We start from the raw sequence: 144,179 nt of genomic DNA, 5'->3' as shown, positions 1-144,179 counted from the left end.
ATTGCCATGGGTTAGCTGTTTGGGTGGATTGGGTTGGTTGAAGGGTTGGACGCGATGATCTTGAAGGTCTCTTCCAACCTGGTTTGGTTTATTCTAAATAAAAATAAAATAAAGTTTATTCAAATTCTATCACAATCCATTTTTTCAGTTATTAAAAATAAATTTCACTCAAATCAAAAGCATCCTTAGTCAATAAAGTGCTTGCATCATGTCTGCCAGAAGGGTATATAACTCCTTCATGGGTTGGTGAATTCAGGGTGAAGAGATGTGCCACATCTTCCTGCATTTGGGATTGGTTCTTATACGAGCTGGAATCACCTTCTCCCCACATCAGAGCTGCTGCCTGACACAGTTACAGCTATAGGTATGCTGTTCAATAGCCGGGAGAAGCAGCAGCCCAAAGCTCTGTAATGACTGTCAGTATGTGGCATGGGTTTGGTCTGTCCCACTTAGCCCATTATGGGCCCAATTTGGAAGACATCAGAGTGCAAGGACCCTTCCCAATAGTCATTAGGACCAAACAGTGCCAGGGTTGCCTTCTCCACCCTACACTGTCCTCTATCATTATCCCAGCAGACTTTGCACCCTCAAGTGACTCCTGAAAGCATGTAGCACACCCAGGTCATGCTATCAAACTATGCCCCTGTTGGGTTGCAACACAGCACTTGTATTATTTCAGACACATTGAATTTAAAATTGAGTCTTAGGATCCCAGAAACTCCACTGCTTAGGAGAGCTACAAATCCCAGCACTATGTGGAGTGGACAGGAAAAAACTGTTCCATTTTGATCCTGTTTTACCTTGCAGTATGTAGCTGGCTCTGCTTTGTGTACATACAGCCAGGGGGTCTTTGAACTCCAGACTTCTTGTGCTTGGTGAGAGCAAGAAATGGTATTTCTGTTGGGGGTAAAGAGAGAGGTCATTCTTGTTAAGCACCAGACAAAGGTGTAGTTTTATCACCTGAAAACCTAATCTGTAATAAGTAAGACATTCCTGAGTAAAATTTAAATGCCTTTTGCATGCATCAAGAAAAATTTAATGACCTTCTGACCTTAACTTTGGTGAGATATGCCCCCCAGGGACATGCCTCAGCAGGAGTCACTGGGAAACCGTGAACAGCCCACAGAAGAGTGGTCTGAATCGTTTCCTTCAGCAATTTTTTTAGCATGACACATTGCCATCTTCTCAGGTAATAAATGACAGGAAAAACCTTTCCTTGTCTAAGAAAGGAAATTATAACTTTTATGAGGAAAAAAAAAAGAAGTTCTAAGATAGCACTGTGCTAAATAAGGTAACAGCTTCATAAAATCAAGCAAAATTCTCCCATAAAATCTGCTGGCATGTAGCAATGATTGTAAGGTAGGTGTTATCTGAGGTGTAACGTGGTGGTACAGATTGCAAAAGAGTTGTACAAACTGTGATCATCTTGTACAGCAAACAGGAAATTGTTCCACTTCACAGCACACAAAGAAAAAAAAAACTGTCTCTTGTGATCAAATAAACCTGACTAAACCATCAGGATATCATCAATTGCACTTGATGAATGGACAGTTAGAGTGTGCAGCACACGGTTTTGGCAAAGCATCAGACTGGCATAGTATCAACCCTGCCGGGCTCAAGAGGCAGGCATGTGTGACTCAGCACTGGCTCTGGGCTGCTCTTCTAACAAACCTTTGAAACCAGACCTTTTAGGCTGTGGGTGGCAGGTGGGCACACGGTCAGCCCATCTCTAAAGGGCAATCCACCCCAAATACTCACGACGTGGCTGCTGGTGGACATTTGAGCCCTGGTTCTGTTGAAAGGGCAAGTATTAATAACAATGGAGACAGACAACGGAGCAAAAGAAGGAGTTAAATGGATAAATAACCAGTGCAAAACAGTTCTGCATGCTTTCTGTAGCACATACTGCACTAGCACCTCCTGGTCAGGAAAATACATCACTTAGAGATTTGATGCATCATGCAACAATGGACAAACCCATATTAAAATATAGGAAGAAGATGTTTAGGTGTGGAATTCCAACTTTAAAGTCTTCTTCTACAGTACACATCCCAGTAAGTGCATTGTTGTTCCTACAGCACATGTTAGATCAAGGTGAAGCAGAATTTTAGACATGAAGAATGTTGAACTATTGTCTTCCACCTAAAAGAGAAGCCAAAAATACAACACAGTTCATCTCTTTAAGAGGCTATTTGTTTCAGATTCTGGTTTCTGTGGAGAAATCAAAGCACTGTGAGGTAAGATAATTATGATTTATATAGCAAACCCTTTTAGAAGTATAACATTTTGATGGTGCCATCATAATCTAATAACCTAAAGTGTAATGATTTAATGTGAATTTCACAACCCAGTGCCAAAACAGGCAGACATCCTGATGTTCAAAAGCAGTGAAAGCTGGGAAGGCAAACTCACCATTCTGCAAATAATCACTGTCAGCCAGACTTACATTTCTGCATTTCCTTCCCCTCGCTACAGAAAGGACACTGAGGTGCTGGAGAGTGTCCTGAGAAGGGCATCAAGGCTGGTGAGCGGTCTTGAAGACAAGTCCTTTGAGGACCTGCTGAGGGAGTTGGGATTGTTCAGCCTGGAGAAAAGCAGGCCAAGGGGAGACCTTATCGCTCTCTGCAACTACCTGAAAGGAGGTTGGAGTGAGGTGGGGATTGGTCTCTTCTCCCTAATAACAAGTAAGAGGAAATGGACTCAGGCTGCACGAAGGAGAAGTCCGGATATTAGTCAAAGTTTCTTCACCAAAAGGGCACTGAAGCAGGCTGCCCGGGATAGTGGTGGAGTCACCATCCCTGGAGGTGTATAAAAACATGTGGATGAGGAGCCTAAGGACATGGTGTAACAGTTGTGTACAGGGAGATGTTGGGTTATGTTTGAACTCAATGATCCTAAGGTCTTTTCCAGTCAGAGACAAGCAAACAGCAGGTTTCCCATAGTCATAGGCTTTTATGAGATCCTTGAGACTGGAATTGGAGGGCAGACCTGGAGGATACAGCTAAAAGAGATGAGCTCCAGCTCAAGATGATATGTAGGATGGCAGATTTTGAGAGCAGGATGAACTGTTCTGGGAGGACACTGAGATGATGGCTAAAATCACTGATCTTGGTCAGCCTCTCAACTGCCCTGTCAGAAATCTATGTGTGAGAGGATGAACTGACAACATTATTAAGAGAGACTACTGTGCCTGGAAGCCCTTCCTCTTCTTTGGTGGCTCTGACCATCAGTGAGAAAGAGAACAAGAGTGGTTGGATAGTGCATGCACTAAGCAAGTCTCAGTTTACAGAGTCATCTCCTGTGCAGAAGGACTTAAGTCAGATGGGGAATTATCTTCTGGGTTAGGTGTTGCCCCTGCATCCCTCAAGCAATCTGCTGATGGCACATCACCCATTGCCCCTGGGGCCTTGGCCACATTGCCACTACAGGACTGGTTCTGCAGCATAACCAAACCAGTCAGTTGTGACAGAAGACTGCAAAACCCAAAAGCACTCCTCTGCTAAGGGGTGTAATCAAACCATCTTGAAAGACCTTTCCTTCCTATCAGTCCTTTGTTGGCTCAGCTGGTCACTGACTCCTGCACAGTCCAGCTGTGACGTTCTCTGTGCTGTCATAATGATCAGGGTAGGGTCAGGAACTCTCCTGGTTCCAGCTCTTCGTACAATTGATTTTGCTGCCTTGTGATACACAGCAGATTTTACTTCTACTGTCACTGACCCTGTTAACCTAGACTTTAATAAATCAACTTTTGCTCACCATGACAGAAGAGCTGATTTAACTTGTTTTGTTGGTAAGTGATTTGTGAGCTGGTCCTCTGATAAATGTTCATTTGCTGATATTTTGTTTCAGTATTAAAGCCACTGTACAAACTTCCACTCTTTTCAGCTTGGAGTTTTTCTTAGTTGATCGAACCCCTCACTGGTTCTCTGAGCACTGTTCAACCACCACAGTGGCCACAGGTGCCAAAGCTCCAGAGCATGCATCTTCTTCTTCCTGGCAAACTGAAGATGCATCACTTTGTCTTCAAGTCACCTTTCATCAGGCATCACTTTCTCTGCTTTTGTAAGGCAAGATTGTAACAGACTTGCCCTTAAACACAGGAATAGAACTACAGGGAAAATTTGAGGCTGCGTATTCCTGACACTGCCAGCCTTTTCAGCTCTGCATGGGTATTTGCCTGCTTCATTGGTGGCCCACTTGGTGGACCCTTTTCTGTACAGTAGGTAATAGAAAGACCTGTCTGTGCTGGCATGGTGATATGCTGATTTGATATGATGTAGTCATCTCCTTGGCGAATGGTCTTCTCTGGTGGACACACTTGCTGCCCTGGTCTGTGGGACCACATACACTGACAGTGCTGGGGAGATGAAGAGCAGCAGCAGAGTTGGGTGGCAGGTACAGACCTATTGGAGATGTCAGCTGTGTTTGGCCAGGGCTACGAACTGCCCTTGGTACAGTCTGTGCTGCAGGCTGCCGTCACACACGGCAGCAAGTAAATAATTTCGAAACAGAAATAATTCCCGGTCTGGATAGGGACAATCAGCTGCAAACAGTGGGAAGCCGGAGCGAGAGCTGCTGCACTTGGCAGTGCTGCTCTGCCACCTGCTGCTGGAGCACTGTCCTGGCAGGTCACGGCGCCTGCCTTCCATCCCAGCATTTTATAGCATCAGAGAATAAACTGGGCTGAAGGGACCGCTAGAGGTCGCCTCGTCCAACCCCCTGCAGTAAGCAGGGACATCCCCAACTAGACCAGGCTGCTCAGAGTCCCATCAAGGCTGATCACGAATATGTCCAGGGATGGGGTCTCCACCACATTCCTAAGCAATCTGTTCTGGCATTCTACCACTCTCACAGTAGAGAACTTCCTCCTAATGGTACTCATGCTAGGGTCAAACCTGGCACCCAGTGCCTCTCCTACCCACCCTGCTGGCACTGCATCTAGCAATTTAAGAAACACATGCAGCAGACTGCTATACTGAACTGCAATACTGAAGTGAAGACTGCAATACTGAAGTGTTCTTTGAGCTTTTATTACTGCTAATACTGATAAATATCCTGGGCAGTGCTGGTGACTAAGCCACGTCCTAGACTGCGGTAACTGCTGGTTGCAAAGATGTACCTAGTTAGCCTTTTTTGGGGCATTGCTTTCAATTTTAATGCTTAAGAAAGTATCAAATACACACACATATGACCTGCTAGATGTGTTCTTAACCCCTTCCTTACCTTGATGTTTCCACTTCATGTTTATATATGATACAGCTGTTTCTGTAGTTGAAAACTGAGGCACGGCACAGTCTGCTGCTGAGTGCAATAAAGATTTGGGTTTTGACTGCTTGGAGGTGGATTCTTCATGAAGATTATAAAAAAATACTCAGGTAAAGAGACAGTTTTCCACTTCTAAACACACTGTTAAGTAGACTTAACAGTATGTTTAGTAGAAAGATTCTAAACGCCTTACACTTCAACTTACTTGGCTGCAGCTACTTTTCCACAGAAATTCCCTATCCTGAAACCACTTCCCCTGCCTTTTGGGCTTGTACCTGGGTGCAGCTGTTGCCTCTAGAGTCTGTGCACAAACAGTGTTAACTGAGACCCCAGCAGAGCAGCAGCAAAGCAGTGCTACACCCCATGCAGATCAGATAGATCTTCAGAGGCTGCACCTGCAGCAAGCCCCTGAGTTCTGTGCAGGCCCTGCACAGGCCCTGCACAGGCTGCAGAGAGGCAAAAGGGATAAAGATGCTGGTCTAGAAAGCTGTGTCATTTCTGGCCTGTCTTCAGAGTGTGCAGATCACAGCATAGACATCTGGAAATATTTATTTGGCCTAAATATTTACCCCGTGGCTACCTGTGATGTCTCCCCTTCCTATTTTAGTGCTTTGCAGAGTAAAGCAAATCCACAGGCAAACACTGAGATCTGGCTGACAGGTTAAGCAACTCTCAGGTAGTCAGTCCTCTGACAGCCCCGCCTGAATGAGGTTGATAAGTAGTTTTGAGGGGTTGCTAAATAGGGATGACTCACTCATTCGTGTGGAACAGACTTGCTGGCAATCACAGTGCCCAAGCAATCTGGAATGACAAGCATTTCTGGGTAGCCAGAGAAAGCCCTTTTGGTGTCTGGGATAAACTGCACTTCAAACTTCTGTCTTCCTCTAAGAGTAATCAAAACCAACTGGTCTAACTCATAGACACCAAAGGGCTGAGTGCTCACAGTCTGAACCAAGAGAACATTACCCCATGGCATATGCCATCAGTGGTTCTACAGGCTCCATAATCAGCTGCCAGCTAACCTGTATACAGAGTGGGAAAACAAAGCAGCTAGGCATGGCTTGTGTGCTGTGTGCATCTCTCTCAGCTTGGCTCACAGAGACATGGTGTGTATCATGAACTGTAGAACTTCATGAACATGCATCCAAATCTCATCAGGAGAGAATTGTTATTACAGTTACATGGTTGAATACCTCTGGAACAAAGACAGTGCAGAAGACTGAAAGTGAAGCACATTCCTCAAATGCAATATACTTACCTGCAAGTCCCAGGCAACTTTGGGACAAAAAATAAACCAAATTTCTTCTACTGCCTCTACTCTAACACAGAAGCAGCAGTGCTTCAGGTACTTCTAACAGTGCACAATGCAGGTTTTTCTCTTCAATTTCTCCAGGAAATGTTGGGGTCTGTTAGTAAATGGGGGAAACAAACTAGCACTAAGTGACAGAAAAAGCTGAAGTACTCATCACGTTTTGGCCTGGTATTCACAGGCAGGACTGCTCCCAGACCTCCCTGTGTGCTCTGAAAAGGAGAAAGGTGGCCACCAGGAGGAAGCAGCCTCAGGATCCACCTCAGAACTGGATGCACTCAAATCCGTAGGGATATGATGGGACCCACCCAGAGCTTTTGAAATAGTTGGCCAGTGTGATTACTGGATAAAGTTATCTATCACCCTTGAAAAAGACATCATGGCTGGAAAAAGTCTGATGTACCCAACACAGTGATGCAACTTTGAATAAAAGGAAGACCCAGGGAAGCAAGGGCTAGTTTCCTTCTAGTTTAGGCCCCAGAGAGATGAAGGAGCACTCCCCCTTGGAATTCAATTCTGAACACTTGCAGGACAAAGGAATAGCCACACAGATTTGCCACAGGAAAATCACACTTGACCACTTAATAGCTATACATTTCACCACTGATAGCAATGCAGATGAGGTGAAGGACTGGACTTCAGATACCTGCTCCCACATACCCTTAGAAGCTGAGGTATGTGAACTGGAGGAATGGATCTCCAGCAATTAACACTTTCAGGCAGTCCTGCAAGGAGCAGGGAGTGAGACATGATGGTACCTATGGGTCCCTTCCAACTTGAGTCCTTTTACAGGTCACTGATTAGCATAATTTCCAGGCCTCTCTGAGGTGCTTTACACTCTTAGTACAAGCATCTGCTATATATATGAGAACTGGCTTCTTTTCCGCCCAGCCAGTTAACTGCACCCTTCCACTTCTGGGCACAAGGCAGGCATCTTTTTCTCCTCAGTATGCTTTCATTGTAGAGACAGCCATGGCTCAATTTATCATAGGGAAAAGGTTTGATCATCAGATCCTTCCTTTTGCCACAACCATGAAACAGTAGCTGCAGTGACATGGGTGGTAAGAGAAATTCTTAGATTCTCTGCCTTGCAAGGTAACTTCAAAAAATTCAATTCCAGCTTGAAGGATCTCACACCTTTGGCACCTTACTTATTTCAATACATTTCTTAAGCAAGATTTTGAGGCAATTACCCTCACTCTGAGAAGCTTTAATGACTAAGAGCAAAAGCATTTAGAGAGGAACAGAGATGCCCAACCACCTGTGGTGGATTTATCTATAATTCTATCATGTGCCCAGCTTTCAACAAAACAAACAACTTCCATCTCCAAATGGATTTGTGACGCCCTTTACCTTTCCATTTACTCATTGCCAGTTAAAGATCTCATTTAGGATTTGCTGATGCTATTCCACAGAACAGCTGCTATTAGTTTCTGGCTGACAGTAGAGACCAGCTTTTTAGAAGGCCAACGTTCTGTATCAGCATGGCAGAAATGGAACAGGCAAGCAGGATTAAATCACACTGCTAAACTGGGAGAGCAAAAAGCAGCCTGCAAGACAGCCTTGTGAGGAGCTACTGGTCTCCTTAGTTCTCCAGTGCTCTATATCAAGCCTCATGAAGCTACATTTCTACTGTACAGCAGGGGAGGGGCCAGTCATGGTGAAGAGAAACCTGCTTTCCAGGAACTGCCAGCTAGAGCTCAAAATCATGTTCATGCTTTAACTAGAAATCTTTACAAGTAATGAGGCTTGAGGAGCCTGAACTAGCACTGTAATACACAGAGCCTGTGACATAGCAGGACCTGGACTTTAGGTTTAGTTTTGGGTTTTGTTTGCCTTTTTTGTTGTTAACAGCCTAATTTCATATTCATGTCACATAGCTCATGTATTTCCTTTGGAGATTACCACACTCTATACAGGCGTGCTGAAGAACAGAAGTCAGGAGTTTGTGACAATCCATCCAGGCTATTCCTGCTCCGGTCCAAAGCAGGCCAAGGGCTTGATAGCTGCCACCTCCCCATCCCTCTCACCACAGAAAACAGGGAAAGAAAAACCCCAAACAACAACAACAAAAAAAAAAAAAAAAAACCACAAACCACCAACCCAAACAGGGGCTGGAACAATCAGAATTTGTCTAACAGAGTGGCTTCCATTTCTACACCTTCATTTTATAGCCACCCTGACAGTGAATGGCTGTCCTCATTTTTGCAGAGGCTGACGGTCTACATGCTCCAGAACAGGGCTGTTGAGAAAAACTCAGCAATGCCCTGCTGCCACAGAGCTGGCTGCAGAGAGATCCACACTCTCTTTGGAAAAGGTTTTTCGTTTCACACAGCCAAGTTCAGGATTTGTTTCCCCTTTAGGAAAAAAAAGTTGTATAAGATGATACAACTGGCATTTTAGGGTATTGGTGGAAGGCTCAGAAACTTTGGTGTCTTTTGTGCAAGTGAAATAAAGTAAGACTCTAGCTAAGGTGTTCCTGCCCCATTGCTATTTCTTGACTTTAGCCTAAGACTCTCACTCTGGGGCAGAGGGGCCCAATTCAGAACAGTGCAAGTGGGCTCCTCTAAGTTTGTGATGTGCCTGTGCTGGATCCACAATCACCTTGTGCCATGACATTTGGTCCACCAGAAGAATCTCTTTTCAGTTTTGTAGTCAGGATTTGCTGTCCAACTACAAAGACCATATTAGTCCTTAAGGATTAAAAGCTCAGGCCCTATGCCAATAAACAAATCCAATGGAAGCTGAAGCACGAGCAACCACCCCCCACAGGCAGGCATCCAAACACAGGGGTTTCTATCTAAAGGAAACTCTGCATGAACAGCTAGTACAAGGACTTGCAGGAAACAAAAGTGACCTGGGTCCTAGACCTCACCTTTCAGAGATGATGCACAAATTCTGATGTGCAGGAAAGAATCCACTGGCAATGGTAGGAGGCTTCAGAAATTAGGCCATTTGGCCTAAACACATTTCCCTCAGAAAACCACTTCACTAGCAGGCTCATCTTGTACAAAAGGCAGGATTTGCCAGTGAATTCTGTTCTTTGCCCATAGACATCTGCATAGCCTCCCCCCACCCAGTTTTTAAACATTATTTAAATGACAAGGATTCAACTACAACAGGAACCCACTGAGCAGATTCAATAGCAGCTCTTCCACACCAGACTCGGGGAACAATGGATGAACTGCACAAGGACTGGCACAACAACAGCAGAAGTTTTAGGGGCCAGAGACGGAGAAATCTCATTCTTTTGGATCTTAAGCCTAATTTCAAACATACCTTTTTGCAAACTTCTCCTGTCCTTGCATTATTAACAGACAGACATATAAAACTCTCAAGGAAGAGATGCAGTAAGCACAAAGGAAACATGATGCAAAACATTCTGCTTTTCAGCTAAAACCAGAGTCAGCTGTATAAGCTGGTTTGCATGCCAGAAGCTAGTCGCTTACCACTCCTACAAAGAACCGCTTTTACATCAAAAGAGATGCCATTAAACAAGTCATTTTGGACAGGCAGCATTTTTCAGCAATTGAGCAATGGTCCACAGTATGAGAAGCAGCAAGAGCCTTTTATTTGCTGTATAATTAGTGTCATTAGAAATATGATTGGTAAAAAAGAAAAAGAAAAACCAACATACAAGTCCACACAGAAAGGAACGCTTCATAAAAACCAAAGAGCGCTGAAGTGATCACAGTGGTGAAGACTGAAAGAAAAGGTTGGTTTTTTTAAAGTATTCCAAGAGTTCTGGACAGTAACAACTTTTTTTGGCCACTGAGATGGTAACAAGTCTTCCTACTACTTTGCATCAGTATCCTCCACCACCCTTGCCGGACTGCTAGCTCCAAGTGACTTCAGTGTGCTGTAGAGTTTGAGAAGGGAACTAAACACAAGATCAGTTTGCATTAGTCAACGGCTTCCATGCAACTGTTCTGCACATGCAAAGGCATAAAACTTACTCAGCAAACACTATCATCTCAAAAATCACTTCAAGTCATCACAATGCTTCACTTGGTTTAATTCCTGTGTTTTCAAAAGGTGGTACTGCATAATTTTTTTTAACAACAACATGAACCTCCTCCTCCTCCCACCCAACAGAAAGTCTCTTTCATCTTTGAAACAGAATGACTTTCCTGCGACATTGAAATGACCAGACATCGGTGACTCGTGACAGTAACACACTGTGTTTCTGAAGCAAGAGGTTGCCACAACAATTATTTGTAAACATTATACCCACAACAGTAAGTACATCAAAATCCCACACTTTCCACCTTCAAATAAACCACAGAACTTTGACATGAAATACATAAAAAGTTTATTATGTAGGTACCCCATTTTGTTATCTGGAGGAGAGAGAAAAAAAAATATCTGAGGCAACAGTTGGGTGCAGTACAGAGAAGCAAAGCAATATACAGTAGCTGCACACAGCTTGATTGGTTTCAGATCACAACTAAATACTCTTACTATGACCGTTAGTACAGAAATGTTCTGTAAGTAGAAAAATGAGAAGTATTACTCTCATGCTGTACAGTCTTATGTCTCTTGGGTAGAAAAGAGCAACTGATTGAGTTTGAATCTTTCACGCCCAAATCTTTCACACCAACTCGCTCGGCTGTTGCCTCTGGAATGTTCAGCACAAAGGTTAAGCTCCAGACATAATTTAAGTGCTTTTCATGTGCAAACTGTTACTGGCTAAAGCTTTCAAAGTACATTTAATTACAGATATGAACACCCTGTAAAGATATGAGGATATGATAGCAGACCCAGAGGCCAATACAGATTTTTTTTAAGAGAAATGCTATGTTCCACTGCAGTAGTTCTAGTCCCTGATTAGGTCCTTCCAAAGAGAGGGCTTATTTCAATTGTAGGAGATAGACCACTCTTTGACAGAAGCATCATGGGATGTTGTTACCAGAGTATGTTCATCCAACCACGCCAAGCCGCTTACATGATGTAGTCTGTGAGCATCTGTATGGCAGCACAAAACAACAGAGTTAGGAAAGCCAGGCTGACTTCAGCACTTACTCCAAATGTGATTTTCAGCATTAAATACTAGTGGTATATTTTAAAAGTGACTGCAACTAAGAGTTCTGGCTGCTGTAGCCAGGAAGAAATGAACATAAAGGCTAAATTAGTTTGGGGACATTTAAAGCCTCTCACTGTTAGTTCAAGAAGAGGTGCTGTACTGGATTTCAACCAGCAACTTTCAAAAGTAAGATGTGGAGGAAAACATACCTGGTATCTTGACTCTGGTCTCTGGATCACTTACAGTCCAAACATACACCATCATGTCCATGCCCCCAGAAGCAAAGTGTTCATTGTCTGGTGACCAGGCAATGCAAACAACTTTTGCATGATGTCCATAAAAGACATTATGTTCCTATTTGAAAGGTAGACATACAGTGTTGTTTTATTTCATTAAACTACTCCAGGAAATCCCTTTTAACACATAGCATCACAACAAGCTACTGCAAGACTTCAGACAATGTACATCCGAAGTAGAGATGGATGTTATAAATATAAGGCAGAAAATGGTGCTACCACTTGGTTTAAGCATTCACCAGGCAAACAAACCAAAGCTTTTGTAAAAACTACCAAGACTTTTCTATGAAAGCTGGACCTGTAAACTGCATGTGCAACAAATCACTTCTTGCTTGGAGGCCTTAAGAATAGCTCCACAGATTTCAAAAAAGCAAAATTCTTTCAGTTTTATCCAGAAAATGAAATGCTTTTGTTGAATTCCATCCTGCATTTATTTTAGTGTGGTTTCAGCCAAAGCTTAATGACTTTACAGGCTGATACACATTATTGACTGCTCTGCTGAACAGTGGAAATTGCCCAGTGTTTGGTTCTTGGTTGAGAGACACTGGACTGAAAGGAGAAGCAAAATTCCCTGCCCTAATCATAGAATGTATCCCTTTCATTGCTTAGATTTTACCATTGAACTGTGTGCCACAGCCAGCACAACTTTATTGCCCAGTCTGTTTTATTTACTTCATTAAAGGTTATTGCACTGTACTATTCTCAAACTGTGCCTGTACTCCTATCCATTTTACAGAGACAAATTCTCCAGCAGGCAGGCATGGATGTTGTTGTTTTTTCCAACACACTGGGGATTCAGCTGACCCAAATAAGGAACCTGCATACTTCACAATCTTTTCTATGTAACTACTGCTAGCCTGTGGAAATGCAACCCCTGCTCTGATGTGTTTATTAGATGGGTTTGAGTGTTTTCCCAGTATCCAGCCTAACAGTGTACATTTATTTCCTCACCTATTCCTATCATCTGGAGGCTTCACACAGGCTGCTGTGGAAAGCAACACCAAATGAAAATAGCAGGTCGACAGTCACAGAAACACCAAATACACATCAACAATTAGGTCTCACTAGCTACACTACATTTCACCTCAACAGATTTGGAGGTGAGATACCAGTCAGTTGGCTTCTGAACAAACAAAAGTCCCAGTACAACCATTCTTACCGCATAGCCATCAGCGACACTGAAGACGGTGACAACTTTGTTTGCATCACAGACTGCAAGAAAGGCACCATCGTGAGAATATGCCAGGTCAGTAACAGGACCTTTAGCTTCCAAAGTCTTCTCATCATTTTTCAAAGTGGTTCCTTGGATTGAATACAAATGGACATTGCCATCCTGCAAATAAATAATAGAAAGAGGAAGGTTTATTCCAGGCACTTAGTTTTTTTTGCATCAATTCTACCTGGTAGTGCTGATCTTCAGTAGTTTAAAGAACCTGACTCGAGTAAAAATAATTTGACAACTTAAAAACAGCAAATATAAGCTAAAATATTTAAATCAATGTTAGGTCACACTGGTGGGAGAACTTGGGGTATGGAAGCTCAGGAATACCAACTACAGAGCTAGTAAGTTCTTACAAACTGCCACCTGCTACTTCAAGACTACACACCTAATGCTGTTAAATACTTCTTTTACCAGTTCCAGTGTTCAAAGTAGTATAATTATAGGAAGGGTAACCTTACCGCTCCTCCCACTGCTGCTGTACCTCCTCCGGGGTGAATGGCTACAGCTTCTGGCTCGTAGCCAAGGTCATCAATTGCAAAACATTTTTTCTTATCCTTCATCAAGACAATCTGTAAATGAAAAACAGAAACTAAGACAAAGTGCCTTAAACATACTCATGACATGACCAGACCACACTGCTTAGTCACAAGTAGAAAACCGCTCTGACTGCTGAGAATTTTACAGTTTTCTGATCTTAAGGGAACAGATTAATTCCTGTTTGGAAAAAAACCCACACATAAAAACACAATAAAAATGAAAGGAATTCCTAGATTTGTTGAGTAACTAATCTGCAGTACTGGAGTACTTGTGTGTTCTAAATTAGGCAGTGCAGGGCATGCCCTACTGCCTTCAGCTTCGCCTCATTTGGTCTGAACATGAAAGAAACGTGGATCAAACAGTATTTTTAGCAATGCCTAGTCCCTTCCTGCTTCACTACTGAAGGAAGGCAGGCAGAGCCAAATTAGTAACAAGTTAATACTTCAGTGTTAAATTTTAAGGGCTACTTCCTATACAGTTCTGTACTCTGGAAAACTGAAGTAAAAACTCAGATGGACAACACTACCAAAAGTCCCAACAAAACAGCATTCATAAAGAAGTCATAAATCTCTAGAAATATGCTTTGATCCAAGCTAGTTTTGGTGCAATTTCTGGGTTTGCATGATCTCAGTACTACTGACAAGAAAGTAGAGCTACCTATGTTGTACAACAGCATTAGTTAATTGGTTAGTTGGATTAGAAGTAAAAAAAACACAAACAAAACCAACACCCAGGCTGTAGCCTTCTGGCACAAAGCTGAACTGATGAAAATCCAGATGCATCCACAGTAGGGACCATGTAAAATTTAGAACTATACATAAAACAGGATGCAAAAAGGCAAGTCTCAAGTATCCTGCTGATTTATACTCCCCATAGCTCTTACTAGGAAATTCAGCAATGTGCAAGGGGATCCCACACTAATAGGTTTGTCAGAAACCATCACATTACCATGCACAGCATTATTACCAAAGCATTTGTGTTGATAATCCACAAGTTAATACTTACTTGTCCAATGCACAGGACTACAGTATAACCACCAGGACCCACAGCTAAACATTTTGGTTGAACATCCATTTTCACAGCATCCTGGCTACTGAAGAAGGTATGCCAAGGTGGAAGAGCAGGAAGACCAAAGAAGAAAATTATCCCATGCCTACCATAATTTACAAGTGCCTATTCAAGTCATCATCCACTAGTGACCAAGAACATGCAAAATTTAACTTTTTATATCTGTAATAACCTGCAAAGTTTCCTTCTGATTAGTGTTTAAAGCATTAGCATCTTGATCAGGTAGTACACCTTCAAAGCAAAAGTCAGGATGACTATATTAGAGTCTAACTTTTCTAACGAGGTGACCTTAATAGGATTCCTTTTTGCTTCAGTTGTGGTTTTCATGAAGAAACAGCTGTGTCCCACCCCTTCCAACCACACTTATTACCAATATCCATAGGTATTTATTAACTACCCCACATGAACCCTTCCCTTAAGCAAGCCATCTGATACAAGGCAGATCTCTATCTAACATGTGGAAGGGATGAGACAAACTGCAAAGTCTGGAACGTGTTTCTTGCAAGGCTGGTACAGCAGTCATTTCTACAGTTTCCATGGTAACTTAAAACCTGAGTAAATTGTAGCACAAAATTCCATATCATATAAGTTAACAAAACTCGTGCTGTAAAATAATCAGAGCAGCACTACTAGAATAAAAGGCAAGATTTTAACCAACCTGTAATCCCTCTTGCTAAGGCTGGTGTAGCGCACAGTGTCATCCATACTGCAGGTGACTAGCTGATCCATTTCATCCACTGCCATTCTAGAAACCTGGTTTGTATGGCCTTTCCCAGAAAAGCCATCATTCTCTCCAGTTTCAGAATCCCAATAATGTGCATCATAGAATTAAGGAACATTTGAAGATACTGTTGAGAGTCTTTAGTTTAACTCACAGCTCAAAACCAGTGTCAGCTACAGCACACTGCCCATTCTAGGACCACAAAAATGATCAGAGGACTGGAATACCTCTTCTATGAAGGAAGGCTGAGAGCTGGGGTTGTTCAGCCTGAACAAGAGAAGGCTCTGGGGATACCTTATTGCAGCCTTTCAATACTTAAAGGCCTATAAGAAAGATGTCTCAGACTTTTTTGCAGGGCCTATTGCAATAGGACAAGGGGTGATGGTTTTAAACTAAAAGAGGGGAGATTTCAACTAGATAGAAGAAAGAGTATTTTTCACACTGAGGGTGATAAAACACTGGAACAAGTTGCCCAGAGAGGTGGTAGATGTCCTATTGCCATAAACATTCAAAGTGAAGTTGGATGGGCCTCTGATCAACCTGATCTAGTTAAAGATGTCCAGCCCAGGGTGGGGCTGGATTACATGACCTTTAAGGTCCCTTCCAACCCAAAATATTCTATCCTTCTGTTGTTTTGAGTATCTCCAGAGATGGTATGAGCTCCCTGGGCAACCTATACTAGGGCTCAACCAATGTCTGATGTTCTATAATGAGCTAAATAACCTACTACAAATAGTAGCAGAGACTATTAGCATTATGTGTGAAAACAGGAAATACTTTTCAATGAATTACAGCTATGAGCTATGGCTTTCCCTAATAACACCATCAGTTTAAATTATTCACACGGTGCTACAGCTTTGCAAAGAAAGGAGACTTCTATCTAATGGTTTATGCCACTGTGACACCATTTTACTGCATCACAGCAAGCAGGATGCAGGATTGAAATTATTTATAAGCTTCAGAAGACTAAAGAAAAAAAAAAGCCAGGAGCCTTCTAGCTGAACACATCCCAGCCTCACCCTTCAATGTGCCCTTTGGGAACCAGGCTGCATTCCCTGTGTTTTCCTCCAGAAACCAACAGGGTTGAAATAGTCTCAAAAGAAGTACAAGTTCTCTTCAGTGGTGAGAAAGTCTAATGACAATTGGGACACAAAATAAAGGACACAAAGAGCCACAGAAATACAAAGCCCACACCTTAATGCAAACGAGGGAAAAACTCAACAGCAAAGAGAAATGCATGTTAATGGGTGAGAGACAGATCAACAGGAGCTTATCTTTCTTGTTCTGAACATCTAGAAAGCAAGATACCTAACTTTCAGCACAGAATACAGTCTGCCTATTGTATAGAACAGCAAGAGACATCATTCTTTCTATACAGGTAAAACACAATTTGTAGCAAGTTGCAAGTTGCTAATTTACTTGCCCTTCCATACTACCTACTACAGTGACACTGGAAGTTAAGACCTAGCTTGTATTGATCAGTCAAGTTTAAAGGCAGCCAGTAAAATAGGAAAATCAAGGGAAAAGAGAAATAAACTTAAGATGTAATTCACTTGTGTCCAATAAACAAGGTTTTGGCAAAGCTTTTTTCTTCTCCTTCTCCTAATGAGTTCTCTCAGACAGTTCTCTCCCCACAGCCAATCTCACCATCGCTCAAAGGATATTAATATGACCGTCGTTACTTCCAGAGTAAATGTAGGACTTGCCACCATTTTTATGCACTGTAAGACACTGAATTGATTTACTATGACCCTGTGAATAGCAGGCAAATAATAATTATTGACAGGCAACTTTTCATCTTCACATATACATAAATCAAACCTATTTTAGAAGGGTAATGGGCTATTCAGAAACAGCATTTTATTCACAAGTTATTAAAAAACAACACATCCAGACCACACAAAAAGAATCACTGAGCATAAAAATCACTGATTAGCAGCATAGATATTTAGCTGTTGCAGTGTAGTTATTCCCAGGTACTGCTCCTTGAAAAGAAGCAGTAAGCACAGTGAATATCCTCATTAGCCTACTGGGCCAGAATACCTTTGGGACCTTTTCATGGACAAAGTTTGCTTTTCAGGCACTTTGATTGAAGGAAAAGGACTAAATATGGTCATGTACCCACATAAGTGCTGTGATTATAGCAGCAATAGTAGGAATCTGGGACGTCTGTTTCTAGTTCATGTAAAAATGTAAGTTCCCGTGAGAGTGCTCTGACAGTGAACTCCTTAAAGCCTAAAATAAAGCTCACTTGCACAGTAACCCTGGTCACCTTGTCCATAATACAGTATCTCCAGTAGAAGGAGGCATTACTGGTAATCTTCTATGTTTCATTTCTTTTCTCATCTCAAGAAAGTTTAAAAGCTGTGAAAGCTAAGCTGATAGTCTTAATTGAAACCAAAATCAGTCTGTGCATTTGCACAAAGCACAGTATCATGCAGGTGACATTTTAATTCCTTGACTCATGTGACTTATAAGGGTCTGGCACACACACCTTATCTGGCAATGATAATTTAACAAAGCCATTTTCCAAGAGTTACAATCCCATTGAGACAACTTCAACCACAGAGCCATTTATTGCAGCAACTGGTGCAACAACTGAAGTTTAACCTACCTTTATGACACGTAAAGGCTTGTTTGGATTGTTCTTGTCCAAATAATTGATATAGCCAGAGAGGGAGATAGACAGTAAATGGTCTTTCTGCCACAAGCAACCCAGCTGCTGATCCAGCACATTTGATCCCATGTTAAAAGTACTGACAACAGAATTAGCACCAACATCCCAGATTTTAGCAGTTTTATCTCCAGAAGCAGAAAGCAACTGACTGCTGTCAGGGCTCCAACTAATCTGTGAAAACAAATGTCAGCACAAGATAGTGAATGCATTTATTACTGCAAGGTTTCCCAGCCCATTAACTTGGTAATGAAATACCACAGACCATTTGCACAAATGAAGGGATACTCACAGCATAAATACCTCCATCATGAGCTTTGCCTCCACCAAGAGCACACACTTTCTCTCCAGTCTTCCCATCATAGACAAAAATCTTAAGAGAACACATAGACATGACTTGAAGGGAAAAGCAGGAACAGAAAAAACAGCCAAGAACTGCAACACTGTTACTTCCACTGCTCAGATCATTCTTGTATTCTATGGCATGCTTGCAGGTTTATCAAACACAATCACAGTAAGCCACTCTGTACATTAGATGCTGACATGAGAAATTCTGGAAGATGTTATATTTTTGACTCTTGCTGTGACAGCAGTTGCTCAGCACTGCAGCCATGGGAATCTGCCTTTTAAGGAGGAGGAGCTACCTATGGTGTCACTGTCAAACCTGCCCTTATCAGTAGGGAGTACACATGGAGCCAGCCAGCTGCTACCTATGAGTTCAGCATTTCAGCCAGACTTCTCAGAATCCTAACAAGGATTATATATATATAGAAACAAAAAAATTCTACTCAATTCCTGCCAAAACAACCTGGAAGAGCAGCAATATGCCAGGGATGGGGAAAAAAAGCTGAATGGGAATAGTGTGGTTGGTGAATTGTTACAGCTTTATAGGATACTTCAAAATGTAAGATAGTAATTTCTTCGCACAAAAAAGAAGCAGCACCACAGATTTTACAATCATTCTCAAAATGGATAAGAAAATCTTATGCTAAAATCACTACCAAGAGAGTGTCCTTGTTTTTTTTTTTTACCTGGCCATCTGCACTGGCTGTAGCAAATCTGTTCCCATCAGGAGAAAACCTCACACAGTTCACAAACCGTGTATGGTCCTGCAGGAAAATAGTAAGTATCAGCGCACCAAATTCAGAACAGATCTTTTTACATAGAAGATAATCCAGTAACAAAAGAAGGACTCATCAGTCATAAATTAGTCATAAATTAACTGTGTAGGAAATGCCTCCTGTAGAGAATTGCCATGCAGCAAGTCTAGGCTCTATGGGAAGAGGATCCTGGGGATCGAGGCCAGCCCAGGGAAGAATCTGTCAACAGTACTGCTGTAGTTCAAACAAATTAGCACAGAAACTGAAAGAGTATATAATTTCAGGGACAAGTAGGAAAAAACCCTCAGCTGCAGCCTAGATGCAAACATGGATTTCTTCCCATCTGGTCACTGAATTCCTCTGCAGTGTTCTTGAGATTTTGACTCCTCTATAGAACTAAATTTTAGACACAGAATAGTACTTCACCATTCTTACTGTAAAAGACACAGGCTGGAATTCCATTTCTGGGTGCCTGCTTTAGTGGTAGCTCTGTGAAGTAACCAGGCAAGACTGATGTATGCTCCCCAAATAGACTACTTACCAGTAGGAGAATATTCAAACCATGCTAACTAGAAGACATGTGTTAAATAGGGAAGCACCACAATGAGGCCAAGGCTCCCATGCAAAGAGATTTGGAAGACTATTTTTAGTATTATGAAAGGCAGGTTCTAACCTACTTTCCTTAACTACAGATTTATTTGTTTTTTCCTGATGATACCTCAACCTCTAAACTAAACCATGTAATAGCCTGCAACAGAATTGTATATATCCACTCAAATATTACTTTAAAAAGGAAGATTGTATCACATACTGGTCTAAACAGCACTTGTAAGCAATTCAGTTCTGAAAGAACCAGCTTAGCAAAATGCAAGTATCAACTTAAGTTCAGAAATATATTAAGCAACTACATCATTTCATTGGCTTGCAGAGCTCAAAACAATTCCTTTTCTAGAACTGGAATGAAATCCTTCCTAAAGGGAGTGTATGAAGACTACTCAAGGCACATAATTGTGAAAATGAAAAGCCTACTACTGTGTGCTTAAAAATAAGAACTCAGCATTTTCAGTGTTCTGTTGCAACAACATTGAGCATCTCTGACGTAGTATTTTTGAGGCAAGAGACATCTTCTGCCATCAGAAACAGCTGCAGAAGCTTTAGGCATTTTGTTTTCTTTGCCTTCAAGTGACAATGAATGTCTTAAATCAGAGAATGGCTTAGATTAGAAGGGCCTTGTTTAATTTACATAAGAGATTTTAACTAGTGTAATAAGAAACAATGTTAAATGGAATATGGAAACAGAAGTTACATACCCACGCCTTGCTGTAGAAATCATTTATGCTTTCAAGTATCTGCACTCACCCTTTCTAAACTGCCCTGGGATTTCAGATTTGAGCACTAGTAAGCAGATTGGAAAATTCTGTTCACACCACCACATTTCTTGACTCAGGCACCTTGGAGAGTATTAAGAAATTCTGCACTGGGAAGCAGAGCTCAGAAAACACCAGTAGGGCCAAGGAAATATTCTGCTTTTTAAGTTATGAAAGAGGATTAAGAGCCAAAAAAAATATATATTTAAAACATGCTTCAGATTTTGCTCTTAATTATGTTTCCTTGTCCTGAGACAGGCCTTCAGCTATACTCAGATTTAAGAAAGCCACTCAGTAACCAACCTCGCCTCAAAAGGGGGAGCTAAGAGCTTTTCTTATAACACCTATTTGTGACATGAGCTGCAGGCTCCTTGCAAAGCTTTCAACTTGCTGCACAGTTTAAACAGAGCTGCATCTGAACTTAAACTCACACTTAATGTAAACTTGAACTTGAATGGCGGTCCCTCAAAGAAAGCAGCACAGTTGTCATCACTGCCAGTTGCCAGACGATATGGTCTCGTTTGTTTGATGTCCACGCTATTGATCACTTTGTTGTGCCCAGTAATCTCGCCAACAGAAGAACCACTATCCCACAGGAACACTGCTCCAAATCTAGTTAGGAAAGCACACAATAACTACAGTTCATAGAAGTTACATGTAGATTAACTCCTTCAGCATCTGCAAACGGCAGATTTGACTGCACTCAAAAGAAATTAGGTCATCTCGTTAATCTCATGCGAGTGCCATCATAGCTCCCTGAAGGCTATTTGAGATCCCGTTCTTCAATAGGAGACATTTGCTGAAGAACAGACAAACAAATTTCATGTATAAAGGCTTTAAAATTCAGAAATGAGGATATTCTTCATTAAGTCTGTTGATTTATAAAAGAAAGCAGTTAAGTTATTCCATCTGCCCAGTCACTGCACAGAATGCCGAAAGCCAGGATAACAATGACATCAAATCACTGATCTGATTATTTAGCCTAGATTGGGTACCATCACTTCTACAGCTATTATTACTTCAAGGTTTTAGGAACAAGATTTCTAACAGCATTTTTGTCAGTTCTTACAAATTGCCTTTAAAAAAAATGTAAAAAGGTGTAATCAATACAGTGGCATTAGCCTCTGAGAGCACCGCTATCAAAAAGGCTTCTATAGAATCACTTCAGCAAAATTCTAGACTGAAAGTGCATCCACCTAAGAGGAAACTGGCAGCGTTTGAAGTAGGACAGCAAATATACATAGTATCTACCCAGGGACTGGTGAGGGTTGAAGGAGGGATAGAGGACAAAAGTCTCTCTCAAATACCAGTACATGATGGTGATGGAAGGGAAAAAAAATTCACAGAATTATTGAGGCTGGAATAGATCTCTGAGATCATCAAGTCCAGCCTATGACCTAACACCACCTCAACTAGACCGTGTCACTAAGTGCCACATCCAATCTTTCCTTAAGCACCTCCAGGGATGGCAACTCCACCACTTCCATGGGCAGTCCATTCCAGTGTCTGATTACCCTTTTTGTGAGGAATTGCTTCCTAACATCCAACCTAAACCTCCTCTGGCACAGCTTCAGGCCATGCCCTCTCATTTTGTCACAAGTTGCCTAGGAGAAGAGCTTGACCTCCACCTTACTACAACTTCCCTTCAGGTAGTTGCAGAGTATGATGAGGTCCCCTCTCAGTCTCAACAACCCCAGCTCTCCCAGCCTCTCCCCATAAGACTTTCCCTCCAGTCTGGTGCAGGGAGTCAAACAACAGGACCACACCATGGTTTTCAGACATACAGGCATAAGACTGCCTGGTCTAGACTCCACCTTTAAGACTTAGTCTTTAAACATTAAAGGACACAAACCTGACTGTAATGGGCACCTTGTTTAGTCAGATAAGGACAACTGGCTGTGATTTTCATTTCATTACCATAAGGTCTAAGAATATGGCATGCTGCTGAGACACAAAATTCTGACACTATTTTTTTTACTTGATTGAGTAAGTCCTCTCAATTTGAGAGGAGTGAAAGAAGAGGGAGAATTGTCTTGTGATTCTCTCTTCCTACTCTATCAGAATTAGACCAAAAAAAAATCCACTAAAAGGCATACTAAACAGCTATCACTGCACATAATACCTACCTCTTAAAACCAAACAAGTCCCACACCATTTTTAAACTGAGCAACTCTAACAGCACTGTATTTTCCAAGTAGTTTCACAGCTGTCATATATTGCATAAAGAATTATGCTGCAGAACAGCACAACCTGAAGCCTAAACAGGCAACAAGCCATGACTTTCTAAAGAGCCAGCCTTGTTAAAATACAGAGGTCTACAGCATGTGTGTTGTATGCATGTGTATGTAAATACACACAGGCAGAAACACATAAGAATTACTCACTTTTCCCTTCCTTCTCCAACCACAGCAATTCTCTTGCTGTCTTCAGTCCAGGCAAGGTCCTTTATTTTTCCTGCAAATGGCTGATATTCGTACTTCAGGAGATGCTCCTTCTGTGTTGTATCCCAGATTCTCAGCTTTCCAGAGACATCTGCCATAACAAAACAGCATTACTGTTGTTTCAGCATGAGTTGGTCACGTCTCAGTAATCTGCTAGGATACAGACTTTCAGCTACACTGAACACTTGCATTAGAGACCTATTAGCTTACCCTATTACAAACACTACAAATCACCTCATTTAGGAATAATGAAGACTACACCTGTTTCACTGAATTATGCTTTTAGCCAGACATGCAGCAATAAATGACAGAGACAACTTTTACAGATATGTGAAGAAACTGCACAGTAAGAGAGTATGAACTCTACTGCTATCAGCTGGTATGTGGCAAGAATCTGTTACACCAAAAAGGCCCAGCCAACTTAAACCAGTGTCCCCTCCCCAGCAGCTACAAGACAGCTTACCCACCTGCACTGGGAGGCAAGCTACTCTACAGCTACAGAGAGAGCAATCTGGTGGACAGTGGCTGACACAAATTCATAGCTCAGCTTTTCTGTACCTGCAAAGCAAGCCTGTTTTGCATACAAATACCAGGTGTATGCAGACATAGACTTCTCATAGCACTTGATTCATGCACACTCATTGGCATACTTTTTCTACACAGAAGCATGTATGCACTTAGTGCCAAGTATCCACATGCAACACTATCTGGATTATTATAAAGGAATCTAACAGACTATTGGTAATGTCACTAGCAGCAAGCAGAGCACAGGTCATAGCAATTTAAGACTTAATACAATGACATTCTCCTTGCTCACTCTTTTCTCTCAGCAGCCTTAAAGCTTGCTTGTATTTAGAGCAATTACTGTGGGGCAGTATTTTAATCAGAGGAATTGTTCCATACAGACAGGTTTGCAAACCTCTAATGAAACTCATGCAAATTCTGTGTGTATTAGACCCTCATAGAAGTTCCTGTGCTAAAACATAAACCTCTCACCTCTGCAGAACGTTTGAGTTATGTTCCCTTTTTACTGGTGCATCTTTGCAGCTCAATTTAAACATATAGCAACCCTGTATCTTTGGGACCTCATCATGGACTCATCTCTACTGCTAAGAGGACAGATGCAGAATCCTTCATTTTACTTAGAGAATTTACTATTGAACCAGAATTTTAATGTGGACTTCAAAATCTAATTGTTTGCTCCACCTATTAATAGATAGGCTACATATAGGTTTAACTTTGTGGTATCTCCCATTACTACATCTGCTATGGCTGCAAGAAATCACCATAAAAGCCACAAAGCTTATTGCCAAGGGTCTGTCTCACCAAGCACATGAAATATTAATGCAGGTTGCACAGATAATGCAGATTTATAGACAGAGAAATGAATCTTATATGTTATACTTAGAAACAGCTTAAACAGCCTGGTGCTATCTTCAGACCCCATGCTCAGCAGTATCATAAAACTATTTATAAATGACATGCAGAAGACACTTTTTAAGGGAAATATTGCAGCCTAGACTTATTGACTTGGGTATGACAAGACAACTTCTGAAATAAGGCAACTAAACACTCTGCTAGGAATAAGGAGCTTCCTTAAGATGACCATTAATGAACACCTTCACAGATCAGGCTGTGTCTATATTATTGAAATCTACAAAGCTGCAAGGACAAGAGAGATGGTTATTCTGAGGATTAGGTACAGCACAAACCAAGAACATCAGGTCTGTAGAATAAAGACTACAAACTGGATTTCAAGAAGGTATTCAATTTGACATATGGTTCACACACAAAACTGAGCCAAGAAAATCCTGGCTCTGGTTGGTTCCTTCCAGACAGGGAGAAAAAAAATTACAGAAAATGCTATGCTATCACTGTTCTTAAAGGTTCCTCATTACTCAGAGGATACATATTCTAATATTGCTTTCTGAGACTCAGCAAGCCAAAAAGGATAGAGCATTTTTAAAAGCAGTGTTCCCTTTAAATTGCCAAGAGAAAAATTCCCATTCTGCTAAGAGCTGTGCCCAAGTCTGGACTCAGCTTCTGAGGGGGCCATATTCAGAATGCTTTATTTTCAAGTATATCACTTACAAATTATTCCTGTATTTAGACATATTACTTTCTTTTGAAGCATTTCTAACTGACAATGGGAAGCTGATTTAAAAAAAATATCCATAGATTAACTGTAATTACTTGTTTAAAATGAAACTTTGGTAAGGTATTTATCACTTTAGTATGGTATTTATCAACTGTACACTAGTACTCCTGAAGAACAGATCAATTGTTTGAAGCAAGCTTCTGTTAAAAAGGGTTTGGTTAGTCAGTGCTGAGTCAAAAAACTGAAACCATTTCTCCCAATAATCCATGAAAATCAAGCTGTAGAAGTAGAAATTCACATCACCCATTGTCAGACTATTAATTCATGTGCATTACATGAAAACTGAGAATCAGCCTCTTTCCCTGCTAACTTACCAAAGAAAGCTGTTTTACTTCAGTTTACAAGTGTAAGAAAATCATGGTAAGCCTTGCCAAGTTCAGTCAGGAAGAAAGGAGGAGGGGGGAAAAGCCAACCAATACCAACAAAAGAGTATACCCTCTTCTAGAATCCCCTCCCCTGCTCCCAGAGTATCACAGTTTGTTAATAAACAGAAACAACAGTCCTCTGTTTCAGAAGTAACTTTTCATTCTGCTGCATGAACACCAGCAATTCATTACACTAATATTTGTTCTCTTAATATAATGAATATTGAATTCCTAGCTTCAAAGCATTGAAGTTCATTTTCAGAAGTTTAATTTGTTTGTTTTAAATAAGTTCTTAAAATACCAAGAATGTCACTAAACTCACTGCTTTAGAAAGAGGGCAGAGAAACAACCACAGAAAAGATTCCTCCCTCAGGCATCTACACATAATTTCACTGAAGCACATCACACTGTGTATGTTCTGCAGATACATGTGAAGCATTAGTAGTTTTGCCAGTAAGTTTTGCACTGAGCACTTCAACAGCTCTGTCCACAGATCTCATGCAGCACACACTGATACTTTACCTCCAGATGCTATGTAGAATCCACTGGGAGCATACTTGGCAACTACAACCTGATGGGCATGCTCAGTGTAGATGTCAGCAATTGCAGGATTCTAGTTTAAAAGGTTAAAAAAAGAGAGTTACTAAACTGGTTTTTTTTTGGTTTTCTAAGGAAAAAAGTAATCAGACATTCAAAGATAATATTCAGAACTTGTCCTCATGCTCCTTCCCTCTGTCCTTCCCTTCTGGCTTAAGTTCATCTAAAATTGAGAAGCACAGTCTAGATTGCACAACACTGCTGACCAGTATTAGAAAAACACCAGGCTGATTTCTAGCATCTGAGAAAGTATTTCCTTTAACAGCCAGAATGGCTGTGACCCTTTCCTCTCCAATACCACATGAAAGGCAGAAAAACACTCTCCAGAATAACAGGCCAAGGACTGGGCTTCCTTTTTTATGGGGGAGGCCCAGGTAAGGCAGTTCCCCAAGCAGAATACTGATCATAAGCTGTGCTTTGCAAAACACGTCCAAAAGTTCCACTATAGCTGAGTGCAAGAATTCAGCATGCAGTTAACCAGACTGCATGGCTGTTACTCACCACCATGTACTCAAGATTATTCAGTAACCAATGAGGGGTGCAAGGCTTGCTCTTTGTTGCCAGTTGCAATCCAGTTAAAAAGTTAATAGACAAGTACAGGAAAAGATGTTTTCCCTAGAGTCAACAGTTGTAGTGGGATTCTGAAAGAAACCCACTGCCACTCCATCACAATTTTCTCTCTTCAGCCTTCAACATTTTTTCAGAAGCTTAAGGCAAGGACAATAGAAATGACTCAGTGGCTCAGCATATCAGCAGTGCTACACTACAGAGGTGTCATACAAATGAAAATAAGGATGACACCAAGGCAAAATCTTCTCTCAATATTAATAGTATATAAAAAAAGGCATTCTGAACCCTTTCCAAATAGAGTGCATATATGTTGCTACTGTAATACTTTCCTCTTTAGGATTTTTTTTTCTGTCAGTTAACCTCCTGTTCCAGAAACTTGACTCACATGGCTCATTTTAACTGCTAGAATTAATACAGATTTATTCAACCAAACCAGAAAGAACACCTGATGTTATGGTATGACTCAGCCATCCAATCAGGAAAAATTAAAACACCCGCTCTGTGTTAGAAAGCAGACAGTCTCCTGCTTTCAGGAGCAGTTCTGGCTGTTCCCTCTCAGGAGACACAGCTTACTCACACAAGAAGCAGCTCTTTTTCACTGCTTCTGTGCACTGCTTGAGTGCATTACAGCCCTACTTAAGTCACAATCATCTACATTTACAGCATACATGTCACTCTCTATTTTGTGGGCAACTGGATTTTATCTCAGCAAGATCATGTTTTCCCCACGCTATAGCTGCATGACCTGAAAGTTCAGGGAGCTCAAACACCCCCAGGTTTCATTAGTAGTGGCATACACTAGAACACTAGAAGCTGCTATTTAAAAGCAAGAATTTCCAAGAGTCCAGGAAGCTAAGATGAGAGGCTGGATTCAACACACTGACTTAAAAGGTTAAGTAAGAGTCCTAAATTTAAGGCAGAGTAAATAGATTCAGGAAAGCAGGTGATAATTTAGAGCTGTCAATATAAATGCTGTTTATTTGATAATATTATTTCTGCTTACAAGGTTAGTTTAACTTGTATGCTTTTCCTATCAAGGATCAAAATACTGCACTTCTAAAGAGATTTTAGGGCAAGATTATGTTGCTTGCTAGGATAAATGCAGTACCTAATGCTAGATTCAACAAGAGTGAGCTTATGTGGCTTATTTCAAACACTGAAACCAGAGACACATATGAAAGTGAGCAGTTGAAGCTCCAAGCTTCAAAGTAGGTTTAGACCCAAGAAAACAATACAATATTAATGATGTATGAAACCTTACAAACATCACCAATCCTTTTGGCTTTCCCAGAACTGTCCCAGGACTTTTTCTTGTTAAAGGAAGCCTCTAGCTCATGCTAGAGCTTGAGCATTAATCCTTGAACTCTATATTCATCACTACTGACTAGGTATAGTAGATAACTTCTGACTTGAGACAGGCGATTGCATTTTGATGACCTGGTTTTTTAATTAGAGCACAAGCACCCCATTGGAGGGCTGTTCACAGACGGATTACCCACCAACCTCCCAGTATTCCACTGGCTTGCTGCAAACTACTATACAGGCTTCTAGACTATTCAAAGAAGGCAGAGCTCTCAACTAGGAGCAGACATTTCCATGATGGGTTATGAACAATCTGCAATGTTCTCCAACACATAAACCATAGCACAAGCTCTGGTGAGTCTGTGTCAGTGCTACAATACATTCTGTAGCTGTCTGCAGAGCATCACCTGTCAATTATTAACAGTAGCAGACTCTAAGGTAAGTTTGTGTACTGACATCAATTACACCATAAACCTGCAGGGTTTATGACTTCTATTCTCAACGTCCTTTGAGCATTTAAGCAGTCTAAATTTGAACTCCCACAATCCCACCTTGCCTGTACCCAGATCATGCCATGCACTTTATGTTCTGGCTCACGCTGGGACTAATGCTTGCACTGGGCAAATCTTCAGCAAGCTAATTCAGGAAGATAAAAGCAAGTTGTTTTCTTTCAATTTAACCCCCAAAATAGGGCCAGAGGAGCATGCAATGACATTGCAAGGGAGGAGGAGATTACAAGCCATAGCTTGGGCAAAAACTGTAACTTAAGCAGAGTGGCTTTTCTCTCTTCTCTCATCACACTGTGTGCCACTACAGTGGTTAATTGGAGCTTCTGGTTTCAGAAAACTGAACTTTTCTTGACACCAAGAATGAAACACTAGTATAACAACATTATACTGAGACACTGAAACCAGAGTGCAAGCTCATTTTGGCTTTCAGTGGATGAATTTAAACTGATACCAAGCAAGAAGTTTGCAAAGAATTAAGTTATTAGTGGCATTTCTGTACTAAAGCTTGACAATGAAGAAATGTCTGAATATAGGAGGGGGCATAAGATAAATCAGGAAAACAGCTCACAGAAGTTCAGCTTACAAAGGTGATTTACAGAAGCAGCCATAAACAAATCCATTGTTGTGGAGACCTAAAAATTCCAGAGGGGTATGACCTGCCTTCCTTGCAGCTCTCCCCACTGCATGTCAAATCTGCAGCAAGAGGAAAGTAAATTTATGAAATGACTTCCTAAAAACCAAGCAGTTACTTTGAAACAAGGTATTTTTTTCTAATCCAGCCTTGACATGTAATGCTTCCTCCATACTTCATCCAAGGGATGCCATCTTTGATAAGAAATTATTTAAGTAACTGACTTTTCTCTTGTTACCACCAGAGAAGAAAAATCCCACACCTCCACATCACTGAAAACATTAACTGGGGCATTCTAATATTTAATCGGTGAGAAAAGCTCCCTGTGGCCAGGACTTAGAATTCAACCTGCAGACAGCTTGCTACAGAGTCAAGCAACTAGCAACTGTTTGGATTCCTGAAGTGTGTGGTTGGGAGAAAAAAAGCTACAGACGTAAGGGTTTACAAGTATTTCCACACTTCTCCTGTCTGCTAAAGGCCAAATACAGCAAACGGGAGAGTTCATTTATCAGGCAAGCGCTCAACTACATAATAGCTTAAGAAGACAAACAGGGCCAACCAGAATATACCTGTCTCTCGTCTATAAACCGTCTGCAAAGCCGGGGAGAGGGCTGCACGTTTTACTGAGATTTCCTACAGGTTTTTACAGTCGCTGCCCATGGTTTTATGCCTGAGTCATGCATCCTGCTCATTCCCCTGCTGCTGATCACAGATCTATGACCTCAATGGAAATCACTAAGTGTGAACCAAGCTCTCGCAGAAGAGGGGCTGCGAAAAAAAAATAAAAATGAAACTTAGCAAAAGCTCTATACTGTGAAACGTAATAAATTAGGATACATTACATCAATGTTTCTGATGACGACACATTTTCCATTGGTATAAAGAAAATTGTTGCCCTTAGGGTCACCTCCGATAATTTTGGAAACGCCTCGTTCAACCTGCGGGAGGCTGGCAAACACTTTTTCTGTGGGAAAAGCAGAGAGGAGGGGGAATGAAAACCAAAAGCCCGGTTAATTTCCGCCCGTTCCCGGGCACAGCCGACTAGACAACCGCCCTGCCGGCAGGCGCGGTCACTTGTTGCTGTCAGCGGGCTGAGGATCCGCCGGCTCCGCGCCCACCTCTGGGCCAGCGGTCCCTCGCCGGCGGGGCTCCCCACCGCCGCCGCCGCCCGGATTCCCTCCCTAGCCCGGCACCTCGCCGCTCCGGCCCCCTCCCGCTCCGCCTCGCCGGGAGCTTACTGATCTCGTACGGCATCTTCGCCCACTTGTTACTGCGGCGGGCGGTGGCGCTGGGAAGGAAGGGCTGGGAAGGGCGGCGAGCGCAGCCCCGCGCAGCGCAGGCGGACCGGCCTCTCGCTCCCGCGGCGCCTCAGCCCCGCGGCGCCCAGCGGCACGAACCAGGAAGCAGCCGCGCGGCCCGCCGCTCTCCCCTGCCTTTGACCATATATAGTCAACTCGGCTAGCGCCGCGCCGCTCCCCGCCAGCCCGCGCCCCACTCCCTCCCCCGGAAATGCCGTCGGCTCGGACGGGCCCGGCGGGGGCTGCACTGGGGCGGCTACAGGAGCCGGCCCCGCCCCAGCAGGGAGCTGTGCGCAGGCCGCGGCTGCCGGGCGGAATAGCCACGACGCGCGCCACACGGCGGCTCTGCCCGGCCTCGGGGTGGGCGCCGCCGGGCGGGCTGCGCATGCGTGGGCCCGTCCCATCCCCAGTGTGGGGCTCCGCGAGGCATGCGCGGGGGTGGCGCAGGCGCGGAAGCTGCGGTGAAGCCGTCAGGGAGCCGGGTTGGCGGGGCCATGTGTTTTCATCGTAGAGTCATTAAGGTTGGAAAAGACCTCTAAGATCAAGTCCAGCCGTCAACCCAGCACCACCGCGCCCACCAAACCATGTCCTGAAGTGCTATGTCTGCACAGGTTTTGAACACCTGCAGAGACGACAAGCTCACCACCTCCTTGGGCAGCCTATTGCAATCCCAGCCAGGACATTTCATCTAATCTCCAATCTAAACCTCCGCTGGCAAAACTTGAAGCCATTTCCTCTTGTCATATCACTAGTTACTTGAAAGAGGAGACTGACCCCCATGTCACTACAACCTCCTTACCAGTAGTTGCAGAGAGCAATGAGGTCTCCCCTCAGCTGGGTCCTGCTGCTCCTCAGGACTTGCCATCAAGAGCCTTCACCAGCTTTGTTGGGCTTCTCTGGACATGCTCCAGCAACTCAAATGTCCTTATAGCAAGGGGTCCTGAAGTGAACATAGTACTACAAGGTGTGGCCTCACCAGTGTCAAGTACAGGGATGAATTCATGCAGTTATGGGATGACTGGGTGAGTAAGGGAATCCAAATCTGAAGCAGTCTGGTAAGACTCAGCACAGTCTTCCTAGAGCTTTCATTTCTTAGCACTTAGTGAGGGATGGAATAAATGAATTGCTACTTTTCCTTCTGCAGAGACTTCACTTTTAACTTGGTTAGCACGTCTTAGCAATTCTTTCATGTGTCCACAAACCTCCTTGTGATTTGGCAGAGTCTTGGGTTTGTTTTTATTGAATGGAGATTTCAGGTCAACTCAAGTCACAAGTGCTGATCTTGGGGAATCATGGCCAAATCATGTTTGGTGGCAGGCTTACCATTAGGCCTATGACATGAAAGGTGTTGTTCTCAGAACTGAATAGTGAAGTTAGGCTTAAAGCTTGGGGAAAGCATTAAGAATAGAATAGAATAGAATAGAATAGAATAGAATAGAATAGAATAGAATAGAATAGAATAATAGAATCACAGTATAACTTAGGTTGGAAAGGACCTCAAGGATCATTGAGTCCAACCTATCAACACAGACCCCATGACTAGAATAGAATAGAAAGAATAGAATATAATTAGAATAGAATAGAATAGAATAGAATAGAATAGAATAGAATAGAATAGAATAGAATAGAATGAATAGAATAGAATTTACCAGGTTGGAAAAGACCTTTGAGATCATTGAGTCCAACCTATCATCCAACACCATCTAATCAACTAAACCATGGCACCAAGCACCCCATCCAGTCTCTTCCTAAACACCTCCAGTGACGATGACGCTACCATCTCCCTGGGCAGCACATTCCAATGGCCAACCACTTTCTATAAAGAACTTCTTCCTAACATCCAGCCTAAACCTCCCTTGGTGCAGCTTGAGACTGTGTCCTCTTGTTCTGGTGCTGTTTGCCTAGGAGAAGAGACCAACCCCCCCCTGGCTACAACCTCCCTTTCAGGTAGTTGTAGACAGCAATAAGGTCTTACACATAAATGACAACATTGTGTGAGGAAGGTGTGTGAACTTAAGGCTGGATTTCAGACCACTACCTAAGTAATGAAAAACCAAAGATTATGCTGTTGGCATTTCTTAGCAGGAGGAATTTCTGAAATTCATAGCAACTTTTTACGTGTTTTTATCTTTATTTGTAGTTCTCCTTTGCTCACTAACACATATCACTTGAATACCGATGAAAACACGCCCCTTAAATTTGCAACTCAGCAGTATAGCCTCAGGCACATGTTAACAACTCCTTAGAAAGTATTTCACAGTCTTTTGGTATTTCCACATCACTTGGCATCACATTTATACGTAAGTTTTGCCTGATGCCTAGTAGCCATCAACTTTTCTAACAGGAATGTCAAATAAAGTACTTATTTGTGCTATGTGGTTTCATTTTTGTTCATTTTTGTGTTTTTGTTTGGGGTTTTGTTCTTTGTTTGTTTAGTGTGGGTTTTTTTTTGTTTAGGTTTGGGATTTTGTTTGAGGATTTTCCATAGGCTGCAGCTGTTTTATCTTCCTGTCTCAAGGTCTGAATGGTGAAAATTTCTCAGAACAAGAAGTTTGAAATGACAGTTAATTTTGCACATCACATCTGCTGCTATTATGACAGGATTTTAGAATGCTACATGTTGATCTGTGGGTACTTTAATATAGTATCATAGTATCATTCAGGGTTGGAAGGGACCACAAGGATCATCTAGTTCCAACCCCCCTGCCATGGGCAGGGACACTCCACACTAGATCAGGCTGGCCAGAGCCTCATCCAGCCTGCTCTTAAACACCTCCAGGGATGGGGCCTTGACCACCTTCCTGGACAGCCCATTCCAGGGTTTCACCACTCTCATGAAGAACCTCCTCCTCACCTCCAGCCTGAATCTCCCCACCTCCAGCTTCATTCCATTCCCCCTAGTCCTATCACTACCTTTAGCTATTATACATTATTTATACAATTTTTGTTATGAGTAACAATGACATAAATAGTCTGGTTTGTGCCTTAAGAGATACTGAATTTTGATTCCAGGCAGACTCATGTGGGGGTCAAGTGTCAGAGTGTTGGTCATCAAATCAATGAAAAAAGATGTACTGTGATAAATAGTTTCTGATCCTTATACTCTGAAAAGCTCAAAAATACGATAGTTTGAGTCACTGTCTTCATACAAATACCATAGCAACGTGACCATTGAGGATAAAAAAATTGCAAACATACTAATAATTAGGGTGAAATTCTGGTTTCACTGACCTTTGAAGGGTCAGGATCTTTTTCAGATGGATGACAATCACTTTCCCTGCAGTTTAGGAGAATCTCATTCTGAGTTGCTGCAATCTGCACTTGCAGTTTCCCCAGGCCATGCTTATTCCCCTACTCCTTGTTCAAATACTGGTACTGCTTTGTTCCTACTCCTAGATCAGAGACCTGAACTGGGCCAAACACGAAGTTTTTGCCAGGCTGGTTTTCAATTAATGTGAACGTTGGCCTGTTTCACAGGGCTGTTAAATGAGCTCAGGGCTTCCTGAAAAGGGTTGTGAATGTATGAAAGGAAAGCTGCAAAACCAGCAATACAGTTATAGATTAGCTTCAGATGTTATAGAGCTAAACCTTTGTTATTTCTCTTGTTATACAACTTCTTATCTTTGTCAGCCAGCCAAGGGAAAATCCGAGTGAGACCTTGAGTTTCAATGGACAATTGGAATAGTAGCCGCCTGCACGCTTCACACAGCCCAGCAATAAGAAACGGTTGCAGAATCCATGTTGCTTTCTGATCTCTCTGTGTTGAAAAGAACTGTGGGAGCCCTAAAAAGTCAATTAAAAGTAAAGGTTGTTGACACCTTAGGCTGAGGATCATATATGGAAGTTTCTGGAAAGGCCAAACTTCTGTGCTCTTCCCCAAGATAGACAACTTTAATCTCAGATGCTCTGAGACACAGGGTTATCTGTTAAAATAGTGTTGTTGCTCCCACGTCTCCAAAAGCTGCATCCCTCTATGAACCAATACAGCTTTACCTGGAGCTATTAGCAATACAAGCATAAGAGCTTATGACCCCAAACTCTGCCTGAACAAAGGTAGCGTTTGTAAGCAACATTGACAAAAATGTAAAGCTGTATCTCTAGTTCCCTCAGGTGTATAAAGAAAAGGAAAAGGTAGTGGAAATTTTTGAAAACCAAACCAGAATAAACCCCCTGTTGTTTCAGCCTAGTCTGTGTTTTCACTGGTAAGACAGCATGCTGGTTTGGATGTCTTGTCAGGAAATGTGTCAGAAATAATCTGAGGAGATGACAAAATAATTAACAGCTAGGGGAAACACCATCCAGTTAAATTGCACAAAACTAGAGCACAGGAATATAAAAGTGAATTTCAGAGGGATGGGCACTGGGCAAGTGGTCCAAAGGGAGGCAATTAGATCCTTTCCACACTGGTAAGGGGCCAGCCATTGAAATTAAGAGGCAATTGATTTAGAAGTGATAGAAGGAGGATTGTATAATTAGCCCATGGAATTCTTTGCCACAGGCTAACTTCCAGTCGAATTCCTTCACTGAATTCAGTCACTTGCAAAACACTTGAGATGCTATGTACATTAAAATACTGTCTGGAATTGCCTTAACTAAGAAGAAAGCCAATTGTTTTCCCGATTAAAGGTGTCAAGTCGACACCACCTGGAAGTAGCTGTAAATCCCCCCATAGTAAACATTACTTGAATCTGTTGTGGAAATTCTGTCTTCAAGCATACAGCTTGAACTGGTGTCTGCAGCATGATGAGGGTTATGTGCTATTCTGTTTTACTCACTTGGAAGTTATCCTGACTGCAACAGAATGAGATCATGCTCTTTTGCAGTGGAGGCTTGGGAAACCATATATATTTATACTTCCATATTTCACAGCTGCCTAAACCAGATCATCTGATGCAATTCAGAGTTGCCAAAATTGTTTAGCAGTTAAAGTTCCCCTCTTCTGAGTAAGCTTAAGTGGTGTGAAAAAGCAGCTTTATTACATCTGGGATTACAAGACAGGGTTGTAGTTTAAAGAACACATTACAAATTTGTTACAATGACTGCTCTGCTGTAGATAATCTGGTGCTGTTTGCAGGAGAAACCTTACCTGTGTTACTCCTAACAACAAAAGGAATACATGGCTTCTAAACCAGACAAGATTTTGTTCTTCCCAGAGATGTATTAATGTATTATATGTGTCTGTGGTTAATGTATTATATGTGTCTGTGGCGAAGCACAGCTACAAACAAAACATATTCCCTTCTAAACACGCACTACTGGTTTGGCGTGACAACAAAGGCTGTATGTGGTTGCAGTGCTGTTATCAACATGAGGAGAAATGTGAAAGTACATTGGAGACAAATAAAAATCCTTGAAATGTCTCATCACACAAAGAGGTTTAGGTATTTCCAAGAAGAATTATGAGTATTATAGCCAAACACAGACCTTTTAAAAATGCCTTGGCTTCCAGTTGTTGCTTGTGTACCAGAAGTACCTCCAAGGGTTACGCAGTGTCCTGATGCTCCTGATGCCATATATGGAATTCAGATTTGACATCAGCATTTTATTTTGAGTCATAGTGCTCTTTCCCACATGTTGGCTTCACAGCTGATAATCGGCCACTCCATTTGTAGTTGTCACGTTTTCTCTGATGACCTAGTCTGTGCCCCCTGCAGCATACCACTAATGCCACTGGGAAGAGCCAAACCCATTTTGACTGCCATATGACATTGCACACGGTAAGATGCATCTCTCCAGCATACAGTAGCATTCCTGTGCCATTCAGGGTACTTGTTTGGGTTCAGTGTACTCTGATTTTCAACAGCTTGAATGCAAAGTAAAGCTGTCAAAGCTGAGCATGTTAAGGATGGCTGTTTCATTTTCTGGCATAGTGAATATATTCATATGCCTTCACCTTCATTAGGAGGTGCATGTGTGAGTACCACCATAAAAATCACATCTGTAATAGAATCAGCTTAAAGTAATTACCTTAAGGCACTCAGATTTTGAAATGTTGATGTTCAGCCTTCTGGAGTTAAGGTTCCTATAGCAATGATAGTAACATAAGGAATATTTCTTATATCTTGAGGCATAAGAAGGTTCTTCCTTTTAACATTAATATTAATCTTGTATTAGAGGTTAGATCACTTTCCAAGAATTAGAATCATAACACAATTTCTCCATTCTACATTAACAAGCTCTTTAGGAGTTGGGTTTCATTCTCATTAGTAGAGCAGAACCGTACTCTTAATTAAGCAAATGAGGCAGACAAAGACTGACATATGCAAATTAGAAAGAAGCCTGCTAGGCAAGAGGAACAAAAAGAGGCAAAAGACTTGAGAAAAGCAGTAGTGTCACAGGATAATTCATCTAACTACAGGGAACTACTGAGATGAATGTAGTGAAAAAGATTTGCATCAGAAGATGTGATGATGTATCCAGAGAAAAGAGGTAATCCGAGAGGCTTTAGTTAGAATCCTGGAAGAGGGACTGTCTCAACTCCGACGTGTAAACCACTGAACCATGGTGTGGTCCCTGAGTCAAGCAAAGGGAACTCATAATTGTGCAACATTTATGAGGACAGGCTTGAAATGAGGAACATACAGGCAGGTATCATTTTCCACATAGTGAAAATCCAATTCTGAACTATTTAAGTAGCTTTCAGAAACCTTTGTTTTCCACACTTCTCTGGGCTTGAGTTTTAAGGAGAGTCTGCCAAGATGACCCCACTGAAAGGGGAATAGGAGCTTCTTAACTGAGAAGCTGCTTAAGTGAGATTAGATTAACTCCGTTTGTAACCAATTTCTTAAATGACTATACTTGGGAGATTCAATGTGTTAAATGTCAGGAAGTGACATGTGATATTAATCCAAAGTCCAGTATAGTCAATAAAAGTCTTTCCAATAAAGTCTATAAAGTTTAAATAGCTGAGAGGACAAAAAGAAAACTTCTGCTTCAGAAGGCTGTAATGTGCATGCAAAAAATGCAGTGCTAACTGGCAGAGAAAAAAATGAAAGACAGCTGTGAAGTTTCTCATGGGCTTCTTAGCTCTCTTTGTCTATGTGCAGAAATTATGATGGAGTAATTTTTTTTAATGATGGAGTTATTCATGCTGTAAAAGTGGATTGCCTAATATAGTTGATGATGATCCAAATTTCTCCTAGAATTTCTGTGTCACATATAATGACTACATTTCACAGAGCCTAAAGGGCCCAAAGCTAAAATCATCAGTGTTGAGCTGTCCAGAAAGTGATGGTGAGCTATTGCCTATAGAAAGACAAAAGCTTACATCTGTAAGGGAATTAAATGTCTAAATCCTGTTTAAATTGCCTTCTTTCCACTGAAACCACTGACAATTAGGTCTTTAAACAAAATTTGAGAGCTAAGTCTCTCTGCAGTGTTACACCAAAAGCATCACCTGCAATATCTATGTATATAATAGAAACACCTTAAGGAGCTATTTCACCAGTTTATCAAGTCATCTTTTGATTGCTGTGCAATCTGTGAGCACGGTTGGGCTGTGTAATAATTGAAAAAGGAGGAAAATAGCTTTTGGAACAATTAACATGTGAGATGACATGTCCACTAATTACTGTAGGCGTACACACCTCTTGGATGACCTCTGCTTAGCCAGATGTTATCATGCAAGAATTTTGACATTGTAGAAAGAGAAACTCTGATGTTCCTGAGGATTTTGGCTTGATTGTTCATGATCGACCACCTCTCCAATGTTTGGTCACCCTCTTGATAAAGAAATGCTTCCCACTGCCCAGTACAAATCACCCTGAAGCAACCTTTACCATGTCATTCAGTAATCAATGATCAAATCAAGTCTCAGTGCTGCTTTGCTGGGTTAAATAAACCAAGCCACTCCTACGTGATAAGATTTCCAAATTCAGAGTCATCCTGACCATCTTTCAGTTTGTGTCCCTCTCGGGTATGAATGATTGAAACGACCTGCATTACCCCAGAGAAGACTGCAGAAACACTTCACACAATAACATTGACATTTTCCTGTCTCTGCTTCAAATACTGTAATTAATACACCTAAGGATTGCCTTCACCTTTTTCAGAGTTGCCCTTCATGGGCAGTCTGAAGTATCTCATTTACTGCATCTAGATCCTTTTGCCTCCAAAACATGAGATTGCAGCAGTGTGTGTTCCAAAGGCCCCAGGACACAACTGCCCATTGTGGTCTTCTCTGTACTCTCTTATACTGACAAGAAATAGGAGAATGAAGAGAGCAAAGAAGCTAGACAGCAAGTGCCCAAAGAGAGATGGGTTCAGGAAAATGGCACAGCACCCTAGGGAAGGCTATGCTGTAGTTTTGAACTGTGCATTGTAAAAAAAATAAAATCAACATAGTTTAAAGAGAGTATTTTCTGATCTAAAGGGAAGACTGCAACTGTCTTGAGACCACCTGTGGGCCTTCAGTGCTGCAGGCTGTGGAAAGACATTCAGTTCTGTACAAGTGACATCTCACATTAGTCAGTGCATGAATAAGGAGTGACTAATAAGCCCATCTTCCTGAGCTGTGCAAATCTCCTTGCTCTCTTTTGTTAATATATAAATATTGTTTCATTTTTTCAAGGAGCAGTTATAAAAACTATATTCTGATTGTGGAGGCATATTTGCTAGGAGGAATTATTGAAAAAGACCAAAACACAACACCTCTACATTCTGTGTAACAGCATTATTTGGTCTTTGATGTAGACAAACACCATCTGATATGCTTCCTACATTCCAGAAAGCCTGATTTCTCCAGGGGAGTGGGCAGAGGCAACGCTGACAGTTGAGCAAACACCAGGGAGAAACAACTCTTGCTTCTGACATGGGTTTCAGCTTACTCCCAGGGCCTTGCTAACAGAGAGATAAGATTTAAATTTTTTTTTAGAACTGTTTTCTTTACAGATCTATGAGATTAATGGCAAGTGTCAGTCAATGCAGAAATGAGTCCAGGATCATCAGAAACTCTGACATCATCTAAAAATGAAAGGAGCTGTGGGTTTTTTCCCCTCTTTTTTCTTCAGAAAGCAGCCATGTAATATTAACCTCAGCCCAGCAGGACTGCTCCTATGAGAGTGAGAAGTCTGAGAAATGCAGATGATGCAAGAACATGAAAGATGTCTGATCTAGGCAGGTGCCAAGAAGCAGAACTCAGTGAGCATACTGGGGAAGCAGCAGCCATGCCACAAGGTCAGTAAAAGTCTAAGGGAATTGGTTTCCCTTTTGTGTACTGGCTAGGGCTTTTCTGCAGGAACCATGGCTTCTGCATGGATATAGCTGGTGTACTTCTGGCAGCAAAACATAGCAGGCTTAAAACACAGGATTCCTTGTGTTAAGGTCAGGTCAGTCACATTCTCTACAGACATGCTGCAGCAGTGCAGGGGCTGACCTATCATAGTCTCAGGAACTGCACAGGAACATGCAGCCTTTTGGATTGTATTGAAGATGTGTTTGGTCACTCTGAATGAAGAGAAGAAAGCTTTGCCATGACAGCCACTGGTTCCTGTTCAAGGATGAGGAAAGCGTGAGTGCGTGTTTAACTGCGTTACCATGACATTGTGTTCTGGCAAACCAGAATCTCTGCGGCAAATTAGAGTTTACCCAAAACAAGTCTTGTTGGTTAGGCTGATTCATTCCTGCAAAAAGAAAGAAGTCACCATGATGATTTCTTTTGTATGTTTTGGGAAGGAGTTAAGTTGCAGGGTGTATGTCTGGAGTGGAGGTGTTTCCTAAATCCCTTCCCTCAGCTGCAGAAATGAGTGAAGAAGACTGTTGTTCAGATCTGGGAACATTAATGTACTGCATCCTTATGTAGATCACCATCAATCCCAGCAGGATCATAGAACCAAAAGGAAATAAAGACCTTTTTAGGAACCATTTAATGTTACACAAAACCATAAGGATTATTTTGAAAAGAAAAAAATAAAGCTCATGAGACTAGAGGTATAGTTTGAGATGCTGGAGAATACTGCTCTGCTTGTGCTGCCAGTTGATCAAGGAGCATTAATAAATTAATGAAAGAAAGAGTCCTTCTGAAAAATTAACAAGAGCATAATGGGATTGTCACAGTTTAAGGAAAAACTATCCAAAGGCAAAATTAAGAAATCCACTGCTGCAGCTTGAAGAATGCCTCCTTTATGTCTCAGTACACTTTCTTAGCAGAAGGAGGTGTCTGACAGATTATGCCTTCTACGCAGATAACTAACTTAGAATTTTCCATGGAAGTGGTGCAGCAGTGTTTGAGAGTGATACCTTCTGACTTATGAAAATCCTAATGCTCAAATACAAGGCTAAAAGGTGCAGATGGCAGCCCTCAACCTCTGAAAACACTCCTGGATATTTAGCTGAGCACTCCAATGATTTTGACTATCTATCTGTGTCATCGTTGTGACAAGAAACCTTAACAGACATCACCTGCTTTAGACACTACACACAATGATAGAAGCAAAGAATTTGCAGCTCAGATAGGCAGAGACAAAGGTGAAAAAAAAAGAGCTGTGTTATTCCTGTTTCACAGAGAAAGGGATAAAAGCACCGAGTGAGTAAGGAGTTATGGCATTCTTGCTTCTGTGCTAGCAGAACCTTTGGGTTCAGATATGCACCACTTCCAGTTAAAGAAATTCCTTCTACTGAAGCATTCTTCAAAAAGTGGGTAAGAGCTGAGGTATGAAACCATGAGATTGAATGCTTAGCACCATGCAAAACCCTAGTTACTCAAATCTTGGAGTTACTTGTTTTTAAGAATTGTTAAATACCTCAAGAGAGTTTTATGGTTTGTAAGATCAGAGTTTCTAAAGGTATAAACTCTCTGGATTGGAGCAAACTCAACCTCCAATTATTAAGGATTCAGTGGAAATATTTCCTGGAGATCAATAATTCACTGACCTCAAGACCATCACTTTTTTCTACCCTTTTAGAGACACTTTGTTAGTGTACAGATACTGGGCTAGTTGGATGCTCCACTTAGTGAATATGGCATTTTCCCCTCTCCTAAACACGACGCTCCACTTCCCAGCTCTGTGGGATTATTTCCTGCTTTAATTCACTAGCATTTTTCATGGCACAGCCATAATAGAGTTTCCACCCCCCCCCCCCCCCAGCTACGTCTGGGTCAGCATTAGAGAGAACGGGAATTTTCTCTGCGCCGAAGGGTGGTAAATCTTTAATCCTGCATCTGAATGAGGCAGAGACCAGTGACATGCTGATATGACTGAAGAAGGTCCTTCATCACTCTCACAGAAAAATGTAAGGCATGCTGAGTGTGAAGAGGATGCTGCCCGGTGGCTCCCCACCAACAAAACGTGAAACTGGAAGAATACGAGGCCCTTCCAGCCTCCCTGCCAGCAGCGTGCACAGGGAGAAGTATATATCAATGTGTATCTTTGTACATGCCGACAGGACGCAAGGGCAGAGTTAAAGGCATGTGACAAGCCTGATGGGTGTTGGGGACTTTCCCAAGGAATTAAGGTTTCTCCATAGCCTTTCTTCTCGACTGGGTGTTCCTTCTTGACTCTCTTCCTGCCTCTCTGTTGAGGCAGCAGTCTGTCAGAAACGGCAGTACTAAAAACGGGCTGGAAAAACGAGAACACAAGGTTTAAATTTCCAAATACTGCAAACGACAGGTCTCTGCCGGCAAGGCACTAAAGCAGCCCTGCAGGAGGAGCCGGCTGTGCCCCCGGGAGATGCGGGGGCAACGACATCTAGTGTCAAGAGCTCAAATAGGAGGTTTCAAACCAGGATCTGCTCCATGGGGTCTTTCTGCAGGAAAGTGGGGTTATTGTACTCCTGCTTATATATCTACTTGCCATGGAAGTGTGAGTTTGGACATCAGCTTGAGCATTATCTAAGGCTCTTTGTCAGAGAGCCTGATTTCCAGTGCTCATCCCTAGCAGTGACTGAAGGATTTTGCAGTGATCAGGATTATAGGACTTGCCATCATCTGTAGTTTGGATATGGTTAAGTCTAGTGAAGACAGGGAAGAAATTCTTCATTCACTTATAAATGTTCATAGACAATAAAGATGCTCCAGCTGTGGCAATCTCTCTCTAGAGGATCTCAAAGGCTGACATCCCCTTGATGAGAACACATTTTAGTCACATGAGTAGAGTATCACTGTGATACACAGATGATAGGATCAGATAAAAAATGTGAACTGCAAGTAACTTAGAAACATAAGCAGCAATGGCAAAGACACACTTCTGCAGTGTGCATGCCATTTTCTTGATATACAATCAGAGTGACCACTGCTGCCTTATAAAATTTCCTGCTCAAAAATGCAACTTTCTTTTCCCCAAATGTTATGTCAATGTGCAATGAGAAAACATTCAAACCACCAGCCAGTTGCAGCCTAGAGTCTTCTCTTGCAAGAAAATGCAACACAATAAAACAGTGAGTTCAGTGAACTGGGAAGGGCACATAAATTCAGTTTGAAATGTCTTGAAGGCTGAAGGACTCTGGCTCAGGTTTCAGAGAATGGTATCATTAATCAGTGCCTGTATGCAGGGAGAGTCCTTGTTCAGAATGACAAGATTCAGAATTTACTCTTCCCCACCACAATCACTGTTAAGTGTAGAGCCAATTATGTATAAAATATTTATAGTCTGTCTGCATCCCTTTTGACTGAGACATGGAGGTTTTCCAGTAGGTTTTATGTTTTTGAGCTGGTGCTCATTCACTTGCCAGTCTTTTCTCTGCTTACGTTGCCTCCTGGGATCTTAAGCTAAGTTTGAGGAATTTCTGTGCTTCTTACCAGGCAAAACTGGTGACTTTGTGTGTTCTGTGACAGTGTTCCCAGGGGTATTCTTGATCCCCACAAGGGTATACACCTGGCTTCCTAAGGACAAGAAGTAGCTGAGATTTCCTTTCTGAAACAATTGCTCAGTAACTCCTATTAAATGTTATCCCTTACAGACCATACCAACAAGGCAATTTTTGCTGTGTCTGTAAGTAGTTAGCCTTCCCTGCTGAGCTGATTGTATCTTCTCACTTCTATTATTAGAATGGCATATTCTGTTACTGGTTAGTGGGATTTCCATACCCTTTGTGGAAATGGCAGCTTCAGGTTTACTTCAATGACTTTTTGTGGAGCTGCTAATCTAAATGCAAACTATGAGGCTGCCTGCACTGTGTTGGGTAGGGAACACTGCCCGACAATTTACATTCCACTCTTTCTAGTAGGGCAGGAAAGATGTGGCTAATCTTCTGTCCCTATTCTTGTCTGGCATTATCCTCACTCTCAACCCATTCCTCTTTCTGGTAGAGGAGTTAAAATCTGCTATTAAATTAAAATTGCCAATAAAATCTTATTGTTCCTACTATCATCAGAAGGTGATGAGAACTCTTGTGTTGGCTCCTCTTTGCAGGCAGGTATGGGATTTCTCCCCTAAACTGTGCTACAGCGGTTGTTGCCAGCTATGAACTTCTGTGTGGCTGTAACTTGGATAGCTGAAATGGAGATGTGCCTGTTTAGCTTTGGTCCATAGTGAAGAGATTAACAGCAGCTTTGTCAAATGAATTCCCCTATGTAATATTACTTGTTAATTCTATATTAATTTAGGTTTTCAAGTTGTCCTGAAAAGAATGAAGCAGTGGTATCTGTTAAGTTTTATTGTAGGGACAAATGTCAGGATTACATTCCCTAATGCCTATATGCTGTATCTCTTAAAAGAACCCTATCCAGAAGGCAGATTAAGACATGGAAATATTACTAATCATATTTCACTGAATGAGGAACGAGTTGGCTTTATTCTCCTTCTGAGTCTTTGCTTCTGTTACTAATTTTTTACATATTATTTTTATGCTACAAATTTAGGCAGCAATAGTTCTTAGCAAATGAAACCTGCCTTACAGGAATATCCTCAAGTACAGTTTCCTGCTGTATTGCATCTGCATTTTTTTAATATGTTCATGAATTTCCATGCAATTAACAGTTTGTTGTTATTTCAGATGTAAGATGACAGACTGAGGGAGTTGGGGCTGTTCAGTCTGGAGAAGAGAAGGCTCCAAGGTGACCTCATTGTGGCCTTCCAGTATCTGAAGGGGGCCTACAGGAAGGCTGGGGAAGGACTTCTCAGGATGTCAGGTAGTGATAGGACTAGGGGGAATGGAATGAAGCTGGAGGTGGGGAGATTCAGGCTAGATGTGAGGAGGAGGTTCTTCCCCATGAGAGTGGTGAAACCCTGGAATGGGTTGTCCAGGGAGGTGGTCGAGGCCCCGTCCCTGGAGGTGTTTAAGAGCAGGCTGGATGAGGCTCTGTCCAGCCTGATGTAGTGTGGGGTGTCCCTGCCCATGGCAGGGGGGTTGGAACTAGATGATCCTTGTGGTCCCTTCCAACCCTGAATGATACTATGATACTATGATACTATGTGGTACAGGTAAGGTGTTGTCCTATATAACTTTTGAGTGCCTGATCCATTTTTAATTATCAAGCAAAATAAAACCCCCCCTTGTGTTAGGAAACAAAATCAATCTTGCTTATGTCAGACAGCCTCATTGAGAATAAACCAGAAGCTGGAGTTGGATCACAGCAGAATTATTAGCATTATTTTGGGCATTTTTTTTTTTTTTTAAGGAAAGCTTTTATAATTTTTAGACTGAAATTCTAGGAATACAAAAACTCAAACCAGAGGGAAAAGAAAAAGGCTTAAGGAGAAAAGATTCTTGCTAATTTTGCTAACTAAACAAATGTAAGAGGTAAACTGGTACATCAAAAATACCTAAGCTCTAAGAAGTGACAAGGCTTTAAAGACTCAGAAAGCTGAGGCACAGCAATCTAATGTGAAGCAAGCATCATCTTCCTGCTCAGCAGTGAAGACCTTGCAGATGTGACAATGCTTTAAATATAAACTGCAGACACTGTTTTACCCTATAGAAAAGGATGCTTGCAAGAGGCAATGGAAAACTGAAGGTACCTGGGAAGGAAGGATCCAGGCAGTTCACAGAGGTGGTACATGGCTTGGGCCAAAGAGAACAAATGTTCTAGAGGAATGAGAGGTGTTTGTGATATGGTGGTCAACTCATTGTTTTATGTTTTTATGTTTAACCCTGAACAACCTCTTGAACTCTCTCAGTTACCAGTTTTGCAATGGTGAATCATGAATTCACACCTGTCCTTGTGTCATATGTTCCATGCTGTGCTGCAGACCAACCCTGGCATGGCAGCACATGATTCCCCAGCAGCTCAGGCTCAACACTGGTGATACCAAGCTTCTTATTTCTTGTCTTTAATCCTCTTGCTGCTGCCTTTCTCCTTTGCTGCTGACAAAAGCTTTGCCTCGTCACTCAGGCTCTTAGTGTGAAGTAAGGATTCTTCCCTCCTCTACATCCCAACTTGTCTGTGAATGTCTTTCTGCTCCTTCCCTCCATTCAACTAAATACAGGTTAACCAAACCTGCTGTCTTTCAGGTATCTTTTCTGTCTTGCTACAACTTCTTTCCTTGCAGCCTCACTGGGAACTGTCTCCACTCCCCATCACTCAAAACACAAGACCCTGCTACATCTGCCACTGTTTCTCCTTTTTGTTTGTTTCCACTGGCTGGTTTAAATGCCTCATCTTTGTCCTGAATGCCTTCATAGTTCAATCTTCTTCAGCAGTCTAATCTTCCCTCTTGCTCTGCTCTCTGTGCACCAGTCTTTTCTCTGGGTTGTTTTCTTTATTCCTCTCTGCAGGACTCCTTCTGCACTGTATTTTTAGAGCTAGATCTGCCATCAGAGGATCAAAGCTTCCATAAAGAGTATTATACTTTCAGAAAGTATTTCTGTGAAACAGGCACTGTATAAAACTTACCATAGAATCATAGGATCAAGAAGGTTGGAAGAGACCTCAAGGATCATTGAGTCCAACCTGTCACCCAAGACCTCATGACTACTAAACCATGGCACCAAGTGCCACATCCAATCCCCTCTTGAATACCTCCGGGCACGGTGACTTCACACATCACCAGTTCTTTAACAGTGTGCTAGTATGAAGAGTAGAATCTCTGACTGGCATCTCCCTGCCTTAACCTATGCCCATCTGGAGGACTGCAAGCTTTTCAGATGAGGGCTGGCGTTAACTGACGTCTCTTTTATGTGCCTAACCCCCATGCCTCACAAGTAACTTTGTGAGAAATCTGGTAACATATTGTTAGAGATTTTAAGAGATGAGCTGTATACTTTATTATTCCTGACATATGAGCAACATTTTTCATAACAGTAGGTGACACACTTTGCTGTTTTGACTTGGCCATTAGGAATGTGAAGTGCAGACATCGGCAATGAATTTCAGATTAAATGTTTTACTGCCCAGTTGTTGCTTTGGCAGTACCTTTTAATCCCAGAGCTTTTCTTCTCTAAGTGTTCCAGAAAAGCCACTGAGAGATCTCTCTCTTCCCTGTATTTAAAATACCTTTAAATTTGGCTGAAGTCCTCTGATACTTCTTCCCCACTGATTCCATTGTACATGCATCTCATAGCTGAAGATACCTGTTCATTAAAGAAGATGCTGCTGCTCATTTGCAGCATGAATGCTGTAATTTGAACTTATTGAAGTGTTACCTTTTATTGCTTTGCCTATCAGCTGGCTGTGAGATGATACCACATGGTAGAGCCTGGTGACAATTGAAGTACAATATCCAGTTGTGGTTTGCAGTCTAGGAAGGCTTTAGTGTTTTCATCATCTGTTCTCACTTCCATTGTAGCACTTTGCCTGCCACATAATGTTACAATGCTGACAATCTCAAGCAAAATTTGGACTGAATGTTTGTTCCTTTTCTTACCATGCTCAAACAGACTTGCTTGTGGTTCTTATTTCACCATCACAAACTGAAACAATACATGCTGATTTATTTAGCTGCCACATTCCCATGTCGCTATGCTTGTACCTGTAGTGTACTTAGTAAACCAGCATTTAATGAAAGTGTAGGAAAAGTTTGTTGCTTATTTTTTTCATACATTTTGTTTAGAAACAAAGAGGAATTTTAGCAGCATCCATGAAAGGCAGATTTGTACACAGCTGTAGATGGAGAAGAATCTGAATCCAGTATATATACATGTATACATCTAATATATAGATTATATAGAAAGATTTCTAATATTGTATTAGGGTTATGTCCATTAAAACACTAAATAAACTGTGAAATATTTTCTTTACTAGCTGCTATTTAATTATTATTTCATTATAAAATACTATTACTATACTTAATTATAAAATCCTGGCCTTCCCAGCCTGGTGAGCTACATTCCCAGATCAATATGAGCTGTTTGCTAGAGGCCAGTCAGTAACTGAACAGTAGGTCCTTCCTTTACAATGCCTAAAATAATGGAGCTCACTTTCAGTTAAAAGTGTGCAATTTCAGTTTGAAATTATTCTATGGACCTGGCTGTATTTTGTAGCTTCACTTTTCTCTAGTTCTGGAGGTGTTTCTTAAACTTTGTCTTTCTGTGTGTCAAAATACAGCAAGTGTAAGGTACTCTGTGTATGTTGTGACTGCTGTGAAAACTCAAGCAACCTGAAAACACGGAGTTAAACTCGGTGTGTGTATGTATGCATTGTGCTTATCATACCAGCCCTGTGTGTCATTATGCTGGCCTGATCAGACTGTGTTATGTGTGGGATTATGGTCCTGGCTTCTCAGTAAAAGCAGGACAGAAGGATAGAGTCATATAATCAATGCAAACTCATTTATTATACAAACAAGCATCTCTGCTTGGTCCAGATGGATTTTTCCTTATGGACAGGTGGTGGCATGGCCTTCATTTTGGGCAGATGGGGGGATCAGGCTGATCTGGTTTTAGAAAAGATGAGAACTGGGTCTGGTCTGCAATCATCTCTGTCCTTTTTTTTTGGCTGGGTTTGGTTCTCAGTTCTTACAGAAGTGTGCATGTATGGGAGAGATGGGCCTCAGCAGCCCTGTCTAACTCCTCACTGCTGCCAGCCAGTTCCTGCTGCTGCTCGTCATGAGCTCTCATTACATGCAGGGCCTGGTGAGATAATACTATAAACACAACAGTGCTCTGATGGGTCAATTTGGAGTCACTTGGACCAAAAGAAAGTGTTCCATAGTCAGGTCCTGCAGGCAGACTCCACTGTTTCACATACTGTATGCTCACTGCTCATTTTAGATCAAATGAGCCTTTTAAACCTGTTGATGTATTACTGTTGATGGTGATGTACATCATCACGCAACGATGGCGTCATACAGCAATGGCTTCTTTTCCCCCAAGATTAATTCTCCTTGAGGTACACATCAGATTTCCCCATCCTTCCATACTTGTTCAGGGTGAAGTCTCACACCCTCAGAGATAAACCCTTCTAGGTACCTGCCCATATTCCACCATGCACCTTGCTATTCATGACTACACTGTGTCAAGCCATATCCCTGAGTGAAATTCCTAAACAGTTGGTTAAGCTAGAAACAGATTCTTGAGACACACCAGCATGGGCATTCTGATTACCAAGGATGCTGAAGGGACTGAAGAGCCACTGCAACATGGCAGAAAGCATGTCCCCACAGGAGAAGGTGAAGGTTCCACTCTTTGTTTAATCTGTAAATTTGCTCTCAGAGAAGAGGGAAAAGGTGTAGTTGTTAATTGTCTCCACAAGATGGTTCCCGAGGTACTGGGATGGCTGCAGTGCCGGGCTCAGGGCCAGGGGATTTTAAGCATAGTTCCAGGCAAAACAAAACCAAGGGTTACATAGCTCAGCAAACTCCAAGAGCCCAAACCAGGCTTTAACAAGCTCTCAGATTTGATGTACAGGAAGAGATGGAACATGGCTTGGAGAAGGTAAGAGAGCAAACAAACCAACCAGTGTTGAGAAAAAATAAGTCATCTTTGCAACCAGCAACTGCTATACAGGTACAATAACTTGTTCCCTCTAGCACACCTGCATCAGTTTTGCTTGTGCCCCATGCTGGGTGCCAAAAGGGACTGTAGTGGACTTACCCCGCTTGGCAGATGAATGATGTCTGTGTTTTCACTGGAGAGTACTCAGTAACATCAGCATTATCACTACTAGCAGCAGACACTGTGAAAACATGCCATTAACTTCAGGAAGTGCTGTCACTGAGAAGAAATTAAGCTGAAAAGTAAAACCACTGAACAGAATTAGTTCTGTTTTAACTCAGTCCAGGACAAGTATTCCAAGTATTTCAGATGTTCTTCCAGTTTACTGCATCATCTGCATAGTCAAGGTCTGTGAAAGTCATCTTGCCAATTACTCTTACTGAGCTTGAGTCACCTTCCCAAGGTTGGTCAGCTACCTGCCTCTGGCGTGGCAAAATAATGAAGAAGGATGTGGGAGAAAGCTTTGGCTGATCACAGTTCTCTTCCCTTCTTCCATCTTTCTAGTTTTGCCCTGTGGGACCAGATAATGGCATTTAGCAGGAAACCAGCTTTCTGTGCCTTATTGCAGCATGTGTGAGTTCTCCACACAGATTACACGTGTGGTTTTTGAAACATGCTCTGCCTGTGTCATATTGAGGCCACAGCATATGCTCACTCCCTTTCTGCTGAAGGGAAAGTAAGTAAACAACCACACAAATATGAGAACTGCAATGCTGAGAAATCAACCCACGGCACATAGGGATAATTTAAGCAGAGATACGGTCCCGAGAGTGATTATTATTCAGGCCATTTACAAGAAATCTGCTACAGGCACAGCGTGCAAGTTATTTTCATTTATAGGAATGGCAGGCTGAGCTCTTAGAAAATAGCTCTGAACTAGCCTGCATTGTCAGTCTGTGGAAAAAGCAGCTGGTGGATCTCAAATTCGGTCCTTTGGTTTCACATAACTTCAGTATTTATGATTCTTCTTGGTACTAATAAATGCAGTTCTGTGTTTTGTTGCTGCGCTGGAAGTAGGGAGAAAAGTGACATCCAGGAGACATTGGTTCTTGCCTTGAGACTTGTAAAGTAATTATTTAAGAAGGAATCTAACAAGGGATGTAGCTTTCACATCACTCACATTATCTGAACAAAATTCCCTCCAACCACTGAAATATTTGAATAAAACATATTGTTGGCAAGGCTGATAGCAGTTAGAAAATCCTGGCTGTCAAAGAGGGATCCACAAGGGAAGGAACACTAGGCACAAAATTTTGGTGTGTTTTCAGCATGAAATTACACTACAACAATATCCATCATCGAGAAGTTTTCTAGCCAATTCCACCCACTGTTGTATGACAAGAAAAGGACTCAATTTCAAAGGCTGTGGAGGAGCCCTGCCTAGTCTGGGCTTGACAAGAGGCTGTAAGTCATGTAAAAAGAAAGACTCAAATCAGAGTGATAACTTCTACTATTCTGAAATGATTTAGGATGGACAGATAATCTTTCCCTATTAACATGCAAGTAAATGTCATCATTTGATGTATTGTTGATATCAGATTCACAACTGTGAACTAAAATACTGTCCTGGAGTAAATTGAAATCCTGGACAGTTTTACAGCATTTCAACTGAGTGTTCAGCGTAACAAACCTCTTGAGCATTGTTGATTCCAGAAGAAGAATTGGGGCATTGTAGAATAATAATAATAATAAAATCTAATAACCCAGTCCTCCCCAAAAGAACAGTAAGAACAAATCTCTCCTGCCTAACTGAAAAAGCAGTGCATGCAAATGTCTCCCCTTAATGTGAAAGGGACACTTATTACTGTCTTGTAAATAGTGCTGGTTTATGCAATGGCTAATCAATGGCTGTATTATAAGTTCCAGAACATGAGGCCAGAATGGGTTCCAGATGGGCCAGGGGTAGGAGGTCTGGGAAAATAAAAGGCCTCTTGAATTCTGGTTTGGGGGAATTGGTCTTGTTTGTTAACTGCATTGAACACTGCAAGTGTTTATTTATTGATAAAAAATTGCATAGAAAGGTTTGTTCTGATTGCACTTCTTCAAACAGGCTTTTAAAGAAAGGAAACCCACATATTTTAACTCTATGGTCAAAGCTCAGAAAAAAAATGCCCCCTTTTAGCTTTCTGTTTTCCTGGGGTTTTTTGTAACCTGTTTAACCTGCTTCAGGTTAAAATGGTTTCTCTGCTAAGTTGTCTACTTCTTTCTATGCCAAATATCCATTTCACCAAATTTCACACCTGGCAACAATAGGAGGATTTAATCATCTATCAAATGGAAAAAAAGCCAAAAAACAACCAACCAAACTATTCAGACACATTCATGGGGAGTTCAAAATGTGAAGGCTGTGTTACTCTAACTTCTACTTTGACTTTTCTTCATAGCAGAAACTGATATTTGGGTATATACATGAGCCAGAAACATTAACCTTTTTGTTTATTTGGTTTTGTTTTTTTCCTTTCTGTGTTCCTTAAACTGGCCTGCATTAGGAATAGTGTGGCCAGCAGGAGCAGGGAGGTCATTGTGCCCCTGTACTCTGCTCTGGTTAGGCCGCACCTTGAGTACTGTGTCCAGTTCTGGGCCCCTCAGTTTAAGAAGGACATCAAAACACTTGAGCGTGTCCAGAGAAGGGCAACAAGGCTGGTGAGAGGCCTTGAACACAAGCCCTATGAGGAGAGGCTGAGGGAGCTGGGATTGTTTAGCCTGGAGAAGAGGAGGCTCAGGGGTGACCTCATTGCGCTCTACAACTACCAGAAGGGTGGTTGTAGCCAGGAAGGGGTTGGCCTCTTCTCCCAGGCAACCAGCACCAGAACAAGGGGACACAGTCTCAAGCTGCGCCAGGGGAGGTTCAGACTCGAGGTGAGGAGGAAGTTCTTCACCGAGTGAGTCATTCGACATTGGAACGGGTTGCCCAGGGAGGTGGTTGAGTCATCGACCCTGGAGGCGTTCAAGAGGAGATTGGATGTGGCACTTGGTGCCATGGTCTAGTCATGGGGTCTGTGTTGATAGGTTGGACTCGATGATCCCCGAGGTCCTTTCCAACCTAAGTGATACTGTGATACTGTGATACTGTAATGATTTGGCAACACAGGAGATGGCCAGGGGTGTGTATGTGTGTGTTACTAAATGATCTTTAAGATCCCTTCCAACCCAACCCATCCTATGATTCTGTTTCCAGCTGTTAGTTTAATAGCATTGTAAGAGCATTGTAAGAGCAACTGAATGTCAGCTATTCCATCTGAAAAAAATCTTTGCTGTTGTTTTAGTAGGCTGCAGTAGAGCTGGTAAGACATCACATCTGCTGCTGTCAGGGCAAGCCCATTTCCTGCCAGGTGTCCTGGAGTTTCAGAAGTAGCTCAGGTATGCTGTAAATCATCTGACATCTAGTAGAATAACCTTACTCAGACTTTAGAATTTACATATTCTAATTACTATAAATATAATTTGGTGTCTATGAAAAATTGCATTGCTTTGTCAGAAACTTTGACTGTAAGAAGTCTGTACCTGCAACTCTCTGGGCAAAGAAAGCATGTCCCTGGCCTCCACAGATCAACTGGCTTCTGCTACAGCTGTCATTTCAGTCGGCCATTGTGATGCTAATCTGTATCTTCTTGACAATCTTCCTCAAATAGTGTGTTCTCTGTTTCTGCTCCATTCTGCATTAATTTTAGATTTGGGGTTTACTTTTCAGTCATTGGTCATTAACTTAAAATTTTGCCTCGTGCTTGAGGTGCTTGGTGTTGTTGGGGACTAAACAAATGACTTCTGATATACTGACTTCTCATTCCACTCTCCTTTTTGGGGAAGTAATTGAATTCTCTGGTTTACATCCCACACATCAATCAGCGAGGCACCTTTCCAGGACTACATTCTGATTGCAAATGTACATCTCTTTGACATTTTGTCCTCATCAAGAAGGTTTTTGCTATTCAATCTTCATTTAATAGCAACCTTAATTTCTTTTCCAAATGCACTGCAGCTTCAGTTTTAATCATTTGGACAGAATTATTGTCAAGGTTTGGTTCTGTTCCAAACAAAAATAGATTCCTCAAGCTCTATTCTTGCACTGGTCTGACTCATTGAAGGGAACTGCTTGTTATTTACAGCTGGCTGACAGTTATAATACATTTGAAGCCTTCACTATTGCAGACTGTCACTGGCAGGGCAGAAAGATTTTAGCAAATATCTTTGTTGGAGCCGTAACAAAATAGTTCAGTGGTTCTGTTAATACTTGCTGCACTGCATATCACATCATGAGTTTAGTAGGTCCTGCACTCTTGGAAACTCCTTTGCACTGCTGAGGCAGCATGGCTGAGCAGCATCCATCAGAGAAGCAGCACAGCAGTAATGCAAAACAAAACAAACAACCAAGAAGCTGTGGCAGAGAACAAGAAGTATGGATTGAAACTCTTGCTGTCCTCCAAACAACCTTGCCGTGGAAGTGGGACCCAGCAGCACAGTGGCAGAGGTGCAGGCACAAAGCATCCTCATGGCCCACTACCACTCTGCACTGTGTCCCCTGCTGGTTTTCAATAGGGTGGAATCTGGGACATGTTATTCAAAATATGAGGTGAAAGCCAGAAGGGTTTGGCTCTGTATTGACTGGATATGACCTTTATGCATTGAATATTTTTCTCCTATTAATTACCATGCTGTTTATAATGAATTACTGTATTCTTCTTGTGGACTGTTGGAACTTGGGGTCTTTTTTTTCCCTTCCCTTCAATATGAAGCATATGAAAGGATGTTCTAAGAATTCTTCTCTTTCACATAAAGAGGAAAGATTAAACATGGTGCAAGTACCTGAATTGTGATATTTGTTAAACTTTGTTTCTGTTCTAAGTCACAACTGGAAATATGAGACAACTGTCATTTAAATCTAACATGCTGGCTTTTCTTTTGTGCACTGTCTTTTGTATACCCCTGGCTGAGGCATATGCTCTATTCTTTTGTTTCTATGCTAAGTTCAGGTTGTAGTTCCCCCTAAAATAAGAAGCAATAAGAAGTTTTAGCTTGGTGTGTATTTTTTATTGTTTTAGACTAACTTGAACTAACAATCCCTTAAATCAAACATAACAAGCTTGTTGGCCTACATTCCAATTGCCTGTTTTGCTTTGTAATGCATTTGAACATTGTGAGCTTAGAGAGCAGTATAATTTCATTAGCTATCTGAATTGCATTTCCAATGCTGTTACTAAGTAGCAATATTATTTAATGCTTATATGTACTTCTTTTAAAGAGGTGATGTGATAAGTATTAAAATCATGACTGCCTACTGCCATTAACTCAGTAATGAGTACAACAATGATTACCATGTAGAAGGCAGGAGAAGAATTCTTAAGGCTTTCTCACAATTAATGAATAAAGCATGCTAAGCTGTATGAAGACCTGACAATTACTAAATACACCCAAGGGATTGCTGGGTGTCAGGCACAGTTCTCACTGTATTCTGCCTGTGCAGAGGGCTTCAGCTAGTCATCAGAAGAAATGTCTTTCTTGGCCCGTGTTATGCCAGATCTCAAACTGGCCTGAGCAACTTGTGTGAAAAAGCATCCTATTACCATTTGAATATCCTGAAACAGTCTGTTGGGAAATCATGTCCTTATTGAAAATTCCAGTTTCCTGCTTTTAAGGAATATGAGCACCACAGGGCTGAAGTTGTGTCATATGATCTGAAAGCTGGCATGCTATTTCACTGGATTTAGGGTAACAGAAGTGGAGTGGAAAGTATTTATTCACAACTTCTCAAACAGCCAGGACAGCTACACAGTTACAACTGTTTGTAAAAGGTATCAGTCAAAAAATGGAAGGAAACTGTGCTTTAATCTTTTTATACAAAAAATTAAATGTAAACTTTGCCTGCAATCAGCTGACCTCTGGTAGACTCTTTGCTGGCCCACGCAGTCAGGAACTTCTCCCTTCATCCAGACTTTATGCCAAAGGTTACATTTCTCAGAACGAACCTCCTCTACTGCTCCAATTCTGAAAGTTCTCGTTATTAATTTCTCACATACTTGAGAAGGCTCTGACACTCTGAACTAAAGACTCATCTCTTTCAACAAGCAGAGGTCATTTTGGCAGATATATCCTGCACTTGATTGTTTTATTATGTTGGTTTTTAACAAAGAAGTAAACATTCCCCAACTTGTTCTCCAGTGCAAAATGTGTGGACCTGATGAGTTATGAAGTTTGTGTATTTGGCAAGCATCCTTAATGCAAACACCCAGATGAAATCCATCCACACAGTGCATCACTGGCTCTTAGCTGAGAACAGTCATCTGCCTTCAGGTGTACTAGCATTCTGATGAGTGAACTGCTTTTGAAAGGAGAAGCAATAACAGTATAACTTCAAATAAAGCAAGCTTCTACGTGTACATCAGGCATTGTACCAGAAACAGCCTTAAGAAATAACTAATGAAATAATGAGGAAACAAGTAAGGAAATTTCTAGGAGCTTGGCTACTAAAGAGTCAGGCTTCAAGAAGTGTCTGAATATTTTGCTCTACTGTCAGAAGAGTCACGCAGGAGGAAATGAGGTTCTTTTTATATCATCTGGAAGAGTTTTCCATGATACAGATGAAACCTTTTAGGCAGGCACCAATGGGAGGCACTGTCTGTGGCATAGTCTATCCATGAAGGAATACAGTGTCAGTTTCACAGCTCACCAGTCATTCATTGGTGACTATTGTAGAGAGAATAGAATAGAATAGAATAGAATAGAATAGAATAGAATAGAATAGAATAGACCAGACCAGGTTGGAAGAGACCTTCAAGATCATTGCGTTCAACCTATCATCCAACACCACCTAATCAACTAAACCATGCAACCAAGCACCCCATCAAGTCTCCTTCTGAACACCTCCAGTGATGGTGATTCCGCCACCTCCCTGGGCAGCCCATTCCAATGGGCAATCATTCTCTCTGTGTAAAACTTCCTCCTGACCTCCAGCCTGAACCTCCCCTGGCGCAGCCTGAGACTGTGTCCTCTTGTTCTGGTGCTGGCTGCCTGGGAGAAGAGACCAACCTCTGCCTGTCTACAACCCCCCTTCAGGTAGTTGTAGACAGCAATAAGGTCACCCCTGAGTCTCCTTTTCTCCAGGCTTCTATTTTGTTTGTGTGTCCAAATGTCATACAAACAAAAAAGTTATGCAAAATCTAGTGATATTTACTAAGTCATTGATTCATCTTTGTCTCTATCCTCTAGCAGGAATTTTCACAATTCACTTTGCCCTCTCATAATTTTAATTTCACTGTTAAGCTGTTAATAGTTTGCAGTGCATGCACACCATCATGACTGTTGCACCCTATCTTGTACTGGTTTGCTAATAAATCACACTGTCCTGTGGGAAAGTTTGAGCAGAAAAACAGAGAGACGCAAGCTGCTCTTCAATATACTTATTTACTTCACTTAGTTATTTGATAAAAGGAAACTCTTTACATATAACTGCTGGATCACAGAAGCAAAATGTGTTTGGGGAGGAGCAAATCAGAAAGTGCTCCTTCTCTACTAAAGTAGAGGGAGGTGACAGCTCTACCCAAATTACCCAAATATTTCTTCTCTGTATTGGCAGAGAGGATGCTGGAGCAATTCCTTTATTTCCGCTTTTTGTTTGTTCCCTAGTAGGGACTGTGACTTATTTACACTTCTCTGTTATCTCCTTTGTGTTTTCACTGTACATGGGATGTTTTACATCCGTTAAATGCAACTCTGTTCTCTTTTTGATACCCTGAAACCAGCTCTGCCCAGCTCCCAAGGCTGCTTTCTTGCACTAATGAGTCATTGACCTTCTGTGGTTTGTATTTACGCTCCAGCGTTGTGCCTCGCCTCTGGTGCTATCCTCTGCCTGCACTCTCGGGGCCTTTGTGATGCTACTGTGAAATCCAACAGGCTTTTGGCACAAAGTGCCACATCTTCAAAGGGGAGCAGCATCTCAAAGCTCAGTATTAGCATAATAAATAACATTGCCCAAGCTTTCTGCACAACCAGTGTGGGGAGATAAGTTCTCCAGAGAGAAACTCGAAATAGTGAAATTGGAATTTCATTCCCTTCTGAAGCAGTTTCTGAAGGACCCCATCTCTGATGATTGATGCTAGGAGGAGCCCAAGATGTTCAGTCTCAGAGGGTTATATCAGCCTATGAAAATGTTGTCCAACATGCATCATCCCTCAGCTATTGCCTCCACAGCCTAGCTAAGAAAGTGTAATTGTCCTGAGGAGCAATCAGCATGGGATTGCTGTGCAGCTCTGACAGGTGCTATGAACACTAAATCCTCCCATAAACCAGTTCAGCCAAGGAACTGAATTCTTATTGCAAATACAGTACTTAAAGGGTACTTAACACCACTGGCATTAATTCTTGTGCTTAATTAATGAACTTCTCATCTCTGACTCTAAGCTTACACTTTTGTTTTTTAACGTCCACGACCCAAGTGTCTAAAGCTTTGGATCAGATCTTGGATTATAAAATTGTTTTATGGAGGAATGATCCATAAAAAAGATGTCAAGCATTCATAGTGTATACATTTATGAAGCAGTTATGCTGTTTTCTGAACTCTGACCCAAGTATCAGCGGGCAACTCGAATTCCTGCATGCTAAAGAACTCCACACACGCTTAGACTTTGAAGTTACAATCTTGTTATATCACTTTTTAATTTCTTCTTGCTGCTTGTGTAGTAACAAACCTGCTCTTACATAAGTAATGCCTGTGGCTGTTTTCAATGGTAAAATCACCATCAATAGCATATTATTTGGTTATAGTTTCCTGATCCCTAGCAACAGCTCTCTCTTGCTCCTGTCCTTTCTTTTTGATGGGGTGGTAAATAATTTGTATTGCACATCAACCTGAAATTAAATTAGTTTAAGGTGCAAGTAAATAACTGCAGCAGCTCAAGAGCATAAAAATGGCAAGTTATGCCAAAGATCCTTCTGACCCAGCAACATGTAGCAGCTAACAGCAGATGTCTAGTGGAGAGCACAAAACCAGTAATGTAGTGATATTTTCTGAGAGAGATGCCACCCTACCTAGCCTCCTGTGGCTACCTCTTCTTGCGTTTGCCCAATCGCTTCCTGAATCCATGCACACTTTTACAGTGAACAAAGCTATCAATAGACTTTTTTTACTTTATTTACTCATTGCCTGGAAGATCACCTCCTGTGTTTTGTTCAGCATCTGCTGCCTGCTGGCTCTATTTGAGAATAATATCCCCATCTCCTGGACTGTAAAAAAACAATTGTCCTCTATTCACTGTGTTGCTAATGGCTGCAGGGTCCTCTATTGTATTCACTCCTCAGTGATTTCTTTCTCATGCAAGTGCTTGTCCTCACAGAGCTGGTCCAGATCCTGATCATCCCTGTTGCCCTTCTCTGAACCCATCCTAGTCCCTGGGTTGGGAGAGTCAAAACTTAAAACTGCATTCTACCAATCTACCAATGAAATTCGTTTAGAATATCGATGTTTTCATTTGTCTTTACCAAAACATTCAGCCAGAGTGTCCCAGCACTGTCCCTTTTCTTAAAGGCACAGCCTCAAACGGCCACACATCCCAAAATACTCAAGTTGCAGACACGTGGGTTTCATATGGAGAAAAAAAAATAATGTTCCTTGTTCTGTTCTCTATTCTTGTATTTGTCATTTACAGTGTGTGATTTGTTTGTCTGATCTGAACACTTGAGCACTTGGCTGACACTTAAACTCCATGCCAAGATGCAGCAGCAGTCAGAGAGGCCATTATTCTGTATATAAAGTCTTCCTGTGTGAATCATCTGATCCTTAATACTTTTCTCATGCATTTTATTCCTAATGCTCCTGGCCTTTGATTCTGAAAATCTTGTTTTGGCTCAGATAATTTTCAGCCACTGCCTGCTTTGCATGCTGGAAGTATGTACCCAATTATTTGATGTAAATCAAAGCTTCCAGTCTACTACTCAATTTAAATTCTGCTTCAAAGCCATATCTAATTTGAATAGAAAAGGTTAATATCCCCTCTTTTTATTCAGAGACATATTTCAATTCAACAAGGTTTTCTTTACAAGACAGCCCTAAGATTTCTACCTTAAAGCATATGCAAGTCTGTCTTTTCTTTTTTCTTTTTGTTTTATTTTGGTTTTTTAATAAATGAGCAAGGATTTCCCTGGGCAGTTGAAGAGACCACATAGTCCTTACTGATGGGGGAAAACTCCCTCCAGTCTTCCAGGGTTTTGCACTGCTCTTTACAATGCTGTGCACATGCATCAATTTTGCCAACATCAAAAATAACTGAAAACAAAGACAGGGAACAGAAATAGCATTCTGAAGTTAATTCTGTTTGGTCTGTAGCAGGTTGTATCAAGAGAAATTATGATCAGAGAAGTAAAGTAGTTAAATGATACTTGTACAGCATGTTGTTTGAAGACTGTCTCTTTAAAACCTGCCTTTTATTGGGTCTGCAGTTTCATCAGTGGTCTATCCAGTATAGTGAGATGAAACGAGAGTTTTGACCTGCTTCATCACTTCTGTAAACAAGCAGATTCAGTGAGTTTCAGATTGTTCATTAACATAATTATCTAGGCCATCTGGAGCTTGACCAAAGCCCAGTGAAAATCAATGGAAAGGATTCCATCAGCTTTAGTGGATTTTGAAACCTGCCTTTGGAACTTGGAATAAAGACGGCAGTGAGGGAGGACTCTACTTCTGAGCATAAAAAGAACAGAGTATACTTCCATATTTTATTTGGATCAGTTCCAATACAGAATGGAATACAGACCTTAGGATGTTTCTGTGTTGTGGAGTGTCTTGGTAGACATTTTTTATAAAGAAAATAGGAATATACATGAATCAAATTCAATATTGGTAAAATTGGGTGATGCAATTTCAAAGAAGGAGCCATTCCCAATTCTTTATTTTAATTCTGAAGACTACATTTTCCTTTGGAAAACAAACAAACAACCAAAACACCAATTTGCACCTGCTAGAAAATGTAGCCTTAGAATTCTAATATGAACCAATATTTTCCTGTTGCAAACCTCATTATTTAAAAAAAAAATTATTTACTGCAACTAAAAATATCACTAAGGATGCCTGGTGAGATATCAAATTGACTTCAAAAGGCCAAATAAGCTCATTAGGTGTATTCAAAAGATTTGCTGCAAAACCCTTATCTGCTCAAAGTCAATTAACTGACTTTATTTAAAACCAGAGAGCCTTTCTACAACTGTGCACATTTTTTTTTCAGTGATGATTAGAAGATTAAATATATGCAAAGTAGTAATAAAATTCCCAAAGACATTTATATCTAGGCTTCTCCCCATTGTAAGCTGCTCAAAATGAGGAAGAACACCGATATAGACGTGCTGGAACGTGTCCAGAGAAGGGCCACAAGGATGATCAGAGGGCTGGAGCTCCTCTCCTATGAGAGCAGGCTGAAAGAGTTGGGGCTGTTCAGTCTGGAGAAGAGAAGGCTCTCAGGTGACCTAATTGTGGCCTTCCAGTATCTGAAGGGGGCCTACAAGAAGGCTGGGGAGGGACTTCTCAGGATCTCAGGTAGTTATAGGACTAGGGGGAATGGAATGAAGCTGGAGGTGGGGAGATTCAGGCTGAACGTGAGGAGGAAGTTCTTCACCATGAGAGTGGTGAAGCCCTGGAATGGGTTGTCCAGGGAGGTGGTTGAGGCCCCGTCCCTGGAGGTGTTTAAGACCAGACTGGATGAGGCTCTGGCCAGCCTGATCTAGTGTGGGGTGTCCCTGCCCATGGCAGGGGGGTTGGAACTAGGTGATCCTTGTGGTCCCTTCCAACCCTGACTGATACTATGATATTATACTATGATATTAACAGTGTGTTTTGATTTCAGCTTTTACTCGTTTCATATTTCCTCTCTGTTCTCCCTTAGGAAGCTGTGGGGTAGAGAAAAGAGATGCAGTCTTTGAGATGGTGATGTCACTGACAAACAGTGACCCGAGTGGAAATGCTAGAAATTTTGGGGCAAGAAAACATAGAAAAAATATGAGAAACTTAAATTTCTTCCTCTCCCTTTTCCTTTCCCAGAGTCCAAGTGTAAATGTCCTTAAACTGAAGGTAAATGTCGTCAGGCGAGTCTACAACGTTACAGCAATACAGTGATAGTGATAAAGCTGGCAGGCAATCTTTGTGGAGTACAGCAGCAGGGTTACACGGTGGCCACTAGAGAGCAATAGATAACCAGCAGTTGTGCGCTCGGTACCGCAAAATCTGAGCACCCTACAGCCACGGAGCGCTTTGGAAAGTTATTAGCAGAAATTAACATCATAATGTAAAATTACCCTCTTGACACTTCTTAATAGTCCGAACGCCCTTCAATCAAACAAAATAGCAGGAGGTAGCACTCTGGTAATTAGTAGCAACCTGTATCTAAAGAGACCTCTAGAATGCATCACATAATGTATGCACTTCACTTAGCCACTTGGAGAGGGAATGCGTTAAGATCAGCTGGAGAAATGCGAAGCATCAGCTGAGATGGTCCCTTCAGTCTCAGAGTCCAAGCCTATATTATGAGGCGCTGGGTTTCTCTCAGAACGGAAACTTCTTTTGCCTCTGTTTGAAATCCTGAGTATTTTCACTGTTCAAAGTTTGTGCTTGCACAGTTTGGAAAATGAGGATTCATTTTTTTCCATTTCTGGTGCTCTAAATGGTTATAAAGTCATATATTTTCACCCTGGAAGCTGAAATGTTTCATTCACCATAATTCAGCTCTACCAAGTGCATTCACAGAATACATATCCAAAAGAAGCTCTTCAGTTGTTTATTTCATTTGCAGCTTGGGTTTTCCCAGGTTTTCCAATACATTGATTTCTTGTGGGGTTTTTGGTGTTTTTTTTTGTTTGTTTGTTTGTTTTGTTTGGGTTTTTTTGTTTGGTTTGGGAGGCCCCGTGAATTTAATGACACACAAAACAAGCAAAACTGTCCCATGAAAAGCTCCTAGAGCACCTGGTTAATCTTGTAGCTCATTTACTCACTCTCTTTATTCTCTTTCTTCCTAAGCCTTCTCCAAACACAGCTGTTTCATAATTCTGCAGTTGAGCTGAAGCTCTACAGCAGCAACTCTGGTTCTCATGGCTCTGTCATTTCATGTCAGATAATCTTCTTAGGGGGTGAAAAGAAATGCAGGTTGACAGCACGACAAACATCAGCAGCAGAGGAGTTGTGGTGAATTCCTTGTGTGTGTCCCAGCACGTCCCACAGAGCACAACAGGACCAGTCTCACAGGGGACAGCGATGGTGCAAAGGATGAAGGATGCATCGTGTCTTTCCTGGAGAAATTAGGACCAACTGTGAAGTAAAATAGGAGTTGTTTGGGTGCTGCTTCTGCTTGCCAATTAGTAGCATCACTACCAGCATCTCCTCCTTGGGTAACAGCCCTCACCATTACTACGTGATGACCCTCCCTTTAGCGTCCTCACCAGGGATGCTCGCACTGGGGGTTGGGGGAGTCACAGACAAGCTGAAAAGGAATAAAAGACCTCGCAAGAGCTGGGAATTCAGAGGTCACCAAGGACGACTGGCAAATGGCAAACGAAAGCGGAGTGATAAGGTGGTAATTACCGCAGAATTACTCCCTCTGTGGTATTCTAAATACGTTTAGGGCTGGAGACTAAGGGAGAAGGAGGAGCTATGCTGTGCTCGGGTCTGACTCATCTCTTCGAAGACAGCATTCTCGTGGCATGGAAAGGAAATAGAAACGGAATAGCTTTGAACGAAAGGATTAGAAAAATCTAGGGAAGAGATTGAATTTATGTCTCTGGAAAACAGAGGAAGATGAAAAACTGACTCTCAAGCTTTCCATAACAAAGCCTCTTCTGGGTGACATTGTTTAGTCTGCCCTTATTTAAATGCCGAATAATGTATTTGCAGTTGTTACAGGAAATTGGCTTTCTAGCCCCAGAACAGGCTGGCTACACATTGCTAAGAAAGAGTCTTAAGAACACTTTACCAGTGTTGTGGATCAGACAACTGATACTGTTTTACTGAGTTGTATGTATTGCAGTCTGGACTCTTTCAGATACAGTAAATGAGCTGGAAAAACACCACACCTTTTGGACTAGCATTTTTCTTGTGTTATAGAAGAGTTTGTCTCGGTGGATGTTTCTGATTTTTCTGATTTTGAAGCAAATGATCTGCTAGGAGTAGCTTGCTGTTAGAAAAATGTGCAACTGTCCAGTGTGACTGAGGGAGGCTGGGAAACAAAGTATAGAATTACAAGGGCGAGTATTTATTCATGTGCATGAGGTGTCCCAGCCAGGCTGGGTCACCCTGACTCTGATTTTACACAAGGTTCTTATACTGTTCAACCATTCAGGTACTGCATGATCACTAATTACTAAGACCCACACTACCAACCACTAATCATAGTAAAACTTTGCAAAGTAACTGTATTTCAGCAGCATTCTTGCTCCTTGTCTATTGATCCAGAAATCCCTGGAGTCAGTCAGCCTTGCTAGAATTGCTTATATATAACACCAGATGACACTGGGAGGGTTTCAAAGATGTATTAGAGGGGCTAGGATGCTGGCTTTATCTGAGTTGTCCATGAGTATCCATTATCATTCATGGACAGTTCTATGATTCCAGGAAGCAAAGTCTTTATTTCTAGGGCTGTCCTTCTGTTTGTTTTAGGTGAGCAAGAACAACACTAAGGTCTCCAGTAACATTGTTACATTGCAGTGTATAGTGTGAACTAACACACACTGACAATGGTAATACACTTTCATGTTACAAAGACCATTACTTTCATGTTACACTAGGGAAGTGAATTTTCATAATACCACATCATCACCTTTGCAGAGCAGCTGACATGTCAAGAAGTGCAATTTGCCCCTGATGGCTTCATGGGGTCCCCATACACAATTCTCACCTATAACTGTTTACATTACAATGTACACTCTGATTTTTCTATGTAGTCCTCTTTTTTTTCTTCTTCTTATTTCTTTTTTCCCAGACAGAAGCTTACTTGGTTGCTCCATATATGAAAGTTGAGAACAAAGTACCTTTGATCATCCCTTTTACCCTTCATTGAACCTTTCCCTACTCCTATTATGTCTTTCCTCAATTGAGGGAACTTGGAACCATAAACAGCTTTCAAGATGTGGTCAAGTAATGAATTTACACAGCAACATTGCTTTGTTCTCTGTTCCTTTTAAAACTTCTGTGTACAGCTTGTTTTCTGAACTCTGTTGAGCACTGAATGAGATTCTCACAGAAATGTAATTAAAAGATACTGCTTCTGCATGGTACTAGTCAGGAGTTCACCATTTTATATCTGAAGTTAGGATGTTCTTTCCCACTGTGCATCACTTTTATCTATCCAACATGTCATCTGCCATTTTACTGCTTAATTATTCAGTCTCATAAGGTCCTTTGGCAGATCTTCAGTGGGCTTTTGTCCTCAAGTCCCCGAATAGCTTGGTATCATCAGAAGGCTGTCACTTGTATGTTGAACAGGTCCAAGACAAGATCACTACAGCAATACACCTGTGACCTCTATACCACAAGTACTGCACACTCCCTTCCTGCCTTTGTGATCCAGCTACTCATAAAAGATGGTAGTATTCACTGAAAATTATTAAACACTGGAATAGGCTTCCCAGGGATGTGGTTGAATCCCTGGAGCTGTTGAAAAGAGGCAGTGATATGGTGCTGAAGCACATGGCTTAGCGCCAGGCTTGGCAGAGTTTGATACTGGTTGGATTCAATGATCCCTTTTCGATTCGATGACTCTCTGAATATAGAGAGATTATTTGGAACAACAAATTTTGTCAGCATCCTTGAGGGATGGCCAGCAGGTAACCCAAGGGTGCACTTTCTCATATGCCCTTGCCCTGCCATCTTGCAGCTGTTTCAATACCTGCCCAGCTCTTCCCCCACGGCTCATACTCCATTGCCCATTGGGTGATAAATCCCTTAGAGGTGTGAGACGAGCATCCCGGAGCTCCTCGAGGTACCACTTCGGTACCAGACTCTTCCCACGGAGCCTGCCGCCAGCCCGGGCCGGTCTGGGGTGCGCAGCGCGCCTGCGCCGCCGCCGCCGCCGAGCCCCGAGCGGCTCAGTAGAGCTCTACACGGGGCCGCTGGCGGGAGCAGCGGTGCAGCGCTGGCCAATAAGGCGGCGCGGAGCCGCCGCGGCGGCCGCTGAGGTCAGTTCCGTTCGCCACCGTGTGCTGTGTTGAAGAAGCGGCAGCGGGGGTCTCGGCAGCCCTCGCCTGGGGTAAGTACCTCAGGGAAGGCTGCGGGCCGGAGAGTGTTAGGATCAGCGTTGTGCTTCTCGTGCGTCTGGAGACAAGGGAACCATTGGCGGCTGGCGGGGCCTGCCCTTGAGGGAAGCATGCGTATTCGAAGCATTCCTCGTCCATCACCGAGCCAGGTAAGGCTCCCCCAGCCCCTCGACCCTGCACGGTGGCTGCTGCTCGCTGTTCTGCCCCTCCGCACGGGGTCCTACTGGCCAGCGCGGGCTGGGGCCCGGCGGTGCTCGCGGTGCTGCCCCCTGCGGGCTGTCGGCGGCACTGCACAGCGGCGCGGGCGGAGCCGCCTGCGCGGCGGCGGCGGTGGCGGGCGGAGGTCTGCGGCCTGCGAGGGTCCGCCAACCGCCCGCCGTCTTGCCCTGGTCAGCCTCGGGGATCGACCTCCGTATACGGGTTCTGAGTGAGAGAAGCGGCTCTTCACTGGAGATGCGGCAACACATCAGCGAGGGCGGGCTGGATGCCCAAGGAAATGGGATTTTTTAGTGTTGGCTGGCGGGCGCTGCTGTCTCATGGACGCCATCAGCCTGCTTGGGGCTCGTCTGGGCTGTGAAGCCGTTGTGCAGGTTTGTCATCTGCCTCTTCTGCCTGAAGAAAAGAAGCATTCGGGTTAGTAACTGCATTCCTGATTAAAATAGAGCATTCTGCATTTTCGATGTGATTTGAGTCCTTTAGAGTGTTTGGGCTTGAGATTGGTATCAGCAAATCCCAACTGAAATTTCCTTGCAAGGGAGTCTCTCATAGAAGAGGTATTACATTTGACACTTAAATTAGAGGTGCAGACAGCTTGGGTTTCTTCTAAGTGAATGATCCAGTGGTGTAGCCAAAGCATCCCGAAATCTAGGTTTAATTAAAAAAAAAGAAGCCTATTTTAGTGAGAAGACTAACATATTTTAAGACAGATTTTGCCAGCATTGTGCTCTGCATTGTTGCTACAATACATGGATACAGTCAAGGCCCTTTTCTTGCACATGCAGGCAGTGGGTGGCTAATCTGAGCAGGAGTTAAACCTGTACAAATGAATCTTTGCATCTACATGAGTTTTTTGAGAGCTGGGCATGGAAGAATCGTGCTTTTAATGGGACCCTTCCCTCTCCTCTCCCATTTTCTTCCATGCTGTTCTTCCTGGCTTTATTGCTGAGGGGCCTTAAAGCTTAGAGCAGGAGAATGCTAAATCCTAGTTTTTTGTCCTTTGGGCGTGCAGAAAGACTTTGGAAATGGATGTGGATTGTTTGAACTGATGAAAGGTGCAGCCTAAATTTGAAAGGCGATCATGCACGTAGTGATAAACAACTGTGTGAACATCTTTCAGCAAGCTCTGCAACACTGCTTTCGATGCAGTAGTTGTTAGCTCATTGCAAGAAGACCATCAAGCAATCGAATGGTATGTCAGAAATGTTCTGTCCTTCAGATACAAATAAATCTAGGCCTCAATCCCAGAGCCACAGAGAACAGACCTCCATTTCAGTAGACTGCTGTATAGTCCATGTATGTACCTTTTCCCCTTACACTGATGATAAATGTCAATAAATTGGGCAATTTTTCATTCTAAAAATAGCCATTTATTTTCATATGGTATTTTTACATCACTTTAGACCATAAGTAGTAAAAAAATTTGGGATGTAATCAATTGTTATTTTTGTGTGTGTGTGTGTAGAGTGGAATAAGTGTATATTTCATAATAAAAGCAAGCTCTGAAAAACCTGGCTCATGGTCTTTGTTCTTAATTCTCTGCCTTGACATTCCTTGTTCCTGTTGGTTGGAAAAACTTCATCTGAATTTGAGATACAAAAAAATGTGTTAGGACTGTGTGAGTATAGTGAAACAAAATGTCTTTGTAAGAATCAGTAGGTAAGATGTCTTTAGTGTGTTTGAATAGTTTGGTTACAGTACAAACTCAAGTATAATGTTGCACTGATTAAAAGAATGGAGTGAAGCACTTCAGATCTCTCCCACTCGTTAGGACTAAAATTAATGACTGATAATTGCAGCTACCTAGTTGAATCAGTAGAGCAGTTAGTTCACTCTGTGTAACAGAGGTAGTTGATGTCAAATGGATAGTACATGTATGTACATTGTATGTGATTGTAAAATACAAAGAAGGTAATTTTAAGCTTAGAGATTTTTCACAGAGACTCAATTTATACAGACTATATCTTCCTGATGCAGTGAAGCACAGTGCCTTCCAGTTCTGTTTAAACTTTGCTTTAAAATACTAAAGCAGGCATTGATTGTTGAATGCACTCTTAGTGTGCTTTGTTGAAGTAGGGTCTTACTTGATCACACATGATAAATGCATGCTGCTCGTGACACCCATTTCATTGATAGCAACCTAAAGTTTAGGATAAAAAAGCAAACTAAACCACCAGAAAATAAGTATTTTTATTTGAAATGATGAATGAGGTTTTATTGTATTGAAGTAAATGGAAATTTCAGGAGTATAGAACAATGGGGAGACAATGGCAATTCCTGTCTTACAGTGGCTACAGCAGTGGTCTGTAATCTGCTGCAGTGCAAAAAAAGCTTGTTTTGGATGAATTTGGCAGAGTCTGGCTGCAGAGGATGCTTCTGCCTGTTTTTCTTGTGCTTAATTGATCTTTTCTAACCTTCTATGCAAATGGAATATCCACTGTTTGGAATACCTTTTGACTGCTGTAGAACTATTGATCTCTGCCTAGAGCAGCAAGGTTGAAGATACACCAATGTTGTGTGAAACACTGGAATACTTCATTAACTGCCTCACTTAATGTCATTGAACAGGAGATATGTGTTACATAAGAATCAGTGGGAAAGTTTGGTCTGTCTTCCTTCTGTTGTTTTTTTTCCCATGTACATCTATGTTCCTGCTTCAATGCTTTTTATCTCCTCCCCCCCCCCCCCCCCCCCCTAAACCAGAGCCTCTAAATTTTTTTCAGTTTACCCAAATTCAGGTGCTTCATTGTATTTCAAAATGCCTTTATATGCTTTCTGAATCCATTCCTGTAAAAAGAGGAACTGGAATTGATTTTAGCACTACTGGTATCTCTTACTCCATTCTTCATCCTTGAACAATATCTTTGGATTAGTCTGTGTGCTCTGTAGCTTGAAAAATCTTAAGTCAAAATCTTTTAGTTTAGATTTATCCAAAATACTGATCATGTTTGCATTGCACCTTATCTTGTTAACTACTTGATGATTTGATGTTCAAGAAATACTGGTGAAATTAGCTAGGGAGACAGCAGCTCTGTCATTTCAACATCACCTGGTTATTCAGTTTTTTCACCTTATACTGGTTCTGTCAGAGATGAAGTTAAAATACTTCACGGCAGCTTGTACAGTGCTGTGTTTTAGATCTTTGGCTAAACCAGCATGAATAACACACCAGTGTTTTGATTCGACCCACCACATTGCTGAAAAATGCTTGCAGAATGTAAAGGTTTTCTCTCCTCTGCCCCTCCCTGCCTCTGTTGCAGAGAGTAGTCATGGAGCAGGCAGGAGACTGGAAGGGTATACTGCTGGGACAGATGACCAGAACTGGTCAAGGGGGTACTTCATCATACCACATAACATCATGCTTAGCAATGAAAACTGGAAGTGGAGGAAGAGGAGGGTTGGTTTCCAAGGTGGCTGCTGCTCTGAGACTGACCAGTCTACTAGTGGAAGGTGCATCACCTCCTTGCTTCACCTATTAAATTGCCTTTGTCCCAGCCCATAAGCTCCATAAGCTTTCTCACTCTTTTTCTCACTTCACTCCCCTTGCTGCTCAGGCAGAGATGGGGGTGGCTGTTGGCTGGGATCAACCCACTGCACATCTGAAATGAGTTGTGTTGATTCCAACAACATTCAAAACTTGGGCTTGAGCAACATGGTGTTTGTCATGGGTCTGAATTAAAGATTAGTTTTGGGGTTATATACCTGTTTAGTTTCACTGTCCCAAGCCAGTTTTCTAAGCTATTTTTACTGTTGTTTGAAGTAACATCAGTATGCTTGCTATTTGCAGAGCATCATCTTTAGAGCAGCATCTCTATAGCAGTTAGGGATACTGACAGATGGAGCACAGGGCAGTGCAAGAAGACCTTTCTGGATCAGATATTTTCTCCTGTTGAGCCATTGTGGAGATGTACTGTAGTGTGCAATTTTCCTCATTCCTGTAGGATTATTATAATGGGATGCTGCTTAGATGATCTCACCACTGTGCTTTTGGAGCCCAAATCAGACCCGTAGACAGACTTGGAAAGGAACTGGATTTCAGAAGCAGAGCCATGTGTAGGAGGTATGGAAACCTACAGAAATCTAGAAGTTCCCTTATGAAGCAGGGTCTAGCCATGGATGCAGATGTGTGCAACTGTATGTAAGAAAATCACAGTATCACAGTATCACAGTATCACTTAGGTTGGAAAGGACCTCGAGGATCATCGAGTCCAACCTGACACCGCAGACCCCATGACTAGACCATGGCACCAAGTGCCACGTCCAATCTCCCCTTGAACGCCTTGAATGTTTGAATAAGAAAAATGTTGAGTAGATTTTACTTGTTGCCGTTTGCTTTAGGCTTAGTTTTATGTCTGCCTCAAAAGGCAAATTTAGTTGTTTATTTTCCAAATAAGAGTGGTCACATAGTCTTGACAAAAGCTTCAAGGCTGAGATCTTGTTCATGTTAAGTATAAAAAAGAAACAGAGTACTGGAACCTGCAGGAGCTAACCTGCAGACTTTACACTGGTACTAACTTTCACCCTCTGCCTTCCATGGCTTTGTTTACTTTGCTTGATTGACACATTCTTTATTATCAGGCTGAAGTGAATTATTTATTTGCTTGTTCACATACATAGGAGTGATTACACTGTGATATTAATAGAAGTGAAAGTAATTAATATTGCAGCTGCAGATTGTTTTGACTTTATTACTTTGAGAATGCATGAAGTATGGATAGCATCTTGTTATGAATTGGTGTTCAAGACTGGATATGAAACATTGGCACCAATGAGAGAGAACTTCTTACTATACTTAAGGATTTTCCATTCTAACTTAAAAATCCTCAACCACAAACTCATAGTTGGCTGTTTCTAGTAACCATTGTAGTCACTCTCCTTTTTCCTGACAGGATTCACAAACAAGTGGCACTTGCAGTGTTTATATCTTTGCCTGAGTTAAGGGCTGTGTATGAACTGACATTCTGCTGCTCAATTCCGTTACCAAGTGTCTTTCTTCTTAGGCTTATAAATAAATTTCTGAAACATAAAGTGTTTTGTGATGATGAAGAAACAGCATTAGCTCTTTAGGTTTTGATGTATAGCAGTTAATTTCATGAATTTGTGAGCATTTTGAATAAGAGCAAATGGTTAGGATTATTTCATTGGGTGTGCTCAGAGGCAGTGGTTGTATGTGCACAATGCAATCAGTGGTATAGTAACAGTAGGCTTGCACTGTATAATTCAGCTGTAGTCCACTAATAGTTCAGTTATTAGTTCATTTTATTTGTGAAACAGAACTGACTTTATCTTCTGCTTTTTATTCTTTAGTGGTGCAAGTTGATTGAATAAAGTGAAGAACATGGAATATAATATGGATGCAGTTGCTTGAGCACCATTTCTTCCAGAGTGTATGTTCTGCAAATTGTTGGCCTGAATGATTGATTGATAAACACCACACACAAGACTAGCTTCAAGAAACCATTTTGTCTCTTGCTGCTGCTTGACAAAACCGATGCATAGGCACGTCTTCTGAAATGCAGCTGAAAAAAATGAGGGAAATCTTACCAACGTTGTACCCTGGCCCAGTTAATGATAAAAATAATGCATTAACTACATCCCCAAAGCAATCTTCTGAGGATAAAACAAATCCATTGAAAGGGGATGATGACCCAAACTGCTGTTACCAAGGGACTGAGGCTGAGAACAACAAGCTGTCACTGATAAACTGTACAAAATGCAGAAGTGTTCAGAAAATTTCAGTGCAAGATATAGAAAGGCATAAGACACCTGGGTGGACCGAAGACAAAAGTTTCATCTGCAAGAAGTGCAGCCATAATACCCCACCAGCTTTCCATTTTGTTCCTGAGGGTGCCAGTGCTGTAGAGTTTGAAAACCATGGAAAAAGATCCCCAAATAAAACCCAGAGAACATTTAGAGTTAAAAACTTTCTGCCGGGTAAATACTACTGTGATAAATGTCGATTTTCAACAAAGGATCCTTTACAGTATAAAAAGCATATGGACCAACATGAAGAAATTAGATATATTTGTTCCCACTGTGGTTTCATATCCTACACCAAAGGAGAATGCCAGAGACATTTGGTGAAACACACAGGGACTTTTCCATATCAGTGCCAGTACTGCGAGTATGGAGCTGTCAGACACGACTATATAGTAAAACACACGAAGAGAGTGCACGAAGCACCCTCCAGACAGCTGGCAGGTGCTGTCGTTAAGCACAAGCAGAAGAAACCAAGGCAAAGCACTTTAGCTGAAAAGCAGAAATATGATCAAATTCCTTTTCAGAATGAACTTTCAAATTTGTCATCAAAGATGGTTTGTGAAATTCCTGGTAAAGCAGCTAAAACAGTCTCTTCATCTCCTGATGTGGAATGTAGTGTAAACACAGCATCTGTCCAGGATAAAACAGTGTTGGAGGTGTCTGAAACGAGTGTGTGTGAGAATCAAAGTGTGGAAGTTGAGGTTTATTCTCCAAAAACAGAGCCTTTACAACCCGGGATGCCTTTAACAGTAATTGCACCATCTGAACTTGTAGTTCCTTCTAATTGTTTAGCTCAGATAGTAGAGATTAAAATAGTGAATGGAGCACAACAGCTGGTTCTTAAACTATTCCCACTGCAGGAAGCAACTTACAAACCTGTGAACAGTGCTGAAGAGAAACTTGAGAATCAAGGTACAGAGCCATCTGCAGAAGGAAAAAAGACATCCAGTATTTCTCAAAATGAGTTACTAACCATGGAAATGAATGTAGACAGATTATCCAGTGTTAGCAACCAGCTTAATGTGGATAGTTCATATGACAAGAATTCTGAATGTTTTTCTGATTCTCAGCTCTTGGACTGTAACTCTGTGTCTATACAGAGAGAAGATACATCAAAATTATGCTTTCATTTGGTGAAAGGTATTGATGTTCATTCAGGTGTTATAGAACTTTGTTCTCCATCTCTGGTGATGAATAATACTGAAAAAAAGAGTGATCTTCAATCCTCAAGGTGGGAATTAGGTGGAGAAAATAATGTGCATTATGACTTCTATTGTTATGAAGGGGGTGTGACTAGATCTCCAAAGTATGCTGCTCTTTCTGAAGATAAAAGTTCCAAGAACATTTCAGAAGCTGTTCAGGAGGGTGAAAATTCTTCTTCCTTAATTCTTAAACAAAAGGATGTGTTGCCTCTAAAAAGAAATAACAAAGAATGTAGGACTCTGCCAGACAGCTCTATAGAAACACAGTTATCTGATAAGGGGTTTGACAGAAAATCTGTTACGTCATCTGAAGCAGGAAAAAACTTTCATGTCGCTAAAACTCCACCTTGCAAGGATGTGACTTTTGGCTGTAGCAAAGTAAAGAGAGGTGAAACCACATGTCAAAAAAACAGTCATCTTCTGGAATCATTAGAGCTACAGAAGATGCAAAACAAAGGCTACACTTTTGAAGGACCCGTTATTTCATCTGTATTTTCTCTTAGCTCTGGGGCTGAAAATGTTCCAGAGGATGTCAGATGGGATGATGCAACACGTAATAAGAAGTCAGCAACATTGTTATGTAGAAAGATTGCTCAGCTCATATCTGCTGCTGAATACAACATGAAACCCATGCCTCTGAGATGCCAAGCTCCTAGTAAAAAAGTGCTTTCCCATCAAGAAAATTCATCAAGCTGTGAGAGACTTGCCACTGAAGTGGGAGAGTCTGCAACCTTGCCTCAAGTGCACAGTGGTATTGATGTAATTGATAGCGAAGACCACGATAAAGATGAGTTGCTTACATTTGCAAGAACATCTAAAAGCAGGGTAACTAAAAATTCCCATGTTGCTACTCCAGTGTTTATCCCCAAAGGGACAGTACTGAGAGTGCTCAATGTTACTAGCAATCCAAACTCAAATGGAATAGCAAACAGTAGTGAAGCAGCAGGTCCTTCTGTGTATTGCAATGAAATGTTTCTGCCTCGCCCAGTTCCTGTCAGTGTTTCTGAGACCCTTAGCAGCAATTTGCCGTGTTTGCCTGGTCAGAGTGAACCAAATGCTGAGTCCCGATGTATGTCACTCAGGCAAAGACCAAAGCGAGAGGCAAGCATTAAAAATAACAGCAAAGACACTGCTGCACCCTATCAGAAAAGCAGTGATGTGAGTAAGCAAAGAAAACACTATTCAAAAAGTCAACAGAGTCCCAAAAATAAGGGAAAACAAGCAAGCCTCAGGGAACTTCCCAAGAGGAAAACAAGAACTCAGTCAGAAACCAGCTCAAGTTCCGACATGTCCTATCTATTGACAGCAAGACGTCTTCGGCTTGTCCCTCTGAGAATGAATCAGTTGATAAAATGCCCTCGTCGTAACCAGCCGGTTGTGGTACTAAACCATCCTGATGTTGACTCGCCAGAGATAATTAATGTCATGAAGACTATCAACAAGTATAAAGGTCAAGTCCTGAAAGTAGTTCTGTCAGAAAGGACAAGTAGTTGTCTTGGTGTCAAACGTTACCGAAAGCGTCTTACTCTTCAGAATGGTGAGGCAGGAAACCAAGCGAAAAAACAGAGTATGCTGAAAATGAAACTCAAAAAGACTCATAAAAACAACTACCAGGTGGTGGAAACTTCACCAGCTGAAACACAGCAGTGTCTGTTTAAGTGCTGGTTTTGTGGAAGAGTGTATATGGACCAAGAAGAATGGATAAGTCATGGGCAGAGGCACTTGATAGAGGCAACCAAGGGCTGGGACGTTCTTTCTCTTCCAGCAAAAAAGCATTAAGAGACTTATTTTTAATGAGTGCCACTAACTTGCTTGGAAAGCAAGATTAAGATAACTACTCTGTTTTGGCAAAAAGTCTCTACAGTTAGCAAAGTGGAAGAAGAAAGCAGAATTGTAGAGACAGAGCAAAGCCGGTGGTGAGGATAACGCACTACTTTGCACTCTTGCGTTTGAAATTTGTGTCGGAGGTCAACTTCACCTGTTCCATAGGAGAAACTGGAAAAGAGATTTGCTATGCAAACATCCTCCTAGTTACTTTTCTCTGTGCTAGGATACTGTGCTTCAATTGGTGTGTGCTAGGTCTGTATGGATTGGTATCTTAGACAATGATGTCTTTGTAAAGGGCTTAGTTTGCTTTATTACAGCATGGTGTTGCGGAGATTGAGCATACGTGTACTGAAAAACACTTCTGATCCTCTCTGGGCAGCAACTGTCTATCATGGGCTTTAGTGGCAAATTGTCACCATGCATAACAAGTGAAACTTAGATGCAAATACACCATTTCAGTGAAACAAAAACATTGCTGCTGACTTTAGAAGAGATACAAGGGTGCAAATGAAGAATCTGTGGGATCAGAGGTACTCCCACTAGCTCAGCACTAAAAAGTTCAATTTTGTTTAGTACTTAGTCTTTATCTAGCCTGTATTGTGTTGATGTGGGAGTGCAGAACACTGCCAGCTTTCCTCACTGTCTTTGTTCTGAACAGGCAAGGCTGGAGATACTGTCAGGCTTGGGCTGATAGGAAAGAGAAGTAACAGTGAAACATAACCCCCCTACCAGCATGTGTGTAGCCTGATAGAAGCACATCTGCAGAACCGAGCAGTCGGTTAGAACTCTAGTTAATGCTCATTTACAGGGCAAACTTCATGAAGATGAAGATTTTAAAATGGAAAACTATGTTGCACAACTCTGACAGTATTGAACCACATTTTTCAGTGCAATCTTTCATCCTTAAGAATTTAGATGTTGTTAGAATATTTCTTTCGTTTCTGTAGGCCTCAATTCATACAAGCATGTGCCTAGTTCAGTGTGTATGTCTAATATGTGTCTGCTGACTTCAGTCTGGTGTAAACGCTGCTCAGTTGCTTAAACACTTTCCTAAACCAGGGATTTGGGAAAATCCCTGGAAAATGTTTAGTTCCAGTGAAGAAGAGGGATGGATGTTAACTGAGGTCTAATGTTTCTGTGGACAAACAATCTGTTCTACTTCATCCTGTCAATTTTAAGTCATTTGAGACTCGTGTAGAGTTCATTATATTGAAGCACATATTTGCAATTAAAAATAACTTCTTACACTTTGTACAAGCAAGAAAATCAATGCTGACTCTAATGCTGGATGTGTGTTCTATGTTGGAACTGGGTCTACTCTTGAAAAACTGGTAGTCTCTAACTTCACTCTTGGTGCATTTTTGTAAACAGTTTAAGCTGGATAGTATTTTTTTTTCTTTTTAATATATATATACTCCAGCAAAGTTATACATTGTTTTGATAAAGCCTGTATCATACCTGCATTGAAATGTAAATACTTTAAGACAACATCTGACTGAGGCCTATTTTCAAAACCAGTTGAAACGTTACTTTCCCATCGTTTTGCAATACCCTCTTTTAAAATCCTGCAGAGAGTTGGTGCTTTAAGTCAGATCTTTTTCATTGTGTACGCACAGGAGACTTTTGTACCATTTGTATCAGACGAAGCTATTCTACAGAACAAACTTCCTTTTGCCTCTTTTGTCAATAATAACGAAATGACAGTTCTCATTTTGTATTCAAATGGAATTCTATTTTTTTAGATGGGTGCACTAGAGGGATTTGGATTTTTTTTTCCACTTCATATACTTTGATGCCAAACCTACCAGTACTGTTTGCATTTTTTGATTGTGAAAATAGCTTCCATTTTAACATGCTACCATATCACATTTAATAACTATTGAAATTGTTAACATAAGGCAAAACCCATGGTTACACTTCCTCCTTTGCTTGAACTCCTTCAGTCCAGACTGCTCCTTGAATTCATTTTGTTCCTGTAGAAGCTCCTCAATAAATAGTTTTGAATTCGCTTTGTAAGAGTTGTCACTGGCACTGTTGGAATGTTCCTCATGGAATCTGTACTGGGCAGGGAGGGACAGGGGAAGTGTTGCCGCTTGGCTTTATAAACTCTAGGTGGTTTAAGTGAACTAACAATGCTTGTCTTTTGTCAGCAAGATTACTGTTTCATTAAGCATCTGCAAAGCTTTGTATATCACTTCCATAATCTGTTAAGATGTGGGGTTTTTTTCCTGGGTTTAATTCAGAGTTTGTTTTTTCTTTTAAGATTAAAATCTCTTATAAATTAAATTCTGTAGTGGCTTTGGAACTCTTACAGCAGGTTACGTCATATCTCTTTTCCTTTTTATGAGCTCTGCCAAACTTGACTTAGCAGCTTCTGTTTTCTCAATTTTCATTCTTCTTATTAGGTAATGTCAGAACAATTTCCTTCAAGTTTAACAGTCTTGGTGGTTTGAGAGAAACAATTACAATGAGTGTTCTCTTGCATTTTGATGCAGCACTGAGAAGTAAAAACATTGCAGGGAAGTAACAAGTAACTGCTAAATTCTTTCTCAGAGCTGCTTTGGGCCACTACATGTTGCATCACAAATTGGGTTACATGTCATGTTTTGGACTTAAATGCTTTTATTCTTGCTTCTGTTCTGTAAAGGTAAAGTAATTAACGTTGCATTTCTGGTGTATCCTAGTTAGCTATGTCAAACTTTTGAGTGTGCTTAGAAGGGAAAATTGTGGTTGCTATGCAGACAGATACTGGAGTTTGCCTTGCATATTTATAATGGCCTTCAACAAACTCAAATTATATGAATAAATGTTACTTTTATTTTTTTTTCCCCCTGGAAGAATCCACCTCCTTGTGTCTTTCTTGATACAGAAACACTTTCTTGCTGAGCTTGAAGTACATCTACTGTACCTACTGATGACTTTTATATCAGTGTTTGCACTGGTATGAATTCAAGGGGACTGCTTGCATACAAGTGTTTGAAGGTTTAGATATGGAATATAAGTGTCTGCTGTTTAAGCTAAGTAAGTGGTAGTTAAGTAACAGAATACACATAATTAAAGCTACCTTTATAATCTGCTCTTACACGAACATCAGCTGACACCAAGTGACTTCAGTGGCTGCCGAGCACAGCTTATTGTGCACACTGAGTGAAACTGTTAAACAGAGAGTCCTCAGACAAATAGCATTTCATGTTTATTTTTGAAAGCAAAAGTATGTTTTCATATGACCATAGTATGCTTTATTAGGTTTTGCTATAAACTGAGCTTCAATGACATTAGGTAAGCAAGACTGGATCTGGGTTTGGGCTTGAGTGAGAAGGTGGAGTGCAAGATAAGCAAATTGCTCAAATCATTGCCAAATATCAGGAGTCAGTGTGTCCATGCTTTGCTGTGACTTAATACAGCGGAACATACTTGCATCCTCACACTTAAAAACAAGCTACAAGAATAAAAAAAGAGGACTGGATCTGTATTCTCAGAGAGAAATTTTTAGTGGAGCATTTAGAATGCTTCATAATATTATGGGGAGCTCCTCACTCAAGGGCTGATCTGGTTTTTGGATATTTGTGCTACTTACAGCTGTACAACAGATGGGTTACGTTAAGCCAAAAACTATCTTTGGTGTGGCTTGAAGGGATATGTGAGGTAGCACTGTTCCCTCTGGCTTCCTGATTTATCCTTTCCATCAATGAGCGTGATGGGAGTGTTCTTGTAGAAGTCAATGATCTCTTTCACAGAGTTAAATTTCTAGGGGAAGAAGAAATATTTGTAATCAGTGCCTGAGGATGAAATTGCAGGGTGGTTTTCTGTACCACATTGAAAGACTTGCAAAAGAGACTATCAGAAGTAGGTAATATTTTGCATAGAATTATGATTAGATTAGATAGAAGCAATCATGAAAGGAAGAGCACCAGATTTTAACCCTCTTATTTTCTTTACCTCTTGTGTTGGAGAAGCGAGCTGGCTGCTCAGGGCAGAAAGGGGAGCATGTCAGCCCTGAGACTGCAGTATCCCTGTAACAGTTTGATGCCAGCTGTGATGATACAGTTGCTTCATCTTTTCAAAAGCTAAATAATTACTCACTTTATCAAAAGTTCCACTTCATTTGCAGTGTGTGATACTTTACACTGCAAGTTGGTATGCACATGAGAACTAATCAAGGTAATTGAAAATCTTCTTTGATGCTACAAAGTGTTACCAGATCAGAAACTGTACATGAAAAAAACATCAAAATTTGCAATAGGGTGTAGAAAACTTTGAACAATTAGATTTATGTGCAAGGAGAAACTTGCTTTTGGTGGATGAAAAGAGAAAAAACAAGATGTGAAAACTCCTGGAGAAAATCATTAAGTACAGTCAGGTGGGGAGAAATGCAATAGGTCTGCACCTGTTTGTTGTTTTGGTTTCTGACTCTTGGCAGGTGAAGGGGGGCTGCTTAATTAATCTAATTAAAGCAGCTGGTCTGCCTGCACTGCGTGCTACAAAATGGAGGAACAAAGGCTTTCCCTGTGGAGGGACACCACGGAATGCTCTGGAAAGTGTTTTAACTAGGTGTTGGAAAACTACAGGCAGCAGTTTCTCCCTCCTGAGGTAAGAACCTTAAGCAGCCTGCAGCATTTTGAGGTGACAGTTTTCAAGAAAGAGCATTTTTGGGAGTCCTTTGAGACTACCTGAGAGGGAAGTGGCTCTTCTGGGCAAGGCCAGTACTGGTTGTAACTGCACACGTGCATTGTTTTTCTGTCTGCTGCTGAGAACAATGCATAGAAAAACAGGAGTTTATCATCTCCGTGGCTCCCTGCTACTACGCAAAGCTGACTAACAAAACAATTCTGAACTTTTTTTCTGTTGTGATGCTCTATGGGAGGGTTTCTGTCTTAAAGAGAAACAATAATATTGAAGAAAAGGGCTTAAAGTATCCACATGGTTACAGATTTGTCCTTGTAGAGCCATGTCTTAGGTGAAATGTTAGTTGCTAACTAGGTGCTTGAATTCATTGTTCTGGAATTGTGCCTCATTTGACTGTGCCTAATTTGTCCAGACCTACTGTTGAAGATAGATACTTTCTGTGCTCAAGTTGGAACAAACAACAGAGTCATGTATTTTGGTATTTCCTGAGATGTAGAGGGATTGTGTTCTCTTTCCTTTTAGTGCAATAAAAGTTGTTTGTGTGAGTTATTCAGGGTAATTATGTAGGACTTCATTTTGTTTTGGTTTGTGGCTCTTAAAAGTCTGCAGAAAAGTTTAGAAAGCATCAACCTATGAAGGAACTATAATGGCAGATTCAGCTACAGAGGCTCTGCCACTTCTGTCTCATTTAGTTAGCTAATAACCCTCACAGTAGGTTGTTGCTTTGGGGTTTTTTTGCTGTGCAGCTGAGCCTTCTTGAAATTGTTGGTTTGGTTTTGTGTTTTTCTTTTGTGAAAGCCGTGCAGATACTATATTATTTAACCATATAGGTAGAAAAAGAATGAAGACTCTTAGAATGAAATTAAACTACATATTTATTCTATTAAAAACCCTATTGTTAATCTAAAGGGATTTTCTAATTGAACTTTCCTATAGCTGAAAGACTGATTGGTGGGGTCCCACATGATTTAATTGCTTCTGAATATCCATGAGACCTTTTGTCTGGTTCCTCACTTTAAAGAAAGGAAAAAAAGCTAATTTCCCTTCTGCTGTGAGACACACATAAGAGACACTATGCAGCAATAACAGCTAGCAGATATGTGGAGCTGTGTATATTTTGAAATACAACAAGTTAAAAAATATGCTAAAATTACATGCATACACCTAGAAAAAGGACTTTTCTTCCCCTGGTAATTTGTGGGTGCTGATTATTAGGTAGTAGAAGTATTATAAGGACTTTGGAAATTTTCACATTGATTGAAATCTGATTTTTGAGCGCAGTGTGTAAAATTCAGGTCTAAATTGTTGTCTCGAAGTTAGTCGAAACTTTGAGACATACTTGAACATATCAAAGAACCTTCAGTGAAACAGCAAGTTTGCTAGGTGGGAGTTGGTAGCTTATCTTTACTATGAAGGACTTGTGAAGTGAGATATAAAAGCAATAAACTGCAACAGCAGTTCTGATTTTGCTTACATCTTCTCTTCTGAGCCCTGTTCCCAGTGTGTATTGTTGGCTTTCCTCCAGAAAGCGTACTTGAATGTTGTATACTCTTCTTCCATAATAGACAACCAAAACGTAAGGTTCAGCATTTGATTTCTTTGAACAATCTCTCACCAAGAATGTCCCATCCTGGAGGACACAGAAGGTATGGTTAGTTCACAACAGAGCTTGTAAGCCATTGTGGATAGTGAGAGATGTTTTCTCCAAGAGTTTACACTGAGTTTCAAGACGATTTGTACTTACAGTGTTTTCCTGTAACAGTGCCTGCTCTGCTTCGTGGCGATCATATCCTCCAATGTACCATTCATACTTGCTTAAATCCTTTAATTTTTAACATAGTGTAATCAGTGTACAGAAATGAACCACAGCTGACAGCAGCCAAAGCCAGAGGAAACAGATTGTATCCAATCTGCATTTAAAGCAAGTTTAGCACAGTTTGTGAAAAATAATTCTCTCTCTCTCTTGGGAAGTCCTATTAAGAAATCTGAATCAAATTAGACACTGAAATTCATATCCCTGCTTTCAAGCACTCGTATTAGACTGTTCTCAGGGGTGCTGAATGCCCACAGCTTTCAGACCATTTAACTTCTTGGGAGAATGTTTCCAGTACACATCAGTTTTGGGATGTGGGGGGTGTGTGTGCCCTGTACTGATAATCCTGCTTTCTAAAAGCCTGTCTCCTCTGAAGTGAGGTGGTTTTTTTACCTGTTCAGTGGCTTGGGTAAGAGATTGCATTTCCTGTTTGCCTAGTGAAGGTTTGGATTTATTTTTGCGTGCTGAGTAGGGTGACTTCCTCACTGACAGGTTCTCTCCACTTAACATGGACCCTGTAAAAATAAATTGGGAAGCAAAAAAAAGCTGTGCATTTTAAACTGAAGTTACAGTTTTGTTTTACCCTATTAGCTTTACTTAGCAAGCCTGAGAAGAGCATTTAGAGTTTAGGAATACAGTATTAGGATGTTATTCCTTGAAACACAGAGCTGTCAGTTAGGAATGGCCTTGTGCTAAAGCAGCACCAGTGATTTCAGATTCATGCCCCACGAGGCTTAGCACACTAGTTTCTGGATGTGTTTTAATGGACATCACTGTCAGATTCTTTTGCATGTAGCAAAATACTAAACTCTTAATGAAACAGCAATTGTGAAATGATAAATCCAGGAAAGTGTTCTGCTTTCACCTTTTGAGCTTTTTATTTGTGTTGGATCAGAGCTGCTTTTATGTTAGGTCATATTATATCCCTTTATTATCCCATTGTCAGCTAGCATTGTTTCTATCAAGCTGTTGAAACCTTAGAGGATTCAGAAGTTCTGCCATGCTGAGGAATGTCAGTTTGTTCTGAGCCTTGTTTTAATTAACAAATTTAGGGCCAAGAAGTGAGGTTGTTCTTGCTTAAGTAAAAGATGAAGGTGGAGGTCCCTAGCTGCATGTTCCTTTGTGCTGCTCTGCTGAGAAGGCAGCCAACTGAAGGAGCTTATGTAGCTAGAACTGTCCTCCCAAAGTCAATGTGATTTGTTTCCTGTTGATTTAATGCTGCTTTTTACCAGCTGGACCCAGCTTGCCCCAGCGCTGGAAAGTTGTGTGAGTGCTGAGGATGAGGCAGGATCAGGAAGTGTGAGGTAATCTAAGAGGCTTGAGCTGGGTCTGATTGTGATGCAGTGGAAGCAGCTGAGAAAAGCAGGGACTTGCATATTCAATATGTAGGTCAAATGCAGTTTGTTTGCATGGGGACAAAAGGGTTAACTGAAGATAAGCCCCATCATATCCTGCTCTACAACAGAAAGCATTCTGGTTTCATGCAGTGCTGGTGGGAGAAATGACCTAGTGTCTGTTGTAAACGAGAAAAATGTGATTATCAAAGGCTTCCATCTTTTCCTTCTGCTTGCTGTCACGAGAGCTGCTATTGTTTGCCAGAGTAGCATTTCATTATGTTTTATCTGTTCATGCTTTATCAGTCTAGTCTTTTTGTGCTCATATATCACATATGAAATAAAAAAAAACTTGGAAGATTTTTTTTTTTTACAGAAGAATAATAGTTTGTTTCCCAGTTTCATGCACATGTGTGCCATGCCCTCCTTTATAGCAGCAGCACATTTGTTTCTGAGATAATTAGCAGTGTCCACTGATCTCTGTAAACAAATAGCCTTGATCTTCAGCAGGCAATCAGTCTCTCCAGAAATGGAATCATGGTTCCAAATGTGGCAAGGACCCCTGAGGGACACTGCTGATCTTCACCTGGACTTCAAGCCATTGAGTGCTACCCTCTGATTGTGACCATCCAGACAATTCCTTATCCACTGAACAGTCCACCCATCAAATCTATATCTCTCCAATTTGGCAAGTTGGATGTTGTGGGGGACCATGCTAAAGGCCTTGCAGAAGTCCAGACAGATCACATCCATAGGTCATCCCTTGTCTACTGATGTAGTCACTCCATCATAGAAGGCCACTAGGTTGGTCAGGCAGCATTTGCATTTAGTGAAGCCACGTTGACTGTCTTTGATTATCTCTCTGGCCTTCATGTGCCTTGTCAGTGCTTCTAGGAGGGTAGGAAGTACCTGAAGTGAAGATGGCTAGTTTCATAGTTTCATTCAGGGTTGGAAGGGACCACAAGGATCATCTAGTTCCAACCCCCCTGCCATGGGCAGGGACACCCCACACTAGATCAGGCTGGCCAGAGCCTCATCCAGCCTGCTCTTAAACACCCCCAGGGACGGGGCCTCGACCACCTCCCTGGACAACCCCTTCCAGGGTTTCACCACTCTCATGGTGAAGAACCTAGAAACACAAAGGAATGTGGATCTGTTTCTCACACTTTATCCATGCCTGATTTAGTTTTCAAAGCAATATGTGGCTCTTACCTGAGCTGCAGATGTTTTTAGAGCTCTGTGCACACTGAAGGCTAGGAAAAAGCAACAAATGAAGGTAACATCAGAAAAGTTAGTGGTGGTGTTTGAGTCAAATTGGAGAGCAATGCATAGCTGTGCTTTTACCCAGAATATCCTTTCATCTGCTTGTTGCAGCTTTGGGCCTTCCTGGCTTTTGGGTGCTAATTGTGTATTTAGCTTCTTTTGCCAGGTTTCTCTTTCATTATGCCACTGGTCACTTTGTAAAGTTACAGACTTTTTTGTTTTTTCACTCCACAATGGCTTTCTTTGTTTTCACCCCGTTCTCTGCTAATTTCACCTGGTGTTCCCACCCTATAGAAAGACTGAGGGAGCAGTTCCCTGCCCCTTAGGATTTTTCTAGACTGCTGCTGAGTACCCAGCTGGTGTCTTGTTATATTAATTAGAGTGGTTATACTGGGAAGAGCACCAACCTAATAGCTCACATAACCAAGCCACTGGTACCACACAAGAAGAAACCAAATACTGGGGGGGGGTCACAAATGCTGTGACATTTACTCCAAGACAATTTTCATCTTGGAGAAATGCCATCATTATAAACAAGGCTAGATGAGAGATTCAGTATTTGTATAAGAAATGCTAACTCAGTCATACCCTTTCTACACTTCAGCCTATACTTTTTGTGTGTGTAGTAACTTAAGAGGATATAGATTTAAAAGCAACAGAAAACTTGTGTGTGCTAGAGAAGAAAAATAGGAACAACTGTGGCACTTTTCTATGTAAGAATAGTTTACCTTTGGGAGGACAAGTATGTGTTTGTTCTATATGGAAACAGAAAGTAAGGGGGAAAGGAAATTGTGAGGCTGGAGATGGTAGGGCTTCTTTATACAGTGTATTTAACATCCTGGCATGGAAAGGAAGGCAAAACAGTAACACAGTAGTATCCTATTAGAGATAAAAGTTGAATGTACAATTACAATGGCTTGAAAGCAATTCCCAGAGATGGTTCTTGTCATGCATCAGAGCAAACCATAATATATCACTACATGGCATTGGAAAGTGATACCATGTTGCTTTTGTTGCATAGTGAAGTGTAATTTTCTAGGGCAAAACAGTTAGTCCTCAAAGCATCCAGTATGAAGTCATGAAATTTTTATGTTCCTACCTGGCTTCAGGATGATGTTTAGGTTGATAATGTGCTCGAAAAGATTCAAGGTTCTTCCCCAAATCTGTAGCTATTAATAGCAAGGATTAAAAACTTACTGTCAAAGTACATAAGAGAAGTAGTACTATCTAGCAACTGCTGTCAAATAAACTAAATTTATCTATGAGGGTGAGACAGTTCATAGATTCATAGAGTAATTTAGGTTGGAAGGGACCTTAAAGATAACTAGTTCAGGCAGGGACACCTCCCACTGGACGAGGTCACTCAAGGTCTCATCCAGCCTGGCCTCGAACACCTCCAAGAGCCACAACCTCCCTCGGCAGCCTGTTCCAGTGTCTCGCCAGCCTTGCTGTAAAGAATTTCTTCCTAAAATCCAGCCTCAATCTGCCCTTTTCAAACTTAAAGCCATTGTCTTTCATCCTATCACTGCAAGCCCTCATAAAAAGTCCCTTCACAGCTTTCTTGCAGACCCCTTTCAGGTATGGGGAGGCTGTTGTAAGGTCTCCCCAGAGCCTTCTCTCCAGGCTGAACAGCCCCAGCTCAGTACAAAACTTGAACAGGCTGCAATCAGTCTGGCTTAAATGAGTCAGCTAATGAAACTATTTATACTGGTGCTGAATGTTACATGGTGGATGTTACAGGTTTTGCTGATGCTAAATATGGCTTAACATAATGATAAATAATGCAGAATTGTGTACTAGACATCTATGGAGGGTTCATAAATCCTTTTTATAGGACAGGATGAATAGGCTTTGAATATATTAATGCAGTCAGTGCTATTTCTAGCTGAAAATCCAAAACCTCTGCCTTAATCTGCAAAAATACATGCCAGAGGAAATGATGAGCTCATTAACACAAAAGTGTAAACAGCAAAAAAAATCACATAGCCTGTATCTATCTTAAAATCTTCCTGTGAAATGCTTTGAATTGCTTTTATTTCCTCCCCTGGACCTCCATGCAAACACTGAGTGGCTTAAACTCTCTTCTTTAAAAGCTGTGTACTTCTCAAGAGTATTTTAAAACATATTTTTAAAACATGATATGAAAAAACCCAACCAAAAAACCCCACCAAACTACTTGGGGGTTGGTGTTTGGTTGTGGGTTTTTTTTTTTAGCTTTATAAACCTAAAGCTTTTGGAAAAAAAAATCTTCATTTCAAAATTCTCACCCTCAAATCATGGGAGAGGAGCAAGATGGAGAGAAGGGTGATGTTCTCTGTGCAGAACAGAGGGATCCAATCTTTTCAGGGTACCCTTCCCTCAGTAATTTGGATTCCAGCACTGTTTATTCCCCCAGAACCTTAAGACGTCTATTTGCTTAGAACGAATGTGAAACCCTAGTTCCTGAAACAGCTGTAGTTAAAACCTAGTTTAATTAAGTTTTTTTCCCCTGCTATATCTTACACAGCTGTTGAGGCCACTCTAAATCTCTCTCTTCTCAACATATTGACCTGGGGCGTGTCTCTTACTCATTTAAATACAGAGACAGCCAGCCTTATGCTACTTGGCAGGATAGGTGTCAGGTTCCTATACTGACTGCTTCACCTTAAATGTTAATGATAGAATATTTTATCCTCCAAATATGAAGGGAAGATAACAAAGTAATACTCTATTATTAATACTGTATTATTAAATACTAACCTTGTTGTCTTCCAGGTGCCTATATAAAATGATAACATAGACAGTAAGTATTTTTCTTGTGCTTACCATCTTGAATGTATCCCAAACAACCCAACTATGTTTTAATGTTAGAATACCTTGTAGGCATTCAGTCATTAATACTTGATCCTTCTGTCAAAAACCCAGGGTGAATGCTGCAATGGGCACTGAATTTTTAGGGGGATGAGTGAACAACATATGGTTTACTGCTATGATTGATGTTATGTGATGACTGTTGTCCATCAGTTTAACTTACAGTACCAGTTTCCTTCATTGATCCATATAAAATCGAGAGACTGATTTTTGACTGACTCAAAATACACTATCCAAATTTCAAAATCAGGCTCCTTAACTGGCAGTACAATTATTTTTACTGTTGTGGCAGATACTTCATTCAAAATCACAGTGTGCAATGTCTTAATTCACCTCATTATGTTACAAAGAAGCCAATGATAGATGTCTGGAGATCAGAAGTTGACTCAGAGTTTCACTGTATCTCTGTATTGTTTTGATTCACATGGGAACAGTAATTTGAATTGTTAATCCAAATTGTTGATTTGAAACACACAAGGCTATAGCACATAAATATTAAAGAGAAGAATTTTTCCTTCTGAGATTGCACCTTAAGTCTTCCTTAAGAGTTACTCTTCTAGCAATGTTTTCCCATTACTTAGAAATTCACATGTTGGGAGGCACCTAGGCAGGTCTCTAGTGTTAGCTTCTACTTAAAGCACAGTTAACTGTGAGATGAGACCTGGGCTCAGAGCTCTGACCAACTGCATCTGACAAACCTCAAGTTTCACAGCCTTTTTGGTCAGCCTGTTCCAGCAGCATCATTAGAATCACAGAATGATAATTACTTTCTGCATTTGTTTTTTTCCTTTCTTATTTCTAGTTACAGCCTCTCTTGTTTCAAGTTCATTGCTTCTTGTACTCCCACTATGCATTCTGTAAAGCCTTCTTGACAGTCACCTCTTGGGCATTGTCAGGCTGCTATTGGGCTCCCCTAGAGGCATCCAGCCAAAGGGTTATTTGGGAGGGCAGCTTTGCTCTCTATGTACGTTTTCATTTCTGCAGGCAACTTCAGGAACTTACCTGCCATTCCAGAAGTAATGATGTTGAAAATGAAAGGATGATACATTTATGATCCAAAGCTGATATGATTCTTATAGTATTTTTTACCTAATAGGTTAAAATTCTCATAAACATTCCATGGCTGCACAGACTCTCAGGTATGGCTTTATGATCCTAATATATACAAAGATGATTACTTACTTCATTTAGCTCCTTAATAGATAGATGCCTGGAAAAGAAAGAATTATATGTAAGACATTTCCTTATAGTAATATAAAAACCACTGAGTACTTAAATACTTTGATTGCATCATCACTGAAAATTAACAGCCCTTGGTAAGGGAGGGATTTTATTACTGCTATAGAAATTCAGAGGCTGGTTATTTTTCTACATAAATTATTTGCAGGAGAAGGATATGGGATTCCATAAAAACAAATAGCATCCACTGAATTCATTATGGTAAATGAGAAAAGTCTTTGTTAAGGATTCATTCTGGGGTGAGGGGAGAAGAGATGTGGATGATGATTAGCTTTCTTCATCACTTTTCATCTCATACTATAAAGTTGTCACAAATTTTAAAGTCACTATAAATGGAGCTAAGTTTCTCGAAGACTGAGGAGTTTCAAGAAGGGAGCATTCAGAGAAGCAAGTGTAGAAGAAAGTAGGTGCAAACCAGGAGAAGAGGAATGGAGGATGCTGCTCACAGTCCTGATTCACATAGATGTTCAATTATTCTTCTATTTTCTCCTGATACATCTGATCAACTGAGACACTTCCTTTTCTGAGGAGGCTTGTCAGAAACTATTCTTACCCTACAAATGGGTGAGGTATTGATGCTGACATCACTTGCTAGATGTGCTCTGTATAGTGAACACTCGGAAAACCCTGGGAGCTATTTGTCAACACTCATTCAGCAAGAAGGGCTCTCCTCTTTGTGCTTGTGCTGAAACTACTACCATGGAGGGTTAAAGAGACAAGAAGTTGGGGAATGATCTATTAGTGTGAAATTTCAGGAAGGCTAGGAGAAGGGAGAGGATCTGTTTTGGGTTTGGATAGTTGGAGGAGGGCACAATGGAAAGGGCAAGAAATGACTCAGACAGGATTCATTGGTCTCATGGGCTGGAGCAAGGCTACAGACCGGTCATTTGTTTTGCTGAACATAACACCCGGGGGATGTGTGGTTTTGTATCTGGTGCAGTCTGCATTTCTCCAGCTGTGCTAAGCAAGTGCCATTTTCTTTTACTTAGAAGTGGTTGCAAGCCTGCTAAATGTTAGTAGGACAAACCTTAAATAAAACCTTCATGAAAGTTTTCCTTTCTTTTCTATTCCTTTAGTTCTTTACTACTCTCTGGCAGTTTTTCCTTGAAAAACTGCTGGTGTCATGTTACACATAACACCACTTCTCTCAATTGCTCACAGCTGTCCAAAGAGGAACTTATTTTTCTTCAGTAAAAAGAGAGGTGCAATGGAGGTTAAGTTTTGTGGTTTGACTGGGGAGAATGTCTCGGTCCTTGGAGAAGGAGGATGAGGAACACAGCTGTACCTTGTGACTTTTGCTGACACTGGAAAGGTGTGAGCTTGGCTGAGTGCCTTCCTTGTCTGAAGGAGCTCGCTGCTTATCTGGGGCTTTGGAGGAAGTGGCTGATATTGCTTTGGAAGTGTCTTCAGAGGCCTGGAGGGGTCAAAGGAGAAGGTGAAGAACTCTGAGGGAACACAGGAGGTGCAGGGACTACTACAAGTGCAAGCCCAAAAAGTAAAACACTGGAATTTTGCAAGGCATTTCAATGTATTTGTGCTGAGCTTAGCTCAGGTGCAGGAGCTTCTTGGGGCCCTTCAATTATAATAGTGATTCTGGATAATATTCTACATGTTCAAGACATTGCTGTACTGTGGTACATGCCATTTGATGCCAGTGTGTGCCCAGTACTGCTCTCCAGTGCTAGTACACCTGGGTAGATGTGAACGTGCATAAAGCCCAGCCAGGGACCACACTAAAGTTCAGACACAGGAAAAAGTACTTTTCCTCCCAGAAAACTCGCATCTGATACGTGCCCAGTGTGTTCTAGCAGATGTAGGCACGCTGTCTGTGCTCTGAGACCAGCTAGTACCAGCCCAGCTCCAGCTGGAAGCTTGCATAAGGCTGGAGGAGCATCCATGCAGCACTGCTGAACTGCCCTTCAGTGGTGGGCTCCTGGGGAGCAAACCTAGTGCATTTCATGGTACAGACCAAAAGTAACTTAGATGAGAGAATTAAAAACCACTATTGCCATCATAATACGAATGGAAATAAATGGGGATGCTTTCTGGAAGAATGGGACAAGAATGTTCTGTTTTTCTGTGCTTTTACATAAGTTTTGGATTTGTGAAACTACACTGTCCTCTTGTGCTTTTTTGCTTCTTATTTAAGGAATAATCTCACAATGTCTGTAATGCTGATTATATTTTTATAGTCAGTGTAGGCATGGAGCTTGTCAGTCCTGCATGACCCTTTGGAAGGATGTCTTAATTGTTACAGTTATTTGGTATTGAGAAGGTCAAGAAGAGATTTAATTTTGTTTGTGAGCATACCATAAAAAATACATTCCTGGAACAGAGCTTGCTCCATCTTCTGTGGGAATAAGCAGCAATATTTGAGTTGATTTTTATGGACATGGTTTAGATTTGTAGCAAAAAAATATTGGCAGAAAGATATAAGAGACAATGAAGTCAATGTTCCCACAGTGAATGGAAGGCAAAAGTGATGCAAATTGATGGAAGATTTCCCCCCCAACAATTTACATCTGGGTTCAACCAGATTCCAGGTTTTTTACTTGGTTGAAGGTTCATCCAAGTTGATATTGAACGTACAGGCTTGAGTTCCTGCTCTGAACACTTATGGCTTATGTTTTGTTCTCCTTAATTTCCTATCAGAACCTAAGAAAGTCCAAGCAGAGATAGCTAGTAAAAGGATGCTGCTTCACCTCTAGTCATCTTGTTACCACGAGCAATGTAGATGAATGTTAGTGTTCACTAGCACTGAACTCCCCGAGCAGTGAAGGTAAGCCAGCTCTTCAGTGACCTTACCGTGGGGGAGGCACAGGCTCCTGGAAAAGAAAAGCAAAGAAAAATCTGTGTAAACTTTCCCCCTTGTTTTATTAAGAGAAATGTGAAGAGTGTAGTCTAAGCAGACATGGCTGTGTCATCAAAGGGTTTATGTACTTTAACACTCCTAACATCAAGCTTCAATATGCTGTTTTAAAATCACCGAGGAATAAAAGGCATCTACATAAACCATGAATGCACGTGGGTGAGACAATGTAGGATGGCAGATAAGAGTTCTAAATGGCCTGGTAGTACAAAATGACCTGGAAAAAATTTGATGAGAGATTCTCCTTACCTTGTGTCCATGTTTTCTCATCGTTTCTCCTATAAATAATAAAGAATAATTATTAATAGTGATACACATATATATCTTATTCTGGTATAATTGCTATTCTTGACAGTCTAGCCCCATCCCTCTCTGCCCTGGCTGTACCTCCAGAACTCTTTGCTCTAAAGTTATGTTGCTGTCCCCTTAGAGTGCATCCTGCCTATCACACCTGTGTCTCCATAATTTTGCTACTGGATGGAGACTACTAACTTATGTGAACCTAAAAGAAGCTTGAATCTTTGAAGGTTCAGGGGAAGATTGTTATGTGTGGGAATGGAAGCAAGTCACAGGCTCTAGACCTGAGACAGGTTACTCAAGGGTGTATTTTTTTAGGCTGGATGCTAGGAAGTTCTTCATAGAAAGTCTTACTGGCTGACTGGCTGTGAATGGGCTGCCCGGGGAAGTGGTGGAGTCACCATCACTGGAGGTGTTTAGGAAGAGGCTGGATGGGATGTTTGGAGCCATGGTTTAGTTGATTAGATAGTGTTGGATGATAGGTTGGACTCGATCTCAAAGGTCTCTTCCAACCTGGTTAATTCTATTCTATTAGCTGTTCAGAACAAAGCTTATTGGAAGCACAAAGGATTTTTTTGATCTGCACTTAATTTAGCCTTTCTTAAGGATGGATTACATGGATTCAGGCACAACTTACTCAAAATCATATATACTTGTCTCCATATAATGCAAGTCTAAGTGTAGTTAGATAATTATGGCTATCATAGAAGTGTTGAAGATATGGTAGGCAATAGATCTTTTTAGTATCACTCACATTCTTTTCATAAGAGGCAACTGAGAGCAAGTTAAAGAAGGGAAAAAATGAAGTATTTTTATGTTGGTTCTTTCCAGCCTGAATTATAAAATAATGGAAATTAAAGAATCATCATGATATATAATAAAACAAAGTTTGATTTCTACCTTTGTTCAGAATGAAACATTTGAGGGTGATATTTATTTAGGTATTGTTCAGAGACTATCTATGCATATCAAGTTGTTTGAAGTCCAAACTCTAATGTAAAGAGAGGTGCCATTAGCTGAAGTTTTCCTTGAAGTAAACTATGACAAATTGCTGTGACTAAAAATAATGGTAGCTGAAATGTTTTAACAATGCTAGAAAAGAACTGTTGGAAACGAAGTAATAATCTTTTGTGCTGTTCATGCCATCTTGTGGCAAAGCCACCTCATAGCACTGAGCATGACAATGTTAAGATACATTTAGTAGCAGTGTACTTCTTACTTAAAACCAGCAGGGTGCTTATCAAGCACTCTTAGCTCAGAATGCACTAAAAAATGTGTGCAAGTTGCATTCTCAAACTGGAGTTTAATTTCCCTGCCTGCCCTGCCTTCGGTTCATCTCTCTGAAGTCGGCACAGGCCTTGTGGAAGCTGGACAAACACATCAATACAACCTACTAAATCCTGGTCCCATTGAAGCTTTCTCTAAATTGACAAACTGTCAGTGGGACCTTGCCTACTGTGTTCTGCAGGTTTTGAAGCTGGCTTGTTAGAACTTCTCTCAGTTCAGCATATTTTACAACCTACGTCAGGGTTTACGCACGAGATTCAATCTGACCTTGCGTTTCGCAAACTTTATGGTGCTTGCTTTTTCCTACTCTCTAGAAATTTGGCTCTATGCTTTATCTTACAGAATGAATTGAAGAGGAGAAAACCAAGCCCAACAACTCTGTTTTGCATGGTATTCTTTGCATTGTTTGATCAGCCAGGAGAAAATAGGATACTTACACTCTGAAAATCAGCTGTTACTGTTACAGCAAGCATAGAAAGGATCATATTTTCCTGGCTTGGCAATTATTGACCATACTTAGCATATGATTCAAGGATTTGAAAGTTAGAAGAGAGAAACCAAACAAAAGACCAATTTCTTTTCAAGATGAATCAGATACTTAATCCTTTAGTAGTTAATTGGAGCTATTACTACAGCTAAAGTATATAAAATGTAGAGAAGTATGTAGAAAATTACTTAAATATAATCTTGTGGTTGAGTAAAACCATCAATTAAAGGTTTTAATAGTTGGACACTACATTAGAGTCTTGAAAAATAAGATAGCAGCCTGTCTCTGACTTCAGCACAAGAAAGAATAAACAAAAATTAAAGGCACATTTGGGATCCAAAATGATGGGATTTTGAAGCAAATTTACCATTAAAGGTAAAAGTAGTGGAAGTAAACAAAAATGCTAGGTCATATTTATTTATATGATTAGGAGGGGAACATTGCCAGCTAGCATTTGTAAATAGTCCCTGGAAAATGTAAACCCTTAATTGCTGAAGTTGATTTTGCTATTTAAAAATAGTGATTAGATTATGCTTCATGATGGATTCATACAAAATACCTGAGAAGGCTCGGGAGCCACAAATCATGAGATCCTGAGAAGGGGAAGTAAATCATAGCAGGGATCTTGCAGCCCTTTGTGGGGAACAAAGGGGATGTTTCTGGAGATGTTGACTTGCTGGAACGTGTCCAGAGAAAAGCAACAAAGTTCTTGAGGGGTTTGGAACACAAGCCCTATGGGAAGAGGCTGAGGGAGCTGGGGTTGCTTAGCCTGGAGAAGGGGAGGCTCAGGGGAGACCTTATGGCTCCCTACAACTACCTGAAGGGAGGTTGTAGACAGGCAGGGGCTGGTCTCTTCTCCCAGGCAACCAGCACCAGAACAAGAGGTCACAGTCTCAAACTGCACCAGGGGAGCTTCAGACTGGATGTTAAGAGGAAATTCTATACAGAGTGATTGCCCTTTGGAATGTGCTGCCTGGAGGGATGGTGGGGTCACCATCACTGGAGGTGTTGAGGAGGAGACTTGATAGGGTGTTTGGTTGCATGGTTTAGTTGATTAGGTGGTGTTGGATGATAGGTTGGATGTGATCTTGAAGGTCTCTTCCAGCCTGGTTTATTCTATTCTAATTCAGGAGACTCAGACTCCCCCACACCCATGCTTAGGCCCTTATAATGTAGGGAAAATGAAACTCTGATTTTTTCAGTTTAATGTCTCTTTTTTTTTCCCCCTCGAGAAAGTGGGACCTCAGATAAAATATATGGCCTTTTCTGAATAATTACTTTGGTTTTTGGATAGTTGAAACAGTATTGCAGAATTTGCAGCATGATTATTTTGGAAAGCAGCTGCTGTCCTGAGAACCCTGCCTATTCTGTCCTCTGCTATCTCTGCTTAGGTACAAAAGCTAAATAGGGAAGCAACAATTTCTCTTTCTGATTGCAGGAATGGGTTGACTTTGTTATTGTACCTCTAACACTTGCCATGCTCCTCCCTTCTGTAGCAGACGTCTGTTTCTGTTAATAAAGCAAAACAAAGAGGTGATGTTAGTCATCATACTTGAAATTTTGACTAGTGGAAATGTCACTGCTCCTGGCTGGGATGCCTCTAACACTTGAGAGATTCCCAGCAGTCAAAAACTGAAAGCAAGTGGTGAGGATGTTGGCACAGAGTGAAACAGGAACAGCTCCCAGGAACATGTGTGATCTTGTACAAGGGAACGTTATGTGGCTGAGGCACTTAACTTTCAGTGATGCTACAGAAAAGGGGAAATCAGTGACTAGGGTTTAAGATCTTTACGTACAGCTGAGTATTGAGTGTGCTGGCTGTTCGTCGGGGAAGTGGTACCTGAAGGCCTTAGACAACGTTTATCTGTAAAAGAGGAACAAAAAGCAAGCCTGAGTGATTCAGTGATAGTGCCTTATGAGAAGAAGAGTTTTAATATTCACAAAATATTTTGCAGGTCAGATCTTGCATTTCAATCTCTTCCAAACATAACCATTTTGTTGTAGCTGCAGTGAGGATGTAAGCATGACTCTGGTAATAGCTTCATGGTTAACCTCCTTGTGATTAAAAAGCAAAGCCTTCAGAAGCTGGTACACAGTTATTTGACCTAAACATTTGACCTAAACTGAACAGATTACTAACATTTGTTTTCATCTGAAGCATTGCTCTTGTGGCCACCATTGTGTCATTCTGGTTTAGCAAGGGGTGTGAGGAAATCTACTCTCTAGAGAGCTTTGTGATTTTTGCTTTAGGCATTAATAAACACTGCACCCCTGGCCATCTGAAAGAAATGCACCGGTTGTAGACCAGCATGTCTTCTTGAGTCATTAATTTTATATCTCAAGGGCACTGTTGTTTGTCTAGGAAAGATGGAAAAAGGGATTTTAGCCTTGAGTTTTGTCTTTCTGAAATACATTTGCAGACCTCTGGCCACTCTCATATCCTGCCACATTACAGTTACAGGGCATAACACGCAGGCAGAAAGCAGCTTTTTGTTTTAATGTGCTCTCCTTGACATCACAAAGCCAAAATAGTATTGTTTTGGTCTGTCAGGAGAGTCTTACATCAACAACAAAAGATGCTGAGTGGAAGTCTCTACTAACCAGGATGAAAACAGTGTTTGGAATTTGTTTCAGATTTCCAAATGAAATGTGCAAATGAATGTTTGAATGATAACACAGAATTTCTGGATGCTCAGACTGGCTTTGATCTCACCCACTGATACATTTTCTCACATTAGAAGCCATCCATTTGTGTAGACATCAAACTAACTCCAACAAAAATCGGCAGGAAAATCTGTGCTGACTTTGATGTGAGCCAGAGCAAGCTTTCATGAGTCTATTGATTGTGATATATTTTCAGATATTTTTGGTTTCTGGTTTCCATTTTCCCTTGTCTAGGGTTTCCCCCGCAGATTTTTAATGATTTAAAGCCTCCACAGAGTGTTTATAATGGCTTCCAGCAATGGATTGCTAGGATGATATTTCACTTCCGTAAACAGGATATTAATTGACTCTGTTTGTTTGGGTGTTAAATGTGACTTAGAATGGCTTCAGTACACCCAAACTTGATTAATGCAGCTGTCATGCAAGGCTAAGAATGCCTGAGAAATGCACTCAGAGTAATTGCCTATTACTGCTGTTGAAAGCAGCAGAGAATGCTTTTAAAAAGCATACCACATTTCTTCATCTGCAAATTATCAGCTGGAGGAGAGTTTCACGTGTTAGTTAATGTTTTCCATCTTAAAGGTTTCTAGGCTCAAATAGCAGTGGGCCTTTCTGAAATCATTGTGGGTTTGACTAGTCAGTTTCTTGTGCATTCCAGGTGGAGTGGGGTCCTAGAATCTCTCCCATGAAGATATATTAAAATTACAGAAGTAGCATGTAATTATAAATGGAACATAATCTAACAGCAATAGGGATGACTGCTGACCATGAAGATGCAAGCAAAGCTCTTCCTGTCCACCAGTGTGTTATTTAAGGGGGGTTGTAGACAGGCAGAAGTTGGTCTCTTCTCCCAGGCAACCAGTACCAGAATAAGAGGACACAGTCTCAGGCTCTATGCTTTATCTTACAGAATGAATTAAAAGAGGAGAAAATCAAGGTTTAGGCTGGAGGTTAGGAGGAAGTTTAACACAGAGAGAGTGATTGCCCATTGGAATGGGCTGCCTGAGGAGGTGGTGGAGTCACCATCACTGGAGGTGTTCAGGAGGAGATTGATAGGGTGCTTGGTTGCATGGTTTAGTTGATTAGGTGGTGCTGGATGATAGGTTGGACACAATGATCTTGAAGGTTTCTTTTGACCTATTTTATTCTATTCTACTCTATTCCTCAGTTGAACCACTTAATTTTAAAAAGTATCTGGACTGAAAACACCAAGTCTGTACTGCTTCTTTTTTACCTCTAGGTTTGGCTCTGTTTCCACAGACAAAAATTACCTGCATATTCAGATTCTTGTATAGGTTTGGCAGGAAGGATTCTCAAAGCATGGATGGCCTCCAGCGTCGTAGAACTTACAGTCTCATAGTCACTTTCTTCCTGCTCAGATACATTGGATGAAGATTGTGTATCAGTCTTGCCCTCCATTGTCAAATCTTTGTTCTGGATAGAGGAGGAGATGCACAGTTTAGTTCATGGTTACTTTCAGATTTGGAAATCTTTGAATAGCAGAAGCAGACATTTTTGGTGCACAGGAATAACTCTGATGGAAATTGAGGGGTTGGAAAGTAGCTTTTCAAGGGTTTTGAAAATCTAAGGTTTTGATTAAGATCAATAAAACAGTTGTTTGGGAGACAGTTTAGGTATCTCTGAATTTGGCCTGTCACCACCATTGAGAATATGATGAGTGTTTAATTTTATGGTCACTGCAGACATTTGAAACTGTGCTTTTCATTATCATATTATCCATGTGGTATTTGTATTGTACTGACTGCGTACATATGTTGCTTGCAAGGGGATGTTAACTCACTCATCACAAATGCCACTTGTAAAAATGAAAACATGCACTGCTTTGGGGGAGTGGTGCTAAGAAATGTGAAGTTCAAGTGAATGCCATAGTAAGTATCTTGAGTCCACAGAAGTGTTTTCTGGAGTCCTGCTTCACCCTTCATGCTCACTAGTCACATGCCGGAACGTAACTGCTGGCTTCCTTCATGAGGAGATATGCATAAACAGTGCAGAGCTGAGATCACTGCTGAGGATTCCCAATGTCTTTGTAAGTCATATTTTGCTACCAGAGACTGTCTAGGCACATCCACACACCTGGGTGGTCTTTGATGTTTGTTTTACTCTCTTCTTGAACTCACTAGCAATGAGGAATCAATAGCTACCTGAAGCATCTTCCAGTAGTTAACTGTCCCATCAGTTCAGACTTCTGAGCACTACAAATTAAATCAATTTGTTTTACCCTGCAAGGACCCTACAAAAATTGATTGCAATCCACTTGATTTCAACCTTTATTACCCTTAATGCCTATAATTACATTTCCTTTTAGTCTTCTCACTAAGCAGGTTCAATACTTTAAGGCTTTCCTGAGCTGCCAACTAGCTTAAAAGATTTTGAGCCTTGTATCTCCAGCATAACTTTCCTGTAATTCTCTCTAGAATAATATCAAGCAAACCTTCAAGAATTGTTCTTGACAGTACTTTTCAGGGTCAAGTTTGCAGTTTTAGAATAGTACATCTAAAAAATTAGCACCACCACAACCTAGACCCCTGCAGGAAACCTGGAATTTCAGGCTCCTCTGCATAACCTCTCCTAGTTTAGTAACAGACTAGTGTCAGCTGAGCTGAGGGTGGATATTTTGTTTTTCAACCAACTGTGCAAACATTTCACACTCTATCTAGACCAGGTTTCTACTTGTGAGACTGGGAGCTGTCAAAGACCTAACAAAATTTGAGGGATATTGCATCTACTGTTTTCTTTCTCCTAATTATGGCCTTATTTCTGCTGAGAAGGCTGTTTTGAGGAGTGGGTGAGATCTTCATGTTCACATTAGCAAATTTTTTTATACAGTCAGACTTTTCATTTCCAAAAGATGCTTTCAGACTGACCTTGCTTAATAGTCTCTCCTGTTATCCAATAAACCCTCTTGTAAGAAACTGAGGTTGCCACTGTTCTTTTGATTTAAGAAGTCAGAACTCCTTGGAGAGTTCCTAAAGATGATCAATTAATGTGTCAGAAATTACTTGAAACTCTTCCTTAAGTGCTCTAGCATAAGTAAATATTCTGTCTGTTCTTCCCCTGTTCTGCTCTGCTCCATTACTTCTGTCTAGTTGGTATAAATTCCATGTTGTACTTGATTGTAATTAACCTTTCTGTGAAACCTGAAGCAGCCAAAGTATTGATTGCATCAACCTTCTTTAGTCATCCTTTACATGTTCAACTTGTTTATTAAGCAACAGACTCTGCTTGCTTTTCCTCTTTCTCTCATTTGTAAGGTATTTCCAGTCTTTTCTTGCACACCTGAGCTGAAACTCAAAAGCAGCTTTTTGCTACAAATGAGAAGACATTTCAACATGTACTCATAGCTTTTCATCTTTCTCTTGAGTTGGTTGTATACCAAGCCTAGAGTTTTATGACTTACACTTTTTTCAACCTGCTATTTGCACATGATCTAATGGTAAAGGCATACTTTAGATTCAGAACATGAAGGAAGAATTAACTAGTGAGTGAGTCACTTCTCTTGCTTCCTCTAAAACAAAGCAAAAGTTCTCATATATACTTCAAAATGTTCATGTTTTAGTTTGCATTAACAAACAGTGAGGATTGCATTTTCTGTTACCAGCATAATAGTCAGGGTGATATTAACACACATTAGGAAGTGAAAGAGAAGTAACATTTTAGAAAGAACAGTGTGCTACTTACAAAATAACAGGTATTATCAGGAATTGTTCTTCTGTTTTCTGTATGAAGTGGAGAAAAAATGTCAGCAGATGTCATACTGCAGAAAATAATTAACTGATAAAAAGGAATAAAAATCTGTCAATGGCACAGTATGTTACAGATCCTGAAACAAAGGAGACGATGCAAATCCACCCTTGAGTTTGTCGACCTGTGCAATGCTTGAGGAAGTGACTGTGTGGAACTGGGATTCGCAACCACTGGCGTGTCTAAACCCACCCACAGAAAATACCCAGAGAAGGATGTGCTTCAACTTTTCTCTCTTCTCAGTGCACAGTTGTATGGGTTCACCCTGGAGAGCTTGGGGATTCTGGTCTGGAAATCCCTCTTCTGAACAGAAGCATATCTTCTTCCTTTAGTAGCAGAAGAAATCTCTCCTCCTGCTTTCAAGAGTGAACTGGAAAGCAAGATTTGCTGATGTGTTTTCTGCAGTAGCGCAGCTCTTGGTCAGGAAAATGCCCACATTTCCCAAAACTGAGAACTCTCCAGCTATCAGGCTATAAATTATTCTAGGTAGTGGCCATCAGGTCATATAAGCTGTCTCATGGCACAGGCAGGAGTTAGAAGTCTGAAGAGCTGGTGAATGGGAGAGTGAGTCCACTTAAGAGGCTCCCAAGTTCTGCCCTAGTAACTGTTTAATGCACACCAGCCCTGGTATGTTCTTGCCCAGTACATGCTGCTCTTGTGGTGAAGCAATGCCTGCTTAGGCTGTCTGTAGCCTCAGAAATCCTGCACCTGTGGACACGTAATAGCTTGGTTTCAAAAACAGCATGAAGCTTCTTCTATGAAGCCTGACCTCTAACACATAATTACAGCAAGCTGTAATGCTTAGCAGAAAGGGATAATTGTGTACTGAAACCTTTTTATGCCAGGGAGAGGATTAAAACCAGTCCCACTTCTTGCCTAGGTGCTGTATTCTGTGTGGTGAAGGATGAGTAGCATCCCACAACCCTCCCCTTCCAGCTGTGCTGTGACAGAATCTAGCCTATGCCTAAACAGCCCCTTTACATTTGTCACTATTGTTCTTTTAAGGTCTCAGTACTGCATGAGCCTGGTATTGCAGAGTTTTGTATACCCCAGCAGATGGCATTGAATGTTCATTTATTCAATGCTCATAGTACTTCTGTCTCTGCTCAGAGGATCACTATTGGCGGGGAGGAAGGAGGGAAGAGTTATTAATGCAAACTAGTTTGATTTGTCTGCTGGTGCAAGTCAGAAGTCAGCCCAGTTAAATCAATGAGATTGGTGAGGAAAACTGTTGCAGATGAGCATAAATAGGTAGCACCAATACAATAAGAGAAAAAGACAGTGTCTTCAGTTGTAGCTTTTGTGCTTCTTTTAAGAAAGAATGGTTATTCTATCCACAACAATAAGAATTGTGTAACAGTGGTAAACATCAAAGCTATTAACCACGTATAGCTTAATGCTAAAAGGGGACTGTTTGACACTAGCCTTTGGGGTGATTTATTGATATCCAACATCAGTTTACAATTTGATGGCCAGGTCAGTTTATAATCTGTTCTGTTAGGCAGGAATCACCACAGTTTGGAGAAACTCCAGCCCTCCCTCTCCTTTTTTTTCCCCCTAACACCTGCTTTGCCCAGAGTAAGTGAAGAGAGAGGTAGTGGTGCTGCTCTCCTGTGGGCATTCCCTTGGGCTGAATGCCCAAATGTTTGCTCTGTGCTAGCTGAGGAGTGCAAACAAGCTAGAAACCTCTCCTCCTGTTATTTAAGGTTGGTATTTTGGTAGCAAAGATGAAAACTTCACTGTCAGCTACACTTTTCATACTGGGCCTTCAGAATAAGCAGTGCTGTGTGCCATCTGGGTGCTGGAAGACTGTTGTAGAGGCTCAGCCCTTGTGGGGACACTTCCTGATGTTTGCTATATATTGCCCTGGAATATTCAGTTTCCTGGCTTCTGGTGTGCTGGCTGTTTTACATGGATGAAAAGAGTGGACAGACTCACTGTGCCAGGTGGTTGCAATCAGCTGGACCTTCTGGCATCAGTATTCTTTTCTACTGCAAGCTAAAGACTTAGAGCTGGCAGAAGTCAGTCTCCTCAAGCTATAGGGACTGATCATAGTTTATCCAATCTGATTTTTTTTTTTTCCTCTGTTGTTGCTTTGCTACATCCTCTGTGAAATGAGTAATTGGAATACATCAGCTTTAACAATAGTAAGGTGTTATGTTTCTATGGCATATGCGTGGGTGTGTTTCTGCCAGTTGACAGAGAATTCCTGATGTCAAAGGACAAAAGGGAAGAAGTTAATTTCTCTGTAATTTGCAAGGGGGGAAAAAAAACAGGAGGGGGGGAAAAAAGAGGTGTGCATTTTGTGGCAACCTTGTCTGCTTTTCATAGTGACCTGAAAAAGAGTCTGCTCAAAAGGATGACAGGTCACTGATGTTTATATGAAAACCCAACATGGGAACCCTGCTCCAAGTGAGAAAGCAGAAGGTAAATCTATTCCCATTGACTTTGTGATTCTGGGACTGCACAGTGGGTTTTTTAGTCACTGTTTTGTGGTGTTTCAGCTGGTGACAGAAAGCGATAAAGCACCGTGGGTTGTATTTTAATGAACCTTGTGATCCTGACAGGGTGTCTCCTAACCACTTCAGCAGGAAAAAATGAGGCTGGAAATGCCACAAGGAAGAACCCGCAGAGAAGTTTTCAGAGTGACTTGTTTTTCTGCCTGGTCCAAAAGCACAGTGTGAAAGCTTGCTCTGTTAAGTATATGGGCATCTTCCTCTAGATGGGTTAGGTAAGACAAGTAGAAGCTTCCTGAAATGCATAGGTCCAACTCCAGGACCAAACAAAAGACTAGGTAGCTGTGGAATCGTATTTAGAGGTTCAGTGTCATTTTCCTGTTATAGAATCAGTCAGGGTTGGAAGGGACCACAAGGATCACCTAGTTCCAACCCCCCTGCCATGGGCAGGGACACCCCACACCAGATAAGGCTGGCCAGAGCCTCATCCAGCCTGGGCTTAAACACCTCCAGGGATGGGGCCTCAACCACCTCCCTGGACAATCCATTCCAGGGCTTCACCACTCTCACGGTGAAGAACTTTTTCCTGATGTCCAGTCTGAATCTCCTCACCTCCAGCTTCATTCCATTCCCTGTAGTCCCCTAGTTTTGGATCAGCAAACAGCAGAAACAGGGATGTCCTTCACGACAGACAGCAGGGGGAAAAGGAAAGTGCCCTCATTTCTTTCTAGAACTCATCAGCCAACATAATGCTTTCAGTCTTCAGTAAGAGTATGACTTGTTGAGGGCTTTTTGCAGTGTTTAACATCATATAACCAATTTTTTCTTGGTCATTCTGGAAGTAAACACCTTTTTCTTGTCTTCATTTTTGGGTATCCCAATTTCTACTTATTGAGTATCCATTTATTTTCCCTTTCTCCCTTAACAATTAGTTTTGATTTTTATGATCTCACAATATTCTGATGTCCTGTGCTTTACATGTCACAAACTGTTGCTGACTTGGAGCAATAAGTACGGCAGAAAGATATGCTACAGCACTGGAAGGATTTTTACCTTTTGGATGTATGTCCAGATTCATCGCTGCACGTATGTTTGGACAAGATCTAAAGACATGAGAAAAGAAAAAAACAATCCACTTAAATATAGTCATTGTTCTTGTGAAACCTCAGAGAGTCTAGCTTAACAGAACGAGTGAGAGCTGCAAGGGTAACAATTAAATCTGAAAAATGGTTTGGCAACAATCTTGGCTCAGACCTTCGAGTTTTCTTCACTTGCAGCTCCAAGTTTAGTGTGGTGACAGAGCTCTGCTCATTTTGCAAACATTCATTTTAGACATAAATATTGTAACAGCCTTATTGATGTGTTAGCACATTCAGTATATTGTTTGAGAAATTAATTTGCTTAGGGAGAGCGGAACTAAACCTCTCCTTCAGGATGTGTCTGTGCCACTGCCATGGCTTCTTTCCCATTCTGCCAGCCAGCAGAGTAAGTCCTGATGTGGTATTCTTCTATCCTGCAATTATTCTGCTATAGGGAGTATATGAGATGTATTGAATGTGAAAGAAACACAAACAAATCTTGACTTTCATATCCTGGATGATGGTTCTCTTACCATCATCCTCTTGACTCACTTGACCTGAGTTCAGTCTGTCCTGCAACAGTTCTACATCATTGCAGTAGTAGTACTTGGTGTTCAGAAGCAACAGCAAGAAATATGTTGCAGTGAATCACATCAGGACTTCCTTAATACACATGTATTTATGTAGTAAGCTTGGAATTGCCCAAAGTTTGTGAAACACCGGCACAGATCTTTAAGTTTCAACTGCCCTACTCTTTGAACAGAATAATTTAGGTCAGCAGCAGCTTTTGAACACGGAGGGAAGCTGAGTGGTTTCCTGTTCAGTGAGCAGGCTGTAAACCACACTAGAGACATCTGGTCTTTTGCTGTCTGCTGCTTACAGCATGGACACATCAATAATAAAACTTTTATCGATGTTACTTATCAGTGCTTTAAAAGTAATGTATTTACTTACTTATTTTTTGGCAAGGTTGTCTTCCTGCTGCTTGAATCTGCTGGGCGATGTGCTATCGTTTTCCTGTTAGCTCTGACAGAATTGAATGAAGTTTACTGTTAGCAAATGGCAGTAAGTGGGGGGAAAGTGCAAGTGCAAGCAGAGTCAAAAAACAGATTTTCAAATCTGGGATACATTTGCCTTCTCTACCTCAAGCATTGCCTTTCTCTGAATGTTTTCCTGATTTTCATGTTGTTTTTAACTATTTGGGAAAAAAAAACAACCCAATGACTTCCTGCTGAGAGAATGAAAAGCTGAAAATTGAATTTCTGCATCCAGTCTTTTGGTTTGTTTAGATTACTTACTAAATTCTTGTACAGCTGAATAGGAACTGAAAAACAGTTACCCATCCAAGATCTCTGTTGCTAGTAAAGCACTTGTTAAACACCAGGGATGTAGCTATCAAAGCAACAGATATCAGTTCTCTTGGCCTCTAACCTTCTAGTTGCTCTTGAGCCCCAGTTGGAAACAGAGTTCTGTATTTCACTTGTGTAAAGTAATACTGATCTCTCAGCCTGTGAAACAAACACAGATGAGTTCAGATTTTATGCTTTCACTACCAGAGTCTTCAGCAAAAGAGTTAAGATTATTTCACCTGATTCCTACAGACTGTGACGATGGTCACGGTCTCTCGTACAATGTTGCTTGAACCTAGTTCCACCCAAATTACCTTTAAATTCTGAACTCCTATGATCAGTGTTGCCAAATCAACTTTCAGTTCCCCCCCCACCCCCTCCATGTAAACATGCCTCCAAATCCTATTTTAAAAAGCAACAAAGAAACAAACCAAAGCTCCCCCCACTTTAATTGCCATTTGAATGTGCACATTGATAATTAATTTTTCTAGCTGTTGTTGTGGAAGTACTAAAGGGCAGAAATGCAAAGATGCAAACTTCAGAAGGGTGGGAAGACAGTTTTATTTTCTTCTGTGGAGTTAGCACACAAGGTATGGTTGAACAGTTCCTATAACCATAGAGAATTTGGGTTAAACAATAGTTAAATCTGTACTGCTGGGTTGTCTCTCTTGTAGCATCAGGAATACAAACAGGGTTTCTGTCATCTCTATGCTCTTTATAACTCATGAATAATTTTTTTTTTGTCCTTTAAAAGAACAATTTAATGCTTTGCAGAATTCTTTCCCCAGCTCCCCCTAAGGCAGTGTGTATCACAAACACAAAAGTCTATTGCATATGAGTATTGTAAGTACAGTGAACATAATCTCTGTGTGTGTGAATTTACTGCATTCCTCCCTGCCTCTTCTGGTGGCAAACTTCCCAACATGCTCCTGAAAAGTGACCTTCTGCAAGTTCTCCCTTGCCTGCAGCAGGGAACTATTTTAGTCTGTTTAGTCTGGTTTTTGTCTGCGTGTGAGATGCAGCTCTGAGGCTGAATGCCTGTGTTACTGGCTACCTCCCTGAGTCCTTCATAACATACATGTTGCTGGTAACTAGTAGCATACATGCCTCAGAAGTACAGGATTTGTCAGGAATGGGCTCAGAATGTGAGGGCATCTGGGCACCATTTGCTTGATCTGTGTTAATAAAATCCCCACCTTACCTAAAAAGATTACAGCAAAAAGTGTCTTTCACCATTTTTTTTGCTTTAAAATGCATTGCATTAAAGTGCTGTTATGCCATTTTCTTAAATCCCCATGTCTAATTATAAGGCCAAAGGATTTTTCCTTCATAGGATTTTCTTCATTCACTGCTCAATGGTATAGCAACATTGCTCCCTCCTTTTGCAAAAAGTGGGATGTTTTTTCTCCCTGTGCAATTTAAGACACTTCAACCTCTTTTAACTTAAGGCACATGTGGAATTTAATTTAACTGGCTGTGTTCTGTAACTTTTTTTTGGAATGAGTCTCATAGATGGAACTGACCAGATACAAACCCTTAAACCATGTGTCCCTGATAGTGCAGTTCAGTGGTGCAGATAGAGCAGCAGCACCCATTCAGCTTGAGATTCAAATTACATTGTGCATGGCCAGAAGACAGACTGGGGAGAAAAACCTGGAAGTAGGCTTCACTTTAAGTGGTGATTGACTAATATTTAACTGCAGACATATTGCAATGGGACACCTACAGATATACAGATGACATTTACATTAATGTTAACTGAATTCATCTTGGTGTGCTCTGTTGCAATAAATGGTGACTCATTTATCATGAACTGGATGTATAAAAGTTTTTTCTGTTTCAAAAATCTTAACATTTTTAAGAGTCTTGAAATGATTAGGTAAATGGTAAGGCACATTTAAAAGCTGATTTGCTTCACAGCATTTAATGGGATTATTTTTAGGGTAAACTTGATTTGATAGGAATAAAAGGTGGCTAAGTCAACAGCTAAAATACAGCTGTTAAAAGTGAGAAGTCCATTTTGTCATGTCTCCATTCTCTCTTTTCAACAGTTAAACAGCAATAAAAATAGGTGTCATTAAATAGCTCTCCTCTGACTGCAGTACTTTACATGAAACAGTTCAATATTGCCTGATTAAAGCATCAATCAGTTACTAGATTCCAAACCTGCTATGCTTGTGTCAAGGCCTTCTTTATGAGAGGCTGTAAATGGCATAATTTGGCCCAAAATTTCAGAAGCAATGGGTTAGACATTACTGCAGATATTTGGGGGTTGAACTTAGTTTTGCATATTTTTGGGGGGGTTGCAGAAATGTTTGAGAGCTCCTATCACAGGGGAGATCGTCCCTGGGCCAGATGATTTGCAATTCTAAGCTCAGCCCCAGTCAAAAGGATGTATAAACCAAGGGAAAATGGGTAGATGCAGCTAACGTTTGGGGGGTAAAGCAACAAACTGAAGGTAAAAAGTGTTTTATTAGAAGCAAAGGAATAAAACATGGAGCAATGAACTACATGCAATAAGATTTGGCTTTCTGTGTATGTGTGAGAGAATCTGCAGTGTGCTATACTGGTTGTTGCTGGTGGAAGTAATTTTCTTCAAGCAGCCTGTATGGTGCTGTGCTTTGGATTTGTGACCTGAGCAGTGTTGACAAAACACCCGGGTTTTAACTGCTGCTGAGCAGTGCTTGCACGGCATCAAGGCTTTGTCTTTTTCCTGTTCTGCCCTCCCAGAAAGCAGGCTAGGGGGTGGGTGAGAGGTTGGGAGGGAGCACAGTTGGGACAGCTGACACCAACTGACCAAAGGGATATCCCATACCATATCATGTTTTGGAGGCAGCTTCAGCTTAGTGATTGCCTTCACAGTGCTGGGCTTTGTTTTGGTTTGATTTTTTTTTTCTCTTTTCTGTATTTACAAAATCATCTTTATCTGAACCCACAAGTTTCCTCACTTCTTGCTCTTCTGTTTCTCCTCCATCCCATGGGGTGGATGGAGCAAGTAGCTCAGCAGGGCTCCACCGATGACCAGTGTCAGCCCACAACATGCACACAGGGAAGCAGAGCTGACAGAGGGGGAGGGAAAAGTCATTTGCTCTTTACAATGGATTAGATATTAGAAAAAACTTATTTCCTTAGAGAGTGGTCAGGCATTGGAACAGGCTGCTCAGGGAAGTGGTGGGGTCACCATCCCTGGAGATGTTTGAAAAATGTGTAGACATGTCACTGGGACATGCTTTAGCGGGCATGGTGGTGGTGGATTGATGGTTGGACTGGATGAGTTTAGAAGTCTTTTCCAACTTTAATATTTCTATGATTCTATTCTATGACCTTTCAGCTGTGACAGGGGTTCCAGGATCACGGTCCTGACGCAGGCATAAAAACATTATCCAGGTCTGAGGCAAAGGCCTAACCACTTTTCTGAAACATGTCCCAAATCCTGCCCTAAAGTGGACCTTCATTTTTTTTCACATTCTTTTAATTTATAAAGGTCAGTTTTATGAATCAGTAAAAAGATCATCCACTGAAGCATTGTACTCAGCATTGTGACATTAGAAAGGAACTCCATAAACCAGATGCTTATATGATTAACATATTTAAACTACTACAGCTGTAGCCCTCCAAGTGTGTCACGTAGGAGGAGACTTGCTCTGGGTTTTTTTTTTTACCTAAAACTAAGTGTTAGGAGCAAATAATAAATATTAAAGGCTCTATTAGCTTAGCATAATTATGTAACTGATGACTTGCAAAACTATTTAAGAATTATGACTGGCACAATTGACTTGAATTATTTTCTTCAGGGAAAAAAAAGAATGCTCTGGGTTTCCCTGGCAACCTTTAAAATGCTATGTATAAACACCCCAACCAGTCAGCATAATATCGGTTCAAATAACCCCACAGAAACGCAAACACAATGAGCATTAATTAATTATTGCAGTGGTTAAATGCAGATTTTAGAAATGTCAAATAGAAACATTTCCTTTGTGCCAAACTGCATTAACAAGCTGCGAAATGCCAACTCTTTTCAAGGCTGCACACAAAAAATAATACGGGATATTGAAACTGGTTTTATCGGGGAAATGGGTCCCCTGGTGAATGGGGTGTGAATCCCACCTCTCTAGTACTGGTTAATACAGGTATTCAGGCTGACAATTAGGACACACAGACCATACTTCTATTTGTATTAGAGCCTCATCTGATTTGGAGTTGCTGTACTGAAGCCTAGCCAGGTAAATTTGCACCGCATGGAAGAGATTAAAAAGAGGAAAAAGGGATCTTGGGTTGTGGCTGAAGAAAAGAGTGGCACTGTACCAAGGCATGTTTCAAGCTAGACAGTTGTGATCTTGTAGAAGAAAGTAGTTTGCTCAACCTTAATTGCAAATAGTCTCAGAAACTGGCCCTTTGAAGACATCACTGTTACAAAACAGAAATTTGGTTTTGTTGTGTGTGACACCGTGCTGGGCAGAGAAATGTCTGGAAAAGCTCTGGTGTTTGGCACGGTTTTCTTCTCACGACTCTTCTATCAAAGGAGACAAAAATTACTCACACAGCATCAGAGTAGTTTGGGACATTTCAAGTCAAATGCTGCAATATAATCTGAACCACATTGCAAAGATTCCTTGGGAAGGTGTGGCACGGAAGTTTTGCCTCTGAATAAAGTGGAATGAACCATGAGCCTGACTCCTCCATGCCTTACCCCTCCTGTATGTATCCTTAACACCATACCTTGCACAAGGCAGTACCATGCAGCTTCTTTAATATTTACTTCTTGAAATGAGACCCTATCGTCCTCTTCAACTGCCTCAAAGGAGGTTGGAGTGAAGTGAGAGTTGGTTCCTTATCACATACAACAAGTGACAGGACAAGAAGAAATGGCCTCAAAGGAGGTTCTGGTTGGAAATTAGGGCTTTTGACACTTGGAAGAATGCTAGTAGGAGCTTTGGTGCCTGTGGTTACTGTTCACATTACTGTGCGTGTTTATGCCAAGCATTTTCTTATCTACATTAGCAGTTCTGCCATGGCACAGTGTAGAGCAGGGAGATTAGGCAAAGAGTGGATGGAAGTGGAAATTCTTGTTAAGTGGGAATAAAAATGGTGTCTCAGTAGTCTTGCTAAACTCACCTGGGTTCTTGCATTGTATAAGAAGAGGGAAACGCACAAATGAGCTGAATGGGTCATGTGGATAGGGGTTCCACATTGTTCAGTCCAAGCAGCTAAATACTAGAGTGAGCATGAGTGAGGGAAGCCTTTAAAATGGTTCATATTAACATAGTAATAATAATAAGATGCTCTTGAAGCTCTGTGGTTTGTGACCATAGAAATGAGAGTTATTCAATTATAATGCCTCATTTGAATGTGGTCCTGGGATGATATTAGCAGTTTATGGAGGTTTGAGGTTGCATCACTGCAACTATTTTAATTTTTACATTTCTTACCTTTTGTGCAACCCCTTGGGATTTTTTCACATCTAAATGGTAGAGAGTTTCTTCTGGAATAAAGAGCTCAGATGTGAATGGGAAACAAATGGGGTTTACTTTTTCATGAAGATCCTGCTAATACAGGTGCTCTCAGAGGGCATGCAGAATTTGAAAGCAGTCCATCTAAAGAGAATTCAGCCTGCCATGTGTGTCTTTTCAGAATGTTCATCTGTATTTTAACAATTATTCTCCCCCCCCCCTTCTTATAAGCAGTATTGTTTTCAGACTTGTTCTATGTTATTACCTACCTAGTTATTTTTACTGACTTTTTAAGTCCATACATCAGGATGCATTGCTTATCTCTTCCCTTGCATCTTGTAATGAAGAGTGCAAATCCCTATTCACCTACAGAAGTCAGAGGGAAAAGTATTTAACTTCTTAATTCTCTTGCTAGTGCTTGAAATCTTTGGGTTATTGTCTGCCAGGCCTTTTGAGGACTGCTTGGTGTGAAAAAGGAAGCTAAAGCCTTCTAGCTCTCTCCTTGCCTTATGAATACCTATGCATCTCAGACTCAGTGGTCAGAGATGCTGAAGGTTTGTTATCTCCCTCCACCTCTGCAGATAAGCAACATCCTGGGAGCAAACAGAAGCCAGGCAGGCGATATCTTATCTCAGAGGTTTCAGTGCTGGTTACAGCTCCTTGCCAGGGAATCAGGGGAGGTGCTGTGTGACCCAGCACTGCCCAGGGTGTTGTTATTACGTGTATAGCTCTTTCTACTACAGTCTGGCAATCTTCCCCATAGCCTTGGGCAAACCTGCTGTTTCAGCAGACATTTGACTGAAGAGTTAAGTGCCTGAATCAAAATTCCCTCTTTATTCCTGTTATGCTGATGGTTTGCTGCCTCTCTACAACACCAAATCATAAAACAACTTGAGCAGACCTATTGCACATGACAGGCCAGTAACGAAAGAGAACTCAGAAAATGCTGTTCCTGTCCTTCCTCGCTATCTGCTGTGAGGAAAGGGCTAATAGGTAAGCAGCTTTTAATTTAATTTCATTCTCTCTGAGTCAAGGTGGAGTAATCTGCATATAAATATAATAATGCAAGTACTTGATCCCTCCCTCACAGACAGACTCTAACCTAAAATATGGCTCTTAGTATGCGGGGAGAATAAAATTACCCTGCCCAAGGTAGGAGTGAAATACGTATCTAGAGAAAAGAATGGTGTACAGTGAGGCATTCCAGTTTACTGCTACTGCACTGGCAGCCTGTATCCACATCCTTAGTATCTATGAACCAACAGTATTACACTGCAGTTGCAGGTTGCTAATGAAACCCAGTTTATAGGTGCATGAAAATGATTTCTCCAAGTATTCTCACAGGAGGGGTTTCCATGCTGTATGAGAGGTAAGCATTGTCATCACTCTTCCAAGTAAAAATGAAAGCAAGTAAGTACCTTCATAGCTGCTTCTTTCATTTCTATGCATAATATTGGAGCTCTAGAATGGCCAGCTAATAACAAACAGAAATAATTAATTTAGCAATGCCCAAAATGGTAAAAAACCCAACCAACTACACTTTTGTATTACCTCTTTTTGTTTTGTTAGGAAAACAGCCATCAGCGTTTCTTAAACACAATGAGGTGTTTTGGTGGAGGACACCAATAGTAAACCAGTGAGTCTAACTGGAAAAGAGTATCTATTAATTACCTGAAAATTTCACATCATATTTTGATGTCTTGATCTAGCAATCTTTAGAACTCACACTGAGGAACTGTAAGAAATGCTGCAGTCTGGGAGAAAGAGAAGGGGCTTTGCTGAACAGGTTAACTTTGATTATTTAAACACCCCTATCTCTCAGATTGGGGTCCTGAAAGGTGAATTACATGCTTAAATTAACCTGCTGTTGACTCAGTGTAGGCATTCATGTTTGAAAAGACTGACTTTTCTCTAACTAAATGCTCTGAAAAAAAGAATAAAAATCCTCCACTTTTTTTTTCTTCTTTCTTTTCTTTCAATTATCTAACTTGATGTAAAAACTCATGTTCTTGGCTATCCTTAGGTTGCCATCTGTGCCTGTCCTGACCAATCCCAGCTTAACCCTCTTCTTGTTTTTGACCGCTATTCTGCAGTTGTAAACCATTCTGGAGGGTATAAACTCTACAGAAGCCATGGCTGGGTATCTGCCCAGAGCTGCCAGCTACCTGATCTGGGGATTTCAGTTCATGCTGCTTGACAGCTCATGACATGTACGTAGGTGAAATGTTAGATGCCTACATGAAAAGCTTACTAAAGAAGAGGGGCAAGGGTGGAATAGACCTTGCTGTTTCTAAAGCCTTTGTGCATAAGTGCCTGATTCTGGTAGCTGGCAAGGATGAAAATGGGCCACATTTCACAAGCAGCACAATGTTCATTTTAGAAAGGTTTCTTAAATAATCACTTTCAACTGCAGCCTAATATTTAATCCTTTTCCCAGTTCTTCTCTCCTTGAAGTCCATTCAACAAAAGCAGAAGCAGGAGTCCAGGGGCTACAAGGAAACAAACTGTTCTGTGAATAACTGGCTAATCTGGATTTTCATAATGGATCAGCAGTAATTTAAGTCAAATTTTCCTGTGATACACAGGGATTTGAAGGTGATAAAATTGGAACAGTACTCAAGTCCATCCTTTGTGCATGAAGGGATCTTGGACTCAGATCATGTGTAGAGCTTGGCTCCACACTGGGCTAGTTAATTTCTTCCAGTTATGCTCAATCATTTATTTTTTATTTCTGTATTTATTTCTTGCATGTAACAACTTTAGTTGCTATCAGACATTGCTCAGAGGAGCAGAGACCAAACATTGTGTTTCTGTATCTGGGGAGAACAAAATGGTTAGGCTGCCTGGTAAAAATCAATAGTGCTAATGGCATAACCTTCTCAAAACACTTCTGTCGTTAATGGCTGAATCATTAATATTACATCAATTCATCAGCAAGCCCATTCATAATCTAATGAATGACCTAGAGCCAAATACATTTATGGGACAGTTTCCATTGATTTCAAAAGGGGGTTGATCAGATTTCTCTGATGTCTTTGCAGTAGAGACCTGTCAAAAACTAGGACTGTAAATATACCGCTTTCCAACTTGCCATTTGCAATATTGCTGCCATTGCTGCATGCCCTTACTCTAGCACATTGCAGAATGCTTTCATGTGCACATGCTATTGCACAGATTTACCTTCTGGTTAAATTAGGGAATATGGCAAAGTTAACTGGAGATTCACCTCCTAGCCATAACATGACTATTGAGGGTTGGGGCTGGGCCAGCCACTAGATGAGGGAGAGATGCTCTCCATTAACCCCTCTTCCTTCCCAAAGGGGAAAAGAAAGGGAATAAGGGTGAGAGACATCAGGACTGGAAAGCTAAAACAGATCTAATGAAAATAAAACCAATAAAATATGCACAAATGTATATAAATCTCAGGGTTAAAAATGGAAAGAGAAAACTTACTACCCTAGTCTGACACACACATGAGAAACATGTATCTTTCTGAAGGAATAAGTTTAGCCAAACCCTTTATGCTTGCTTTCAGCTGATATGCAACTTACTTGTGTTCACAGCCAAAAACCCCAACCACCAACAACCCACCAGAAAGACTTTTGTCTGGGTGTTGTTATTATTTTTGGCTGCTTTCGATTCTTAGTAAGAGTTGGCCAAAAATGTCTCTTAGCCCTGCAGAGATATACTGCAAGACAATCTATTCTCATCCTGAAACTAAACACAGCTCATTCGCTCAGCTAGCCACAGCTCTTCTCCTGTAGCCTTCAGCAGGCCAGTAGTAAACTTTGCATTCTCCAATGCCACCTACTCCCTGAGTGGAACTTACCCTTAATGGTACTTGAGTGAAACCTTCCACAGACCTAACCACGCTGCTGCTAAGCCACATCCTACTTCTGTGGGGTTTAGGTGACAGGTTGAAGCTATCTCCTCAATCTAGGTCTTGAGCCTCAATCCCAATTCTGAACCTTAAAGCAGCAAAAGACCAGTAAATTCCAGTTCAGTGCTCAAAGCTTAAGGACTGATGGCTTCCAGAGTTTTGCTGTCCCAGACAGGGTTCCTGTTTTGCTTTCTCAAGGGCCAGAGGTAGTATAAGCACCTTAAAAATTGTAAGCATACAGTTTTTGAAATACTGAGGGAATGCAGATGAGAATATAGTCATGTTTGTGTCCAGATCAAACCCACAGGAGCATCAGCTGCTCTACTGGTTGCCGGAACCTTCACCTTAATAAAACTGCAACTCATAAGCTGGGCTCTCTACCACAGAGCAGGGAGAGCCATAAAGACTTTGGACTGTGTGTTTTCCACTCCTCCATAATGCAGGCTATAGCTACACTGGATGCACATAAAACTGCTTAGAATGAAGAATTAGGATGAAAAAGAATACTGCATTGGAAGTTAAAAAAGGGAAGGTAATCAGCATTACAAGCATGTCTTTGCTGTGACGCAGTCAAATAAAACTAATGTTTAGTACCAATGAATTATAATTTTTGCCAGCTCCCCCAGTCACCTACCATTGAGGGGGGAAAAAACCCCACCATTTTCCAGCATCTGAGAGTGATGCCTTACTTCAGAACTTTCAGCATTAACTGCAAAATCCAGCATATTTTAATAATAACAGATGGCTATGAAGTGAATACAGAGCTGTATTTCACTCCTGGGGCTTTGTGGCTATTCAGAAGCCACTTGAGTTACACGCTCATGGTTAATAACATCAGCAGAGCCACTCCAGTTAATTACAACATTATATTTACTCCATAGCCCTCTAGTATACTCTAAGTTGCAGTAAGAAAAGGGCAATCTTCTAATCCCTTCAAAGACATTGTACTGCCCTTGTTTAAAAACGTTGAAAAAGCTTCATAGCTGTAGACAAAATGTAAACCCCAATATGGAACAAGAGATACTCTTGCACAGAGCAGCTTAATTGACAGTAATTCCAGAGTGGCCAGATAGGAAACATCAAATTGCTTCTCCTCGTGGGGCTGGTATAATGGAGTATTGCCTCTTGCCCAGAGGAGGCAGGGAGGAAATGGGAGGTGTAATGACTATGCAGAAAGGACTCTTTAGGAAGCACCAAGCTGTCTCCAGTTTAATTTAGTTTTTCCTCCTGATTTCATCCCATTCTCTTCATTTGGAGAGGAAACATATAAGCAAAGCCAAATAAACAAGAATGTTTTGTTCACCAGATAATTTAGACAAAGTAAAATAAAGCTACTTCACTAAGAAAGTCTTGAGAAGTTTTTAAAGAGGCCTTTTTGTCAGCAAGGCTGTAAATTATTGACTTTGCTTTTTCATTAAAAATAGAAGGGCAAACTCCTAAAAGTAGAGCTTCATTTCAGAGGAAATAACATTCATGACTAAAAAATGGAATTGACAGCCCCTAAGAATCCTGTTCTTGGGATACTTTTCCACTCCTTCTGTTGGCTTAATGCGCCCTGTAGACAATAGTCCAGCAGAGAGCTTGCCTTTTGCATCCCTTGTCTGGTCTAGATCTGGTCCTGGGACTCCAAACTGAGGAGGTGGAGAATGGCAGAACTATGTATCTATGGATCAGGGATAAGAGAGAGGGGTCTGTAGATTAACCTACGGCAGATTATTTTTGAATCTATCACGGAGATTTCTTTTTCAAGCAGTGTTATAAAATCTGTGCTTTTGTCTAGCCTGAACCAAGCTTCCCCTGAATGCTATGCCTCTGTGGTGAGGTTGTTCTCTCCTGCCTTGCCACACTCACAGAGGAGCAAAAGCCACCAGACTTGCTTTTAGCTCTCCCTTCACATGCCAAGCTGTGTGCTTGAAGGACTTTGTCAGTTTCTGAGCAAAGTCTGGGGAATAACACTCTTTCTCCCTATAGCACTGGCCTTTTTGCAGAGAACACTGTATTTGGCTGGGTTGTGAAATCATTCCTCAGTATATTGTGTAAATATTTCAGGGGTCTTGACTGATCATAGGAACAGCTCTGCCTGACATGCTAATAAAGGCAAATCTTACCTCTAGCACCTTACAGAGCTACAGGAGGGATATTTGTGATCCTCTGGAAAGGGAGGCCTCTGACAAATGTAAATAATTCACAAATGCTAAAATGTCTACTTCATCTAAATAAGATTTCAGAGTGGAGCTATATTTAAAACTGCAAATGAGTGTTATAGATGGCTTCTAATTTAGTGAAATGTGTATATTCATAAAACTGATGCTGTAAAACTTTGGATCATGAAAAGCAATGTGAGTTGAAAGCTGGCATCTTAATTCTAGCTGTAGTTCCAGCTGTGGAATCTCTGTCTTTGAAGTACTCACAGCTGGGGTTGAAGCTCCTCTCTACTGAAAAAGAGACCTACTGTCTTCAAAGATTGGCTTTAAATTTGCTGTAGCTTAGTTGGAACTTGACTTAAAGACTCTCTTCTCAATGCAAAGAGACATCTTTGTGTCTACTTCAAAGGCAGGTGATACCACAGCATCTTCAGTCTCAGGTGTAGGTAAAAATCCACTCCCATAGCAAAGGTAAGCCACCAGCCTTAAAAAGCAGGTTAAAATGCAGTTTGTGGCTATGCTACACAGAGGAGCAAAGAGCTTAGGTTAAACTTCAGCCTCCCTCCCCCCCAAAATGTCATTTAATCAATTGCAGTGTTTCCAATGTACCTATCACCCTCCTGTTTGAATACCTTTGCCTGCAGCTTAGCAGGAGTTTTTGCAGAACAAGCAGAAAGTAAGCTCGGGAGGGTCAGGCTCCTCGGTTTGAAACAGCAGGGCTTTCTCTGCTGAGCTGCTCCTACCTGTGAGCACTTCAAAAGAGCAGTCACAGCAGGGGCTGCAGCTGAAACCAAAAGTGGTGGTTTTATCTAGCATGGGAGGCTTCAACAGTCTTCAGCCTTGAGGGCAACTTCTTAATTTATTTTTTATTTTTTTTTTAAGTGATCTATTGCATGGCTGTTATAAGACCTCAAAGAGGGTAATACTAGCCACATGTTCTTTCCCTCTGGTCAATTTTTGTGAGAAAATGAAATTAAAAAGAGAAAACCAACAGAAAAAAAATAAAACCAGAAAAGAGGATGAGTGCAGTGTTCCAGAAACCCTGTGCTAACCCCATTTCTGTACAGCACCCACAGAGCTAACGTGTGTGGAAGGGTGAACCACAAAGGTTGTTTGTTCCTTTTGATGTTATTTTATGATGTACAAAGACAGAACTCTTTTAGACATTATTTTCCTTCATAGTCTTAGTTAAAAATGTCAGGAATATAGGCTATGCCTTTGCTCTTTGTGCTAGAGGAGTGACTGTGGCAAGGTTTTGGGAGATCTTAAGGATGTCTTTGTTTGAGGATGACAGGGAGTGTTGACTTTATCATAGTTTCAGTTCCAGACTTAAAAGTATTTATTTCCCAATGATATCCAAGTTAGAGGGAATAAATGGTGTTTTTTTTAATGATAGGAGAGAAAAGCTTGTGCTTCTCTCCTGTGCTTTGTATGACTTTACTGACTATAACTCTGACATGATAAATCTAAGTGACTTTATACACACTTTTTACCACTTAAGTTGTAAAGATCAGGTCCCTAGACATGTGTTTTTCTGCCAGCAGATCTTGGGACTACAGTAGTTCATCTCTATATTTACAGAACACTACGTGTCATGGTTCTAATCAATTCATTATCGCTGTCCCTGGAGGTGCTCAAGAGGGGATTGGATGTGGCACTCGGTGCCATGGGCTAGTAGTCATGAGGTCTTGGGTGACAGGCTGGACTTGATGATCTTTGAGGTCTTTTCCAACCTTGTTGATTCTATTCTATTATTGTAACTTGGGATATTTTTTTTTTTAACACCTTCATAATTAGAGACTCACAACAGATAAGCCTTGTTATTGATCAGCCAGTGTCAAAAGTGGAGGTTAGCTAGGAGAGCTGACTTGCTACATACTTGACATCTATAGAAACTATAGCAAAATATGTATCTGATAAACCTGGGAAGACCTTGGGAACTGGTCTTAATTTTATAAATCAGATGTCCCCCTTCTTGTTCCTAGATCCACTACTCTGAGAACTAAGCCATTTGTTGTATTTTTTTTGGGATAGCTGAGAAAATGGGTATTTGTCAAGTTTCACTTAGCTAATCCTGAGCACTGATAACTGAAGAAGACTTTTTACCTAGATGAACATGAGAAAAAACATGTGCAAGTGCAGCAGAGGTATCAGGTATGACCTGATCTTGGCCATTTTGAACACAATTGCTCTTAAAATAGTTGAGCAACAGTTACCTGCCAGAACATGTTATTTGTGCTAGGCTATTATGTTAGTGCTCCTGCACACCCACAAATTCAACCCCTCACCCCATGCATAAAGCCTGACTGCACATCTCTAATTCAGTTACTAGAGGGCCTTCAGCCAAGGTGAATCTGCTAAAGCTGGCTCTAAACTTAGAGCTGCAAGCCTTGCCTGCTCTTGGGGGTAAATACTCTAGTGATTCACTTTATTGAGCAGTGAGCTGCTGGCCAGCAGGTTACTACAAGTTTAACCAGTTTAAGATAAGTTAGCTATTTATTTAGAGGATCTGGGAGCTACAGGGTGTTTCTGTAATAGCATTTTCTTGCTGTCTGGAGTGCATAAAAATAACCACAACAGAAAATGAAGTAGAGACTGAGCTTTTCTCCAGAAAACTTGCTGTTTTCAAGATCCTTATTGTTCCACTGGGGGGTGGTATGCAGAAGCTGCAGGACTCCTGCAAAAATGTCATGAGCTGACCCTGATCAATGGTCCTGAGCCTACATGAAGGAGTGGCAGAGCTCAAAAAACCCAACACCCTTCTTTGCTTCCCAAAGCACAACCTCTGGCTGCTGGTCAAAATAATGTCACTTCTGTCGTAGCCTCTGTGTCATGCAAAACTGAAGGGTTTTGCAAACCTGTAACTAAGAAATTACATAGTCTCCCTTACATTCCTTGTGATTTCAGTTCTACCCTGAAGCCAACAGATGCAAGAAGTGAAAGGTGGTTTTGTCCCTGGGAGAAAACTACACTTAGCAAAACTCAAAGCTTGAAGCAAAAGTAGATGCTTTTAGATGCTATTGCCCTCTGTGCTGCACGGCTCCTGCACCAGTTACTGGGGGGGCTTCTTCCATCCAAACACACACCACACCCCTGATGTGAAAATAGCAGGGACTTTAAATTGTGCCTGAGATGTGATAGCATCCCTTCAAAAATGCTGTTAGAAGAATGGGAAAACAACAAGAAAAAAGAGCTGTAGCCTAATAGGATTTGCATATATGTTTATGATTTAGTCTTGTAGACATGCCGGATGTGAGGTAGATAAGCTGGGATTGAAGAGGATTGAAAATTGGCTGAAGAGCTATGCCTAGAGGGTAGTGATCAGTGGTACAAAGTCCAGCTGGAGGCCAGTCACTAGTGGTGTACCTCAGTGATTGATAGTGGAGCCAATACTGTTTGAGTTGCTCTATTCCTGCCTGTATCCCACCAGCACTGGTAGCAGCAGGCTGATGGTTCTTTTAACTTCTTTAAAATCCCTGAAATGTTCTGCTAGGAAGATGGATAAGATTTATATTCTGAATACTAGAGGTTTGTGTAGGGGAATTAAGGACATCCTTCAGAAATCATCCTGGAGGAGTGATCTGAGAACTAGGAGCAGAAGAGGGCAGTTTCAGGAAAGACAAAGGTAGAAGGCAGTAACAGATTATAGAAGATGTGGAAAGACTGTGAGACTGCCATGTAAGCTTCAGCATGAATGAAGCATAACATTAACATCAATAATTAAATGCAATAACAGCTAAGTGTAGAGTGACAAATAGAGGTTGGCAAATGTTCAAGGACTGTACTTACTCCTTGTTCATGATTCCTGGTCATGGATATGCAAATCTTCAGAAGTGTCTGTGATGGAAAAAGTAAATCTTGTTTATTCTGAGTCTCAAAAATCTACATGTATTAATTTGTAGTATATTTTCCCTCCCTCTGAATGCTTTTTGCTAAACTAGACAATAACTTAATTTGAGACCTCCCCTGTTCTGAGGAGAAAATGCTTCAATTCTGACAGGAGTTAGTTTGAAGATGTGATAATGATTATGACCAGCATCAGAAAGCGTATAGCAAAGTCACATTTTTCAGAAGTGGCCTTAATGATCTCTCCTTTAGTACATAACAGGTTTTCATTTCTGCATGCATTGTTCTACCACTGCCATCTGTGCAGTCAGCAGTAGAATTCATACATACAGATCTGTATTTATGTGGGAATTTGTGAAGTGAGGTTTAAGTTTTACAAACCAAGGATAAATTTTGAAAAGGGTCTCTGAAAATCCAATCTGAGCCTTGTGGGGCTGTGAAACTGCTTGGTCACAAAAAAAGGAATTAAAATCTGAATGTAGACAATGCACACTCCTTTAAAAAGTTTGGTCTTGGATTTTTTGTTGGAGAAATCTAGAATTGTAAAGGCTGTTTCAGAGTTACCAGCTCTTGTATTGCTGTGAGTCTTTCAAGCTAATGACTCAATCAATTTTCCAATTCTGTGCTTGCCTCTGACTGATATTTCTTAATAGAAACCTTAGCAGTCACATAATTTAGACATAAAAATGAAATTTATAACTTTTCCATTTACTCTGGCTCTATCACTGTCCACTGCCATTACTTTCCCTCAGCTTAATAACTGTGGGGAGAGTGAAAAATAGTTTTATTGTCTCCTCTCCTAATGTGCAGTTACTTGTCAAATGGCAGGACCCCGCAACCTTATGTTTACTGACTGCTGCTGAGCTTTATAATACCTTCACTCTACTTCACATTTTCATTTAAAATTGGCCTTAAATTCACAGAGAAAAAAAAAATCTTAAGCTTTTTTTTTCTGGTGTGTATTTTACAGGGGAGTGTGTGCACATCCTACTGAGTTAGAAATGCCTTAACCCAATTTTAGCTATCGCCGAATGATTTGAGTAGTGAACCAAAAACCTTTCCTTTTTCTACACTTAACTTTCTCCTGCTGTTTTTCTCCACTGCTTTTATTTATTTATTTATTTTGTGGAATTCTTGTAGCTTTCTCTGGCACATGGCTTTTCATCTGAAATCCCAACAACTTGTTTGTGACAGCAGCAGCGGTCAAGGGTAGTTTGTGGTTTACAGTAAGCAGTTGCAGTAGGGGCAGATGGACGTCTGAGTGAGAAAAAAGGCTCCTTAATTACCATCAAAAATTAAGACAGGATTAAAATTCTGGAAGATGTGCAAGAAAGAGCACTTTTGTTTAAATAACTGCTTTTTAAGAAGTTCACCAGAGAATGCTCACTTCTCTTATCTCTTATCACAGAACAAAAAAAGAAAAGCTATTTTCCCTGCCTTAAATATTGGACATTATGCTTCAGATATCTCAAAGCTCCCTTAATATCCTGGAGAAAGCTACATGGAAATTGGCTATAGAATGTGAGATATGGGATCAAAAGGTCATTGATGTAAAAGTTTGGGCCTCATTTTCCCTGTTAGAGTCTGTGTTTAAACTTGTTTCCAAATGTTCAGAGATAGCATGAGTCAAATTGTAAAGTTATAATAATTCTAACAATTAGTAGTAACTCAGAGTACTGTAAGTGAGGGGGATTATTTTGGATTTAATAGCATAGAGTTATGCAATAATCTCTTTTTTTGGGAATATTTCCAAATGCTTTGGCATGGAATGGAGCTTCAAAGGACAAGGTCTATATCAGGAGGAGGACAAAAAGAAAACTCCCATGAGAAAAATCGAGCCTTACAATTGTTCTAAGGCTTTCTTTGAGAGTATGGGAAGATTGAGGCTGTCATTAGTGGGGAATGTAAGATAAAGTAGGTGGAAATCTTCAAAAACATTGGTGGATTCAACTGAGAAAGATGCCAGAGAGCTCTAAGTAGAACTTAGCTGAAGGATCATCCAAATCCTATTCAGCTAGTTCACAGAAATGCCTCCTTATGTCTTGCAACTAAACCTAGCTGGAAATCGCTCGCAGCACAGAAGCAACACTACACAAAGTTCCCCTACACAACTGTTGTGATAAGCCACTTTTTGGCAGCCTACACCTACTGAATTTGGGTGGCTGCCTTTGCTGTGGGTGCGGCGGGCCTTTGGAAATAAAATTCTTGGAATAAATGTAGTTAGTCAAATTTCCAGACATGCCTGCTATTGATTAAGAAAAACTTGTGCAGTCGTTTTGACTAGTAAACTTGGCCTGGTTTGTAAGTGTAAAAGTTCCATGGATGAAAAGAGGAGTAAGTGACAATCGGCTTAACTGCATGCCTGCTTTTCAGCAGGACCACAAAATACTTTGTGGGCATCCAAAATGCTGGGACTCTGCCTTTCTTCCTCTGTTCCTCATATGTCCCACATGGACACATGCAGCACACTGTGCAGGAGTCAAGGAGAGTGTCTGCTTTTGGCTGAAACCCTGCAGTGCAAAGGACCCTTACCAAGCAACGTGCTGCAGAGGCACGTGCCAGTTTTTCCCCTGCTCCAAGAGCACCATCTTAGTCTAAATAACCAACAAAATCTGTGCTCCTGTAAGGTAGGCTTGGGTAGAGTGCTTCCATACAACTTACAAAGAAGCAAGGAAAATAAAAGATCCTAAGCTATCTGTAGTCTTTGAAAGGCATAGCTAAGGGTAATGAGAAAAGGAGAATTAGCTTTTATGTGCTGCCTGAAAAAATAACTCCAGTCAACATATGAAGCAGGATTTAAAAAAACCCAGTCAAGTACTATTTGCTGAGAACAATGAAAACGGATCAAGAACTTTCAGGCAGCACTACTTAAATGAAATTCAGGAGGAAAATGTGAAGACATGTACCCTTGCTTTTATTCTAGCTCTGTTGCACAAAATGCAGTAGATTTCCTGGGGCTTTTACTTTCAGGAGAGGGATGTGCAGTGCAAACAGATTCCAGGCCTCTGCAGGAAGTCTCATGAGCTGCTCATCCAAACATCAGAATGGAGCAAGTCACAGGAACCTGCAGTATGCTTGGGGTGACCCCAGGATCTTCAAATGCTAAGCAGAGATGTTTCATTTCTGAGCTGAGAAGGTCACTGTCTGTTCACATGGATAGTTTGTAGTGAGTTTGTTCTATGAAATCTTCCTAGACAACGTGTCCTAGTTAATACTTTCAAGTTTTTATGCAACTGTAATTTGAATAAGAAGGAAATCTCTAGGTTCTGCAGGAAGCTTAAATTTTTCTCTTAAAAAAACCCCAACCAAACCCGACAGAAACAAGTGGTTCCCCCTTCCCCCCCCCCCCCCCCCCCCCATCCCAATCAAATGTGACTTAGTATGCACATAATTTTCTTCTGGAGAGGGGGCATAAGCTTCTAAATCATTTAGACACCTTTGAAAACTGCATTTGAAAATCCAGCTGACAGCAGAGCCAGATTCCTTGTCAGGCACCACTGGAGGAAGAACTGAAGAATTTGGTTTTCAGTTCTGTAAATAATTAACTCAATCTGTCTTTTACATCAATTTCTATAAATAGCTAAAGACATCTACCAAACCCCAGATCTTCCTACAAACACTGAAACAGTAGAGAGGCAGCATGCAAACTTGGTGCTGGTTAGCCCTGATCATTTGCCTGCCTGTATTCTCACTATGAAGTTGAATGGAAACCGAATAAAGTTGCTGTAGATGCTACTTTATGCCTGGTTCAGAAAAGGGTTAAGGTTCAGGAAATGTTGGGAAGCTTAATTTTTATGCTGTCAGTGTCCTGCTCTATCTCCTTTTGAAGTGCTTTGCAGCACCAGGCTGACTGTATTTAGTACAACAGGGAACACTGGTAGAAGCTGAAACAGTCCTTTTACCAGCAAGTGTGAAGCAGTTGTCAAATGGTATTGTCAAGATTATTTTCAAAGTCTGTTTTCACAGCAACAGCAAACAGTGACATGTAGGAGGAAGTACTTATTTATCTGATTTAAATTAACACAATCTGGTTTCACTGATTTGTTTCTGGCAATAATTTGCATGTTGCTCAATTGATTTTAATAACACATTAATTTAATTTCTTTTTATTTTTTCTTTCTTTTTTTTTTTTTCTTTTCTTTTCTTTTTTTTATACAGAAATGCAACCAGAAGCTTCACAGTAACAAAACATATCTCTGATAGGAACTGCCAAAGTTCTCTGTAAAGGCAGTTATTTAGGAAGCTGTTTGCATTGGTTTATTAAGTGTAACTTTCTAATGCAGTTCCAGCACATTACTTCTACCCAGAAACGTAAATTAGCAATGCAGAAAATACATACAGTGGAATTAGGGGGGGGAAAGAAAAACAGGCTCAGTTGCTTGGTAGAGGCTCTATTGATTTGCTTAAGGGAAAAGAGAAGAAAATAGTTTCAAAAAGCAGACACAAGCTTTTGCTGTAAGCCATGAGGCTGCCCAAGGTGACAGGCGATTCCTAGGACCTACATCCCATCCATGTTTCAAGTCATAGCAGGCATCTGCTGGAACAAAATCAGACTGTGGAACACAAGCTAATCCCTTGGATAAAACTCTTTTCTTCTGCAGAAATCTTTAAAAAAGCAGAAATGCATAGGAAGAAACAAGGGCAACTCACAGATGCTTTCCTTCAGGGCGCAAGGGTTCGGAGCTAGCACGACGTCAAGATGGTTTCCCCTGTAGAGCAGTTTTTGTGTACCCTTGCTAAATGCTTCACAAAGCTATCTGAAGGTCAGCGATGCTGACAGGTTGAAAGAGTGCAAAGTGGCAGAATACTCTGCAGGGTTTTGGTGAGTTTCCTGTGGACAGCTCCTATGAGCCCAGTCACCAATGCTCTCTGTGAACATGCCTCAAAGCCAGATAAGAAAGCAAACGTGATCTCTCACTCTAACCCAAATTCAGCAACTGTGTGGCAATAGCTGTTTCAAATGGTAGCGCAGAGAAACCAGGTTTCTTCTGACTGGATGCTTAATTTTAAGGGGGGGGAAATGCCCTATTCCTCCTGATTTAAAATTTTCATCTCAAGCTTTTCAAAGAGTTTATAAAATTAAGGTATGTGTCACTATATTAATTTTCCATTTCCCAAAAGAAGTTAATATTTCAGGAACAGTGCCCTAATTCTTCCACTGTGGTTTCAAGGGGTTTAGTAAGTTTGAATGGCATCCAGCATAGGAGCATGACAGCATTTTGAGAGAGCTCAGAAATTAGTATGCATGGAGCACTCGCAGTGTAACCCCAATAAATCTTTGTAATGGAATTTCCAAAACAAAAACTTCTGTTGTAAGCTCATTTCCCCTTACTTCCAGCTTTGCTGCAGGCTTGTTGTATTTCCCAGGGAAAAAAAGAAGAAAAAGAAAAGAGTATTTTATCTGAATATCTCCTCTTCAGGCAAGAAATGAGTTAAAAAATTGAATAGGTAGCTCCGATTCTCAGTTCAGTCTATGGCACACAAGTCAATAAATATTTTGGCTGTGTTTGGAAGGCATTCTCTGTTTTTATTGTAAGGCAAGCATTTAAAGCAGCAGCATTTACAGCACTGGGTGCATAAGTAAAATATCTTAATTAAAATGTTGCATGGAGCCATCATCGTGGCAGAAGACCAAATTTATCATTATGTGCTGCAAAATGAGAGCATTTGCCTGCTTTAGCATAAAATGGAGTCAACATCCGCCCTGCTGTGCTCTTTGCTTGTTCTTTTAGAGGATGAAGATGAATCCTGTGACCTCTTTTGGCAAACAACCTACAAATTGAGTTTTCTTCTTTCTTTCTTTCTTTTCTTGCCATGCAATGGCCATTCCTGGGTATCCTTCTGAGCAAGAGAGACTACAGGGATTTTTAGCAAGACATCTAGCAGTACAGAATCAATGGTATATTGGTAGCAATATTGTCCCTTGCAGGATGAACCTCCACAGCTTTTGGTCTTTGGTTTTTGCTTTCCCTTCAGATCAGGGTTTCCTCTAACTGAAGAAACGTGGCTTTTGGTTTTGTTCCAGAAGTTTGTCATTGCTCACGTTCTGTAGAACAGAAAGTTCTGGAGCAGTGAGGCCTTTTCTGGTGGGATTGTGTCTTTTGTGCTGTGCTTATGACTTGATGCCTAGGGAATTTTTATTGCCTTGGTTTATTTGCTTTAGTTACTCATAAAACTAATTTCAACTGACCAATGTCTACTTTCAGACTCGGTTACCACTGGGTCTCATTAATACTTCAGCTGTAGGAAAAGTGAATAATAAAGAAAGCAGCCATCCTGAAGAAGTTTATTGTGAAGTTTCTGAAATTAAACACTTATTTTTCAGAACATGTTCAGAAAGTCCATGTAGATACCACTTAGAAAAGCCTGACTGACTGAGGAAACAAACCTTCTTTAAGGACTTTGTGGATCACACAAAAGCATTTGTGACAAATATATATCTTTTTAAGGCTGAACAGCAAGGGACACGCCACTGCTGGAGGAGTGATCAGTCCTGAATTTCTTTGTGTAACCATCATCTCAGCACAAGAGATAATGAGAGAAGCTAAAATCTGTAAGCACTGCACTCTTACTTCAATCAAGGGAAGCTGAAAAATCTCACTTCCTCAGAAAATTTCTCAGCATCTTGAAGTGGTTAGCTGCTAAATTCCCTCAAAGTCTTTTTTTCCTCAGAAAAAAGTTCTTTTAACATTATAATTAAGATCAATACCACTTTGCCTTTAGTAAATGGTACATTACCACTTTAATGTCCAAGCTGTTCACTGTAAGAAAATGTCTCATTTACAATGGAGGCACTCGGTGGCCATTTCTTTATGCTTCTAAATGAGCAGCATCCCAGGACAGATGTAAGCACAGCATGATTTGCCTCCTGCAAGCTTTCCATCTGCATGGCTGCCTTGGCACACAGCATGGAGGCTGCCTGCAGGATGGGCTTGATGTGCACAAACACCCTGGACATCCTTGGCCCTGCAAGTTCTTGTGTCCTGTGGAGGATGCTCTCTGTCCCATGCAAAGCTCCTCTTGCAGGCCTACCATGCTGAAGAGCTGAGGCTTAATAGGGTCAGTAGACCTTCTCTTTGATAAATTCTATAGTCATAGAGCATTTTTCTCTGAGGTAGAGAGAAGAATGTGTTGTATATTGCCTGGTTTTGTTTTTGTTTTGGAGGATAAGACCTTTTCTGTTTATTCACTTTAGCTCTTGGATGAAGAACTGAAAGCCCTATGTTCAGATGTGCATCCTACTTCCCTTTCATTTCTCCATCTTTTATTTTTCTTATTAGTCAGTTATTTTGCTAGCCATGGCACCATGGGAACATCCTTCATGTTTTGAAATATTACAGGTAGCCATCAACACAGGATGAAACACCAGCATCACCAAACTCTGTTGCTAACACCAGAATTATTTTTCTGTGTGAGAGTTCTGATGAATTATGATGGGGAGGTAAACAGAAAGAGACAGCCTGTACAACACAATTTAGAGGGATCTGGAGAAAATGGAATGAAAAATAAACTGGATTTTGATATATGTGGAAGAAAAGCTTGTTTTCTTTCCCATGTCAGTGAAGGGGCTAAAGAAAGAAGTAAGAGTATGGATGCTTAGAAGGATGCTGGGGAAAGCTGGGAAGAGCAAATGGTGAGACAAGACATATTATTTATATGTTGTTTGTGTGTCCTACAGGTGACATCCTTAGGACTAATATTGTCTTTGTGTTTTGGTTGGTGGAAAAAAAACTCCACAACATTTGCTTGTGCCTCCCCTCCCCCTCCTCCCCCCAGTTTATTTTGGTGATGGATAGTTTAATGGATAAATCCTATTAATAATAATGGAATTTACATTGTGAGCATGTACATTGTGAATCACTTTCCTGAAGCAATAATAAGCTGCCTAGAGCATTACAGAATTCTATTTAAACCTTTCCAGGGAAGGTTATTTTTCAATCACTTATAGATTTCCCCCATCCCCACCCCCCTTCTGTTGTTTATACTGCTATTTTGAAAAGCAAAGTATTTTCCTCTATTTACAATGCATTTTTGCTGATCTCTCTCTCTTTCTTATATATTACACAGTGTCACTTATAAAGCTTTACTACAGACCAGTAAATCCTCCTGTATGTTATACTAATATAGATCAGGCTGGCATTATCTGGTTGGGAAGCTCTGTGTACAGTGTGCCTCTGCTATTTTTCCAGCGGAGACCACCTGTGTATTTTCATATGTGTTATCAAGGTCATAAAGTGTTCAGTAATAGATAACTCTGCCAATATAAATGAGGCCAAGATGTATCTTTTAATCTAAATATATTTTCATTCCAAGCTAAATTAAAAGATCATGCCATGAAAGCCTTATAGGAGCCTTTGCTTGATTACTGGTCAGGTGAGGATGCAGTACACTGTTGCTACTGTGATTTCATATGGTTTGTTAGGAAACTTCTTCACTGAAAGGGTTATTAGACACTGGAGTAGACTCCCCAGAGTGAGGTGGTTGAATCCCCATCCCTGGGGACATTTAAACGAGGTAGTGATGTGGTGCTGAGGGACATGGTTTAGCACCAGACATGGTAGCTGGATAACAATTTCACTTGATCTTAAAGGCCTTCTCCAATCAAAAGGATTCTGTGAAAATTATGTCAATACAGTCTGAAAAATCATGAGCTGTAATTTCAGGAGGAGTGCAAAAGCTGCAGTTTTGTTGCACAATGATGTGCTTAGCTTTATTTCAGTTGATAACTTTGTTCAACCTATGTTGTTTGTACAGTCTAAGCTTCAGGTTCTAAGTTTGAAGTAGAATACTCTCACTCTATAGTTAATGGAGGAAAACTGAATCTTTAACAATTCAGAGCAGTGTCCTCTGAAGTGCTTTGACTGTTCTCTGTACAGAGAACTGGAGAGGATGTAAATTTCCAGTGGTGGTTAATACAAATGCTTTCTGGTTATCTGAAGTGTTGAAAAGTTTCACTTTGTTAATTTGTGTAATTATCTTTCTTTTTCTTGGCAAAACAAATTGTGCCATGTTTTGGACCAGGATATCACAGTTTGATCAAGTGCATGAATTTCTGGTGTCTTTCTTTTCATACAGTCTCCTGTTTCCTCCAAGTTGACTAGAAATGTGGTGCTGGCATATAGCAGAAGCGTGTGATACAGAAACTAATGGGAGCAAACAATACATGTCTTGACTGGTGACAAATTAAGCTTTCATTGATATTAAGCTGATTAACTGATGCAAGTGAGTTTTGTTGTGCTTTGTTTTATTTTTCCAGAGACAGTGTGTTTGAAATCTGCACACTGTGCTGCTAGGAAGCCTGACTTAAATTAGATGAATGTTTCAGCGCTGCTTTAGAATGAAACACCTATCAAACCTGTTGAAAAATGAAAGCAGTCTCCATTCATATTTTAGTCCACTGCAACTGTATACTAATTGTAAAACCAATATACTACAATATACTAGTTTTACAACTTAGTACAAATGATTAGCAGCTTAGCTTCTTTTAGGTAGTTGGCTGTACTCAACTTGTGGTTTTATGTCAAATACAGACTTGGGTAAAAGTTGCTGAAATAAGTTCCTTTGCAGAAAGAAGGGTGTTTGGGTCAGTCTTTGTAAATTTTAATGAACACCTCTCTGATCAAGCTCGAGATTGGGGAAAAGGTGTTCAATGGTGAGGCTCAACAGATACTTCAAAGAGTCTTTATGACATGTTTTGAAATTGCTTATGAAAGTGAGGATGCTTTTGGGAGCAGGCTGCACCCCTCCACGTGGCTACTTGGTGTTAATGTAGGACTGCCAAAGCTGATTCTTTTGCCTTTAAAAACATGAAAAGAATCCACTTCTTTTCCTGTCTCTTCCAATTCAGCTGATGTGACAAGATAACTTATTCTGTCTCTCATGTCTAATTGGGGCGTGAAGGAGCAACTGAGCAATTGGGGCAGCTGCTTTGCTGTATCTTTTTCACTCATCTATGTTTCAGTGTCACTAGCACACGCTCTAGGCATTAAAGTAATATGTCAGATTCTGGGTTCCCCCCCCTAGAAAGTCAACCTGGCCTCCAAAGTCCAGAGCTGAGAAGCTTGGTTTCTTTGCTTTTTTTTTTTTTTTTCTTTCTTTCTTCTTCCTTTTTTTTTTCTTTCTTTCTTCTTCCTTTTATTTTTTTTTCTTCAAACTTCCTGTGCAAGCTCTTAGACAGTTTCATATGATTAGTACCCCAGTACACTGTGTACCTCAGTATCAAGTAGTGAAGACAAAAACACATTTCATTAACACAGCACTCGCTTAGCGTTGTCCAGCATAGGTGCACAGCTCCCATTGAATCACTAAGGCTGGGAAAGACCTCCATCGAGTCTGTTAGGCATTATACCTGTGCAGATCAAAGGATGCAGACAGCAGGAGCTGCCTAATGACTTTCTGCCACCCTGATGAGTGTGGGCTTCTGCCCTGGCATGAAGAAAAAGAGTTAGGTAGGACTTGCTGTCTGTCCAAAAGGCAGGGTCCACTTTCAGCATAACAGACCTTCAGCTGATGCTAAGCTCAAAGCTCAGTAGGAAGTATGAGTCAGGAACTAAGAAAGGGAAGACACTGCTGACAAGCTGATCACGTATATTTTGCTTTCTAAGATGTAACAGTGGAAGATCTTGAGCACAATGAGCTGAGGTGGCCTATCTGTGTGAGAATTCTGTATGAGAGCTCTTTGGGTTCTTGTACACATTCCCAGTGCAGGGGTGTTCTACTACAACTGGTGCTTAGCTCTTGTTCTGCTCAGAAAGAACCAATCTGTGTCTGCCACAGTGAATTCTGAGTGCTGCTTTTGTGGTGTATGATTGCACCATAAATGTAGCTTGGTTGGTTGTTTTTCCTAACAAAACTAACATATCCTGTGCTTGAGTCTAACCTGAAAAATTTTACTGGTAATGCATTTAGAATAGAATAAACCAGGTTGGAAGAGACCTGCAAGATCATCGTGTCCAACCTATCAACCAATCCAACCCACCTAATCAACTAAAGCATGGCACGAAGCAGCCCATCAAGTCTCCTCCTGGACATCTCCAATGATGGCGACTCCACCACCTCCCCAGGCAGCCCATTCCAATGTGCAATCACTCTCTCTGTATAGAATCTAACCAGTTCAAATGGGAGCTGATCAGTTTTAGAAAGAGAGAAGTCACTAAAACTCTCACTCTAGTTAAAAAACAGTTAAGGTCTCTGCATGAGATACACTCATGCTTTTTATAGAGACTTTTCTTTACACTTAAACTTTTGGTGGTTGGTCATATTTCCTGAAACAGGTTGCTAGAAATAAACTTGTGGTTAATAAAACTACTTGCTGAAGGAGCATTCACTGTACAGTTTAGCAGCTAGGTATTCGTTAAGGTAAACATAGAGATTAAAACACATCACTGGATGTGTGAGATCTTAAATACATTAAGTTTACATGGTAAAAGATGCCTGACTATGTGTTTTCATCTCTGAGATGTTATACAAGGATTCAGCGTTCTTGAGCCTTGTGGAGGTTGCACAGTCAGCACTCAGTTTAAGTAATGCCACAATTTCTGTGTGGGCAAACTCACTCAGATTCCCCTTTTCTCAGTTTAATTTCTTCTTTTAGATGTGAAAAGAAAAAAACCCAAAGCTTCAGGATGCCTTGCTATATGCACTCCCTGAGTAGGAATTGCTCAGAAGAGTTTATTCCTTTCCTGCTTCTCGATTCGTGCCTCATTTCTTTTACTGCATATTGTTGGAAACCTGCTTTGAAAACAGAGTAATTACTTTCATGACGGTCTTGACAGACCTTCCTTTGGCATCACCACTGTGGTATCTGAGTACTTCATAAGCATTAGCTAATAAATCTTCACAGCACCCTTGGGAGGAGATGGCATGATATTATTCAAGTTTGACCGATGGGGAACTGAGAGATTCAGGTGAAAAACTTCCATCAATTTTGTGAGCCCACTTTAAGGTGACAAAACTCTCTTTTTTCAGAGTGTTCTTCTTTCTATCACGCTCTATTTATCCAAAGCAGAGCTCTCTTTGACTTCAGTTAAGAAACATAGTCGCAGCTTAAAATCTGTTCTCTCTTTTAAAAATAAAAACTGTTACCCAAAATGTTTCATTTACAAACTCTCATCTTTGAGAAAATATCAGTGAATGCAACAAAAGTGGGCAGAATCTCTCTTGCAGTAGCAATGGGTTACGTGGTTGCTCTACACTTGTGGGAGAGATCAGAACAAGAGGGTACAGTCTCAAGCTGCAGCAGGGGGGAGGTTTAGGCTGGAGGTTAGGAAGAAATTCTACATAGAAAGAGTGATTGCCCATTGGAATGGGCTGCCTGGGGAGGTGGTGGAGTCACCATCATTGGAGGTGTTCAGGAGGAGACTTGATGGGGTGCTTGATTTCATGGTTTAGTTGATTAGGTGGGCTGGATAATAGGTTGGCTATTAGAATAGAATAGAATAAACCAGGTTGGAAGAGACCTTCAAGATCATCGTATCCAACCTATCACCCAACACCACCTAATCAACTAACCCATGTAACCAAGCACCCTGTCAAGTCTCCTCCTGAACACCTCCAGTGATGGCGACTCCACCACCTCCCCGGGCAGTCCATTCCAATGGGCAATCACTCTCTCTGTGTAAAACTTCCTCCTTACCTCCAGCCTGAACTTCCCCTGGCGCAGCCTGAGACTGTGTCCTCTTGTTCTGGTGCTGGCTGCCTGGGAGAAGAGACCAACCTCTGCCTGTTTACAACCCCCCTTCAGGTAGTTGTAGAGAGCAATAAGGTCACCCCTGAGTCTCCTCCTCTTCAGGCTAAGCAGCCCCAGCTCCCTCAGTCTCTCCTCATAAGGCTTATGATTGGGTGGTGTTGGGTGATAGGTTGGACGTGATGATCTTGAAGGTCTCTTCCAACCTGGTTTATTCTATTCTATTCTATTCTATTATGTTGTGATGATCTCGAAGGTCTCTTCCAACCTGGTTTATTCTATTCAGTGTAAGGCACATCTCCCTGCTTCAAGATTCTTTGCTGTGAAATTGGGACTCAAGACACTGGAGAACTCTAGAGTAGTTTGCAAGAAGAAGACTTCACAGAGTCACAGCCATAAGATTCCCCTAGAAGTCACTCAGACTTTTTAGATGTTTAGTTTACTTTAGTTTACTTTCATTTACTTCAATTAATTAGTTCAAGATCTGTAGTCTGTGAAAACATCTTGTTTGATCTTGTTTAAATTGCAGATCACCAAGCAAGATTAAGTATTTCAGCACTCAGAAAATAAATATTTACCATATGTAACAATGAAATGAGTTTTCTGCGGTGACAAGGATATGTAGAAAATAAAATTGCTCTTTTTAAGTCAGAAACTGTAAGGGAAAAATGACAGTTTCTGCTGTTCTCACTTGAGAGGAAATTTGTTTCCCCACATAAATTATTTTTATTTGTTATAAAGTATACTAATTGGAAGGCTCAGAGGTTTATAGCTCTTCATGTCTTACCCTTCACCACAGCTGAAGTCTTGCTTCTGAGGGGTATTAGGTGCTTTCTTGACGCTAAATGAGCTGTTGTATTAAATTCTTTACAGGAAGGAAGCCCACATGTTATTTTCAACCCTTTACAGGCATTTTGACAAATCTCAAAGCATGAAATTAGTAATCTTTATCTTAATGTAGAACTAGGGAGCGTGTGGAGGATGCCTGTGCAAGTAAGTCTTGGTCTCCCTGGGGCTCAGAAACAAAAGACATGTCTGATATTAATCCAGTCCAAAGAGTTCAAATCCAGAAAGATTCTCCAGCCTCATTCTCCCTTTCATACCATGATCACAAGCCAAGTAATCTCTTCCAAAAGAGAAATTAATTCTGTTTTGGAGAACTATATCTAATCTCACTTTACAGACTCAAGGTGTTAGTAAAGCTAAGTTGCTGAAGCATTTAATCTCTGTCATTACTCCAAAATGTCATCTTTTGTGAAATCTCAGCTGCTTTGAAGTTGCCTAATTTCCATTTCTAGTCATTGCATCTTGTTATGTCATTGTCAACAAGGTTCAAAGGCCTCCCACTATCAGGAAGCTATTTCATATATTCATGATCAAGCACTTAAGTTGAACTCTTTAAGTCTCATATCATTTGGCTTATTTTCCTTATCCTCTAGTTCATTATTTTGGCCCTCCTTTGAACTGCCTTTGCTTTTTCACATCCTTCATCCATGGACAGCAGAGAAGATACAGCATTGCCAGCAGTAGTTTTACTAACACTGGATATTTCCAGTAGCTGGAGGGGGCTTACAAGAAAGCTGGGGAGGGGCTTTTTAGGTGTCAGGGAGTGATAGGACTAGGGGGAATGGAAACAAAATAGAAATTGATAGATTCAGATTGGATGTTAAGAAGAAGTTCTTCCCCATGAGGGTGGTGAGACGCTGGCACAGGTTACCCAGGGAGGTGGTGGAAGCCTCATCCCTGGAGGCTTTTAAGGCCAGGCTGGATGTGTCTGGGCAACCTGATCTAGTGTGAGATATCCCTGCCTGTGGCAGGGGGGTTGAAAAAAGATGATCCTTGAGGTCCCTTCCAACCCTAACAATTACATGATTAGCCTGTAACTGTTGACAAAGACTCTAATTAGTCTGTCAGCGTTGGCAGAGTCTCCTATGTGCTGTTGGTGTTGCTTGCATGTTAACTTGTCTATGATATTCCTCTTTCACACTATAGAGCAAATACCATTCTGGGGGCCTAGCTGTGTTCAGTGTGTTTTGCAAGCAAACTTACAGTAGGTTTATGAATTTATTACCACTTTGCCTTTGCTTCACTTTTATTTGCTTTATATATTTAATACATTGAAATGAGTCTGTAAATTATTTTAATCTCTAGTATATAATTCCCTCCTGTAAAGTACAGGAAAGGTAGTTTGTTTTTTCTAAAATGATAAAAAAATAAAGCTAAAAACGCCTACCATGGTACTAAAAACATTTAGCACACCAAAGGCAAACAACATCTTCATTATAAACCAGGATAATGAGCGTGTCTGTGTCTTCTTATGCTGATGTCACATACCTGGCTTTAGCTTTTGATTTTGTTATTCATAATTCTTTTATGTTTAGTTTAGATTCTTCATTTATAATCCTTTTAAAAGTCTTTCTCTGCTAATCATGTCAGACTGCTTCTGTGTAGTTATTACAGCAGTTTTTGTCTTGGCCCCTGCTTCTCAGTGTGTACATGATCCATCCTGCATACTGACTGGGTGTAATTCAGCAGTATCATCCGCCAAAATTCAGCCCTTCTCAAGCAACAAGCCACTTCTGAACCTCATGAAGCTGCTAAGGAGACCAACGCATTGAAGATGTTTTGGTTTTTTTAGGGCTTCAGTGTCTGTTGTTTTGGATTGAAAGCATATCAACTGCTTGGGCAGTGTGTGTCAGGAATGCAGTGAGCAGTGGTGGACTGTGCCACTACATGACACAGTATAAATGCAGATAGTTACCTTAAATAGCCCACAAAATGATTCCCAAAGTTCATGGAATGAAAGAGTTGTAGAAAAGAGGAAGTGTTTTAAGAGAGATCTATGATGATTTCTCTGAAATGAGAACTGACTTAAAATAAGAAGCAGTGTTACTGGAGGAAGGCTGATCCCAAGCTGACTTCCAGTGAATACTTCATTCCACTACTGCTGTGTGTATGCAAGAGACTGATTTGGATAATACCCCTTTTTCCCCCCTGTGTATTTTCCCCAGACAATGATTATTGTTTCTGGACACACAAATAATCTCTCTCATAAGCAGCTGGAATTTCTAAACCAACAGCTATGTCTGTTCCAGATAGTGTAATGTACTTTGTTGGGATTCTGAAGTAGAACCTAGCTCTAACCACTCTGAAATCACTGAAAGGTAAACTCCTTTGCCACATGCCACAGCAAGGCATCATGGTTTTAAGTACTGTAAGAAAACCATCATCTTATGGACAGATTGAGTGTGAATCTCAGTATCTGAGAAGTTATGGCTTACCATTACTATTTTATGGTGTGACTATGTTTTATATTGTGACAAGAAGCATAGCAAAGCCTCCCATTTCTCATTCATTTTCTGTGTGTCTTTAAAAATCCATTTTTTACAGCTTACTAAATAATCACTAGAGATGCATGTCATGAGGAAAATAAAATAAGAAATAATGTTTATCTTGTCTCCAACAGAATTACTTTTACTGAGATTCAGAGGAGCTTTTGCTCTTAAACAAGCATTACTCATATTTGTCTGCAACACTCTCATTCTGGCTTACAGGGGCTGTGCCAACTTAGGTTTGGCTTGCACACTGCATATAGATAGAGCTCTATACAATTGAGACATAGAAATATTTGTCACATTTTATTCTGATTTTATATATTTGATTCCAAACATTCTGTTACAAGGATCTCTGCCAGTTCTCATGGGTGAGTCTTGCAATATCTGGTGGGTTTTTTTTTTTGCCAACATGCCATAGCCCCAGAGTCATGTGGTTATGTGAGGTTTAGCTCTCCTTTAAAAAGAGAATTATCTTTCTAACCCTCAGAGAAAAGCTTGGGTATATAAAACCTATATTGGTAAAAAAAAAAACAACCCTAAACACTCCCCAAAATAAATAATGAGGGGTTAAAAATAATAAAACTATGCATTTAAAAATATTTGTTGTATTTTCAAGGCAAATGAATGCAGTTTCAGTGGCAAATATATTTACAATCACAAAGCTAACAATAGCAAGAACTTATAAAATAATTAAACAAAGATTTAGTTGTCTAATTACAGAGAAATCTGCAAAATAAACTCACAATGGAAACAATGTTGTTGTAGCTTCATCTCTAAGGTTTTCTTAGTTTATAGAGGTAAAGAAAGTGGGGTATGGAACTTGATTTTCTTTTACTTCATCTCTCTTGCACAATTTCCAGCTATGCAAAAAGCCAGTAAAAAGCTGCATGCAGATGGGTTGAGCAGAGAATCAGGCTAGAGGTCATTACAGGGAAGATGTACTACCTTGGAGAGGTATTAATTAGAAATCTGTTTAAAATCACTCAGCAAACTGCTGTCTCTAAGTGATTTACAAACTGTTCCATCAGCCTTGAAGGCTCAGTGATTTATCTTATTTTTTTCTCCATCCCAAACCCTTCTAAATGTTTCAGCTCTTGAATGGCCTCACTTAGTGTTGCACTGAATGTCTAGGTATGAAGATCAGTGAGGCTACATACAGATGGATAGACAGGTGATGAGTACTCCCGTACTGGGCTTCACAGCTGTCAAGAAAGTGAGGAGTGGCATGGGGGCCTGAGGTTAGTGCTGGAGCTGAGGTTAGTGTGGGTTTTCCATTCCTTTTATTTTTAATTAGAAAGGCAGGGATAAGCAGGTGTAGAGGTTTGGAGAGGGGAAAAAGAGGATGAAGAATGACTGTAGACTGAGCTGAAAATGGAAGATTGGCATTGAAAAGATAAGAAGTTTAAAACTATTCAGTTTTAGCTCTACTAAAATTAGTCAGCCTTGACATTTTGTGGCTTTTGCTTTGAATCAGGCAGGGAAAAGCTATAATTCTTATTGAGGAAAGGCATATTCTGGCAATGCAGACATGGGCTTTGAGGTAGAAAGATGGGCTTTGAGGTTCATTTTTTCCCCTCTTGTATTTTTTTTTTCCCTTCCTTCTTTTCTTTTACTTGAGACCATGACTGATTCAATATTCATAAAGAATGATCTTATAATTTGGAGGAAAGATCACAAAGATTTCAAAATGCAGATAGATTAACAGAGTGTTTCTGGAGTCCACGGAGTGTAGTCAGAGATGGTTGAAACTGGATAACTTGCGTTTGCAGCCACTGCTACACAAGCTAATACAGCTCGGAAAAGCTTGGCCGAGGGTGGATATAGCCCTGCCCTGAACTTATGACTGCAGAAAATGGTGAGATAAAATTTTCCAATTAGAAGAAAAGGCATATGTATAATCACTTAGAGGTTGAAGCTATTTAGGTGGAATGTTTTTATTTGGTCTGTTTGTGCCAGAGAGATATTAGAAGAAGCAGAAGCAAGCCAGAGTACAGAGGGAAAAAAAAACCTGAAGATGCCAAAACTAGCTTTGACTACAAAAACACAAGCCCTGACAGAGTGTGTGTCAGAGTACTAACTAAAAGTGCCTTGTAGCAGTGAGACACACAACCATCTCTATTCTTGAAAGGCTTAGTAAAACCCCAGGATTTTACCAAAGACCCTGAATTCATTTACAGTTATCAAAATCCAAACTAGATATTAAAGTAAAAAAAGGATAACCTTGGATGAAATGATCCAAAATTTGGTTATCTCTTGGGTTTGGTGATGTGGATTTTTTTGTTGTTTGTTTTGTGGGGTTGTTTTTTTGTATGTTAGCATACACTCAGCTTGGTTAGATATTGATGCGTTGCTTAGAGTGCCTTGCTTTCAAGAAAGCACTCTGGGACCTCTTATCACCAGAGTGCTGAGTATCACTTTCTTCCCACTGGCTTCCCCTCAGCTGCCTTCAGGGAAGGAGAAACCTTTCCCACTTTCCAGGTTTCCTTGACGTGGGGTGTACATGCTGGGCCAAAGAAAATGAAGCAGCTTTCCCACCTGCTGCCCAGGTATAACTTTGTAGAGGATCAAACCCGTGTAGACTCATAGTAATAATGAATCAACAAATTAATCAATTACAGAATCTCTAACAGAAAAAATGAGAGGTTGGAAAACTTCTATGCTTCAGAACCTTACAGCCGGGTAAAGGGAGTCATAAAATATCTGAGTGATTTGCTCAGGGTCTGATCTCCCTGATGCAGGAAGATCTGAGTAGATTTAAAGCTAATAATGTCTTTAAAAAACATATTAGTATGTTTCCAACAAATATTTTCACCCTGTCCTCCTTTTGAAACTTGTTATTCTTTGTTTTTTTTCTCCTTTTGATGTGAAACCAGAATTTATGCTGGCATTGTAATCTTGAAATGTTTGGAAACTTTAAATCCAGAAGTAAAAATCTTGTTCTGAGTAATTAGAAGATCATGAAGTTGGGTGCTTTTTTTGGATGACTTTTTTGTTTCTTTGTGTGGTTTTGTTTTCCATTTGTTTTTAGTTTTGGGGTTTGTATCTGGGAATAAAAGGATTTTTAAGCCTTTTACACCCTAGAGATACATGATTCTCGTGAGGACATTCCTTCCTACCAGCACTTTTCTGCAGAAAACATGCCCTGTATTAGTGACAGCTGATTCAATTTTATCATATTTGCTACTTACTCACTGCCTGTAGTGTTAGAAGACTGGGATCTTAGCCTGCGCATCCCTGACTCCATCGGTGCAGGACACTTTGATCCTGCTGCATCATTTTCAATGATTATTTGCCAGAACTGATGGATTTGACTTGTAAAGGAAGTAAGGCAGACTTAGATGTAAACTTCCCATTATTTACAAGGAAATAGTGCACTGGCTTTTTCCTACTTCAAAATTTATCTTAAGAAAACTGACAATTGGCAGTGCTTTCATGTGCTAAAGTAGCAAAAAAGCTTAAAGCTTGAATTCTTTCCATTAGAAAGTAGGTGTTAGTGCAAAACAAACACTAGCAGAGTAAACAGCACTATTACAAATACTAGAAATACCATTTTTAATGGCTGATAAAAATAAGCTAGTCTGGATCCAAGTATAGATATAGGCTGGAACTGGGTAACAGGGCTGTATAGTCCCAAGGTCAGGTTATCTTATAGGTGAGTGGGCTCTTTGGGCAGAGATTTAGCTGTGTCCCTGAAAAACATCTCTCAAATTCAGTGCAGGTCAACATTTCAGAGTCCTGAATGGCTCACATATGCAAGCCACCAGTTTATTAATCAATATTCCTTTTTAAAATGCCTCATCCATGGAAACTGATCATGAAGGAAGTTTTCCAAGAATCCCCTAACACATTTCCTGGCAATAATTTAAGTAAGATTTGTAGTGTTCTAGTGATCCATGTTTGGCCACATAGCTCCTAAATAATTCTATCCTAGCCCTTAATGCTTGATAGGAGACTGTTTCATATTTGAATACAACAATCAAGCAATGCATGCTCATTTTTCAAAACAAAAATACACAGCCTCTTCACATAAATGACAGAATGTTTCCAGCACAGCTTGTGGTAAAACTGCAGAATGGTAAGAAGGAAACATATTTAGCAAGAGCTTTGTATCAATGATAGACCTGAATTAACAGTAAATTAACATCAGCCTATTTGTCAGGGCAATCAGAGGTGGGAGGTGAGGGAAAGAAGGAACACTTCTTCCTGCACACTTGGCTCATGTCCAGCTTCTCATCCAGGAATAGGAATAGAATTAACCAGGTTGGAAAAGATCTTCGAGATTGTCAAGTTCAACCTATCATCCAACATTATCTAATCAGCTAAACAGCGGCACCAAGCTCCTCATCCAGTCTCTTCCTAAACACCGCCAGTGATGGTGACTCCACCACCTTCCTGGGCAGCCCATTCCAATGGCCAATCTCTCTTTCTGGGAAGAACTTCTTCCTAACATCCAGCCTAAACCTCCCCTGGCACAGCTTGAGACTGTGTCCTCTTGTTCTGGTGCTGGTTGCCTGGGAGAAGAGACCAACCCCCACATGGCTACAACCTCCCTTCAGGTAGTTGTAGAGAGCAATAAGCTCTCCCCTGAGCCTCCTTCTCTTCTCCAGGCTAAGCAACCCCAGCTCCCTCATTCTCTTCTCACAGGGCTGTGCTCCAAACCCCTCCCCAGCTTTGTTGCCCTGCAGCAGTGTGCCAGAGCCTGCCAGGCACTCAGCTGCCAAGAGTGGAGTTGCTGTGTGGATCAACCCAGCTCCACCGCTGCCTCGCCAGCACCCCCAAGCCCTTTCCTGCAGGCCTTCTCTCAATTTCATCATCCCCCAGCTCGTGTTGGTATCTGGCATTGCCCTGACCTAGGTGCATGGATGTGCATGAACATCTATCAACATGATAGGTTCATGAACATCTATGAACATGAAAGTCTATGCATATCTGTGCTTATGGTGTGCTAAAGAGCAAAGCAAGAAACCCTGAAGAGGCACAGCGAAAGTTTAACTACTTTTATTGTCATAGAGCTATGCTCTAGTGACATTACAGCTGGTTTAGCTTGTCTAAAGGAAGTCCTAGAAAATGACATTTTCTTCTGAAAATGTTGCTGTAAACTGGAAAATGGAAAGCTGTATTTTAATAAGGACAACTGAACATAGAAATCTGTTGCTATATCCCATTTAAAGTTCAGTTCTAAGGATGGTTTTCTGACAAGAAAAAGGGCAATGAAAATTTTGAACCCTGTCACCTGATATTAGCATCTCTAAATTTCTCATTTTACCCTCTTCCTGCTCCATTACATTGGTGATTTGTCATGGTGCTACAAATAATTGTAATATCTTGTTTGCTAGTCACAAAAAGGGGGTTAACTTATCTGGAGTTCCCTGTACTAGTAAATTCTGTCCAAGAAACTTCTGAAACAGGTATAGGGATAGATCCTGTGACAAGCATGTCTCTGTAGGGAGCATCATCACTTCCTAAAATGTGTCTTAATTTCTCCCTATTTTTAATTGCATGCTAATTTTAATTGGTAGTTGGATTTCATTGTGTTGAGTCACTCTTCAGAAAAGAGAATATGAAATCCAGCAATTCATGCAGGGCTAAAGGTATTTCTATTTATTCAGAGGTTTCAGAACAACCAGGATAGATGACTATTTGCACAGGGAATAAGGAATAGCATTGGCAATGCCTTTGGAAATTAATTAAAGCATTTTATAGGTAATTTATTGAATCAAGTAATGAACTGTGAAGACCCATGTTTTTAATGCATGTCAGGAGCACTTGGGTATTTAACTGCTGTCCCAGCTGAATACCCATTCATTCATATCTTCCATGTTTAAAATATTTGGAATTGCCTTTTAGCCATGCAAGAGCACTCTGCTCTTCATTTCCACTGCTAGGGGATTTGAGCATATGTGAAAGACTTAACTCTGAGTCAATTGCTATTGCAGACCCATCAGAATGGAACTACCTTGTTAATGGAATCACTGTAAGCACATTCTTTTGTGTTTTGTCTCTGCAATATGACTAAATGAAAGGCAGACTATTGATTTAATTGAATCCATTTCTAGTGACACAAAGCTGACTTAGTACAGCAACGGGAGCCACTCAACATTTTCAGACTTAATTATGTAATTACAGAAGGAGAGGAATATCTAAATTTCATCTGATTTGCTTCTAATAGCTTTTTCTTTAGATTTTTATGCAAAGATGGAATAGCAAATGTAAATAAAAAGGGCGCTTGGAAGTGATACTTCCATCCTAATCTCAGAGATGCCATTTAGAATAGACATTTCCTGGCATCAAATAATTGTTGAACTTTCGAGGTCACACGGCTCCAAGTTTTGCATTCTGACAACTCTGCAGAACTCTGGAAGATTTAAAAGGGTGACAAAATTGTCACGTAGCACGACGCAAATGAATCCTAATTAGCGCTCACAGAAATCTCTGAGATTTGTGCCAATTGTTGACAAGTAGGACAATTAAAACTCTTCCATCCTAAAGTCAGGGCTAACCAAAGACACATCCATAAGGTAGCTGTCATTGCAAAGCTTCACTTCTGGTTTGGGAAGTATCCATAAAAGAAGTAGAAGGTGAAGCCAGCTCTTCAGCAGCTCTAATGCATGAAATGATTAATATAATAATCCAGCAGAACAATGTTTGCAGGTCAGAGAGCTCAGGTCTTTTCAGTCCTAAAAACCATTATGAGGAAGACAGACATTCCACTGGTTAAATAAACCCAGAGTACAGACTGAAGTAAGGTAATTTTCTCATCTGCAAGACCCCTTAAAGAGAGCGGAAAAGTATCATTGCTTTGACAAGCCTTGTTGGTTTTCCCCACACTGAAACTGGAATAACCTTGCTGGTTTTGTTGCAGTATCACAATTTTAACTGAAAGGACACTTCATCTTGCCAGAGCATATTTGCTAGTGCACCTGCTTGATCACTGATGTCAGCTCAGCCCTGAAGAGAGTGATTCCTAGATGAACACTACTGTGGAACTAGCCATGGTACCATTAAAACTTACAGGCAATTGCTCTGCTTCTCTCAGGAAAAAAGGGAAAGAAAACAGTGGGCATGAGGTAGTGAGAGTGTTAGTGTGGCATTTACCAGTGTTACAGGGGAGATGTTAACCACCCAAAGGACCAGAAATAATGTATTTTCATTTCTGAAGTGGCCCACAGGAAGTTACAAATCTCCACATTTTCTTAACGCCTTACATAGGCACATCTGAGAGCTCCTTGTGAAAGCATCTGGGGCCTGACCTAGTTGGCAAGGTTCTTTTAGCTTGCTTGATTGTGGTATCACATAGGTGGTGCTGTGTCCCCCTCCTAAGAAGAAGGGCATTACTGCTAATTCTGGATTTGATGAATGACAGGACAAGAGGCAATGGGTGGAGGTTGGGGCATAGGAAGTTTCACCTAAAAATGAGAAAACTTTTTTCACTGTGAGGTTGATGGAGCCCTGGAACAGGCTGCCCAGGGTGGGGTTATGGAGTTTCCCTCTCTGGAGATATTCAAAACTCACCTGGATGCATTCCTGTGTAATCTGGTGTAGGCGATCCTGCTCTGGCAGGGGGGTTGGACTAGATGATCTCTCAAAGTCCCTGCCAGCCCTTGAAATTCTGGGATTCTGTGGAATATATTTGACCATTTGTTTGTTTTTTTCTGGAGACACAGAAGGTGTACAAAAACTCATTAATTACTTGGGATTGCCAAATACAGCAATAAATAGGAAAGTCTGGAATATTCTTTGGGTTTGGTCATCAGAAAGGTACCCACAGTACAATCAGCTGTATTATTTATGATAATATTTGATAGCATTCAGTGAAAAACATTAGAAGCAGCAAATTTGGCATTTATGTAACATTTGTTGCTGACAACTAATAAAAGAGGGACAGATTGTTTCTCTTTCATTGCTGACCAAATGAAGATTCAAGTTTCTTCACCTTTTATCTGTTTTGCATGGTCCTCTACTGAGATGTCCTCCTGAAATGCTGTTCATCAAAATCCTGTCCAGCTCCATGGACTGTTAATGTGCCTTGGGCTGGCATCAGTTCAGCTGTGCAGAGTGGTCTGCTGAAGGCACAAGCAGCCCATTGTTCGCTCCTTTGCATTTGCTCCAAAAAGCAAGAGAGAGATAAGTAAGCAGGAAGGACTTGGTGTTATTCTTATCCACATGTTTTGGTATCCAAAGTTTCCTGTGCAAGTTAGAGAGGAGGTTTCTATATTGTCATATGTCAAAGCAAGGAGCTTTATCCCCAGCAGGATAAGTACTAAACTAAAACTGAAAGTTATTGCAGCAAAGGAAAGCAAGCTCCTAAAGTCTTTCTGTTGAACCCAAATAACATTTCTTACTAATTACTTATGCTAGCTTGCCAATAGGATCATGCCTACAGATTTGTCTTTCAAATAGCCATTAACAGGAAAAGGATAAAATGCAAAAGTGTCAGAGAATTAATGAACAGAGATTTTACATCTCACAGACCGCTGCCTGGACTTTTAAATAAACTGAAATGCTGCATAATTGATGACATAGGGTTAAAATAATCTATTTCAAAAATTAAACAGAGTTTAAGGGTTAATAGAAATTTATTAGACTAGAACAGAATAAGGCATCTTTGAAGAAATTTATATTAGACTAAGTAAGGGATGTTATTGAATTAAAATTAATGAGCAGAGAAAATGTACTCATCTGTACTGCTCCCAGTGATTGCAGGTAACCTGAGAGGAAAGAAAAATAAATGGGTTTCCAGAAGTTCTAGTCATTCTTGCCTAGATTCATCTTATTTTATTTCAGCCATCAAAAGAGATACAGCTCTAATCTAAGGTAGTCATCTAGGCTAACTCTCTAGTCAGGGAAGAGAAATAGCTTATCTCCAGAGAGCTATTCATTCCATCTTAAGATGGATGAGATGAATTACCTTTTTCAGTGTCCATCCCTCTTCGTTGACTACAAAGGAGTGTAGATGGCTAATTTAGACTAAGAATGGGATT

General features: G+C 40.9%; 3 protein-coding genes across 7 annotated transcripts; 1 reads left to right on the top strand and 2 right to left on the bottom strand.

The window, feature by feature from the left end:
* Positions 1 to 10,123: 10,123 nt before the first annotated feature.
* WDR1 (WD repeat domain 1) lies at positions 10,124 to 30,643 on the bottom strand. 2 transcript variants are annotated; one of them, XM_068149479.1, is made up of 15 exons: positions 30,394 to 30,643; positions 29,998 to 30,119; positions 26,069 to 26,159; positions 22,967 to 23,114; positions 21,014 to 21,194; positions 19,147 to 19,224; positions 18,408 to 18,488; positions 18,056 to 18,289; positions 17,106 to 17,193; positions 15,379 to 15,535; positions 14,658 to 14,742; positions 13,574 to 13,684; positions 13,053 to 13,226; positions 11,807 to 11,951; positions 10,124 to 11,539 (listed from the first exon to the last, which is right to left on the bottom strand). In XM_068149479.1, exons 1-15 carry the CDS (start codon positions 30,407 to 30,409, stop codon positions 11,430 to 11,432), a joined length of 1,821 nt encoding a protein of 606 aa, XP_068005580.1. In that variant the 5' UTR covers positions 30,410 to 30,643; the 3' UTR covers positions 10,124 to 11,429. The 2 variants fall into 2 exon arrangements, with proteins under 2 accessions (XP_068005580.1, XP_068005579.1); XM_068149478.1 differs by having other exon boundaries at positions 14,658 to 14,745; positions 30,394 to 30,640.
* A 34,764-nt stretch (positions 30,644 to 65,407) lies between these two features.
* Positions 65,408 to 77,594, top strand: ZNF518B (zinc finger protein 518B). Of its 4 annotated transcripts, none has more exons than XM_068149476.1 (2): positions 65,408 to 65,471; positions 71,002 to 77,594. In XM_068149476.1, the coding sequence occupies exon 2, from the start codon at positions 71,208 to 71,210 to the stop codon at positions 74,433 to 74,435; it is 3,228 nt and encodes a 1,075-aa protein (XP_068005577.1). In that variant the 5' UTR covers positions 65,408 to 65,471; positions 71,002 to 71,207; the 3' UTR covers positions 74,436 to 77,594. The 4 variants fall into 4 exon arrangements, with proteins under 4 accessions (XP_068005577.1, XP_068005576.1, XP_068005578.1 ...); XM_068149475.1 differs by having other exon boundaries at positions 65,411 to 65,627; XM_068149477.1 differs by lacking the exon at positions 65,408 to 65,471 and adding an exon at positions 65,818 to 66,068.
* Positions 77,595 to 77,714: 120 nt separating this feature from the next.
* CLNK (cytokine dependent hematopoietic cell linker) lies at positions 77,715 to 119,134 on the bottom strand. Its single transcript, XM_068149711.1, has 18 exons — positions 119,122 to 119,134; positions 103,464 to 103,535; positions 102,484 to 102,533; positions 98,912 to 98,949; positions 96,484 to 96,646; positions 94,345 to 94,412; positions 94,012 to 94,057; positions 90,727 to 90,755; positions 90,414 to 90,433; positions 88,894 to 89,022; positions 87,552 to 87,579; positions 86,259 to 86,277; positions 84,619 to 84,688; positions 83,469 to 83,509; positions 81,316 to 81,437; positions 80,854 to 80,931; positions 80,584 to 80,739; positions 77,715 to 78,230 (listed from the first exon to the last, which is right to left on the bottom strand). The coding sequence occupies exons 1-18, from the start codon at positions 119,130 to 119,132 to the stop codon at positions 78,096 to 78,098; spliced, it is 1,275 nt and encodes a 424-aa protein (XP_068005812.1). The 5' UTR covers positions 119,133 to 119,134; the 3' UTR covers positions 77,715 to 78,095.
* Positions 119,135 to 144,179: the final 25,045 nt, after the last annotated feature.

Source organism: Melanerpes formicivorus, unplaced genomic scaffold, assembly GCF_026170545.1.
Source record: "Melanerpes formicivorus ecotype bairdi unplaced genomic scaffold, bMelFor1.0.p_v2 SCAF_18, whole genome shotgun sequence".
Lineage (NCBI taxonomy): Eukaryota > Metazoa > Chordata > Aves > Piciformes > Picidae > Melanerpes > Melanerpes formicivorus.
The sequence above is the reverse complement of the archived record's forward strand: the minus strand, read 5'-3'. Positions and strand labels throughout refer to the sequence as shown.

Bases quoted from the DNA above. Each gene is read 5' to 3' on its own strand.
- CLNK (XM_068149711.1), bottom strand. The intron at 96,647-98,911 runs GTAAGTAGCACA...TCCTCTATCCAG, and splicing joins CTGATAATACCTGTTATTTT to AACAAAGATTTGACAATGGA. The intron at 94,413-96,483 runs GTAATTTTTGTC...CCTCTTTTACAG, and splicing joins ACAAGAATCTGAATATGCAG to ATAAACGTTGTCTAAGGCCT.
- WDR1 (XM_068149478.1), bottom strand. The intron at 26,160-29,997 runs GTAATGTATCCT...CTTTTAAACTAG, and splicing joins TCGTCATCAGAAACATTGAT to AATCCTGCAATTGCTGACAT. The intron at 14,746-15,378 runs GTTGGTTAAAAT...TACCTTCTTCAG, and splicing joins CTTAGCAAGAGGGATTACAG to TAGCCAGGATGCTGTGAAAA.
- ZNF518B (XM_068149476.1), top strand. From the start codon at position 71,208: ATGCAGCTGAAAAAAATGAGGGAAATCTTACCAACGTTGTACCCTGGC.